Source organism: Podarcis bocagei, assembly GCF_964188305.1.
Source record: "Podarcis bocagei genome assembly, chromosome: 10".
NCBI classification, from domain to species: Eukaryota; Metazoa; Chordata; class Lepidosauria; order Squamata; family Lacertidae; genus Podarcis; species Podarcis bocagei.
In genome coordinates this window covers 74,486,438-74,630,616 of record NC_138135.1, presented here as the reverse complement: position 1 = coordinate 74,630,616, position 144,179 = coordinate 74,486,438, and the positions used below count along the sequence as shown (strand labels likewise).

The following is a 144,179-nucleotide window of genomic DNA, read 5'->3' as shown; positions in this document are numbered from 1 at the left end:
ATAGTGAGAAGGTGGGGAGGGGTATTACTAAGCTATCTGCCAATCTCCCATTCCCACCACCCTTCTGAGTAATACCCCTCCCCACCTTCTCACTATATAGAAGGATCTGGCAACTTCTGTTTCAGTGTATCTGAAGAAGTGTGCATGCACACGAAAGCTCATACCAAGAACTAACTTAGTTGGTCTTTAAGGTGCTACTGGAAGGAATTTTTTTATTTTCCCTAAACAGGGCTGTCTTGAGATGTCTTCTAAACTATAATAATTATTTATTTATTTAAAACCTTTATATCCTGCCTTTCAAAAGTGCTCCAAAAGTGGCTTACTTTAAATCTATACCTATAGAGTAGTTAACTATTGGGTTCAGGCTTTGAATTAATATGTCATTTCTCCTTTTTTTATTGCTCTTTTTACTTAGATGAAGAACCTTGCGTTTGTAATAATTCATTGCCATTCTACAGGCAGTTTTGACGCTCTAGGGCAAAGCTTCCAAGTACTGTATTCTCAGCTATATTGCACCCAAAGTGTTGCTGGTTGCATTATTTGTTAATTAAAAAAATCACACATTAAAAATAATGTTTAATTTTTTTAATTATTGTTTTTTTCTGTGTTTTTAACAATTATTGTTTTAATCTGAAAGCCACATTGAGTCCTATCAGGGTGTAAATATAAGAACTATTATGTCTTCCAGTCTGTTTGAAGAGAAGTGTCTTTCTTTCTTTTTAAACAATCTCTTTTCCTTCATTAGATCGGAAAATTCTTTGGTGAGATTGACCCTGGCCTCATGCGAAATCTCATCAACATGTCCTTATATGCCTTTAACAAGTCTTATGACTATCAGTCTGTGTGTGACCCAGAAGAAGAAGCAAAGCAAGGAGCCGGACTCCGCTCTGTCTATGTGGTCAGTATCCTCTTGCCAGGATGGAGATGGTGCTGTGGTCTAACCACTGAGCCTCTTGGGCTTGCTGATCAGAAGGTCAGCGGTTTGAATCCCCACAATGACAGGGTGAGCTCCCGTTGCTCTGTCCCAGCTCCTGCCAATCTAGCAGTTTGAAAGCACACCAGTACAAGTAGATAAATAGGTACTGCTGTGGCAGGAAGATAAACAGTGTTTCTGTGCGCTCTGGTTTCCGTCACGGTGTTCCATTGCACCAGAAGCAGTTTAGTCATGCTAAACTGACCCAGAAAGCTGTCTGTGGACAAATGCCGGCTCCCTCGGCCTGAAAGCGAGATGAGTGCCACAATCCCAGAGTCACCTTTGACTGGACTTAACTGACCAGGGGTCCTTTACTTTCACCTCTTGCCTTTGCCCAGTCAGTATTATCCCTCCATGTGTTTAGACCAGGCCAGTCTATGTGGTGTCCTCGCAATAGTATTGGACTGCACCTCCCACCAACCCCTGCCATCATGGCCAGGGGTCAGGGGTCACTGAAGTTGTAGTCCAACAAACAGCCGGAGGGAAGTGACTGTTCCCCATTCAGAGATTATTCTAACCTTATATCAATTGCCTTTTATTTTCTAGCCTACGATAGCAGACATATTACATCTCGGGTGGTGGGCTTCTGCAGCCGCTTGGTAAGTTGAACTTTCCAGGTAGGGTTTATTATACATTTGAACATGTGAGGGCCTTGACCGAGCGATGTATACAGAATGAATTTGCCCAGCTGAGATTTCACCCCACATTCTTCTTGTTCAAATTTAGCTGAGCATTAAATAATGTCACTGCAAAATAGGGCTACAAAATCTTTCCCCAGAGGTTCCTGAAGATATTTACGAGGTGTGCAACTCAACATAAATTAAGAACCCTTGTTTTTGCAATGAAAGTGAACTTCTGCATTGGAGGGTAATCCAGAGAGGAAACCCAAACATGACTGAATATTTAAAAAACGGGTTATCAGTGATGATATCAGACACAGAGGTGTCTGGACTCAGTTTGGACTTTGGGGTGTTATTGTTCTTTTCACCTGCAAGTGGTTTCTTGAAATGTTCTTCGTAATGAAATCTAGGAAGGGAGCTGGTAGGAAAGAGGGGGAAAGACGAAGGGGATCAGTTACCATTTAATAAGGAGAAAAGGGAAAAGGCAGATTTCAACAAATCCATGCAGTGAAACAGGGAAAGCTATGCTTCAAAGAGGAGCAGGCGATCCTTCCTCTTCTTCTTCTATTATTATTATTATTATTATTATTATTATTATTATTATTATTATTATTATTATTCCAGGAAAGTTCTTTGGGTTTGCTCTGCCATCTCCTGCTCCAGTTCACACAGTGAATTCTCTGCCCCACTCCTAGAGCTAAAGCCTGCCTGATTTAGGCACTATCCCTCCTCACAGCTCCTTACTCTCTTGTTCCATTGTTTCCCCCCTGTGTATCTAGGTCTATCTTGCAGCAGCTCTTTCTGGGCCTCACATTCCCACGTTTTCTTAGTGCCGGTAAGTGAAGAATCAGGTGTCAGAGACATTCCTTTGCTTTTATAATCAAGCTTCTCACAGAGCTGAACATGTTCTCTTTCTCACAGTGGAAATGGAGGAGGAAGACTTCAGTGCAATCCCATCAAAACAGAGCTGCATTACAGTACAAACTCAGTATTTCTTTGCCAATGATGAAAAATCATTCTATGGCATTTTAGATTGCATAAACTGTTCTAGGTAGGTATTTCCTTAGAATTACGAAATTATGTCAAGTGCCTCTGACGCTTTCTTAATACAGTGGTGCCTCGCAAGACAAAAAGAATCCGTTCTGTGATTCTCTTCGTCTAGCGGTTTTTTCGTCTTGCGAAGCAAGCCCATTGATGGATTAGCGCTATTAGCGGCTTTTAGCGGCTTATCTGCTGATCGGATCAGCTGATAAGCGGCTTAGCGGCTTAGAAAAAGGGGGGGAGGGGAAAAACCCGCAGGAACTCGCAAGACATTGTCGTCTTGCGAAGCAAGCCCAATTGGAAATTCGTTTTGCGAAGCACCTCCAAAACGGAAAACTATTTCGTCTAGCGAGTTTTCCGTCTTGCGAGGCATTTGTCTTGCGGGGCACCACTGTAGTGTTCTGATATTAAAGAAGCAACTGAGTTATTCATGTGAAACTATCAGTTATGAAGTAGATCTAGATACAGATGATATAAATATAGATGTGTATGAATGCATTTACTTAAAATTTTTTAACCTACCATTCATGCTTATGGATAACAGGACAGTGTACAAAAGGCATAGCCAGCAGATCTTACCAAAATAAAATACCAAAAATTCCCACATGCACACGGGTAATCAAATAAAGCACATCTTTAACAGGTTTTAAACAGGTTTTAACCTTGCACTGAAAAGATTGTAATATTGGTGCCAGTAATATTCACTGTGGGGTGAATATTCCACAGCTGTGGTGTCACCACAGAAAAGCCTCTCTCCCTTATTTCCACATAATGTGTCACTCTTAGTAAAGACACTCAAAGATGAGTTCACCTTGCTGCATTTATATATACTTCAATAGCAATGGGCATCATGTTTTACTGTCCATATTGCTTGGAAATAGAAAGTTTGATTTTGTTGAGCAGAAGACAGGTTCTGAATATATAATATATATTATATATCTTTTCTCTGCCCAACTGAGGTGGGGAGATCTTTGCACAAAATCAGGTTATTTGTAGCTTATGGTGCAAAAGTTGCATTAAGCCTTTGGAGTTTACCTGGTTGTCAAAAGTACTTATAGAAAATTGCCTGCAGGTTCCCCCAGCATTAAACATTTGTTCTGTGCTTCATTTCTGTTTGCAGACTTTTTCACGCAGAGAAGATTTCCAATACAAATTTAGTATTCATAATGAGTGACACCAAACATATGTGCCGTCACTGTGATACAAGGCCACTGATGCAAGCAGAGAAGCCTGGTATCCTTTGAAGTTTAAGTTTATGTTGAATTTGTGTTTGCTCACAAAATAACACCACCACACAGTTCTGTAGAACCCCCAGTATCTGATTTTTAGCTGCTCCTAAAACTTGGACGAGTTAGTGTACACACACACACACACACACACACACACACACACACACACACACCTGGACTGGAAACTGTTTCTGTGAATAGTGGATCAACACAGGCATGTATCTCTTCCATTTCTCACTAATGTGAGATACCCACTCCACGCTAGCACCCTGCTTGGATGATCTTAATATATAACACAAACACAATGTTGTTGGAATCAAAAACCCTTAAGAGAATGATTGGCACACTTAAAGGAGGGAATTCAACATACCACTAAGGATATTGCTGCTGCAGCACAAGCATTTTTCCTTCCTTGATTTTCCCTCCCCCCCCCCCCCGTGCATTGTTCTGGGACACACACAAACATCCAGGCCAATTTGTTGGGCACACAGAAGGAAAGCCCCATTGCGCTAGCAGAAGTTCTGTTAGCAGGCCTGATTAGTTTATTGTTGCCTAAAATTTCCATGTTTTATTATACAGTACCTGATATGCTGCTTTGCCATACATTAATGGCCATGGACTTCCCTGCCATGAAAACAGTAAAGATGTTCTAAATCTCACATATTGTGCTCACTCCTCCAAACACCCACACTTTGCCTTGATATTTCAGCCCCAATCCTCTCCATCTTCAAGTTAGGACCACACAAATTCCCTTTCAAGTTACCCTTTTCTCCCACCTACTTTAGACTTAATATGCTGCCTGTGGTATGAAAAGTTACAGGATCTCATCAGGAAGATATAGGACACGCAACAACTGGAAATGAAGCAGTATGTCTGCCACAGCTACTACAGGCACAAACAGTACTGAAATCAGAATCACATATAACTGCTCTGATATAATCACGAATGCACAATAAAAAGGGCACCTGGAGGGATAAATCCAGCCTTCTAATATTTATTTGATGTCTAGCCAATCCAGGGGCTTCATAATTTCTGCCAAACTCAGGGGTTGATGTAGTACCCCATTTTCCCCTGCTGCGCTTGAATGACCTCTGGTGTCTATACACAGAGGCAAATAGCCAACAGGTGAACCCTGAAACAGGGTCTCTTCCAGCTCGAATTGACGAACCCAAATTCTCCAGGTTCAGCCTCCTTCAAATAGGCTGAACTGAATTGGTTGCCATTAATGAAGGAGAAGCATCATTTCCTGCTGGGGATTGTGGGACTTTAACACAACATTTGTAGCTAAGGAGAGGCCTGGAATGGTCTCTGGTGTGTTGTTAAGAGCCACACACTCTCTGGTATGCCCTCCACAAAACCTTTTTCACTAGGGAAGGGGGAGGACTGGCAGGGAAGGCAGAATGGTAGCTAAATAGGGCTTTCCAAGGGTTCACACTGAACACCCAAAATCCTTCAGTTTCTCAAGCATTCAACTGGCACACTTGAAAAACACAGTCAGTTTATTGAGGGGTCTCACACATCTCTAGTCTCTACACACACAGTCCATAGAACCTCACTAGACAAGGCTCCCAGTTCAAACCCTGCAATTCCTCACTCTCTTTGTGTTTTCTAGTTTGTCGTCGTCGTCTTCTTCTTCTTCTTCTTCTTCTTCTTCTTCTTCTTCTTCTTCTTCTAGCAAATGTGAACATTCCATTATCCATGTTCCTTAACTGACATTCAGATGAGGGGCCAAACCCCTGTGAAATGGTTCAGCAACCCAGATACAGAAAAGGGCCCGATGTCTGCTTTGATGATGATATTGATGTAAGTTTGCTTTTCTAAGAAATGGAGGAAATGCCTTCCCTGCACTAGGGAAAAAAAAGTTTTTTTTAAAATGATTAGTTTGCACCTTGAAATGCCCATTGATGTTAACCTATCTTCCATTAAATTGACTGTTGACTCTGAACCATAGTCACTCTATTTCAAATGTTCCCATGATTAACATAGAATTAACAGCTGCTTTTTTTCTGCGTTGCCTTTGCTGCAATTGCTGTGCTTTCACACATGATTCTTTTAAAGAGGGAGGTAGGGCAATATTTGCTACTATTCTGTGCATCATGGTAACTGCTTGGCAATCTTGTCGTCAGAACCTTTGAAAAAAATGCATAGAAAACTCTGTGGCTTTTCTTTTGGTCCTGAAGATGCAGTGTAGTTGCCTAGTCCCAGTCTTCCCTGTGAATAGTAGATCTAGTGGATCAAAAGTAAGGGGTGGGGAACCTGTGGCCCTCCAGATGTTTCAGTCCCAGCCAGGTCAGAGATGATGGAAGTCCAACAACTTGGGGGGAACTGGGTTCACAGCCCCTGATCTAGATTAATTGGATTAATTCTAAGGGCTGCCATATTGTGGTTCCATGGACAGTGAGGTGGTTGAGGAGCGAGCAGGTAGTGAGTAAAGACTATGAGACATGTGTTGGATTGAAATTAGACCACAACTTTATTTGGCATTGGCATTGGGCGTGTAGCCAGTGATCAACCAACCCACTTGCCGGTTGATTGACAGCTGTGGTTGACCATCGTTAGCGGTCCTCCATGGTGTGAACTGCTTTTGGCGTGCCCAGTGGCCCATCAGCCCTTGACTTGGGCTTCTGGATAGGAAGCACCACCCTCCAAGATTCCTTAAGGGAACCCCCCTTTCCTCCCATTCCTGCTAATGATCCAACCCAATGCCTCTTCTGCCACTAGACTTGGTGATCCTGGTAGAAATTATTCCTGTACCAAAATTTGAGAGTCCCAGATCTAGACTATACTATACATATTTTTTTAAGAACATGAACACAAATGGGTATTTTTTGTTGTAAAGTGTTTGCCACGTTGAGAACATTGAAGCACCCAATTTTAACAGTAACATTCATGTGCTGGAGATAGTTGGCAGAAATATTGGGAGAAACAGCTATTAGCCCATCTCCATGCTCTTGATCCTGGATCTGTTGTGTGTGAAAGTACAAGGAGTCTTGCTCACTAGCTTGTTGTGCTATTATCTGTGTTAACTGTGTCTTCTGTAGTTGTATTAGTGTAATATTTTACTTAAGTTTACTTTGCAATCCTCACTGTGAAATTCTTTGCTCTTGGGTGAATGCTTTCACATTAACTCTGCTAACTGCCAGCAAACTGCATGAAATCTCATCTTGTATGTGTTTCTTTCTGTGTTTTCTTTCCTTTCCTCTACTTGCTATTTTGCCCGTTATTAATAGGATCAGCCTATATGCACAACGAGTCGTGCCTCTGCCATGATGTCCGCTCCTATCTCCATTTTTCTGCAAGTTTTCATGTGGTGTGGATGGTCAGTTACTTTCTCTAATTTTGTGTTTCATTTTGTTTTTCAAAGTTTAGCATTTTTGTTAGTGTATCACAGAAACATGTATTAATTGGGTGCCTTGGGGTGGTGGTGGGGAAAATAACTTGGAGCAAATGGCTTTATTTATTTATTTGGCTTGTTCAGGAGCTATTTTCCCCTGAGAATAGATTGGGAGCACATCCTCCTTTCCTGAATGGGAGAGTCTGTGGTTATTTGAAAAGGGTTTAATCTTCTGGGTAGTAATTCAGTTAATTTAGACATTCCCTTCTCTCTGTGGCAAGTAGAGAGACTGCACTCCCAAGGATAATCAGGGAAGACAGATACAGTTCTAAAGAGGCGCATTGGGTCATGGGCCACAAGATAAACAGCCATAGCAATTTGGTGTGTTAACTTTGGAAGTGAATCCTATTGTTTCAGAACATGCTTAGAATCACAATCTGAAGACAGAAATGTATTGCATATTGTTCTTTCCTGGTCCAGCACTGTAGCAGATTGCTAACTTTAAGACTTCGCAGTCCACCCTTGCTGCTCGTAAGGAGTGGTCTGTGATAGAGCACACCTGATTCAGTCCCTAGCAAGTTTCCAGTTAGGATAGGTGGAATTTGCCCAGAGGGACCACCACAACTGCTCCTGGCAATCCTTTGTTACTTATTTTGTATCCATGATAAGAAATCTGAAAAAGTTTGAATCTCTAAATTGGAGTCATGCCGACATTCTTAGTTGTTGGGAGGGTTATGAGACCAATACAATAGACTAATCATGTTTTGTTCTTGCTCCTATTAAGAGGTACGACTTCACAATACCGGCACTAGCCTTTTTTTCTGAGCCTAACAAAGGAAACAAGCAAACAAAAATAGTATATTAAAGATAATATTTAAATATAGTTAGCTAAAATTAAAAAGCTGTTGCTGCCTAAGAGTACATGCATTTTTAACATTTTCTTTCAATAAGGGGCTTGTGGCATTTTCACAATCATACAGCTGGACTACACATTACAAAGTGAATACAATATTTTCAACATTGAACTTGCTTTGTAATATTAAGCTGCTCTTCCCTTGTGAACCATACTTTCCTGTGATTTTCCCTCAGTTGGGATCTGAGGCTAGAAGAAGCGAAGCGAAAGAGAAATTTGTCTGGGGGGGCACACCTCTGAGGGGTTAATCAGTAAGGCAGTTGGAGTTAAGCACCCCTTCCCTTCTGCTGGTTCCGTCTGTCTTCAGAGTCAATGGAGTGCACTTCTGGGGGTAAAGTGAAACTGCTGTGTTAGCATCACTCATATTACTTCCCCAGGGCAGTGTCCATAGAAGTTCTAGGCTACCTAGATGATGAGACCCACTCTCGGCCCCACTGATGTGGTCCAAAGGAAAGCACCAGCTTGGCTGCAGGAGTTGCCCATAGGAGGTGTACATGGTGCTATCCAACTGTCTTGGGGTTTACTCCTGAGTCTTTTCTTCTCCAGATGATTTCATGCCAGGCAGCAAAGGTTTAGGACCAGATTTTTTCTTCTCCTAGATAGGCTACCTTGGTTGATGAGCCCCATATGGGGAACCTCTTTCCCCCCCCCCCAAATGCCCCTTTACATTTATGCCATCTGACAAACGGTTGAGAAACATGTGTTTTCCCATATACCATGTCATTCCACCCTGAAAACCCTCAGTCCTTATTTGTGCATAGTGCTGAGGACAGGAGGACAGTTCTTGGAAATTGTATGTTTTATAGACAAGGTTAAACCTTATTTTAACAGGCTGGATCTAGACACATCAAAGAAGTGTTTCAGTTTAAAGCACTGTAAATTTAAACAGGGAAAACAGATATAGAAAAACGGGACTCCACACCGCCATCTTTACCAGTCTAGCTGAGTCCATATTTTCAGGCAATTTTACCTGCTGCAAAACACATCCTTCAAATAGGGCAAACTCTACAATTCTATGGCCTCAGGAGGCGTGGGGAGCTGCCACCCCCACCCCCTGCCCTAGAAATAAGTGAGTGGCCTCATTCATTCACTTCTCAAGTAGATGTTCATTTAATCTAGTGAAGTAACAGGTGCGCCTCTCCTTCCACCCAAGCCTAGTGCATCATGTGAACTATGTGCTTCACATGGAGTCTTCTGTGTGCAAAAGCTGGCACACTTTGCTCCTCAAAAAGTGAAGGGAATCATTGGTTGAATCAGGACTGTTTGCATGCATGCCTTTGTATGGCGAATCTCTCCCACATGTGTGGTTCTAGTATCTGGTGAAAGCAGTGCATCCTGCCCCGTGGGATTTTGATCATCACCTGGTAAGCGCATGACCTGGCTAACTTCCAGCCATTGTCACCATGGGCTGAGGTGGTCCTGGTCATGCGAACTCAGGCTGAACTGCTCAGCATATGCTGGCCTTTTTATGTGCCACCACAACTGCTCCTAAAGCTACTCTAATAAGAGCTCATCTCTGCCAAGTTCTGCTTGTGATACTGGCATGCTTATAATACAGAATATTGTATGTATGCCCTATAATGGATATTTGATTACAAGCACTGTATGCCTGCTGAACTGGGGTGAAGATGGATGAAACATAAACATGGCTCACATAAAACTTCTTAGCTGCTGTGCAAACTGATTCCAGCAAATGAAGTGTTTTCTAGTCATCTGTCTGAATCTTCCTATGTAGTTCAGTGAGGCATTTTGCATTTTTAGAACACTGTTTGAATGTTCAGTTCTTAATTCTTCACCTTTATTGGTTTAAAAAGGAAACTGCTCCAGGAAATGAGTGGAGCAGGTTTTCTCTTAGGAAAGTCGAGGTTGCTGGGCAATCACTGGTTCTGCTCTAGGATTGCAGGACTCCAGTTTTCAGAGGTCAAGCTTGGCGAAGGAAGGTACATTTGGACTCAAAGTAGTGAGGGTATTTCCAGAGCAGCCCTACTGCTCTTACATCAATCCTTACCCTTAACTTATCTTCCTAGAGTCCCACTAGAGGGAGACATCATCCTGGCCATCTCTTAACATTGAATAGAGAAAAATCATAAAAGTGGGAATGGGTTTCTGTTTGTGTTGTGTATGTAGGTACACACACACACACCTTAAGAACAGTTGCTAGACTTGATATCTGATGTCTATCTCTAGAGATGCACTGTTTCTTCAAGATATTGGGGATGGGAGACAAATTAGTTTCTGGCATTTGTTTACCTTCTGTTGTGCACAGCTTGTTTGATAACTTTTTGAAAATTAACTTCGTATTCTATAAACGCTCTTTATTCTATGGGCACGAAACAAAAAGACCACCTGTGCCCCAGTGGCTTCAAGTTACAAAGAAAGGAGATTCCAACCAAACATCAGGGAAAACTTTCCGACAGCGAGTGCCTATTTGACAGTGGAATCTCTCGGGAGGTTGTGGAGGTTTTTAAGCAGAGTTTGGATGGCCAGCCGTCATGGACACTTTAGCTGAGATTCCTGCATTGCAGGCGGTTAGACTGGATGACATTTGGGGTCACTTTCAACTCCACAATTCTACGATTCTATGAAAACTATCCCACCCCACTCTTTATCCAGAAGCCTCCTGCCCCAATCTTCTATCAAGGATCAAGAGACCCTTCTGAATGGGGTTGAGATGAGGAGGAAGGGGGGAATGGCCTCAAATGTCACCTTCTGTGGGCAGGTTTTCAGTGACCCTCATTTTCTCCTCTACGCCGTCATTTCACAATCCACTCCATTCAGCAAGGTCTCCAGCACCTGAGAAGAGACTGTGGGGGCTTCAGGGGAGCTGTTTGGGGAAATTTTCACCCTGTGCAACTCCTTTCACAGGCATTTCTTTTGTTCTGGGAAGGTGCTCTGGCGAACGTCAAAGGGATATGTGGGGCGAAGATGCTTTGCACTGCCCCTCCCTGGTGATCCTCAAAGGGATGTGGCAGGGCCCTGAATTCTTGAGGAGCCTGACCCCTTCCTTGAAAATATGGGGGGTTCCCCCCTGCCCCCCCATGGTGCCCCTGAGCAACAATGTGGCACAATCACTACAGGGGTGTTGTTTTACTAGGTGAGTGCAATTTGAAAATGGGTCCTGCTATATTTATCCTACATGTTTCATATGGGAGTACAGGCCCGGCCTTTTCATGAGGTCAGTGAAGTCATCCCAGTGAAGCCTAGAATATCTAATTCCTTGCAAGACCTCACTGAAACCTACAAAATGCACCACCAGCCATTTTTATTCCTTCAGACATCACCTTGAATTGCTGCTCTCCCTCGATTGCACCCAAGCTGTCTCCCGTTAATGCCTGCAACTTCTGCAACATAGTTGTGCTGAGGGATGTACGTCACCTGCAACTCTCCCTCCCAGTTTGGGTTGTGCGTAACTAGTACCATGCATAACCATACCATCGTGCCGCTGCAAATAATGCATGAAACGGGCGTTAGAGGAAGAGAAACCACCCTCTCCTTGGTGGAAAGTGCCCAGCCTGCCTCAAGCATGGCTTGTACTTAAAGCAACACAATCCGTTTTGAACAGGAGAGCACAACTATCCCTTCCTCATAATCATTTGTCAGTGTATCATTGACTGAGAAGCATTCAGGAGGGGAAATGAATCAGGAGATATACTAAACCACAGTGATCATTCACAAGAAATGTGTATTTCCCAGTTCTGCTTTGGCAGGATCCCAACCTGCGGATGGCACAGCACAGTGATAGGTTTCTTGGAGTGGAAGGCGGAACTGGCAGTCTCCTGACTAGGGGAGACCTGATGCAGCTGGTGACAATTTTGAAACTTGCAGCATAGGGAAAATGGCAATCTGCAAAACAAACTTTTAATTTAAAACTTCTCCATTAATTCTGATTTAAAAAAAAAGTGTTGGCAGAGATGTACTTCCCAAGGGCTTTAACGGGCGTTTGGCATGTCTTAGTGCAACATCACCCTCTCAGAACAATGAACCAAAGTTTAAATGGACAGAAAAGCCACGTTTTGTGAAAACTAAACAGTTCCCAATAACAATTTGTGTAAACAAGTGTTATCTCTGAATGCTTCAAAACTTTTTGTAATGAATATTGCAAAAGACCAACAGCTAAACACAGCTGCTAAATCTCCAGCCTCCTTCTCAATGCCCAGAGCTGCTCCTAGCAGAGCAGGCTCCAGAATGCCATAAGCTCAAAGCTGCGTCAAAGCTGCCTGACGCCTGTGAGGAGAAGGAGCAGCACAAACACACAAGTAGAAGACCCAGAGAAAGCACATTGTTGCTTTTAAGTTTACTCTTCCTACTTAATTAATTCTTTTTCATTTCCTAATGGGAGGGGGGCAGTGCTGACAAAAGCCTGACTAATTTCTTTTCTGAAATTAGCCCTGGGTTCGGGAGCAACAAAAGGCTATAATGGGTATTAAATGATCCTGCAAAGCTACAATAACATATTGAGTCAGAGGCTTACATGTGATCTCTTTTGGATGTGCGTTTTAATACTAATTTTTTTAATGAGGTCAAAGATTCTCTGGACATCCCAGAAGTGCTACTTAGTTCCTTGCCAACGTCATGAGTTATTTGCATTTTCTGAAGGCAAATCTATAAGGGTTTTTTGGCTTCCTCTTGCTTGAGTCACTCACTATTAAGTTGCACAGAACCTTTCTGCAGAATTTATATGTGCACTAAGTACGAATGCAGAATAGCCTCCTAGCAGAAATACTGGGCAAATTTCATCTCTAGACACATGTACATTTCAAGCAAATAAAAACCCATTGCAGAGAAATTTGCATTAGGAAAGACACAAGCTGAAAGAGCTAAGCCACATTTTTAGATTATCAGCAAATAGTATGCCTGCTTCCATGAAGTAATCATGTGAGCAACACAGATGTAGCAAGAAACTATGTGGCCCATCCTCTGCCAATGTGAAAGAAGATAAGTGCCACAAGATAGACCACAAGGTGGTCCCAGTGCATTCCTCCAGCTTAAGAGATCCAGTTCTCCCCGAGGGTAACCCAGTCTAGTGATGTTTCTCTCCAAAGCCCCATCCCATGCCCGGTTTAGAGATATTAGGAATATTAGATAGAGAGACAGCAAACCCAGTTTAGTGTGCTTTCTGTGTCTCTGGAGGCATACTGAATATTTCAGGACTGTAAATGTTTTTCATTTGGTAGGACACTACACTACGCTCACTCACTCACACACCTGGAAAGATTTATCCTTTAATTTTAAATTGCAAACACTGACCAAGTTCCAACACTTCAAAGAGCTGAGATGCTCACACTCTTCTGACATACTGTTTGCCTTCAGATAAATATTTTTGAAGAGATTCCTATGAATTCATACATCTGAGAGCTGTTCTGTTGGATTCAGACATCCCCATATATTTTCTTCTTTTTTAAAAAATCCATGTGAATAACCAGTTCTGAAACAGCATTTTCCGTGCAGATGATTCCACAGTAGTCATTCCAAAAATACTTCAGTGCAGAGTAGAAGTTACAGTAGAAATTGGTTCTTCAGACATATTTCACTCCTTATCTTGTTGGAAGTTTCCTTGTCCATGTCTCTTAATTCTTTATTTCATTCTAATCTTGGCTGGGCCATTTCTACCCTTTGTATAAATCTTCAGATGCTTTGAAAATCAAACATTCATACGCATAATCTAAACTACATATCATTTTCAGTGAAAGGGAGCTTTCAAAATTCTTTTAATAAATTCACTTGTTATCTAGAAAAACAAATAAATTGGCTAAAGATCTTAAGAATTTTGAATGATAACATTTATGGTAGATATTATTTTTAAAAATATACAAATAAAAAATGGAACGAGAAAAATAGCATTACTCACATAGGCATGTTTTCAAAGGTGTTTGCATCAGGCAGGATCCTGCTGCCACATCCCATACTCTTTTAAAAAGTTCTACAGTCCTAAGGAGAGCAGCTTTTGCAGGGAAGACATGGGGGAACTGCAGTGGGTGGGCATGATCATCAAAAAGGAAAGTGTGCATGAAAGAAAGTGTGTTCTGCTCAGGCAGAAATATATTTGGAGGCATGCCATAATAGGTAATGCTGAGTTAAAGCAGCAGCAGCAGCAGCAGCAACAACAACAACAAAAGATTTCATTTATTCAAAATAATATTAAATCAGCTCTAAAGTGCCTTGCCGTATGTTCTTTTCATGCACAACTCCATCCCGAAAAATTATTAAAGGAGACCAAGTTTCAGAAAAACAACTGGGTGAGCATAGCTTCCCATCCCACAACCATCTGGAACATGTTAACGTATTCATTAAAGCAGTCTGCAACACTTTTCTCAACCACTCAAGCCATTTTTCCAAAATTTTGCCAGTAAAGATTCTGGCTGTCAACTAACAGAGTAGGTTTTAGTTCACTGAACAAGCTTACTAATGGATTATACTGGATTTTATAAAAATGTATATTCTTAATCACTCCTAAAATATTTTGCCAATACATTTTCAGCCTCCTATGTCTCCACCATGTGTGAAGATAGGTGGCATCCACTCAACGATATCTTACACAATTCCCAGACAGCATACATTTTTGTTAATTTGGGAGGTTTAAGTTTTCTAGAATTCTTCTCTCAAAAATATGTGTAAAGAATAGCTATGATGAAACTTGCATATATAATTCCAGTGTTCTTCTAACTTGAGCATCTCCAGAACTCTTTCTCATTACTTGATTATATATTGCTTCATTTTATTAACAGTAGAATCCATACATTTAGATAACAGGCTCCTATAAAATTTCATATTCATCACCAAATGTTCACACTCAGTTAAGAGCTTGGTAGTATAATCTTAGTAAATAAATTTCTGTGTTTAAGGTACTAAAGGAGGAGGAGGTTTTTTTTATCAGTTGAGGAAAGACCAATTGGTCTTTGTTTAGTTTCATGAAAGAAGCTCTGCTACAGCATGACATAGCACAGACACAAAGAGTGGGAGAGGGAGCCAAACTAAACAACCCTAAAAGTTCAGTATATCATCTGATCTTATTCCAGATAGGGTTGTGTGCCAAATAGAATGCAAAATTTTCCTGATGGCTTTATTAACTGGTACCTGCATTATTGCGGGACGCGGGTGGCGCTGTGGTCTAAATCACTGAGCCTCTGGGCTTGCCAATCAGAAGGTCAGCGGTTCGAATCCCCACGAGGGGGGAGCTCCTGTTGTTTAGTCCCAACTCCTGCCAACCTAGCAGTTCAAAAGCACGTCAAAGTGCAAGTAGATAAATCAGTACCGCTCAGCGGGAAGCTAAACGGCGTTTCCGTGCGCTGCTCTGGTTTCACCAGAAGCGGCTTAGTCCTGCTGGCCACATGACCTGGAAAAACTGTCTGCGGACAAATGTCAGCTCCCTCGGCCAGTAAAGCGAGATGAACGCCGCAACCCCAGAGTCGTCTGCGACTGGACTTAATTACATTACCTGCATTATTGAAATAAAGTAAATACCCAAGTATTTGGATTTGGAAAGTGTGTGGGGGGGGGGGACAAACATATGGATGGTGTCCCAGTGGCTTAAATGGCAGCTCCAACCTTCAGGTGTTCAAGGCAGAACTCAAAGACTTGAGACTCAGGTCCAGTGTCAAATACTTCATCTCCATCACTCAGCTGCTCTGAAACCCTGGCCCAACCAAGGTTGGAATTCCAAGCTTGGAATGGCCAAAAGCAGAAGTATTGGCATTCTGGAAAGTGCCTTGGATTCAAAGGATCCTAAGCTGTCCTGGTCTCCTGAGGGGAAATGTAGACATGCTTCTGAAGATAAAATATCCAGGGCTCCTGAAATATGGTCTAGTTTTAGTAAAAGGGTTGCCAACCTTTCTGGGCCAGTGGGTACATTTGGAATTCTGAGAAAGTGCTGTGGGTGCCAGTCAAAAGGCGACTGTTGTGGGGGTGGGGCATGGCATAACACAAAATGGCTGTTAACTTCTAAAAGAAGAGAAAGTGAAAGGACCACAAAATGGAGCAGGCACCCCCCTCCATCAATGGGGAGAACAGACTTACATCAACCGCCACCAAAAGCAGAGAGAGAGAGAGAGAGAGAGAGAGAGAGAGAGAGAGAGAGAGAGAGATACAAGCTAGGAAAAGTAAACAATCTTTTAAATCAACCAACCTGTCCAATGATAATTAGCAGGTCTATCATGACCTCTGCATTGATTATAAGCTATTACAATTGTGGACAATTCTGCCCAATTATCTTGTAATTTTGACTGTGTTCTGTAAAAAAAAAGGGAGGGGGAGAAAAAGATACAATATGTTGGTTTTTATTAACCTAAGCATTTCCCATTCTGTAAAGAACCAACCACAATTCTTTCTGCAACCAAACGATTGCTGCTAATAATTTAACTAACCTATAAAACAGCACTCCCAAGTTCAATTTATGCCTTTTGGGTAGAATTAGACAAATATATTTGAGTTCCATTGGATGACTGGGAAAAGAAGCTGTTGTTCTTGGTACCATTACTGGTTGGTTGGTTTGAGTTGGACCAATGCAGGCTAGGGAAGCCCAATGGCAGGTTCAGATGAAACAATCAAAACCTTTGAGGCTTGTGCAAGTTGCCAACTAAATTGAATAAAACCAGAAAGATCTGAAAAGTGAGTTGTGCACCCAGTTATTGAGTCCGTTTCATTATCACGTGACCAGGGCCACCATAAATCCCAATATGATGTGAGGTTAGGGGCTGCCCTTAACATTAAAGCACTTACTTGGGAGACATTACGTCCCAGGTTTAATCCTTGACATTGCCTGTTGAAAAGGATGGGAGGAGCATCTACCTGAATGTCAAAGAGTCACTACCAGCAAGAGTAGACAACACTGGAACAAATGGCCCAGTGGTCTGATGGTGTAAGGCAGAGTCATATGATGTAATTGCTTCCAAACCGGCTATGACTGAATTAAATATGTGTTTACAAACTGACAAATGGCAACAGTAACAACTAAGCTGCACTTGTTATTTTTAAGAACACAAGTTCTTTATTAATCGAATGTACATGCATACTGTACATGTGGTAAGCTACAAGAATGACCCTGTGAAAGTGTTTTGCTGTGGTAAGGTGTGTAATGTGATTGTGTTCTATTAACATTTCCATGCAGATTAAAATATGTATGTGTTGACTTCTGTCAGTTGCAAGTTGGGGGTGGGTGGGTGTGTGACAAAAATCACTCTTCCAAGTAAGTCAAAGACCCTTTTCATATAACTGCAAGTTGAATGGTGACAAAACTGAGTTTAGGCAGTCACCACCAATACCAGGGGCTGGGCCCATGTGTCAGAGCATTTCGGCACACATGTTAATGATCTGACTTTACCCTTCCTAGGGTAAAGAGCTGCTCATTTTGGATACAAATACTTTAGTGAACCTGTTAAAAGTTTGGTCCCCATGTGGGTCACCTCTGTGAGGATGAAACACACGAGTCATCACATGGTGAGAGAGCTATTGGAAGGGGCTTGTAATTTCAGCTAATACTGACAAATCTCTTTATTTCTTTTTCTTTTTTGCCTACAGGAGGATGCGTCAGACTGTGGTGGGGTCTCTGGATTGAGCCCATCACTATGGTCTATGGTAGGAATTCAGCTTATCCTGCTCTGGCTGTTATCTGGCAGCAGACACTGCCAGTTATGACCCTGTTAAAACCAAAACCTGCGTAATAAGTCAAGATCCTGCCAAAATGTTAGCCCACCATTTCATTTGGAAAAGGAGGGTCCGTCTGCTCAGACCGCAGATCAGTGGCAATGCCCATTACTTGATATATTCTTTGGGAAAGACTCTGAAGGCACCCATCGTGACTGCATGTTGGCGTGTCAGATCTGTAAACGTGTGTGAATGCTGCATCATCTAGGCCATTGGAACTGAATTCTCTATGTGCTTTATTGAAGAATTGCGGTTTCTGTGCTTTTGAAGACTTTTCTGTAAAAAGGGCTCCCCTTTAAAAGGTGATGACATGGTTTCGGTTAATTTGACCTGTTTTCAATTGGTTGCACTCTTTTTTCTTTAACATGAATGCTTTGTAAGGGGGAGAAGGAAACCCGGCCATTTCCTTAGCACTCTTATTTAGTGTACTGATGTTTTAATGACTGCTTTCAATATCACTTGTGTCCAGAATGCAAAATAGACTTTGATCCAGAGTTGTTTCAGACTGGCTAGACCTCTACAGAGATTCAACATGACTTAAAATGCCTTATGACGAATGATTTCCCCCAGCCAAAATTAGTCTAAAAGGGTGGCCAGGTTGAGTAGGTTCATGAAATGAATACAATTTTTTAAAAGGCAAAAATGAAACAACATAATGTCTAAGTAGAAGGGTTATTGAGAATGTGGTTTTCATCCCAAATTTGGTGTCCATTTCCTCATTGCACAGTTGTTGATGTCCACATCAAGGTTCCTGTTCTCAGAACAATGACTTACTGCTAGCCAAGTCCTCCAAAATGTTCAGACACAAAGTTTGTGAATAAAAATGTCTTCGTGAATATTGAACGTTGGTTTCCAAGGGTATTTTGCATGATGTTGAAGCTGCTACTTTTGCTGTTTCTTTCAGTTTGGTTTGTTTCCTTTATTCTTTTGACGGTAGAGTATAGGTTTTGGGATTTTTTGTTTTTGTTTTTTTGAAAAGGTAACTGGGTGATTCTTTTGTTGTGTGAGAAACCAAATATTGCAATGTGATGCAATTTGATCTTAAGTTATATATTGTTAAACAGATATCTGAATATACTGTGCAATGTAAAAGTGGAAAGGGGCTATGGTACGTTTATCTGTCTGCACAAATAAGGAAAAGATGGTTTTTATGCAGGTGAAAACACCTAAAATTCTATCTACAGGTGTTTTAAATAATGACCGCTCCCCGCATAAAACGGGGGGCGACCTTTGCGTGGACGTGCGCAGCCCCTGGATCTGGAGCGGCCCCAACAGCATAGGCTTGGCTTTGCCTTCCCTCAGGTGGGATACCTGGAGGTCTCCGCCTACCTCAGTCAGTTGTCCAATCCCACCTGGGGGAAGCGTTGCCAAGGAGACCAGGCCAGGTAGGGGAGGGATTACCTGCCCACACAATAGAGGGAGGATCTTACCTGGGAATCCTCACTTGGCTCCAGAGCTTCTCCCACCCTACCCACCCTCAGTTAACATCTTATTTTGCAGGTTAACTTTTCTTCACAGGTTTTGCAGGCTAACTTTTCTTACAGGTATGTGGGCGCTGCTACGTTAAGGTCGCCGTTAAAGGGCCGGAAAGGAATTTCCCTGCATTGGCAGGTTTCGCCTTTCCCGTAGCAAAACGTCACAACTTTGGCAGTATCAGGCCTTGGGCGGAATCCTTTAGTCCATCTTCCTCTTTGCAGCGGCGATACCAGGGTTCCCCGTTAAAGGGGTTTCTGAAGGGAGGCTTTGACCGTACGCCGAAAGGTTGTCATTGCTCTCTCCTGCGGCGGCGGCCATCTCTGCTTGAACATATGTTCTCCAGAGCCGGCCCATCCCCCCCCCCACACACTGGATAACCCTGAAGCTACCTAGGTCCCCGGCTGGGGACTGGGGAGGGAGAACGCCCAATGCCTGAGCCAAGGTCTACCCACATTTGAAATTTAATAAAGTTGTGGCCAATTTAATCCCATAGCATGTTGTCTTGAGTCATTATTCTACATGACGGGGGGGGGGGGCGCTCGGGACCTGGGGACTCCGCCTGTCCACGCAAATGAAATCAAATTACAGGCATTTAGTTTTGAAGAGCATGTATGCTCAGATTTGTATCTGGTAGATTCTTGTTTGTTTCCATTGCAGTTAGTATCTACCTATTAGTACCTATAAAGCATTCACCTTTTTATTATTTTACAGTTAAAATGTGCTGAATTCAACTAAAACTGTGCTGAATTTTACTAAAACAGTAGCAAAACCTGAACAAATGGGGAGCCTTGAATCTGTATGTATGTTCAATGATACTTGATTGTCAATAATAAAAAATACTGTTTTTATACAAACCTGGTGATGAATCGGATAGGTGACGGAAAATAACAGTAAAGAATATTGTAGATATAGGATAAAATATGTTCTCACCCTCATATATTTCAGAACTAACCAGTATTTCAAGACAGCTAAACCAATGAATGTTTAACTTTACTGATATTGTAGAAATCTGCTAACAGCTGCAGTGTGCTATTTACTTTGTATAAGAAACCCCACTTTTTTATTTTAAAAAAATGTAATATAATAGTGCTGTTAAATGGCTCTCATCTAATGTTGAGTCCAAACTTCTATGAAAATTATTGGGAATGCATTCATATGCAATGACAGTTTTTTTAAAAGAACAACAACACCCAATCCATATTTATATATGGATTTAAAGTTTCTGGTTTTAGTCTTGTCCAACATCGAATTATTTTCTTCTTAAGTACCCTTGCTTCTAGCTTTACTATGAAAATCAGAGGTTATAGAAGAGCAACATCATGAGCACAGTTCTTTAACAGCTTGTTTGTAAAGTCATGTGGTTGTAAATAAAAGAACAGTTTCAATGGATTTGTAGGAAGCAGTTGTGTAATCCCAAGGAAACATGAAAATGGTGGAAAGAAAATAACTCAGGAGAGTCTCATTCTGCTGCACTTTTGTTGCCTTTACCCAATTATCATCAGAGCCAGAATGATTAGCTTATCTCAACTAATATTCTCTTTATGAAGAAGACACTCACGAGGCAGGAAAGTTTGTTTGGCAAGTATTCATTTGCATCTTAGTTTCAAACAAACACACACACACACACACACACACACACACACACACACACCAACAGGTGGCAGTTAAGTATTGTGTTTTCATTATTATTTTTCTGAAATGTATTAGGAGTAAAATTGCAACGTTGTTGGAGTGAATTTGACTTCATCTTGCTAGGAGCTGATTGTGCCTTGGATGGTTAGACTGGTGGGGAGAGCTGCATCTTATGAATTCCTCGGCTGGATCAGGCCATTTGTCCACCTGCTTCAGCATTCTGCCTAACAATGGCTGGGCACAGGTGTTTAAGAGAACTTGACCAGAGCATGAGGGATACAGCAATCCCTCTTCTTAATTCCCAAGATTTTAGTAGTGAAAATCATCTCAGCCCAGCATCGGAAAGTCCCCTAAAAGAGCTCAAAAGGAACCCCCTATTTAGGTACAATCTCTTAGGGTGCTGAGACAATTGGCTGGGATAACATCAGCATGAAGAAGCTCATGAATTTAAAAATGGTGCAGAACGAGCCACCAGCTGGCCAGCAGACAGCTGTCAAAAAAGGCAAAAGAGAGAGTGGCCTTAAAAAGAGAGAGAGAGAGGATTTAGTGCATTTCATAACATCCCATAAGCACTATGTTGACACAAACAGGGGTTCGCATATGAACATTAGATGCAGCCCTAGTGAATATAGAGGGCCATTTATCAAGTGATAAGTTATAGCATGACAGTAAGCACTGGTAAGACAATTGGTAAATGTAATTGTGTTACGTATAGAGAAAAAGGTTGTGTTTACACTGGCAGTTTATTCTGGAATTCAGTGTTCACTCACTTTTTATGGTAGATCCAGATGTTCACTATCAGCCCCTTGCATTCTGGTATTTCTGTATTATTCTCCCACCTTTTTTCAGTCCTGCTTTAGGGCAAACATTTTTATTACTTCAAGCATACATGCAACGTCAGCAGCTAGTGTGGACCAACAAAACACTACGGAGGTATTTCAGGGCTACTGTGACTTTCATTAGAAGCCACAACATCCTGCTGGTACTGCCTCTAACTGTTTCCTGTTCAGTAAAACGGGGACATTCATTGTTCCTTAATCAATCACCTCTTGTTCCCTGCAAGGGGGACAGATTAATCAGTGGCTTTCTCTCATTATTCTTATCTTTTAAAATTACACAATAAAGAAGAAAACGAATGAAAGAAACTACTTGTAAACTTGCTGAACTAATTGAAGAGAAATCCATCAGTAATGCCATGGCTGCACTGAACAGGAATCAAGTAGAGGCAGAAGCTTCTAACTAATGCTGCAGGGAACTTCTTCTGAGAGGGATCTTAGTCATGGAAATGGGTCTTGGAGGATAATCTAGTGATGGCATTTCTAGCGGAAAAGGAAGGTTTCAGTGGCTGTGGAAGCAGCCAACAATTTTTAACTGATCAGAAACCTGTTGCAAATTCTCTTTACTGTTTGTTAAGATGATCCCGGCAACTGGCTTGCTTGCACAGTGCTTAAATGTAATTTGCTTCATACTCGGTGGAGAATAGGAGAATCCTGACAAACATATCTGAGAAATTAGAATAGAAGAGCTGATAGTTACACAAACAGGAGCAAGCACCTTCTTACTGTCAAACACATTCACATGTGTACACAGTCCAGGAAAGAGCTAGTTCTTAATTTGTATTAAAACGATGTTTAAAAGAATGTCCACTATGTCTTAGAGCAGGGGTCAGCAAACTTTTTCAGCAGGGGGCCGGTCTACTGTCCCTCAGACCTTGGGGGTGCCTGGACTATATTTTGGAAAAAATAATAATGAACGAATTCCTGTGCCCCAGAAATAACCCAGAGATGCATTTTAAATAAAAGGACACATTCTACTCATGAAAAAACAAGCTGATTCCTGGACCGTCCACGGGCCGGATTGAGAAGGCGATTGGGCCGGATCCGGCCCCCGCGCCTTAGTTTGCCTACCCATGTCTTAGACTTAGAGGCCCATCAATGACCTTCTGTTAGTGAAGCCCCTCTAGCCTATCAAAGCCTTTCTCCCTAGTAGCCTTGTGTGGCTCTCATGTGACAACGCAGCCAAGGGCCAGTCAGCCCAGCTGGAAAGGGGGCAGCAGCTCAGCTGTCTGGGTGAGGCCAGTTTCCTTTGTCACTTATTGTAACGCTCCTGGCAAACTAACACGTAGTTTGACATCAGTGGGGAAAAAGCAAAGCTTTCACTTTGGCCCTACGTATTATTCATAACGTTCAGTTACTGGTCTGGTGGTTTGCAGAAAACTTTTTTCTTTTTTGCTGATAGTATGCAAATAGTATCCAGTTGTTTAATGTTTAAACAATGCAGTGTGTGTGTGTGTGTGTGTGTGTGTGTCACACACATACATATTAAGGGGGGAACTTACCATGACATTGTGAATGTCTCTCACAGTATGAATAGTGGAAGGACAGGTCTTAGAAATAATTTATGTGCTAAAAGGGAGTAACCTGCAAATCGTCCTTGCAGCCTCTCCTCCAAGACTTGGCTATTGCACGCTGGTCTTGCTCTGGGGCTTCTCATAGGCATCTGTTTGGCCACTGTGAGACTAGGATGCTGGACTAGATAGGCCTGATCCAGCCAGCTCTTCTTATGTTCTTAACAATCCCTTTTCATAGTAATTGGCTTGGGAAGCACAGGTTATAAAAATATATATTGTAAAAGCGGAAAATGAAAAAGTTTATATATGTTTGAAAATGTTTAGCTGTACCAAGGGATATGGAGAAGCTCTTTGAACTGTTTTCATTTCTGCAGTAACCATGAAGCCCCGCTGCATTAACCAACAACAAATGAGTCAAGGCATTCTAGTTTTGCCCTTTTTTTAAAAAGGAAAAGCGAGAACAGCTCGCAGATTGAATGGTTTAGCTGCTACCCCCCTGTACCCCCATTAGAACAACCAGCATTACTGCCAAAACACTGAGTGTGGTCCATATTTGTACCAGGTTTTCAACATGACATATACTTCACGGGTTTGACTGAGGAATATATATTTTTTAGGTCTTGTACCTTTAAAGACTTTAGTATGATCTCTTTATGTGTTTCTAATGCGTGAGGCTTTATTGCTTAAACTTGACAAGGAAAACAGTGTTGCTGCCATTTGTAAGTTTTCGTATACTATTCCTTTTACTGACTTTAAGCACTGGCCTTACTGCATTCAAATAGGCAGTATCCCGTTTTTAAGTGACCTTTGCAACCCAAGTGTTACTTGCTGTTTTAAACTTTGCAGTATCTTTGAAAGGACATGGAGATCTCTCATTCCATTCTGCATTGAAGCTTAGAAAAAGTAGGCTCAGCTTGAATGTTTCCAGAAGTCTGCTTTTACATGTTACTTATACTTTAAAGGGGTGTGGAGATGCACTGCTGGCCTCACCCCAACATTGTGAGCATGATTAGCCGCACGCCTGACATCCCTGTGTCTGCAGTAGGGAAACCTATACATGGAGGTCTCTGCACTCGAACTCTGATTGTACAGAGGTCTACTTGCATCAGATTCCCCACTGCAGTTGTCCACACTCAACCTGTGGGTCAGGCTAGTCAATGTGCACTAGGTCTGAGGCAGTGCCTGCATCTGGGTCCTGGACCCCTTAGATGGGCTGAGCCCACCTTTCACATAAATCACATGTGAATGCATCTGTTTTGGTGTTATTGCTGCTTCTCTGTGCTCAACTCCCATGTTGTGTCAGTACTTCCCACACTGGTGGGATTGCAAAACTGGTGTTTGGCAGTACCATCGTAATCCAGGCAATTCATCTGATCTGGAACTTCAGACATTATTAGTGGTGCAATGTGGAAGGTGACCACAGAGTGGTGACAAACAGGTAGAAAAGGAAATGTTTTAACTGAGCCATCTTGCAATGTCCAACCAAACTAGCACATCCAAAGAGTGATAACACCATTGCTCAGAGTCCTCTGTTGTATTTGAAATATCTCCACACACACACATGAGGCAACTGAATCACATGCTTAATATAAAGTTTACTGTGATCTCCAGACCTGTGACACTGGCCAAGGTTCTGGGTTGCTAGTTTGTTTTGTTTTCTTTCATACCACAATGTTAATATTGTTAATATCAGCTGTAGACTATTGTAAAAAAAAAAAAAAAAGCGTTCAAAAAGTGTCCAGAGTTTCAGAAGTTGGCTGCTGCCTGCTATCAGCAATTTGGTTATCTATCACTCTATGTGTTCTATAACACAGAAGTCACATCTTGGAAAAGTATTTATTTTGCTAAAAATAAAGTGCTGCCATCTCACTAAAATGCTAACTGGATTTGCAATTCAGATCTAACAAAGCTATCCAATTGTCTTAAGCTTTATGGGATATCATGCTTAGGGAGCTATTTTTATTGAAATGTTAAATATACAGTCTAGCAAAAAAAAAAAAAGATGGAGGGAAATGCTCTGAAGTGGACAGATAGAACTTTTCTCCCTTTTATTGTGTTCTCTTGACACTTTTGTGAATTTGAGAAGCCTGGAATAAGGAACAAATGCAAAACATTTTGTAAAAATTTGTACAATACTGTTATAAAAAATTTATAATCCTGAAAATTGTTGTGTTTAATTATTGTGGAATAAACAGTATATTCAGAATAAAAGTTTATCATTTGAAATCAAGTACTGTTCTTGTGTTACTTTTTAAAAAATGGGTCCAGTCAGCAGAGATAACGAATGGCCATTATCATTTTTATGAATAATTTCTACTCAGAATTCCTACACATTAAAATTGAAGTATCATATACACAAAGAGCACACAAAAAACTGACAAAAGCTGAGCAGGTTGAAAGTGTTCCCAAACATTTTTAGCCGTGGTGTCGGTGTGGGTGCCCTTCCTCTGGATCCATCTCCTTATGCCCCCAGCACCTATCAGGAAGAGGCCCTCAGGTAAGGATTCCCCCGCCGGGGCCCCAGTGGAGCCTCTGCTGTCCTGCAACACTTCCGCACCAAAAGGGATGAGTGGGCTTGCTGTCTTATAATGGCAATGGTGTCTACCTGATAAGTGCCAGAACTGAGTTCCAGCTGAAAAATGAAAGTTGTGAATGGTCATATCTACAGTGCAATCAGAAGTACCTTACAGAGAAGATTGGACTGAGTCTATATTGCAGGAGACTTAATCAGATTCCAAATTGTGGGAATCCTGGAATTATGTGGCCATTTTGTGGCGGGGCGGGGAGAGAATATACTGAAATTGAGCTTATTCCATTGAGAATCAAGAAGAGGCTCCAGGATGCAGTCAGGCTTGGCTGCCCATGTGCTGATAATATGCTGCTACTGAGTCCTATACTCTTCACTTTCTTTTCTGCCTGATCAGACGTCTTAAAAAAATGTTTTCGTTAATTTTTGGAAAGGAAAAAACAAACAAGATCAGACATTAAAGCGTGAGAGAGGCACAAAACTGAAGCTGACCTCATGTATTGAAGCACGTTTAGAGATTTATTTTTAATGTAAGATAGAGCTGTCAAAACATGTGCTGGGAACTGCTGCTGACCTTACCTCCTGGCAGCTGAGTCTCTGCAAGCACACCAGAAGAGCCCGTCCAGCACTCTTCCTAGTGCATTTGCCAACCTCCCTCCCGCCTTGCCCCTCCTCTTCCTGGGAAGCAACAGCAGCGTTGGAGCTGTCAGGAGGTCAGGGGAGCCCACCGCTGCCACTACGCTGCCTGCTTCTGAGGGCTGTTCTCTGGCCCCTGTTCTCTGGCTCCAGCTCTGTGTCTTCTGCTTTCCCCAAGTTGAGTGAGGTGGGAAGCCTGTTCTCCCCTTTAGGTTTTCCCCTGCATAATCTAGATCCCTACATGAGCTTCTGAAGAGGGAAGCCTTCTCTATGCAGAGTTCCCTCCCCCACCTGTCCCTGCAATCATGTGAGGCTTAAAACCTGACTGGAGCTGCAGAGAAAGAATGAACAAGAACTATGATCTTATTAGGCCCAATTATTGCACGCCAGATGAGCACAGCGCCCCAACTTTTGCCTCTAAGCTTAATGCCACCTACCATAGGAGCCAACTCCTAGAGGCCGAGGGATCTTCGCCCTCCCCCTAAAATATTTGAAGGGGCAGGGAGGCCCCTAGTTGATGCACATTGCCATTAAAATGTGTGTGCACCACATCATGTGATCAATTATGCAGACCTGGGTCCCTCCAATATTTTATTCAAGTTGGCACCCCTGCTGCCCACTAAGGGCCCAATCAACATTTTGTTTGGTTGTCTGCCTGGAACTTCAAAAGGAGGAAGAGAGGTGGTGGCCAGGCACCTGAGAGGCTGCCATACCTGGCTGGTGTGCTGCTCTTGGTCAAGTGGGTCACAGTGGCCTTGCCAGGGTTCAGCAGCTCCTGTGTGCTTTTATGCTTCGTTTTAGGACTCCTTAGCAAAATCTGTCTGTCTCCAGAAGAATCCCCTTTTAAAGATTTCATTGTATTGCCTATAGATAAAAAGTTGCCCATTGTGTCACTTTTTTAATCTTTATTTTCAGAAATGGTTTCAAATGTCTCCGGCTCTCCCCTCGGTGGAATTATCTTGGGAGTAGGAAAGGTGGAACAACGGAGTAGCCCAAGATAGGGATCTTTATTGTTTCCAGAAGACGCTGACTCATGCAAATTGATATCTTATTCCTATAACTTTTGTTAAAACCTTAAAAAAAAAACCATTTTAGTGCATTACCAAACTGTAAAACTATGCTTCCCTGGAGTAACTGGCTTTTATGATGGCTTTCAAAATTCCTGCACCTTCAGCTGAAAATAAAAACCCACCTGATGTCTATAGCTCCACTATAGGGTTGAAATGATTTCATTTTACAACAGATTCTCTGCAGCAAACACACACTCTATCTCCAGTGTGAGTTGCTAGCACGGAGTTCTTGATGTCTTGCAAGCCTCTACTGCTGTCTGCAAGGATACTTCCTGGCTTCCCACAGCACATCCCCTTCCCAATCAAGGCCCAGGCACGTTCCATTCAATTTTCATTGACAGTATTATTCATTGTTTGCCAAAGCAAAGTCCTAGAAGTGAAATACATGATCAAAGCCACAACCAACGATTCTGGAAATCAGTGACTTTAGAGCATCTGGTTATAACTTTGGGAAGTAATGTAATCTGTAGCAATGTAGGCAGATGTCTACTGAAAACACAGGGTGGGCTAACTTCTTTTTAAGCTTCAAAAGGTTATTTCCGAGACAACTAAACTTCATGAACCAAACTCTTACAGATTCCCAAGGTTACATATATTCAGCCTAGGCCTGTATGGAATTGAGGCAAAACATATGCTGAAGAAAAGGAAAGAAAAGAAATCTTAGTCATCTGAATGTTTCTCAAGTGACTTTAGTAGTGTTTTGTCTTGTGGTCTAAGATACAAGATTAATGCTTTTGAGGTCATTCATCTTGGGCTATCATATTGTTGGTACCAACCAAAAGAAAATGTATTAATTTAAAACATAGAAGATCCTGAAATGTCCATTCATGTTCCTAATCAACTTTTTATTTTGTTCTGTGGATACCGCAATGTTCTTTTGTGGCTATGGCCGATAGCTGACACAGATAAAGTTTCATTCATTCATTCATTTCTAAAAAGCATCTGTAATGTATAAAGTAAGACACACTGTTCTTATCAGGTGTTCTGATGCTTGGCCTTGTTATAGCCTGGGCATACCTAAAATGAGCTTTATCTATGTTTTGACAAAAGGGAGTATAGATTGAATAGCCTTCGGTTGCAGTGTATACTAAACTTACACTAGGTGTTATGCTGCTTGTTTAGTTGCCCCTGAAAAACCTCTTCTGCATCTATGTAGCTCACTACATGGTTTGGCCTTATTGCATGGGAAATCTTCATGCTAAGCATGTCATCATCAGCCCAGCAGTGACCAGCACACTGAGTCAGAGGCTGAAGGGTCACTGGCTATGGAGCCAGACTGGGTTCTTGTCTCTGAGCATGGTGCTGGGGCACATTGAACCTTAGGCTCTGAAAAGCATGCCACAGCATCTAGGACCCATAAAATCAGAGCCAGGACCCTCACAAGCACTGTCCCTTAAGTCTGGGCATTCAAGTGCCCAATCCAGCTCAGTACCTTTCCAATCCAGCAGTTCAGGGGGCACACTAGGCCAGAAGAACCGAGTGCATCCCACAGGACCTCACCAGCTCAGCGGTGTAGGCAGCATACCAGGCAGGAAGTCACAGAATGTCTTTAAGCCAGAAGGTTGACTATTAAGGTGCTCAATGTGAATCCTATAAAAGTTATGCTGAAAACAGAGGCTCACAGGACCTCAGTTCATCTCCAACATTTGTTGGGGAAAGTTGCTACCTAGAAGGTCTCCTTGGTGCTGTAACAACAACTGGCTTGTGTTGCTGCCAGTTGGGCTTCTCCATGGGGCCAGAACAGGACATACAGTAGCAGCCCTGTGGAAGCTGGAGCACCAGCTGCTTGAGGTGAGCAGTGAATGGTGGCAGAATCAATTGGGCATTGAATGGTAGCATAATGTGCTGAATGTGTGTACCAAATTTAATTCTAAGATATCTGTGCTCAATGGAGTTATCACATTACAAATGTACATAAAAAGGTAAAGGTACCTGTCAGAGCTGCTTGAAGATCCTAGCTCACAGAGGATCACGCTAGCCAGCGATCATTAAGTAAAAGTCTTTATTGAATTACAGTTTCCATTCTCACACTGCTGCGCGCAAACTCTACGTCTAGTAGCTAGATCGGCGAAGCTCCGTCTGAGTCTCCGCCCCGTGAGCACCAACTTAATATCCTAGCCTTGCTCCACCTTTTCCGCCTGACTGTCCTCCTCTGGGTCCCTCTACCCCCCGGGGCTTCTTCCTTCCGGGATTCTTCTGACGCTGACCCGGACCCTCCTGCCTCCTTGCGCCGGGCTTTAGGACCTGGTTCCCTTTCGGGGCTGCTTACTGCGCCGCCTTCCTCTGCATTTGAACTTGGCGCGCGCGCCCAACCTTCCACCTTCCTCTTAACCGTCTCTTCGCTTCCCGATGGAGGTGTGGCCACTCCTGACTCATGCCCTCCCTCCTGTGGTGAGCTGCCAGCGCTTCCCCCCTGGCTCCCTTCCTCTTCCCTGCTTCCTGGCGGTGACGCTGGTCCCGATTTCCAGCTGCTCCCCCCTGAGTCCCTTCTGGCTCTATCTTCCTGGGGTGCCCCCCTTGACTCCCCCCTTGCCCTGGCCACTGGTGCTCCTTTCTGTGAATCCTCTGATTCACTGGAAAGACTAGGAGATCTCGGGTCGTCGTCATCACTCATCTTTTCTTCTGCCTCCTCCCCTTCGCTCTCTGTTTCCTCCCTTGCCCGTGCCTCTGCTCCTAAACCCCTGACAGTACCCCTGCCCGTACGGGCCAGTCTTGACAGACTCTAGGGTTGTGCGCTCATCTCACTCTATAGGCTGGGAGCCAGCGCTGTCCGCAGACACTTCCGGGTCACGTGGCCAGCGTGACAGAGCCGCATCTGGCGAGCCAGCGCAGCACACGGAACGCCATTTACCTTCCCGCTGGTAAGCGGTCCCTATTTATCTACTTGCACCCGGGGGTGCTTTCGAACTGCTAGGTTGTCAGGCGCTGGGACTGAACGACGGGAGCGCACCCCGCCACGGGGATTCGAACCACCGACCATGCGATCGGCAATTCCTAGGCGCTGAGGTTTTACCCACAGCGCCACCCGCGTCCCACCAATGTACATATAGAATGACAAATGGAGGCGTTGAAACCTCACTGTGCTTTTTGAAGATGAAAATCCAAATAGATATTAATATATTATAATTTATTTTATTACTTCAGGTGCATGGTTGTAAGACTTAAGGCTAGTTCATAAGGTCCAGATCCGAGGGCCTTCTGGCGGTTCCCTCACTGCGAGAAGCAAAGCTACAGGGAACCAGGCAGAGGGCCTTCTTGGTAGTGGTGCCCGCCCTGTGGAACGCCCTCCCATCAGATGTCAAAGAGATAAACAACTACAGGGGTACCTCGGGTTAAGAACTTAATTCATTCTGGAGGTCCGTTCTTAACCTGAAACTGTTCTTAACCTGAAGCACCACTTTAGCTAATGGGGCCTCCCGCTGCCGCCATCGCACAATTTCTGTTCTCACCCTAAAGCAAAGTTCTTAACCCGAGGTACTATTTCTGAATTAGCGGAGTCTGTAACCTGAAGTGTCTGTAACCTGAAGCGTCTGTAACCTGAGGTACTACTGTACCTGACATTTAGAAGACATCTGAAGGCAGCCCTGTTTAGGGAAGTTTTTAATGTGTGACATTTTAATGTATTTTTAATCTTTGTTGGAAGCCACCCAGAGTGGCTGGGGAAACCCAGTCAAATGGGTGGGGAATGAATGTATGTATGTATGAATGAATGAATGAATGAATGAATAGAATAGTGCCTTCATGTACAGCTCCCACAAGTATGATTTCTGGTTTTGTGCACATATACTGTTCCAACCCATGCAGCTTCTAAGGGGCAGGTGAAGATTTAACGGCCAAAAGATGGGCTAGAAATATACAAATGAATAACATCTAGACCATCTGTAATTCACACATTTGCCCAAGCTGCCCCTTTTCGGCAGCACAAATACATGACATGACACAAATGACATGTAACACAAAGGTCCACACCTAACCAAGTATAGCAACATTAAGAAACGTTTGTCTAGTTTGATCTTGCTTCACCTTTGTTCATGCTCACAATGAAATGCTTTCAGGATGCTTCAAAGAACATGCACACAGTAATATGCTTACCACTTCCTTCAAGGTAGAATTTATTTTGCTGCCATATCATTCATTTGGTATGTTTTTCAATGCCAACACTGGACTGGTGGGTGGGAAGAGACAGAGACAGGTAGGTGGTCCTAATTGTATGGAGCAATCTTTTAATCTATAATAAAAAACACATGCAAGTTTCTTTCTCACAAATAAAGAAAAGAAAAAGCTGAGAGTCAAAGGAACCCCTGTTTGCATTATCCAGTATATAGCAAAACCAGAAATTAAACTGCTGTTTGAAAGATTAAGACATTGCAAGTCTGATATGGCACATTCTAGTCTAATGAGTCCTGGAGGAAAGCATGTGAATTAAATAGATATTGAAATACAGGATGAAAGCTGAAACCATTTCACAAAAGAACCCATTTACTTATTTCACTTCCCATTAATATTATAGAAAAGAAAAACAGCTGACCCAGTTCCCAGTCGTGCCTAAGTCAAGTCACCAATTCATAATGACCGAGAATCAGGAGAGTCATACATTTTGAGCTGAAGGGAATTGGAGATGTTGGCTTAGGATCAGCAATGAAAGCTAAAAAATAAAAATAAATGACTAACACATGAAATAAAAAATAGCATACAGTATGCAAACTTCTGGCAGCTGCACTATGCATTCAACAGTGAATATACTCTGCTCAGATAGACATTCAGAGAAAAACAACAGGCTTCTTACCATTATTCTAGTCACATTAAAATGATCTTGAAGAATGTTTACCTGCGGGTAGTAAGTCAATTAACATCTTTTTGGTTTATGTTTCCTGAGATAATCCTGGGGAGGGGGCATTGCAGTGTGAGATCCACTGCAGCAGAGATGTTGACGTAATCCCTTCCCATGACAGCATGGCCACACTTGTGGGGAAGGGCATGCGCGAAGGAGCGGCATCAAGACCCCAAGGAAAGACCAAGAAGAAGTCCTAGACTAGGTTGCTTTATTAAAACAACTTCAAAATCTGTCAGGAGTGATCCAGCAGTAAATCACACAGTGAAAGTTGGAGTTAACTCTTTTTAGCAAAAACACAATCTGCCAGTCTTGGTGAAGTGTCAGGCCTAATGAGCACAGCAACTCATCCCTGGAAAGCAGTTGCTAAGACTGAAGGCCCCTGCCTCCCCACAGATGCTCCCCTCCTCTCCAGGGTTTTTTCCAAGCAATCAGAGTCTGTGTCTGCAGCCACTCTCTTCTCCCCCCTTTCCATGCCTCTTCTGGTTTCTGGGAGACAAGCGGGGGAGGGGAGCTTGTCACAGCCTGACTCACTGCTGCCTCTTGACCTCCCTCATCCCATTCAGATCCTGACTTTGGACTCCTCTCTGCCACAGACTCCCCTAGCTCACTAAGCCATGTTGCCTCCTCAGCTTCTGACACCTCCTCTTCCCAGTCTTCTCCTTCTTCTCGTTCTGACCACTCATCCTCATCCTCCCACCGCTCCTCCCTGGCCTCCCTTGTTGGTTCTCCAGCTGGTTCCTCCCACCATTCCTCTGTGTCCAGCCAGTCACAGACAGTATCACACAGGTGAACAGAGAGAAAGGACTAAAAGCAGAGGTATTTCTATGTATTTAAAAACTCAGGTTAGGGCAAAAGCTCAATATGCAATTTTGCAAACAATTTTCATATGCTAATTTTGTATACAAATATAACTTTATACCAGGTGTGGCCTCCAGATGTCCCTGCTGGCCAATGGTCAGGGTTCATGGAGATTGTTGAAGGCTAGAGAAGCCCCATGCCCTAGTTAGACCTCTGAGCAAACTGAGATGGTGGGTAGTGCTTTGCTGCATGCCTATCTTAAAACAGCAGGAAAGGGCAGGAAATCTAAGATCCAGAGCTCAGGTCTGCTGCCCACCCCCAGGCCACACACTAACAGTGGCCCTGCATACCAGAATATGCCATGGCTACCTGATCAGGTCCAGTTTCTCTTGAAAATGCCTAGAGTCCTGTACCCCCTGGCATGCGTACCTTCTGTTTGGTTGTAAGAAAGTACCTGTTATTTTAGAACCAGGTGTATTAGTGGCATATGCTGGAGCAGTGTGAGTTATGTTGGGTCAAAGTCTAGATAGTAGAGGTGCTTGGGGAGCAGCAGCAGACAAAAGAGGTTTTCCAAAAAACAGAGTTGAGAAAGTAAACAAAAGGACCATTTTATGGGTAACTCCTGAAGGGTGCTTTGAGTAGAGATGCATCCAAAGAGTCTGCTCAATGGATTGCTTCAGCTTTCAGGAGAAAGGTAGGGGAGTTCCAGTGGGAATTGCTTTTCTGACCAAGACAAGGCTTTATAGAGACCACAGGATATTGGAGGGTAGAAAATGGGAACATTAAGGCTAGTAGCTTGTCTTACAGTAGTCTATATATTTTGCTATTTTGAGCTTTATAATGCCTAGGTCATAACGACCTTTCCAACAATCACAATTCAAGCAATTATAATTAAAATTAAAAAATCCATGAGAGGGGGAAAGCCAGGGGCTACTTCTTCATACGAGGACCTGCATTCTGATGAATTTGTTGCTCTCAACCCCTATGTAAGGTCAGATACAGTATCATCTTGATCCTTGTCTTTCGGCACTAGACCTGTGGAAACACTTGCACAAAAGGAATTGCTTTGTTCCTTTAACACAGTCCAGACAGGAAGAGTTGTTTGTATCAATGCACTCCCTGTGAAACCTTAACCTGTTCTCAGAAGGGGTTGTTTCTTAGAAATCTCAGTTATGAAGTCAAAGCCAGGAGATTTCCTGCTTTTTAAAGAACAATCTCTGCAAATTGCCATTGGAGCTATGACACGTGTTTCCAGGGGATAGTACCGAGATAATAAGGAACAGGAACTCTATTGGCTCTATTGCCAAGATCTTGTCTTCTGTATAGCGTAACTGGTAAATTATGCCATTGATCAGACCATAATTTAAAAGTAATATAATTTTTAATTAGATGATATGCTTCTACTTAAACTTAGTAATGCTTCTGTTTCAGCTTTGTGGCCAATATTGCATCTCCATTTATACTTGTCAAGCAGTCATCTTTACTTATCTTTTTATTTCTTCTTTGTGGGTTTGGGTGCAGGAGATATAAAACTAGAATACGTGGTTTCTTCTGGAAGTCACCCAATCCAACTACAGACTTCTAAATATTGTTATTTTACAAGTTAACAATCCACTGGTCTTAGTTTACCATTGGAGAATTTGCCAGGGAATACCACGGAAATGCCAAATGTGTATGCTTTCCATTTTACAGTAATAATTTGCAACATCCCGGGTTATAATGTGGTAATCCCTCATCTCTGGGGTTCCCTAAAATACTGGCATAGAATGATTTATAGTTATTTATGACTGGAAATAGCTGTGCTGCCAAGAAAGAAAGAAAAGTGATTTTAAAAATGACAAGAAAAAGAAGTTTGAGGGCAAAGATTGGGAAATAATAAAACTAACTATGCCACAGTGCAGTTCCCTTCTAATACATCTAATGGTGTCTTCTGTGCTGTTTTACAGCATGCATAGCAGTCACGTTACAGAAGTTAGTCAGACAGGAGAATTAACCACTCAGGTGAGCAGCATAATGCCTCCAGAAGAAGCACATGGAAGCTCCTCTTCTGTGAAGACGTATTGCAAAATCCGCCCTGACCTAATAACTGAAGAACCTGCAGCAATTGTTTGCATGTCCGCATTTTAAGATATTTATTTTTCCATGCACACACACCAGTAAGTCTTTGGTAATGTAATGCTTCATGAGCTTCCTAGCTGCTTCCAGTTAAACCTTACATGAGGTTTACTCCTCTTTGAGTCCCACATGTCCACCAAATCCCTTGCACATCTCTATGCAGGAGGTCTTTAAGCAGAGGCTTGACAACCATATGTCAGGAGTGCTCTGATGGTGTTTCCTGCTTGGCAGGGGGTTGGACTCGATGGCCCTTGTGGTCTCTTCCAACTCTAGGATTCTATGATTCTATGCATGAGATTGCTGCTGAAACCTTCACTCTTTCATACTAGAGGTTCTCTTCATCATAGGACACCCTCTGATCAAATGTTCTATGTTTTTCTAGTCTATGGCCTACCATTAACCCCCAAAATCTTCAACATCCTCCTGCCTTTGCCTGTTTACTCCCAGGAAGGAAGTACTGGGCAATTAGCCTTTCGCTGGATAACCCTTTCCCTGGTGTCTTCCCTTTCGTTATCACCAGTGCTTTTCTTCTAGGAAAAGGGCGTTGAAACTGCGTACCCTTCAGTACCTCCAGGAGGGGAAAGCACTGGTTATCAAACACACTTGGGATTATTTCACACTCCTGAAATTTCCCTCAGTCTTTTTAATTTATCTCTCCTCCAGCTCTGTGCTTGACTCAACAGATTTCTCCTTCCCTGCCAGTGGCGTAGCGTGGGTTGTCAGCACCCAGGGCAAGGCAAGTAATTTGCACCCCCTAACCCGTGGATTTGCGCCCCCTAACCCTAACCCCCAGATGTTGTGCCCGCTGCGGCCGGCCCCCCCTGCACCCCCACGCTACGCCACTGTTCCCTGCTACCCTAATAGCCTGGTCCCCTCGCCCCTCCCCCATACACAGCTTTCATTTTCGTGTTTCTTCACATATACATCTACTACTAAAAGCGCATTCTGGTTTTCTCTCTCTCAGTCGCATTTCTCTGGAATCTTCAGCCTTTCATACCTTCACACATCCGTGCATCACCTTGCACCTTCCTCTCCTCTCTCTTTTCATCCACAATCACACCCTGTCACTTACTCTGCTGCTTTGCACTCATTTTCCATTTCTCCGATGTCTCTCTCGTTTAATGAGCCTTGTGACCCACCACTGCTGCTCCACCCACAGTTCCTCTAACCTCTCATCACAGCATCCAAAGTGTCCCTCTGCTGGCGCCTGGGTTCTGAGTGGTTCCCCTCACCTTCCAGGCAGATCACCAACATGGGAAGGCAGTGAGCTCTCTTCTCCTCACACCTTCCTACCACGAATTCCTTCAACAGCACATCTGGAAGCATTCTTCACAATGCTATTCACATTTGGTGTCACTCAAGGGTTCATCACACAAAGGGCCTCGGTCCAGGGTTCAGCAATGTCTCCTCAAAATTTACACTGTCCTCCTTAGCAGCCAAGCCCTACGGATGCATATGTTCCTACAGTCCTAAACTGCAGATTCTCTTCAGCAAAATCGGTATCTCAGGACTTTTCTTTCTTGGGAACTTGCAGGCTGTACTTTGACATGATGATAGATTATGGCTTTATGTTACAAGACTGAGCCTAGGCAAACTTTGGGGTTCATGTGTTCCCTTTCTCTCTTTGGTGCAGTTGCAAGGAGGAAACAAGAAACTCCTCTACCTTTATTAATATTACTAATAAAAGCAATTTAACACTATGTCCTAACACTAAATTATGGCAAATCTTAACCATGATTTACTGAAACAAATCCAGCTTCAAACCCTGGTTTGTTTCAGTAAGTTTTTGTTTTTAAGGCTAACTAAACTTCGTCCAAAAAATGCAGCTATCCTTCAAAATTTAACCTTGTCCAAATTTTGCAATATAGTCCTTCAGCCAAGTTATTGTGTACAAAATGCATTTGCTAGGGTAAGGGTAAAGGGTGTGTAAAAATGCATATATTAGTGAAAATTATGTGCAAAAATAGTATTGTATTAAGGGGAAATTGCTTTGCGAAATTATGCATATTCATTGGACTTCACACTAAAATGCTGATGAATGTTCACGAGAACTTCATTTTTTTTAAGATGCACATAGTGATGTGGAGAGAGTTGAACTAAAAAACAGAAAAACGAGAAACTTAGAGAAACAAAATTTGACAGTCGTAACTCATAGAATCATAGAATCAAAGAGTTGGAAGAGACCACAAGGGCCATCGAGTCCAACCCCCTGCCAAGCAGGAAACACCATCAGAGCACTCCTGACATATGGTTGTCAAGCCTCTGCTTAAAGACCTCCAAAGTAGGAGACTCCACCACACTCCTTGGCAGCAAATTCCACTGTTGAACAGCTCTTACTGTCAGGAAGTTCTTCCTAATGTTTAGGTGGAATCTTCTTTCTTGTAGTTTGGATCCATTGCTCCGTGTCCGCTTCTCTGGAGCAGCAGAAAACAACCTTTCTCCCTCCTCTATGTGACATCCTTTTATATATTTGAACATGGCTATCATATCACCCCTTAACCTCCTCTTCTCCAGGCTAAACATGCCCAGCTCCCTTAGCCGTTCCTCATAAGGCATCGTTTCCAGGCCTTTGACCATTTTGGTTGCCCAACTAACTAACCTGCATCCCCACTGCAATGTTGATGGACTAGAGTCCCTATCATCCCAACCCATTGGGTTGGGGCTGATGGGAGTTGCTTTAAATTTTCAGCAATTAAGTACTGAAGACCTCACTTCCCACATCAAAACTCAATGGTGACAGTGACACGATGGCCATAGGGACATTTTCCACCCACATATGTTTCTCTTGTAAGTGACAATTGGGTCACTGCTTGTAAAGCACAAGCTCCAGATTTATTGGTAAACATGACTGGACACTGGGGCTTGAGTAGTAAATGTGCAATTCAGATGTTATCATTGTATTTCCCAAGTCAGGAGCCAGTTTATAATAGAAAACAGTTGATATCTGACATCTGCTCTTAGGCCATCTACACTTGTCCTGGAGTGATGTCAGTAATCTAACCATACACACACACACAAGTTTACTGTGAATTCATTCCACTCCTTTATTTAAATGTCCTTAAAAAAACACAGAAACAAGCTAGGAAGGTCACTTTCGGTTGTGCCTACTACCCACACATGGGGAAAGTTGTTTTTTAAAAAAACAAAAACAAAATTCTCTCCCACTTCTCTATCTGTAAGGATCCTCTGAAAATTTTACTAAATGGAGATTTACAGTTGGTTTTATTTTGAAGGTATTTAATGAACTTAATGGATTATGTAAACTGCCTCGAGTGCCATTTGGTTTATTATTTATTTATTTCATTACAATTTATACACTGCCTCATTGTAAAATTAAAAATAAAATAAAAAATCTTATGTACTACGCCACTTGAGGCATATGTGTAGGCTATTATTTATTTCATAAAATTTATACACCACTTGACTGCTAAACAAAAACCCTCAAAGCAGTATAGAAAAAAGACAAAACAGTAAATTTATCTATAAGAAATCAATGAGACTTCCTCTGTTGTTAAATTTGGCAGCGGTCACTGGGGCATAAATTTGCTTCTCTAAATATAATGATCCAAAATAAAATAATTCCTTCCAGTAGCACCTTAAAGACCAACTAAGTTAGTTCTTGGTATGAGCTTTCGTGTGCATGCACACTTCTTCAGATACACTGAAACAGAAGTTGCCAGATCCTATGGTTTTAAGTTTGGTAATGACAGTTCTCTCTCTCAAGCTCTGGGAGGAAGACCTTTCATTGCCTACAGACAGCCACCCAATCTTAAACAACTCCTAACCCACAATAATACTACAACCAGACTTAACACGGACACTGGCACCAGAGCCTGCAATAAACCCAGATGCCAACTTTGCTGCCACATACACCCGGACAACACCATTACTGGCCCCAACAACATCACACATACCATCTCGGGACTATTTAATTGCTCATCGTCTAACATTGTGTATGCCATCAAATGCCAACAGTGTCCTTCAGCTCTCTATATTGGACAAACAGGCCAAACCTTATGCCAAAGAATAAACGGACATAAATCTGACATCAAGAATCACAAAACAGAGAAACCAGTAGGAGAACACTTCAATCTCCCAGGACATTCTATACAAGATCTCAAAGTAGCTGTTTTACTACAAAGGAATTTCAGAAATAGACTGGAAAGAGAAGCTGCTGAATTGCAACTCATTACCAAACTTAAAACCATGGAGAGACCTGGTCTTAACAAAGACACTGGATTCTTATCTCATTATACATGACTAAGCCATTTCTCACCTTCTCACCCCTTGCCTTTTCCTGTAAGACCTATTACAGTCGTTAAGAGTCGTCAACAGGCTCATCTCAGCTACCTGCCAATCTCCCATTCCCACCACCCTTCTGAGTAATACCCCTCCCCACCTTCTCACTATATAGAAGGATCTGGCAACTTCTGTTTCAGTGTATCTGAAGAAGTGTGCATGCACATGAAAGCTCATACCAAGAACTAACTTAGTTGGTCTTTAAGGTGCTACTGGAAGGAATTTTTTTATTTTGACTATGGCAGACCAACACGGCTACCTATCTGCAACTATAATGATCCAGGAGAAGTACTTACCCACTGAGGAGAAAAGGCAATCTGTACATGCAGTGAACCTTGAAACAATTTATGGAGGTAGTTGCTGCACTTAGAACCTCAGTGTTCATGGGACGGGGGTTGCATGCTAGCACATGTGTCCAAAAGACTGGACCAGAGTTTATAATGGCATGTTGGAGCTTTCCTTTGATTAGCTGTAGATTTGGGAGACGCAAAAACCACATGATCGATCTTTGGAAGTTGTACTTCAGGGACTGTGTAAAAGCTTGTTGAAGTCACAGGATATTTTATGTTTTCAGGAAACCACCACAGAAATAAATCCAGAGGAACTGAACTTAAGATCCTTGTCATTAGAATTTTCTCAGAGGGCCTCAGATTATTTTCTGGCTTCGATTTCATAAGGGGCAGGTCATTTGGCATGACTTATCAAAGATCTGCTCTCATGTCACCCCTTCTTCTTGCAGATGGCTGCTGCTTAGCATCTCCTCCAGCCAGGAAAGTCAGGAGTAGAAACTTCCTTTCTGTAGTTGAAGCCAACAGGACTTCTCAGCCAGCTGGCATTGTCTAGGTAGTCTGTCTTTATCTGTTCCATGTTGCAGGAATCCACCACTAATTCCAGCAATCTAAGCAGGCAGAATGTAACAAAGCATGGAAGAAAAATGTTCCTCTGCACAAACACACACATACACAAACACTTTTTTGTGCCAGGCATAGCCATTAGAAATCACCAAAAGGTCCACACAACAGCCAACATCAATAGAACCTTTTTTACTACCTTTGTTAAGCAAAGGTACAGCATAAGCTAAAAGACTGCATCTCATTGTTATAATGTCATAATTTTTGTATTGTTTCAGTGACCTCCATGGAAGGTTCTGCTGTGCTTATTCAATGATTCTGAAAATGCAAGATGTGTAAACAAAAACTAACTGTGGCAAAAAGAAGTCTTGGTAACCATAAGACATGAAAACCAATTGATTTGGGCTCCTTTTTCTTGCCTCCTGGTTTCTAAGCCCTAACAATTTTGACCATGCAACTATGGAAGCTAAGCCTTTTTTCCACCCTCTTTTTTAAAAAGAAAAAAGAAAATGAAGGTTGAGATTCTTTGGATGCTGGTGACCACACAGAATTTCAAGGGTGGAGGAAAAGAATTGCCCAGATTTACACTAAACCGTTAGTTGATTATCATCAGAATAAACCCAAATTCTTGGATTGCCGTGTTCATAAATGCCTAGGGAAAGGTAAAGGGACCCCTGACCATAAGGTCCAGTCGTGGCCAACTCTAGGGTTGCAGCGCTCATCTTGCTTTAATGGCCGAGGGAGCCGGCATACAGCTTCCAGGTCATGTGGCCAGCATGACTAAGCCACTTCTGGCGAAACCAGAGCAGCGAACGGAAACGCTGTTTACCTCCCCGCCGGAGCAGTACCTATTTATCTACTTGCACTTTGACGTGCTTTTGAACTGCTAGGTTGGCAGGAGCAGGGACCAAGCAACGGGAGCTCACCCCGTCGCGGGGATTCAAACCGCCGACCTTCCGATCGGCAAGTCCTAGGCTCTGTGGTTTAACCCACAGTGCCACCCGCGTCGCTCATAAATGCCTAGCGCATGTTAAAAAACAATAATGAAGCAGCATGGCTATTTTATTTAACAGCCATCACTGCCATCTTCTACTAGGCAGCAAGGCAGAGTTAGACAATGTGGTGTCCTCCAAATGTTGTTGGACTACAACTCTTATCATCCCTGACCACTGGCCGTACTGGCTGAGGCTATGCTGTCTTAGGGAGTTGGAATCCCACAACAGCTGGAGCGCCCCACGTTGGTTATCAGTGCTGCAGAGTAAGTCACTCTTGATTCTTCAGCTGAAATAGTCACTTAGCATCTGTGTATCGTGCTCAACGGCCAGCTGAACATTGCCCTACATTTCTTGTTTTTGTTTTATTGCTGATGTTGCATAATATCCCATGTGAGCCTCAGAGAGGAAGGCGGCACACAATGTGTCTAAAGAAGAGGAACCATCAGGAGACAGTTTCTTGGCTACGCCTTTGAGAACTCAGCCTCGCATACTCTGTCCAAACTGAGAAGATGAACAGGAAGTGAAAGTGACCGTTAGGTCACTGTGGCCATCTGCATGGCCAAATGCATAAAATGAGATCAGTGACACGAGACTGGTTTGCCACCACTTGGGTTGCCAAGACAGAAACCTTGCTATTTATTAGATGGTTCTTCTCCTAAGTGGCTGCGGTGGTTAGTGGATTGGATTCTGCATAGAGCTAATAGTTTCCTTGCTAGCTATTCAGTACCTGGAGGGAAATTTTGTGTGGAGCCAATGGCTTCTGTATGGGTGTGCATCAAATTTGTACTAGTCTCTTACAAAAATCAAAACATGGAGTCTTTGGGAACATTAGAGATGCATATGTTTGTTGTGGCTTATACCACAATATGCTATAATAAATCTGTTCACCTCTAAACTACCATAAGACATGTCTATATGTGTGTTATCTGAGTCTCATGCTTTAAGGGAAAGGGGCAACTCTAGTTGGCGTGCCATGTTCAGTTCCTACTCTCTGTGTCGAGGTGGAGCACCTCAGGCCCCAGGAGCCAAATGTGGACCTCCAAGCCTCGCTAGCTATACCATGGGACTTTATACCACATTCTGTCCCTGGCTGCATCTCCTTTCACCAGGACAGGACAGGCCCTTCACCGCCCCTGCTGCACACCCTCCTTGTGTGTTTTAGCTTGGCTGGACTATGTCACTGAACTCTGAAAATGCCTCTTGCCTTCCATTAAAGGAGGATAAAGAGGGATATGTGAGCCTGTATACATACTAGTCTACTGTACAAAGGCATAATTAGCATTAGTTGCTTTGTCCACTTTCGCCTCCCTCCCCCATCATATGACTCCTGAAAGGTTGCCCAGGAGGGACTGCAGCCCTCAGGCTGAAAAGTGTTCCCCACACCTGCCGTTTGTCATAGTGAAGGCATTAAAATGAATGCATGTTGGTATATGTTTTTTGTCTGCAGACTGAATCCAACCAAGTAGGGATGTAAAGCAAGGATGGAGGCAAACAAAAGGATTGTTATGTTTAAAAAAACAAACAAAAAACCAACCACTTTTAACCAGAAGAAATAGTAAAGATGGGTACAACTCAGAGCCTTTCCAAACTCTTGCTGTACTCAAACTTTGTTTTAAACTGCTAATTCCCTCCTCAAATGTTACTCCCAGCTAGCTCTACTCAAACCTCTGCCGTTGTTTAACATGAACACTCCCCCCTCAGTATTTCTCTGCCTAAGCTTTATTTAACCCTTACTGTAGTTTAAAACTATCGTTTTCATCTCAATGTCCTCCATTCCTGCTTTCCTCAACCTCCTACTATTGTTTAAATTTCTCTCTACCTTCCTGCTCCCATGCCATAGTAACTGATGTTGTGCCTTCATTTTTACTTCCCTACCCAACTGTGACTTCATGCAAATCCAGAATTTGCAAAATCCAAAATCCACTACAGATCCTCCAACGAAGGCTTTGTGATGACATTCTTACATTTTTATTATATAGAGAGCAAAATGCAAGGTAGCATCCTCTTAGAAAGGAAGCATTCTATGCCAGTGAATGATCCCTTGGGTCACTAATGGATTATTCACACATCTGAGAATGATGTTAAGATGCTTCTGAAGTGCAATGTGATTCCAGTTGTAGCAATTACCTTCTGCTCATATTTCCTTTGTCAGTCTCTTGGGACTTCCACAACAGCCTATTAGCCAGCTGATGATGGAAGGACCTGTTGTAAATCAATGATAAGTCTGATGCTTCTAGGTGAGGTGGAGAAAACAGAGCTATGGGCCTCAATATTTTTTGCTGAGCAAATGCCAACGGATGAATGGTATGCAATGAATAACAGGGTGAAAGTTAGTTTTTTCTGCTTGTGAATTTCTATCTGATTTAAAAGTAGGTTTTTTCTGCTTGGCATGTAGAAACTTTTCTCTCAGGGTAAACACATTGAAAATCTCATCTTAACAGAAAGCTCAGCTTTTAATAAAACAGGAGGATACACAAAAAGAGTTACACACAGAGACACAAACATGATGCAATCCCCAGAAACCCTTAACAAACGACAGTACCAAGAATTCGGTTTTAACATTACAAACCACTAATGTGAACTGCAAGAGTCTAAATATAAAGAAAGAGAGGAAAAGAATCAAGCACGTGCTGGATATCCTTTGCTTTCCCTTTGATGGGTTTCCTACCGCGATTAGCAGTCTGAATGGTAAAATGTAGTTGTAAGAGCATGTGCATTTTGAATTAGAAGCTAGAGGTTTGCATTTCAGCCGGCTGAAGAAAAGGCTTTTGTTAAACAAATATTCAATGTGTTTGATGAATTGAATCTGTGCATTTTGCTTGGAACTAAGCGGCATTGTGTGAAGTGGAGATTATTTTCCAAGTAGGGATGGAGAAGGAATTCACTTCAGTCTGCATTAAGACCAAATCTATCAAATCCACACTTTCCAAAACAATATGCAAACAGAAACACACCTATTCTTTAAAATTCACACGTATCTGAACTTTGCAATGTAGTTCTCCAGCCAACCAGTGTTTAAAAAATACGTATATTATGGGAAAGCATATGTAAAAATGAAGATACCAGTGAAAGTAACTAATAATAATAATAGTAATAATAATAGCAATAGCAATAATAATAAAGTCTAGTTTTTGCTTTTACCCTAATTTAAGGTATGAAAGTTGCAGTTGTGTCAGTTTCAGTCCATAGAGGTTCTTCAATACTAGGGTGTGCCAACAAATCAAGTGCTCTGTATGGTTCAGTAATTTAAAATTCACCCTGACACTGATTAAGGTTCAAGATGGTGGTCCTTAATAATTTTATACATGTTTAGATAATAGAAGTTTCACAAAGGGAGGGCAGATTAAGCATTGGTAATAGCATAGTTCACAATACACCAAGGCTAGAAAACTTTTCTTTTGGGAGATATCAAATATTTATTATTGGCTTGTATTATTTCCACTCGTGCTTGTGTGCATGTGTTTGTGTGCGTAAAGGAACCATTTCTTGAAATCCAAACCAAATCCACCTTCCCCAACTTAATAAAGACTAAGAAAGAGTATCATGAATTTGATTTATAAAATAAACACAAACCCAACCTGAGACCAGCACAAATATAGTAGATTTCTGTTTCATTCTCAGCTGACATCACTTCAGGGCTATATATTGTTATCACCAGACAGATATTGTTAGGAGGGTTGGATTCCAAAGTTATGGTTCCTTTGCCAGAACACAGTACATGTTGAATTTCATTACTATGGATAGAATGAATCATTGCCTTATTATATTAATGTTTGGGCAGACTTAAATTTCAAAAATATATAGATGAAGGTTAAATATCACTTATTGTCCATTGCTTTTAATAAATACTGGAGTCCTTGTTCCCATGCACGCAGGTAAAGAAAAATAAACTGAACGCAGTTTGGCTGTGGGGTCTGTAAAGCCCCTATTCTGGGAACACTGACACGTAGGTCAATAGCTGTGATTTCTCTGGAATATATGGGTTTGTTTTGGCATTCCTATACACAGACATATTTCATTTTTGTCAAGGTTAGGCTGGGAAACCATACCAGCTTAGGGTCTCTCAGTCTGTTGTGTTGTGCAGAGCTGGTGGCAGAAGTTTTATTAAAATGGGGAACTTCTAGACCACCTTTCAGCCCACAGGATCCCAGGTTGGTATTCAACCAGCACAGCATCACTGAAAACTTCCCAAGGCCCATGACTCAGTTGGTGGTTCACAGGGGACCCACCTCCAGCCCTCTTGCTCCTCTTCCTGGGGCTGTTGGTTGTTTACCTGCCCTCTCCAAATAAGTACCCTAAGCCATAGCAGAAGAAGAAGGAATGACTAGGAACCTCAGCTCATCTTGATTTTTTTTTCTTTTAAAATTTTTATTGGGTTTTCCGCTTTTATAAAGACAATACAAACACAACAATAGCACAAGACACAAACATGTATAGGTTCAGCAGATCCTCTTCTCATAACCTTGTTCCCTGGCTTCCCCCCACCCCCCCCCTCGTGCATCCCAATTCCCAAGATTATATCAGCAAGTTGGCATTTCTCCTCTTAACCATCTTATTCATTTTGTTGCCTCTTTTCTAATAAAAAAATAATTGATTTTCCTAAGTTGGACTTAAGTTCTCTTCCATCGATTTTTCATTTTGTCTTGAATAAAAGTCATATTAACCAAACATGAAAGTCTTAAGAGTTTTTAAGAATCTCCTCTTCCCTCCCTCCCATCCCCGGTTTTTGTCCCTTCCCAATAAAAATCCAAAGTCAAGATTCTCAGCCTGGGTTCCTCACGTCCGAGGCTTTCAAGTCCCTTTCAGTCCCTCTCCGCCGGTCTCGCTGGTTGTCCTTTATGTCAATCGTCGAGTCTGGAAAAAGATCTTTCACCATCAAAACATATTCTCTTCCCACAAGGAGTTTTGAAAGCAACTGCTGGAGTATTTCCACAAAGCCTGTATCCTCAAAGTCAAAGTCCAAAAGGAGGCCCCAATCATATTTCTTTATTTTAAGTTCCTGTACATATTGCCCCAGAACCTCCTCCTTCTTCTTCTGCATCTTTCGCAGACTTGTGGTAGATATGTTCCCAGAGTCTCCTTGCTTGTGTTCCACAGATGTCAGCTTTTGATTGTTGCATCCCAAGATTACTTTCTCTTTTTCTCGTTTAGTCTCTTCCACCTCTGTAGACATTGTTTCCCATTCAGCTGTGGATTCTTTCTCATTCAGGTCCTCAATACAAACAGCAGAGTTGCCTGTTCCCAAGGTCATAATGTTGAGTTGTTTATTCATGGCTGAGCTCTGCTCTTGTAAGGTTCCCACCAATTGAAACATCCTTTCGATTTCCACTAGTAACTTTCCATCCACAGCCATTGTATCCATTGTAGTTTCACAGAATTCCCCCTAGAGGGAATCTGGTTACTTATTAGTCTTTTCTCCAACAGTCCTTTAGCTTGTTATTGTTACTTTGTTTCCAACAATTTTAACTCAATTATAACTCATCTTAATCCAGAGGGATCTTAAATAGTGATTTTTCCGCTTTAAACTGCCCGTTTGACAGCTTTGACAGCTGTCAAACTCCGCAGCTCTTACGCAGGCACAAAGGCAGGACGTTCCCGAGCCCGGGAGGGGGGGTTGTTCAAAACATAAAGAGGGTCTCCAAAACTCCACTCTCCAGCACAAAATTTCCTTTAACTAAATCTTGAAAATTAGTGTCCTTTTTAACTCACCCCACCAAGGGTAGGCTCTCCAGCTTAGCTCTTATGTCGTTGCTTAGATCGTCTGCAGGGGGGGGGTGCGGACTTCCTTTTAGCACACCCCCCGGTCGTCTCCAATTCAGGGAAGAATTTTTAAAGTCCCAATCCGTCTTACTCACGGGTAATTCTTTCAGTCCAAATTTTCAAGGAAGCAAGTCAGCGCTCTTCAGCCATGGCACACGGCTTCGCTCCACTGGGGTAGCGGTTTACTCTCAGCACCACGCCACTCTCCGTATCCTCTCCGTAGCCTTTAAAAAGGCTCTTCGTGAATCGGGGAGGGCGCTTAAGGTGCCCACCGAGTCACCAGGTCCTCAGGCATCCGCGCCTGAGGTTTTTGAGGGTCCCCGCGTCGCCGTCGCGGCAGGACCCGTCCCCAGCGGAGCCGATTCCCTCCGGAGCTCGGAGGGAATCCGCCATTAGCTGTTCGCGCCAACCCGGAAGTCCAGGAACCTCAGCTCATCTTGAACAACCACTCTAGGTTGGTTGGGCTGAGAGGCAAAGGCAATGGTGAGGGCGGGGGATGTGGGGGAGCAAAGCCCTATTGCTGAGGTGGAAGCCAGACAAACCTGAGAAAGTGAATAGTTGGGTTCTGAAATGCAGCACCACACTGTAGTCCAGGTAAAGCAGAAGGTTAGGCTCTGTCTGGCCAATCCAAAAGCTTTTCACTGTGGTCCAATGCTGTGTATCCTTTCACTTCTGCACCTAAAGTGGACTCTGAGGCCTGGGCACTCTCAAACCACGGTGACTAGGTCTAAGTCTCAAGCCATGAAGTGTCTAATTAAAAGGCCTGAGCCGTTGGCAAATTGTTTCTATTCAGGTTTGCTCTTTCACAGAAGCTGTTGTATTTTCAGCCAAATAACCCCATGTTTCATTTTAATTAAATGCATGGGACTAATATTCTTCAATATGGCTATTTATTTATGTCCTGCCCACCATCATAACACCATCTTAGGGTGACTCACCACAACCAAAAGTGAACAATAAGCACTAAATGGCTCCAACTGTCATCACACCACCATTCAAGCCAACGGACTAAATCAAAAGGTGTGAAGGAAAAGAAAAGTTTTGAATTGAAGCTGAAAGATGAGCACTATTGACATTCAAAAGAAAGAAAGAAAGAAAGAAAGAAAGAAAGAAAGAAAGAAAGAAAGAAAGATGTTAAGTGATGTGGAAACAAGACAAATTTGTGTCTCCCGACTCAGAAGTAAGTCCTTTGAAGTTCAATGAAACTTCCTTCCAGGTAAGGATGTATAGGATTGCGGCCTTAATAGTTGGTCTTATAAATTTTTGTAGCAAAATATCATATATATTTATGCTCTCACCCATATGGTTTAAGCTTCCCTGCAAAAATTCCATTAATAATAATCTTCTTTATGTCCCTTGTCATTTAGGTGATGTAAATTTCAGTTGCACTATCTCAAATATTATGGTATCATGATCCCCTCTTTGCCTCTGTTCCCATCCCTCAAAAATTCTTCAATACATGTATGTAGCATCCTATCACATATGTTCCTTGTTGTACCCCTAAATTAATTTTAATGTTGTCATAAGCTACAACGCTTTTATGGTTTGTGCTGAAAATGGTTGTCTCCCTAAGGATGATATTTTATAGATAAAACAGGAAAGAAAACACTAATAAATGTAAAAGGATTGTTTTACATAATTTTACGGACAGCACCCTTTTCTTAGGATCATATTTCATTTAGCAAAAAATAAAAAGGGATCTGCAATTTTTTGCAGCCATTTCAGCAAGTGTGCTATGAATTTTCTCATTTGCAGGGTTGCTGCAAAAGGAATTGCCCCATTATGATCTAGGCATCTGTACCAGTCTTGGATGTGAAAGAATCTTAGAAAAGGAGATAAACCTCTGATTTCTGTATGTTTACTTAGCAACTCCTTCTAAATGACCATAACCAATTCCCTCTGTAGCACTGTTGTGCCTTGCTTGATGGGAAAACATATTTTGTTGGCGTGCTGGAATGTTTGAAGGTGAGCTGTTTCATTTGCAGGCTCTTTTCCCATAACACATTGTCAAATGTTAATGCGTTATTTTCCCATCTTCAGTTCAACTTGTAAGAAAACCTGGGGTTCCATTAAAAAAAGAAAAAACCCAACCCCTTTATCTTAATGAACTGGTGTCTTAACGCATCCCAATCTCAGACACAGAAGTAAATTGGCAGGAGGTGAGGAATTAAGGCAAAGTCCCAGTTTCTAAAGACTTAGGACAGATGGAAATTAGGCTTCACAGCAAGACTAATTGTAAAACCTTAATGGGAACAATTCTCCCTTCTCTTAGAAATGTGTATAGAACTCAAAATGTGGTAGCAACTAAATGCAACTTTTTTACACGTGGGTTGGGATTATCCAGCAGCATTTCACTGGCATTAGATCTCCTTCATTATAAGCCTGAGTGGTTTGTCCAAAATGTTCTCTCACGATGTGGATATTACCTGCTGGAACACAGCATTGCCAACACTCACGGAGCTTCTAGGAGATTTCTGTTTCTACTTCATTGTTCTGACCTGCTGTGCTTGTTTATATCTTTTCTTTTCTTCCGCCAGCTCAAAGTGGTGCACATGGTTCTCTTCCTCCCATTTTATCCTTACAACAATCCTGTGAGGAAGGCTAGGCAGAGAGACTGTAACTGGCCCAAGGTCACCCAGTAAAAGCTACATGGCTGAGTGGGTCGTTGAACTTTGGTCTCCCAGGTCCTGGCCTAACACCCAAAGCCCCCCCCCCCCCACCACACTGGCTCTCAGACAAAAAAGAAATAAAGCAAAGAGCATGGGGCATCTTTCCCTCAGATTCTCGTGGAGGAAAAGTCAAATTTGCATTTCTCTGCAGCAGAAAAGTTAGGGGCAGGTGAATCAGTCAATTTCAGTTTCTCTCAGTTCCTCATTTTCTCTCTCTTAAATATATATTGAATATATATTGGGGTATATATTGAATAAATAATAAGTTTGTGAATATTTTAAAAAGTCCTAATGAAAAGTCAGCATTTTCATGTTAATTTCTCCTAATATTTTTGGATGCAATTTTGTCTAATATACACATTTTGCAGGCTAATTTCCCAGTTTCACTAATATATGGATTTTAATGTACATTTTACCCGGGTGTATGCATTCACAAACATACTACTTGGCAGGAGAGCTGCACTGCAAAATTTTGAGAAGTGAGGACAGCTGCCCCCCCCGGGTACAGTCCAAGAAAAGCTGAGTTGCCTAGAGCATGGTGCTGATAATGCCAAGGCTGCAAGTTGGATCCCCATATGGGGCAGTTGAACATTCCTCCATTTCACAGGGCTAGACTAGAGGATCCTCAGGGTCCCTTCCAACTCCATTTTATGATTCTGTTGATTGCAAAGGCATTGATTTCCATGCTCACTTGCCAATTTTCACTTCTGCTCTAAATTCATTTTACACAGCCTCTTTGAATAACAATGCCACTAAGCTTGATGGAAACTCTATTTTTAAGAAATTGGGGCAGGGAAGTTAGAAGCCTCTTGCTAATTTTTTTAGCTACAGTTGAAGTTTCTAAAACCAGAAGAGGAGGATGCTTAAGTAATAGTACTTACAATGATTTTGCAGTGAAGCCCCCCCTTGAAATAAGGGGGGGGGAGCTTGTGCTTTAAATACTTTTTTTAAAAAAACAACAAAGTGACTCCACACTGGATTAATTATAATCCATGATTTCACCAGACTCAAAACATGCAGTTAAATGTCCTGATTTTTTTAACAAAGCTCATACAATCCAACAGTTTCTGCCTTCATGCTAAAAGGAAATGAGACACAGGCGGCCAGTAAGGGCTTCAGATGAACTAGAACTTTTTAAAATGACAATGAAAGTCCAAATGTTGACATCTAAAAGCTAGCTGCTTATTTTGATGATGTGGGATGGAAAATGTTGTATGGTCCTTTGAGAAAAATACAGTGGTACCTCGGGTTACATACACTTCAGGTTACATACGCTTCAGGTTACAGACTCCGCTAACCCAGAAATAGTGCTTCTGGTTAAGAACTTTGCTTCAGGATGAGAACAGAAATTGTGCTCTGGCGTCGCGGCGGCAGCAGGAGGCCCCATTAGCTAAAGTGGTGCTTCAGAGGTGAAGAATAGTTTCAGGTTAAGAATGGACCTCTAGAACGAATTAAGTACTTAACCTGAGGTACCACTGTAGAATCTCTCCTACAGGCCTTGTTTACGCATGCATATTCATCTCTGAGCAACTGCACACTCCAGTGATGGCCTGAATGTGTGAAAGAGCCACCACAGAACAAGAAACATGCCTGAGATTTCACAGCACTATAGTTCTCTCTCCCCCCCCCCCCCGCAAACTGTCCCTGCCTTCTGCTGTGAGTCATCACCAGTAATCAAGTAGCGGGCATGCATGTGGAATGGGGTCAGTGACGCATGCCCTTCAACACCAGTAGTTGAAAACAGACTACATTATCAGGCCTAAATTGCCACAGCACCTACTGTCTCACCTTATGTCCCAAACAAATTATCTTTTTCATCAATAGCAGGAAAAATGAGGAAGACTACTGTGGCACCTTAAAAATAAATATATTTATTGTGGGGTGGGCGAGGCTATTGCTACTAGTGCAAAATAGAATATACACTTCACTTGTGGTTCTGGGGCTGGAGCAATGGCTGCTTTACTGTTTTGATGCCAGATTTAACAGCTCAGCTAATAAAAACTAACATTCAGCACAGGACTAGTTAAGTCATGTCAGTTGCTTTGGGTGGGACTCAGGTTGCATTCCTGGGAATGAACTTCACCAAATTCCATGGGGCTTATGTCTGAGTGGGCATATATAGGACCATACTGTTAATCCAATTGATTTTTTTCTTCTATTTTATTAATTTATACTCTGCCCATCAATGTAAAAATATTTCCAGGCATCAGTGCTGTGCTTTGCATGATTGTATCCTTAAGCTATGCCTGTTTTTAGGCATCAGTTTGTAGCCCCCCCTCTCGCCCGCTTCCTCCCTTCTCCCACTGTCACATCTTATTTACACAAACATTTCACTCACCTTATCAGTGACTGGCAAATCCTGTTGTGCATGCGCTCTCAAACCAAGGTCTTAAATTTGATGGTGGAGACAGCTGCACTAATTTAATGGAAGGGGCAGCAGAAGGGGATGTGAAGAAATCCATAAAGTGCTTGGCTGACATTTGCGGAAGAGATTGGATGCTTTCTTGTTAACCTTTAGAGGAGCATACTGCATAAATTGTGACAGTGCTCCCATATTAAATGGGGCAGTATTCAGACACTGGACAGCTTCAGTCTGGATTTATCACTCTCTCAAATGAATTCTACTCTAAAATATGGCACCATGGGGCATGGACATTTGTTTGCATTGTCAATCCAAAAGTGTTAACGATATACAATCAAACCGTTTTGAGGATGCTCCCCCTTCTTATGATTACAGAGCGTTTCTCCCTTGTAAACATCCAATTAAAATTAACAGATTTCCCTTAACATTTTTGTTATTCTACAAGGGTAGCTGGTATGATTTTTTTCAGTTTCACCTTCTGCCCAAAGAATGTTGCAGTGGATGTTACCAGTATTGTGGTAATGTTAATTATATGCAAACAGCATTTGCAAAGATCATAATGAGGAGTTTGTACTAATTGTATTTTGGCTTGAAAGCATTCGCTTGGATCAACCAACTATATCTAAAAGTTTTTTAAAATGTTTGATGGGAAATGCTGCATGGGCATATGCACACAAAATGTTCAAAGGTTCCTTGACTATTTACAAGTCTAGTTCTCAAGGTACGATCTGAATGATGTAACACATGAGCTTAGTGCACTTAAAGCAGGCAGACTTCTGCAGCCAGTGAGAGATGAGGGCATTTAGGGCAAATGGGGCCCTAAGACTTCTGCCCAAGTTTCCTGCACACTAATGATCCATGGAAAATATTGTGCATTTAATACAGTACATGTGAATTGCTTGCTTAGCAATACAATGGAGTTGGGCGCAAAGGGATAGTTAGAAAGCTGGAAAGTCATCCTTCTTCAAAAACATGCACAAATAATGTTTTCATAGCAGAAACGTGAAGCTTGGGAAGTCTAGGAGCAGAGAAATGAACAGAAATAGAAAAAAAATGTTGAAATTGTCCAATTCCACATATTTCAAGTCAAAAATCTAAAAAGTGTGAACTGCAGAAATCTGTTCTGCTATTTCAGTTCAAAAATGTGAAAATAATGCATTTGAGAAGTAGCTAAATGTGGCCAGCCTCTTGTGACACCATCTTCCCAAGCTCAGCAAAGTAGAACAGTTTGTAGCTCTAACTCAACATCTATGGAAATGCAGTAAGAGCCTCATTCACATTTCTTGATTTAATTTGTGAGGTATATGAGAGGTTTTTTTTATGAAGACCAATTCCAGTGTAATGTTTTGCAGTCATGTGGAGAAGACATATAGACCTCTCATTGTACAGCCTTTCTATCTGCTCTTGTAGGTTAAATGTTTTCTAGGTGCTTTTATTTTAAATTGTATTATTTTATCACTGATGTGTTTCTTAACCTATGCTCCATTGGAAAGAATGGCAGGACATAAATCCAAGAAATATAATAATATATTTAAATGTCACATAAAAGGTAAAGGTAAAGGGACCCCTGACCATTAGGTCTAGCTGTGGCCGACTGGGGGTGCGGCGCTCATCTCGCTTTATTGGCCGAGTGAGCTGGCGTACAGCTTCTGGGTCATGTGGCCAGCATGACTAAGCCGCTTCTGGCAAACCAGAGCAGCGCACGGAAACACCATTTACCTTCTCGCCGGAGCAGTACCTATTTATCTACTTGCACTTTGACGTGCTTTCAAACTGCTAGGTTGGCAGGAGCAGGGACCGAGCAACGGGAGCTCACCCCATTGCGGGGATTCGAACCGCCGACCTTCTGATCAGCAAGTCCTAGGCTCTGGTTTAACCCACAGCGCCACCCGCGTCCCTAAATGTCACATACTGGGTGCCAAATATTGTACTGCAAGAGGCGTATGCAGCAATTCTAGATGCACATCTCCTCAACAGTCAGTCTCTGACTAGAGTGGGTCTGGCTCCTGAGAAGATTTTGGTCCAAGATTTGTTGTTGTACAAGAGTTAAAGTATGAAGACTAGAAAGAAGAAATTGGTGATCTTGCTGTTCCTGTCTTGTTCTCCTATTTAATCTATATTTATTATAGAGAGCTGTTTTGGTGGTGGTGACTAATAAGTGAACATCAGGCCAGAGTGACCTTTAGAAGCACTGACTCATTTTTGCAGGCAATTTAGTCGGATGTCAACAGATGGGCTTGCATTTTGGAGTTGACTGGTATAAATCCGTTCATAATGACATTGTGGAAACAGTCATGAGCCTTGCACTTCTGGACTGGTTCCACATAAAATAGTTTGAGGGGGGGGGAATGATCTGCATTTTCCTGAGTACACCTGAGAAATGTAAGCCCACCGTGTCTCCCCCAGAATGGCCTCACCTATATGCTATTCAGTAAGCTCACGAATATTTCTGGTTGTCTTCTTCTTTTCTATCTCAGCCTGTCATCCTCTTAAGCATTCCATGCTACCTGCATGTAATTAGCCCCCACCCCCAAGCAGCTGTTTATGAGTACCACTTCAATGGGTGATGTCGATAAAACATTCAACTCTGTAAGTTGTGTGTGTTCCTCCAGACAGATATAAATATATGGAAATAGGATACAGTGGCGCCTCGCAAGACGAAAAGAATCCGTTCTGTGATTCTCTTCGTCTAGCGGTTTTTTCGTCTTGCGGAGCAAGCCCATTGAAGGATTAGCGGATTAGCGCTATTAGTGCTATTAGCGGCTTTTAGCGGCTTATCTGCTGATCGGATCAGCTGATAAGCGGCTTAGTGGCTTAGAAAAAGGGGGGGGGGAGGAAAAAAACCAGCAGGAACTCGCAAGACATTGTCGTCTTGCGAAGCAAGCCCATAGGAAATTCGTTTTGCGAAGCACCTCCAAAACGGAAAACTCTTTCGTCTAGCGAGTTTTCCGTCTTGTGAGGCATTCGTCTTGCAGGGCACCACTGTATTGTGTAATGCACCATATGTAAAAACACTGGAAGCTACCATAGCAAACTATCTCTCCATCAAGTCTAACACCCACCCACACCCACTTTATTTAACAATTTTATAGCCCACTCCCCAGCACACTACCAACCAATGTACAAGATTAAAAGCAGAATAAAGCACAAGTTCTAAAAGCAATAAAAGTATTACAACAAACTAAAAACAGTAAAATCATCCTTCCAAATTATAAAACCAATAAAACAATTTCTGCAAATATACCATGGATATTCCATAAATGGCTGAGTCATACCTTAGGGAAAGCCTTCTTAAACGAAAATGTCTTTATTGGCACCTAGCCATGACATTGGGCACTAGTCTGATTTTGATTGGCAACTGATTCCAGAAAGCTGGAGCTGCAACCAATTTTAAAAACTGAGATATGAAAGCTAGGAGCTAAATGGCACCTTAAACCTAGGTTATGGGTGCCACAATGGAGTGTCTAGGTGTACAAAGCTGAAAATGAATGAACTGCAGCTAAAATCTAATCTTCATTTTTCACATGGTCTAGTCCTCATCTGCAAAAAAAACAAAGCCATACTTCCCCTGCCCACTCCCCTAATATTCTTATGAGGGTCCCTTCTCCAGTCTTCAGAGAGTGGCTGGAAGTGGGGAGGCAGAAAAAGGTCCTCTTTTCCTTCCCTTCCAGTAGTGGCAGTTTTAATCTGAAATCTTAGGCACACCAGGAGCTCAGAAACTGCTCTCATTAATGAAATTCCCTGTTGCAAAATGCACCTGGAACAATGGGAGTTTTGAGCGCTGGCTGAAACACTAGATATGCTGGTGTCAAGTTGTTTAAGGCTTTAAATGCTAAGAGCAAAACCTTGAACTCTGCAGGCCTCTCAGCAGTAAAATATATACTCTGTATTGCAGAGGGTTGGACTAGATTATCCTCGGAGTCCCTTCCAACTCCACAATTCTATGATGCTATGGCTCTTTGGGGTCTCAGGTAGAGGCATTTCATGCCTAATCCTTTTTAACGGGAGATATCAGGAATTGAACCTGGAAACTTCTGCATAAAAAGCACATGCTCATTCATGACAAACTGGTCAGAGACATTCTGCCACCATACATCTGTTTTACGGAAGGAGGTGTTATAGCTTTGGCTCCAGGATCATTTCTTGGCTAGGCCCTTCCTTGCTGTGCCCCACATCTATGGGGAAGGAGTGCTGATATAGCAGTGTCAGTTGTTGTTTCGTCAGTCCTTGGGTTGGGTTTAAGGGGCTGACAGTGTGAATACCCTCTGTGTGGTTCTGTCAGTTCCTCATCGCAGCAGCTCGTGATACTGGAGCATCATGGCTGGAGCTAAGCTTGCTACTACTTCCACCATGACTCTTATTTACAGTAGTAAAACCTTTACAAGGCTGATGAAGTAGTAAAGCAATAATCTTTGTTACTGAGGACTCCAGGAAATGATGAAAGAACCTGAAATAATGTGGTCTGACTAACATTAGCTGGGGCAACCACTTGAAGGGTTATACAATATATGTATATGAGCCAACGTCAAATTTGCTGCAAGCCTGTCACTTGGGACAGAATGCAGCCAGCAACTAGGTCAGCACTCTGCAAACATGGAACTGCACGGGCAGGCATGCTATGCTGCAAGATGCACGGCTCTTTCCACAACAACACAGACATTAATAATAATAATAATAATAATAATAAATTTTATTTATATCCCGCCCTCCCCAGCCGAAGCCGGGCTCAGGGCGGCTAACAACAATCAAATAATCAGTCAAATAATCACACAATCTAAAAATATTTCATTATAAAAATTAATTAAATCAAATTGATGGCAACCAATTAAGCAAAATTCTGTGCAGGTTGCCAGAGGAGGGAGTCAGGCTGCGCCCTGACCAAAGGCCTGGCGGAACAACTCTGTCTTGCAGGCCCTGCGGAAAGATGTCAGGTCCCGCAGGGCCCTAGTCTCTTGTGACAGAGCATTCCACCAGTTTGGAGCCGCAGCTGAGAAGGCCCTGGCTCTAGTTGAGGCCAGCCTAACCTCTCTGAGGCCTGGGACCTTGAGGATGTTATTATTTGCAGACCGTAGGTTTCTCTTTGGGGCATACCAGGAGAGGCGGTCCCGTAGGTACGAGTGTCCTAGGCCGTATAGGGCTTTAAAGGTTAAAACCAGCACCTTAAACCTGATCCTGTACTCCACCGGGAGCCAGTGCAGCTGGTATAATACCAGATGAATGTGTTCTCGCAGCGAAGACCCCATAAGGAGTCTCGCCGCGGCATTCTGCACCCGCTGGAGTTTCTGGGTCAGTCTCAAGGGCAGCCCCACGTAGAGCGAGTTACAATAATCCAGTCTGGAGGTGACCGTCGCATGGATCACAGTGGCTAGGTCAGGACGAGAGAGATAAGGGGCCAACTGCTTAGCTTGGCGGAGATGAAAAAATGCCGCCTTTGTTATAGCTGTAATCTGCGCCTCCATAGAGAGGGAGGTATCGAAGATTACACCCAAACTCTTAATGGCCGGTGCTGGCACTAATTGCACCCCCGCAAGAGATGGGAGTTGCCCCCTCAATCCCATATCGTCCCGCCCCAGCCAGAGGACCTCTGTCTTCGAAGGATTTAACTTCAACCGGCTCCCACGTAACCATCCAGCCACAGCTTCCAGACATCTGGTCAGTGTGTCTGGGGCCGAGTCAGGATGGCCATCCATCAACAGATAGAGCTGGGTGTCATCAGCATACTGATGGCAACCCAGCCCAAAACTCCGGACAAGCTGGGCGATTAGCCTGATGAATTTATAAGAACAATTGCGGCAAGTGTAGGGGATTCCCCAAGGCAGAATTTTTTCATAAATAGTGAACATGACTATAAATGATTGCATTTATTTTTATTGTTTAAGGGGAAAATGCTTTTATTATCAGACAGGTACTTGTATTGGTTACTATTTTATCATTTGTCCCCTCTGTTTGGTTACATGAATGATCCAGAGGCTGAAATCCTATGCACCTCAACATGTTAGAGCACAAAGGTGTGTGTGTTCACTCAGAATTAAGTCCCACTGGACTTATCATTAGCACTTCTGTGAGTTTAAGGACTGCAGTCAGATTCTGTCCAAGGTATTGAAGTAATAATCGTCTCCTGTTGTTTGTTCACAGCTTTCAGGTACGTGGAACAAAGGCAGATTTAGGGGGACGCAGCTGGTTCCACCACACTTGGTGCCAAGACTGGGGGATGTTGCAGGGCATCACAACTATGATGCAATAAACTGAGCAGAATAGAAGGCAAGAGGTGGAGGGGGCGCCAAAGCCTGGCCATGCACAGGGCACTGCTGAAATTTGGAAGACCAAAGTCTGCCCTTGTATGGAGTTCCTTTATGGAAAGCACGCCAGATACTTCCACAGGTAACCACCAACCAGCTGCTGTACTGTTGTTCTAAAAGGTGCAGGAGAGATTTTCACCTATTGCTTCATCAGTTTCTCAATCACCCATTGGAGACTGGCTTGGTAGCTTGCAGTCTCTGGACTCCCCTAAATTTTTGGTGCGTTTGTGTTGCTGTTGTTTGAAAGTTAGGCTGCACAAAGATTCTTCCTTATTTTTTAAATGCCACTGTGTTGTTGCTAAGGGCTGCCATAAACTGCCCAGGCATTTGATAGTGTATACATAATTTTTTTGAAAAGTGTATACAGTACAGCTTTGCATATAAAATACCCACAATAAAAATGAAAGGGGACTAAATGTTTCCTTTATAAAGAGCTCTTCTGAAAGGATGTCTTTTGATGAAAACTGACATATAGAGGTTGTCATTTCTAATCCCCATAATCTGTAAATCCCTATAGAGATTAAAGTATAGCCTGCAATAATAGGAGTGTCTTTCTTTCTCTCTCTTAAAACACACTCATCTTTGTTGGTCTGCCTACTACCTCCTCTTCTGTACAACATAGAGAATGTTTTTTAAAAATCATTTTGTAATATCATTGTGATTGCTATTGATTGATTTCTAAACAAGCATGGCTAATATTTTAACTGAGTAGACTTTGGCATTTAACTAAGCCCTGCTTGGGTGGCAAATCAGAGGAACTGTGAGGAAAGAAAGTGAATTTGTGTAAGGCTCAGAACATTTATTGGTGTGGAGCTGATGATAGTAGCATGTAAAACTCTTAAACTGCCACTATGCTTTGCCCATAGTGAAATATTAAGGCAAAACAGCAGAAGAAATTCAAAGGAAGTGAAATGAATATCCATAAAGGTAAAGGTGAAGGTACCCCTGCCTGTACGGGCCAGTCGTGACCGACTCTGGGGTTGCGCGACCATCTCGCTTAAGAGGCCGGGGGCCAGCACTGTCCGGGTCACGTGGCCAGCGTGACGAAGCTGCTCTGGTGAGCCAGCACCATAGCAGCACACGGAAACGCCGTTTACCTTCCCACTATAAAGCAGTACCTATTTATCTACTTGCACTTAAGGGTGCTTTCGAACTGCTAGGTGGGCAGGAGCTGGGACCGAACGACGGGAGCTCACCCCGCCGCGGGGATTCGAACCGCCGACCATACAATCGGCAAGTGCTAGGCCCTGAGGTTTTACCCACAGCGCCACCCGCGTCCCTTGAATGTCCATAGGACAAGGTAAAAAGGACTTCCAGGAGTTCTAGCCTTCTCTACTTTTCTGTCATGCTGATGCATTTATTTAGCAAGATTTGATATGCTGCTTGATTCAAAAATGTCTCACCTCAAGTGGTATATAAAACATGGTATAAAATATTCATTAAATTAACAATAAAAGCAGACTTTAGAAACAGAACACACACTAAAAATTATCAAAATAATTAGGCCTTTAACTTGTAAAGATAAAAGCTAATTCTGGCTTTTACCCTGTGAAATCAAAGCATGTTGATTTTCTAAGAGATATGGCCCTAGGAAAACTCTGAGGTGTTGTGATCATGTTTTAGCACAGGGGTCCTCAAACTATTTAAACAGGGGGCCAGTTCACTGTCCCTCAGACACTGTTGGGGGCCGGACTACAGTTTGAAAAAAAAACCACCAAATTCCTATGCACACTGCACATATTTTATTTGTAGTGCACAAAAAACAGGAAAACAATACAATATTTAAAATGTTAGATTATGGGTTGTAGCCATTGCTGGTTTGCTAGATCACTCAGAATAGATCTACTGAAAATAATGAACACGAGTCACTTGGGTCTTTTAATTTCAATGGGTCTACGTGGAGTAACACTGAGTTTTGCCCACCTCCCAATTACTTACAGCACTGTCCGAAATGCCTTATTATTATTAAATTGGTCATATACTTGTTGAGCTTGTCTCTTGGCTGGGGCTTGGGGAGGGGGAAAGGTGGGGGCCTAAGAGAGGCAGAGATAAAGGGAGCTTCGCCCACTGTTACGTTGCCCTCCTGTGTTTGCAATGGATCTGTGACCGTCGGGGAGGGAAAGGCGATCAAGCAAGCAGCCACACCAACATATATTAAAAGGAGCACCTTCGGCCAGCCCTATCCTGCTTCTCCCAGCAGCCCAGCGGTGTCACGTGTCTCCCCTCCGAGCCCTCCTTGACTGGGGCGGGTAAGCTCTGGAACGTTGGGGGTGCGGAGTGGGGCAGAGGAGGGGCCCTTTTGGAATACAGAGGAGCCTTTTGGAACGCTGAGGACGGAATTGTTGCTACTTTTCGCCTCTTCCCTTTTTGTGAGCGCTGAGCGTTCGCTTAGAGCCTCCCAGCGGGAAAAGGAAAATAGGGGGGGGGCGCGGCGGGTTCAACAATTGCCAAACAGGCTGGGTTCAGTACCCTGGTGGGCCAGATCTGGTCCGTGGCCCGTAGTTTGAAGACCCCTGCTTTAGCATATCCCTGAAAGCCCTTTAATAACGTATTAGGCCATGCTGCAGACGAATCCCAAATGGGAGGTTGCCACAAAGCACCCCTGCACAAGTGTGGTTGGAGACCTGCAATGCGAAGCTCGGAAAAGTTCAATTTTCAAAGGATAGCAGTGTTTTGGTTTTCATAAGGATATGGAAATAGCAAATTTGGTAGATTAACCTTTAAATATGAACTGAATTGAATTCCCCCCTCGTCCATCACTGAAAATAATAATAATAATAATAATAATAATAATAATAATAATAATAATAATAATAATAATAATAATAATAATTTATTATTTATACCCCGCCCATCTGGCTGGGCTTCCCCAGCCACTCTGGGCGGCTTCCAAAAGAATATTAAAATACTATAATACATCAAACATTACAAGCTTCCCGAAACAGGGCTGCCTTCAGATGTCTTCTAAAAGCCTGGTAGTTGTTGTTCTCTTTGACATCTGGTGGGAGGGCGTTCCACAGGGCGGGCGCCACTACCAAGAAGGCCCTCTGCCTGGTTCCCTGTAACTTGGCTTCTCGCAGTGAGGGAACCGCCAGAAGGCCCTCGGTGCTGGACCTCAGTGTCCGGGTAGAACGATGGGGGTGGAGACGCTCCTTCAGATATACTGGACCAAGGCCGTTTAGGGCTTTAAAGGTCAGCACCAACACTGAATGTGTGTCCTATCATAAGACATTGTAAAATGTGATATGAATAAAGCCTTGTTCGTACTTTGTAGCTTTCTGTTAGGATCTAGAAACAAACAAACACCAAATCCCAAGGGATGGTCCTAGTTTTGTCCTCTTCTAGTCATACTGGGACTGAGCTCATCATTGCTGGAGGCAGGAATCCTGGAGATTTTGTCTTGGTGCCTTACAAGTAGTAAAATGTTTACAAGGCTGAGTATGTACAATTAAAATTGAAGCTGCATGAAAAGACTGACTCCAGGAAATAATTTCTGACCCATTATCCCATACAGAACTGATAGAAAATCAGAAATAGAATCCTATGGAAGATACTAAAGTTGGACCAAATAATTTACTAAGTATGCAGCAAAGTGTTTCCCATTTGAAATTTTTGCATGAAACTGGGGGTTTGTGGGGTGCAGAATGCCCCCCCATCCCAAATATGTCTTAATTTGATTTCTGCCTAGAAACAGAGCAATTTTGCCCATTCTCCACTACTGTACTGAGAGTCTTGGAAAAGAGGAAATATCCCTGCGTTGCCTAGGCAGCCAGGTGGGTCTCCTAATGTTATAGAGCACTGCTAGGAAAGAGGGAAGCATCATCCACAACAATGAGTGATATTTGCAGCCAATCCCCCAACAAGGGTCAATAGAAGTGGGCTCCAGCATCCCAGACTGTTAAAAAAACCCCATGAAGTTTTGGACCAGATTTTGTCCAGCCTTAGAATTTATTCACTGTGATTTTTCAGGCCTGTTTGTTCATAAGACAGATACATTCCAGATGTCGTATTATAAACTCAAGTACCAAAAAGCCACAATAAAGGTCAAAGTGCTTACATAATGCTCGATTTCCCCCGTATTAGTCATATTTTCAGCTTACGTTTTGTGCAGACATCTCATTTAGTACGACAAGGCAGCTAAAGGTTGTTGGTTATGAAATCCAATATAAAAATGCCCTCTTTAATTAGTCAATTTGCTCTACTTAAGAGTCTGATGAGTAACATCATAAGTCATGTCAATAATTGTGGGTTCCATCTCAGAAGGCCTGATGAAGTTGAGCCCTCAAATTAGTTGTGCATAATTCCCAAACTATTAAATTAGGGTTGTCATATTTTGAACAGTAAAAAAGAGGACACATTTGCCAACTTCTACCTTTAACTACGGATTACTATGATGACGGGGGACACGGGTGGCGCTGTGGGTTAAACCACAGAGCCTAGGACTTGCCGATCAGAAGGTCGGCGGTTCGAATCCCCATGATGGGGTGAGCTCCCGTTGCTCGGTCCCTGCTCTTGCCAGCCTAGCAGTTTGAAAGCACATCAAAGTGCAAGTAGATAAATAGGTACCACTCCGGCAGGAAGGTAAATGGTGTTTCTGTGTGCTGCTCTGGTTCGCCAGAAGCGGCTTAGTCATGCTGGCCATATGACCCGGAAGCTGTACGCCGGCTCCCTTGGGCAATAAAGCGAGATGAGCACCACAACCCCAGAGTCGGTCATGACTGGACCTAATGGTCAGGGGTTCCTTTACCTTTACTATGATGACACTCATTTTAAATACCCCCACTATATGTAGGCTATAGAAGCTGTGATATATTGCTGAGTCCAAACACACACATTGTAACAAGGGGGCGGGGGCGGGGGCAGGAGAAGAGAAGAGGAAAGCAAGTCTTCAGCCACCAGTTATTTCCATGTCTCATCCAGAAAGTATAGCCAGAGTTTTCAAAATCAGTTTTCAATCAATCTGCCATTCAAAGCAAATAAATGCAATTTGTCCCAGATACAAACACACTAAAACAACAACCCCAAAACATTTACGCAAAACAACACAACCAAATGCATTTGGTTTGTCATTGAAAGTATTGATTGTCTTACTGCGGGTTTTACTGAATTTTAAATAATCCCAATTTAACCTTGAAGGGACCAGTTGCTTCCAATTAAGAACTTTGGACATTAAGCAAACAAGCACTGTCAGTGACAAATCAAATATTTATTGCATGAGGAAAGAATAATATAAACAGTAGTAATATTTACCACAGGCATCATTTTGAAGCATTGTGTGACTGTTGTTTATCTGCGCAGTTGTGCAAATGGCGTATAGATGGGAAATGCATACAGAAAAGCAAGAAGAGATTGCTATTGCATGATGCTGTCAGGAACCCAAAGGGGACTTGCAGAGAGAGTGCAGCTGGTAACAAAAACATGGCAGACATGTTTAGCAGCAGAAAATTTTGGCTCAGGGTGACCCAACTGCATGTGGCCACTTCGTGCAATCCATCTAGGAAGCAGATGGCAAGATTTCTGGCCTGTCAATACTTTACCAAAGGTAGCCAACTAACACTCCAGTACCAAATGGTTCACTTGCAATGTAGACATCCCAGTGGTTAATTCTTCTAGCTCATTTGTGTAAGGGTGGGAGAATCAAGCACAAGGCTCTTTGCTGCTGAGAAAACCTATGTTATTGATTTTGGATCCAGTGTTATTTGATCCAGAGAATCCTGTTTCCAGCATTTGCTGCAGCTTGAGCAACCTGTTCAATATTAGGACTGCTCGCAGAGAAGCTTGGTTGCTGGTCCCATAACAAAACTGAGGCAGCCCAATTGTGGAATGCCAGCTCACCCTACTCCTGAGAAATCGCAACAGCTTAACCAAGGAGCATGCAAAGCCGCACCTGGGACTCAGCTGCAACTAAAATGTTTCAAGTGTGTTTTAAGTGCAATATACAATGTGACACTAGATGGCGATGGTAAGTCTCATGGAAAATTCAATGTATTTTTTAAAACGCTTTTTTAAAAAGCATTTGCAGAACGTTTTTCATATGTGTGTAGATGCTGCCCTGGAAATTTTCCCTAGTCTTGTCCATGGAAAGTGAATACGAATACTGACAATCATTCTGAACATTCAGCATGCACCTAAATTGGAGCAATGTTTCTCTTAAAGCAAAATGTGGACTTGAACTTGGCGTTTTCTTGTCCAAACATCAAAATTATTTTTATTCCTCTTTTAACAGATGTTTTATCTGGGCAAGAACCTCCAATTTGCCTCACTTTCTGTTTTGGTGGAACTCCGTAGCAATTTCAGGTTATGCAAAAGCAAAAATAAAAATTCACAAGTCCCATCACAACTCATTTTTCTTCATATGGATAAGACTAGGGGAGATTGTGTGAGTTTTGCATAACTCATGGTTGCTAATGAGCTTGGGCTAATGCAGTTTTTCCCAGGCAAATGTGGGGAAATCAGCTAAATCATGTAAAAATTTAGGTGACATTCAGGGAGCATTTGCCTCACAGTGGATTTTGAGATCAATCAGATTATTACTTTATGCTATCCATACCTGCAATGCCATATCAATGCAGAAACAGAGAAAAGTGCACTTCTGAAAAAGATAAACACTAATTGAATTTCACATGATTATTATTTTTTTGCTGCTTATTTGTTAAAAGATCCCTTCCTTTGTGCTTCTGTTAATTGTACAGACAAAAGTGGCTAAAAATTCCCAAATAGGCAATTTAAATTGAGACTTGCATCTATGTATTTTGTTTAAAATATGTACAACTTGTAATAGACTCCTTTTATTTTTAAAAGGAGAGAAAGAAGTAATGAGCAGAAACCTCTGAAACAAAACAGAACAGTAGATGTGTTTTCTGTTAACAATGTTAACGGGAATCTGGAAAGTCAGGATTCTGGTATTCCTCAGTGTTACAGATACCAAAATAAAGCATTAAGACAGTTTAAAGGCTCCTTGCCCATCTAAGATCATGCCTGTGTGGGCTTAAGGTGCAGTTAATGTGTAATTACATGACGAGAAGCTGCCTGCTGCCTTAAAGGAGGCACTAGTGCGGCTTCTCCTAAAGAGGCCATGGCTGAATCCATAGGTTTATAGCAATGATTGCTCAGTTCCAAATTTCCCCTTTGTGGCATAGGTGTCAAAAAAGTGGGTGGTGCAACTGCAGAGATTCTTGCAGGAGACTGATTCTCCAGACCCATTAGAATCTGGACTCAAGTCCGGTTTGGGAGCTCAGTGGACCTTGGTCACCCTGTGGGATAAACTTTATTGGGAGAGGGACAGGGTGAGAGCAGCCCTTTAACTTCCTGATTTCTCTGTGGTTTCTGATGCCATTGACCATGGTCCTGGGGCACTCTTTTATAGGGGTTCTAATCTTCCCTATGGGGTTGGGTCCAGGCAGTAGCATTAGAGAAGTGTCTCCCCACTCCTACTTGTATTCTGGAGTGCTGCAGGGACTATATTATTCCCGATGCTACAGATACCATTCACCATCTATACAAAGCCACTGGGAGCAGGCAATGGGGGTTTGCCGATGACGCTCAACTCTACTTCTACATAACAGGTGGGGTGTTCTGGGTAAGTGCTTGGATGCAGTGGTGGACAGGATGAAGATCAAGAAACTGAATTTGAATCCTGGCAAGATGGAAGCACTGTGGGTGAGTGGCTCTTATGTCCAGGAGGTAAGCCAGTTGCCTGTTCAGGACAGGATTGCACTCCCCCTAAAGGGGCAGGTACACCACCTGGGGTTGCTCCTGGATCCAGCCGTTTCTTGCGCCTCAGGTTACTTCAGCGGGTAGCCTCAATTGTTGTGTCAGCTCTGACTATTCCTGGATTGGGATACTTTGCTCTGGTGATTCAAGCACTGGTAGCCCTGCGTTTGCATTGCTGCAATGTGCTGTATGTGGGGCTACTCTTGAGGCTAGCTGGTGCAGAATTCTGCAGTTTGTTGTTATTGGGTGTTGGCTAAGGACAATATATAGCACCTTTGTTGAAGGAGCTGTACTGGGTACAAATACACTACTGAGCTACTTTCAATATCTTGCTATTACTATTTGAAACCTTAAACATCCTGGCAGTATTCTTAAAAGATCTCCCTATTCCTGGCAGCGTCAGACTTTGCTGGACATGAAATTTGGGGTGCTGGCCCTGGAGTTATGGAACTCTTTACCTAATGAAATCAAGCTGGAACCATCTGCAATGAGTTTTGGGTGCCATCCTGGGAGTAGGTTATTTCAGCAAGCCTCCTTATGAAAATGATTTACTGTTTTTATAACCTCCTTGTCAGTTTCCCCATTATGCACTTCTGCTGTTTTGGTTTTAATTAAGATTTTGTACACCACAGAGATATATTTTTATATGAGTCCAAGCTACATGAATTGTTATTGTTGTTGTTGTTGTTAGTCATTGTAACAATTGCATCTCATTAAAGGAAAATGTGGAAGGCATGGAGGAAATTTCTGTGCTCAGTCTGTAGGCCAGGAATGGCAACCAGATTGGATGGTTGGAATTGACAACTTGGCAACAGTGATTTGTGGACATCTGGATTGAACTGCTTCTGTTTTAAAGACTTGCACTTTCTGTATTTGAATGTTTTCCTAGGTTTCAATTCTCAGCTTGCATATCGGTCAATAAACATTACAAACTCACCATAATTTTCCAATATTCAGGGAAGGAAAATAACTCTTTAAAAGACTGTCGCTAACATTTCCTAGGCTTGATTAACTGCATGCTAAGACTATCAGATGTGAACACTGACCATCTCCAAAATAGTTTTTGGGGTTGCTGTTCAGCAAAAGCATTTCCTTGACATTATTGGCTTAACCACAATGACTTAATGTGCCCTTTAAGAACATAAGAAGAGAATTGGATTGGGCCAATGGCAATGGGTTGGTTTAGTGGATTTCCTCATAAATGCTTGTTTGAACTTCACAAAGAAAATTTGCATATTTTGTGAAATGTACAGAAACCCACCTACCTTACTAATTCCTAGTACCCCTATGGTTTCTATATCCTCTGAAGCTCTGCCTCGAACAATTAGGAAATGGAAAGATGTATGGCATCATGTATGAAGAATGCATAGCCATCCCTGAGAGTTATGATTAGGATCAAAACAGAAACCAGAGTTGGAATGGTAAGTATGCACAAGCTAACATTAACATCACAAACTAAAGTTGAAATAAGTAGAGCTCCTTCAGTAAAAGACAATGCAAACTTAAATTACTTTAAATGCCGGTGGAAAATCAGCCTTTGACACAAGCTGAGGAAGACATAGTAACAAAATGTTCTTCTACTGAAGTCAGTGAGAGATTTGTTGTGGAGCCGAATTGGCTTATAGAAAGTGCTTTCAAAAACATAATCTTAAAACAATACAAAATGCCCCTTCCAAAATACACACTACATTTCCAGACATTGTTTTAAATTGGTCCCTGCTTTTGCAAATCTTTATTCTCCCTTGCTGTTCTGCTGGAAAATGGCAGCTCTTGATTATACGCTGCCTGCTGTTAACTCTTCAAAACTTGTTCCTTATTAGCCACGCCAACAACCCATCTTGTCATGAAACGTTTTACTCTGATAAACTTACTGGAACTTTCGTTGTTTTATTTTTTTTGTGGTTTCCAGAAAACATTTTCTTAAGAACTTGTTCATGTGAAGAACAGCTGTCTACCATATGGATTAGAAGTAAAATTGGCTTCTCCACCTCCATCTGATTTAAATGTGCCGAATGGTGCTGCACAATACTTCAGTCATATTTCTGAAAGTTGAGCAAAAGGGACTTTGCAAGACTCCTGAGGACTGTTAAGCCTTAGAACAGCTTGTTTATATCCTTTATACTCTTTCTGAGGATTTTTTAAGGAAGCTGTAACACTCAATATCACACATGATCTGCACAACTCATTGAAGTCAATGGTGAAGCAGATTTGGAGGCCCCTCTGTGGGGACAGTCAATTGAGCATTCTGTGGTGAATTCTAACTGGTGCTCGAAACCAGCAACTTATGCAGGATGTTCAGGGCAAAAGGCAATTATTTTGAGTCAGAAAACAACACTCTTACTCCTGGTGGAAGACATGAATGGGAAAGCCTTCTAAATTACTCTTAACAAAAGATTTGGCTGTATAATTATAGCAAACTTGGCTGCAAAATTGCTTTGGGGTGCAGATGGTGTAGAGTGGCGGCAGCAGCAACCCCCTGGCTATTCCACCTAAGACTCCCCCCTTCATGAGCACTTTGCTAAAAAAGAAGTTTTTGTTTATTTAATATATTATACAATTCATCATTAAAGGGAAATCTTTTTTTTTTTTTTGTAAAATTTTTTATTGCGTTTCTTTCCATAGGTTAACAGATTTATTTACACAGCAACATGCAAGAAACATTTTTTTTTTACATATGAAGAAGAGTAAAGAGAAAGAAGAAAAAGTTAAGATACTTTCATAACGTCCTTCGACGGCTCATTTTTGGACCTCCTCGCATCCTCTCAGCATTGCATTCATTATTCTAACCAGTTCAGCAATTTGTTATCTTGTTTCCCATCTTATTATACCTTTAAATTTATTATGTTACCAATTTCGAAAATTTGTAATTTAGTTTTAACACTCTTAATAAACATAATATTTTGTTTCTAATTTGTCTCGTTTTTTCCCATCAATACTTACTTTATCATTTACTTAAAATAAATTGCAGAAGCATAACGTTTCTTAATCGTGCGCAATCTTAACATTCAAACAACTTATAATGTTTTTGCAAATAGTCCTTAAATTTTTTCCAGTCCTCCTCCATTGTTTCTTCGCTCAGATCTCGAATTCTGCCAGTCATTTCTGCCAACTCCATGTAGTCCATCAGCTGCGTCTGCCAGTCCTCCAGTGTGGGTAAATCTGGTGTCTTCCAGAACTTTGCGATAAGAATCCTAGCTGCTGTGGTTGCATACATAAACAAGGTTCTGTCCTTCTTTGGCACCTTCCGGTCCACCATGCCCAGAAGAAAGGCCTCTGGTTTCTTAGAAAAGGTATATCTGAATACCTTTTTCAGCTCATTATGTATCATTTCCCAAAAGGCCTTTACTTTCGGGCAGGTCCACCAGAGGTGAAAGAATGTCCCTTCTGCCTCCTTGCATTTCCAACACTTATTATCAGAAAGATGATATATTTTAGCCAACTTGACTGGGGTCATGTACCACCGGTATACCATTTTCATAATGTTCTCTTTCAAGGCACTACATGCCGTGAATTTCATACCGGTGTTCCATAACCTTTCCCAGTCCTCAGACATAATGTTGTGTCCTACATCCTGTGCCCATTTTATCATAGCAGATTTAACTGTCTCATCCTGTGTGTTCCATTTAAGCAGCAAGTCATACATCCTCGAAAGTACCTTAGTCTTTGGTTCTAGTAACTCCGTCTCCAGTTTCGATTTCTCCAACTGGAAACCCACTTTTTTATCCATTTTAAATACCTCTTGAATTTGAGCATAATGTAACCAATCTCGCACCTTGTTTTTTAGTTTGTCCTGGCTTTGGAGCTTCCAATTATCTCCAACTCTTTCAATCAATTCCCAATATTTTGGCCAATAGGCCTCCATATTGGGCCTTTTTTTAGAGATCTTGGCTTCCACTGGTGATAACCACCTCGGGGTCTTGCTTTCTAATAAGTCCTTATACTTCATCCAGACGGCAAAAATTGATTTTCTGACAATATGGTTTTTAAACAGTTTATGAACCTTCGCCTTGTCATACCACAAGTATGCATGCCAACCATAAACATTGTCAAACCCTTCCAGATCTAGGACATCGGTGTTTTCCAACAGAAACCAATCCTTCAGCCAGCAGAAGGCTGCAGCCTCATAGTACAACCTTAAATCCGGCAGGGCAAACCCCCCTCTTTCTTTTGAGTCAGTTAGTATTTTGAATTTAATTCGGGGCTTTTTGCCCTGCCAGACAAACTTAGAAATATCCTTCTGCCATTTTCCAAAACATTCCATTCTGTCCACGACCTGGAGGGTTTGAAATAAAAATAACATTTTTGGCAAAACACACATCTTTATAGCTGCGATTCGGCCTGACAAGGTAAGTTTCAATCTTGACCAAATATCCAAGTCTTTTTTGATCTCCGACCAACATTTTTCATAATTATCTTTAAATAGATTTAAGTTTTTGGTGGACAAAGATACCCCCAGGTATTTCACTTTTTTAACCACACTTAGCTCTGTCTCTTTCTGGTACCCCTCTATCTCTGTAGGCGTCAAATTTTTGGCCAAAACCTTAGTTTTTTGTTTGTTTAGCTTGAATCCCGCCACCCGACCAAACTCCAAAATAAGTTCAAGAACTCTTTTTGTGCTAGATTCTGGCTCCTGTACTGTAATGACTAGGTCATCTGCAAAAGCTTTCAGTTTGTATTGTTTCGCTCCGACCACTATACCCTGCACCAACTGGTCCTCCCTGATCATATTCAGCAATACCTCCAGAACAGAAATAAATAACAGAGGGGATAAAGGGCACCCCTGTCGTGTCCCTTTTTCAATTTGGAGTTCCTCAGATACCACATTGTTCACTATCAGTTTGGCTTTTTGTTCTGAATAGATTGCTTCTAATCCATTTTCAAACCCCCGTCCCACTCCCATCCCTTTCAAGTTTTTCTTCATAAACATCCAAGAAATGTTATCAAATGCTTTCTCCGCATCAATAAAGATTAAAGCAGCCCTTGTGTTTCTAATTCGCAACAACTCCAATATATCAATAATGTTCCTGGTGTTGTCAGACTGTCTACCAGGGAGAAAGCCTGCTTGGTCCTTGTGAATTACTTCATTTAGTACATTTTTAAGTCTATTTGCTAAAATGTCTGCAAATATTTTGTAATCCACATTCAGGAGTGAGATGGGACGGCATTAAAGGGAAATCTTGATCTGGTTTACAGAAACAATAATAAATATACACTAAATAAAACCATTTCAAAATGAAACCAGTATCACAGATAGTAACAGAAATATAGAATAGTAGGAAATGTTCAGGGAAAGCCCTTGCAGATAGGTGAGTTTTTAATTTGCCAGAGCTTCCCGAATAACAGCCAGGTGGGCAGGGTATGAATAAACAAACAAACAAACAAACAAATAAATAAATAATAAAAATTATTATTTATTTTTATTATTATTATTATTCCAGAGGACAGGAGCCACCATGGAAAAGGGCTGCTTTTATGTTGCAAACTGGTGCTGAGTTGTTCGAGGCTTTATATGTTGACAATATAACATTGAAGATAGCTAGGTAGCTAATAGGCAGTCAGTGTAGGTGTAATATATATGTGACCAGGTGCTCCACTCAGTGTATTATTTAGTAAATTTGTATAGTGCCCTTCATCTGAAGATCACAGGGCAGCTCACAACTGATCTGGCCTCTTCCAGGTGAGATGTTACAGAGAAATTAAATATGGATCTACAATTTCATAAGTCAGTGAGGTCTAGATTTTTAATGAAGGGGGTTAAAGACTACCTTTTTCATGGTGACTGACAGGTAATATTCCTACAGAAACATGCTCATTACCAAACTTACTAGGAAGATGGCTTCCTACAATTAGATACAACTACATAAGGAGGGCAGAGGTCTATAGCACAATTTAGAAACTTAAAATGAGCTCTTTTAACCAATGTTCACTTGGGCTCATCTTCAGTGTCCCATCACCTGTGCTCTAGTCAACGTCTCAATCATGCCACCTCCAGCAGCTCCTCAGAAATCAGTTTCAGATCCAAAGCACAGGAAAGAATTTCATCATCCTAAATCAAATCCTAATTTTGACCAGGGCTTCAGCACAAGAGCTTACTAGATTGACTTCCCAAGAGCAATCTGGGAGTCCAGAGACACAAGCAGCATTTGGAGGCAGACTAATTCAACAGCTGGAGTAGCTCAATAGGTAGAGCATGAGACTCTTCATCTCAGGTTCAGGGGTTCAAGCCCCACGTGGGGCAAAAAAAGTCCTACATTGCAGGGGATTGGACTAAATGATCCTTGTGGTTCCTTCCAACTCTATGATTCTGATTTAATCAGTTACCAACCACTCTGGAAGTTATTGAGCCCTGTGTCACCTGTTGTTGTTGTTGTTTAGTCATGTCTGACTCTTGTTGACTCTGTTGTTGTTTAGTCATGTCTGACTGAACTTAAGATCTGAAAAATGAGAAATGTGCAATATTTTCCCATCCCTATTCAGAGTAAGTCTCACAATGTTCAGTTGGGCTTGTTGTTTAGTTGTTTAGTCGTGTCTGACTCTTTGTGACCCCCTGGACCAGAGCACGCCAGGCACTTCTGTCTTCCACTGCCTCCCGCAGTTTGGTCAAACTCATGCTGGTAGCTTTGAGAACACTATCCAACCATCTCGTCCTCTGTCGTCCCCTTCTCCTTGTGTCCTCCATCTTTCCCAACATCAGGGTCTTTTCCAGGGAGTCTTTCTCTTCTCATGAGGTGGCCAAAGTATTGGAGCCTCAGCTTCACGATCTGTCCTTCCAGTGAGCACTCAGGGCTGATTTCCTTCAGAACGGATAGGTTTGATCTTCTTGCAGTTCATGGGACTCTCAAGAGTCTCCTCCAGCACCATAATTCAAAAGCATCAATTATTCGGCGATCACCCTTCACCTATCATCAGACAATTCTTTAGCCATGGCACCCTGAAAGTTTTACCTACTCCCAGAACCCCATTGAAATATTCAAAGTAAAATACCATGTCAAGAGTATGAGCAACAGAATATGTAGGGCCTAAATCACAAAGGAAAAGCATCGTGGTTGCCATGACAGCTGTGGAGTACCTGATAAGGTGGCCTCTGAATGAATGTGAATGCTGTAATCCTCCAGGACTAACAACTGAGAGTTCTTCGACACCAGGCTCAAGACCACCTCTATGAGCTCAGCCAGGCAGTTTGTAACATTCAATCTTAGTACGGTTTGTACATCTGCATTTGCTATTCAGACCAACCATAAAGTGAAACCAGCTTTTAAAAGAAGTTGTAATGGTTACATCGCTTTTTTATTAGTGTATTAATATCACAATAAAGCTCTGCAGTAGATTTTGGCATAATCCAAGTGTTCTCTACAATTCCTTTGTATTTTCAAAAAAGCAAGGCTACAAATGTGAACCAATATCCAGTTTCAGAAATTCAACCTGATGGATAATAATTTCCAGCAGGATGAAATTTATAGTTGGCTGGTCTTTGCTGGGCAGCCCCATTTACACAACCATCCCCCCATGTTTCAGATCACATGTGAATATTCCCCAAGAGCATGGTAATTTCTGGTTATTGAGAATTATTATTTTTTAAATCCTCTATGAATGTATATAATCCATAAATACTTTTGAAGTGTAATTATTTCTTTTAGTTTAATATTGAATATTTTTATCTGTGTTTGTTACTTTATATAATGTAACATTTCTTAGCAGAATTCTCTAAGTGGGGCCTTTGAGACTTCCTAGGAATCCTGCTTCCCTCTTTTGTCATGGTTCTGAACTCTTCAATGCTACCCTTGTATTTGGATTTTTGAAAGTCTTAGATAGCCCATTTTAAAATATCAAAAAGAAGGTGCTCCGTGGAACATGGGGATCTGCTTTAGAAGTTTATTTAGGATGGCGTTTTCTGAAGTAATACATTATGTATGGAGACTTGCAAAAATCTGTGGGTGCATGTTTATTGTGGGTACCTGCAATATCTTCTTTTGGTCTATTTCACCTTTCCCTCTTGCTCACCACACCCCTCTTTACACTCACCAACCAATGCACTATTCCCATATAAAGATTTGTTCATAGGAGCAAGAAAGATGATTCTCTTGGAGATTGAAGGCCAACTTGGACATAACTAAGAGGCTTTACATCCATGGTTACTGGTAAGCTGCAGAGCAGAATATTGGTGGAAGGCTGGTGGAAAACAAACCTGAAGAAAGTGAGTGAGGGCTTCACTTCATCAGCCCCATGGGCACACAGGGGCACTGGTCTTAAGAGGGAAAACAGAAAAAACCTGTTGTGGGTTGCGTTGTGGGTCTGGAGGGAAAGGAAGAAACCTGGAGACTCTTGACATTAGCTGGTGTGAGTGTGTTGCAGAGAGTGGCACACTATCATCTGAATCCCCAGGCCCCCTGTGTGCAAGGAGGGGGAAACAGTCCCTGGAAGAGTTTGGGTAAAACAGCCCAGGAGAAAGTATTAAACATCATTTCCCCATGAATATAGTTCTTTACAACATTTTAAAAAATCCCATTCAATCGTGAAATGTTAAATTAAGGCCCCTCCAGACTACTGAGCAGTCATCATGATTTGTTTGTTATTATACAACGATGAACATTCATCTTGTGTTCATCCTGATTTGCTTGCAGGATGTTTACCTTAGTCATTATCCCATACTGTTCAGTGCAGTTCCCAATCACTTTCCAAACCACAAAGAGTCCAATACTGTGCTTTTTGGTTTTTTTAAAGTGGCTTTGTTGCACGAGGGTGACAGAAGCCTCTAATCCACTTCAGCTGGACAAACCTAAAGTTCTGGTGTGCACTTATGAATCCTTCCTGCAAAATAGTGACAGGGCGAAGGCAAGCTCCCTTTTCATTTCCACCTAGTTCTAAGCACGCTTCTACAGAAATGGTTTAGCAATGTCATCAGTGTTCATTGTCTGAAAGGCAATAGATAATGTTCACAATATTAGTCATTTGTCTGCTTCTGCTAGTCATTATAAGCTTATTTCCAGATCTGGAGCCAGTTTTCTACACCACTTCTTCCTATGGGACTACATATCAGACCTCTTTCAGAAACACATTGCCACTTAATTGCAGGTCATCTACAATTTATTTTAAGCCTGGGGATCAAATGCCAGATGTCTTTGTACCTAAAGGTGGCATAGGTGAATAGGACCTAATTTGAGCCTTTGCTCAGTCCCAGACATGAGAATTTGTGTTTGATGCTTTGGAACAAATGAAAAAATAATGAAGGAAAGTGGTGCTGAGAATGTCCAGCTACCATAAGATGTGGCGACGGTTATGAGCTTAGGTGGCTTTTTAAAGGGGTTAGACAAATTTGTGGAAGAGACAGGTCTATCAGTAGTGGCTATTAGGCCTGGAAGTTAAGTGAAACCTTCAAGACTATTATCAGCATACTTCTGCCTACCAGATGCTAGAGGACAAAGAGAGAGAGAGAGAGAGAAAAAAGAGGGGCTGTTGCCTTCATGTGCCGTTTCCAGTTTCCTCAGAGGCGCCTGGCCGAGCACTGTTAGGAACAGTATGTTAGACTGGATTCAACCGTGGTCTGTTTCGGCTGGACTCTTCGTAGGCTTCTTTCACTGCAGAGGAACCATTGCCAGTGTGCCCTTGGCAGACTGGAATGCCAGCACTTCTCATTTCAGAAATGTGTTTGTATACATTTAAGCACGCATGTCTTACATGGCTTTATTATATTTTATGCCCACCTTTCTTCTATGGAACTCAAAGTGTTTCCCTGCCCTTGCATTTTATCTCTGTAACAACCCTGTCAGGCAGCCATGGCTCAGTGACAGTAAGCATGGGGTTTAAATTGAGAAGCACACCCTTAATCTAAAATATGAAATAAAATTGCACTCTTGCTTTTAACTTGCTTTTTGTCAGGTTTCTTTTGGCTGCCCCTTGCTAAGGCATTTGCCAGCCTCTCTTTATTTCATTTCCAATATATTTGCAGGAGTCAACTTACATTTCCTTAATGTCTGTTTACTTGAATATGTGCGACATGCTGACATGAGCATGGAGAAAAGGTGTCATTACACCAGAATAAATGAAAGGCTGTATTTCTAACCTTAACATGGATAGAACTGATGCCACATTACATACAATGCAAGTGTAATTTTACTAATAGAAACTGTAGAAGTATGTGGGAACTCAGTAGAAGATGAAACAGAGTCCTGTGGCATCTTAAACATCTCTCCTATTTGTTTATTTATTTATTTATTTATACATATATACTTTCCCCCCTCCAACATCTGGTATCAACTGATTCTCTCCATCCTTTCAGCTGCCAGTGACTCTGGCGCATCACTTGATTTTCTCGATTACTGTGACTTCATTTTTCACAGCTGAATGTGTGAACTGAGCCCAATGGCTTCAGTTGGTGTAGAGACATGTCTGTGATGACCATTTTATATATTCAAGTCATCATTATGTCACAGTTATGAAGTATCTAACTTTGTGACTTGGTCAAGAATGAGTGAGCAAACTTCACTGGAAAGCATGACATTTGTGATATAAAAATTCTGCCCATGGCAGTAGATATCTGGCAGTCCATTCAAACAAACAAGCCTATAAAAACAAACCTGAACTAGACTTTTTAATTTTGCCAGATTTTCACCACTGATGAGCATTCACCTGTTTTCAAACCTGGCAGCACAGTACTATGATTATTAACCAGAAATACGTCTCAATGTGTTTAAGAGACTTTCTCCCTAGTAAGTTTCAGATAGCAGCTCAGGTATACAGCAATCACGTACAGAGAAATCAAATTATGCATATGTACATGTGAACTAGCCTTTTACATGCCACGACACCAGGCTGAAAGTCCTACTCAGAGTAGACCCATTTAAGTTAGTCATGTCTATTAACTTCAATGGGCCGATTCTGAGTCAGGCGAGGATTGAATACCACTTATTGAACTAAGCTTCTGCACACAAGACTTTCATCTACAACACTTTGCTCAAGCCAAATGTGACTTCAGGGACCATTCAAACAGAAACTGCATATCTAACCTATGGGATAATTCTTATTTTCCTACCTGCTACAGTGTCATGTTGGGATGCGGGTGGTGCTGTGGTCTAAACCACCGAGCCTAGGGCTTGCCGATTAGAAGGTTGGTGGTTCAAATCCCTGCGACGGGGTGAGCTCCCATTGTTCGGTCCCAGCTCCTGCCAACCTAGCAGTTTGAAAACACGTCAAAGTGCAAGTAGATAAATAGGTACCGCTCTGGTGGGAAGGTAAACGGTGTTTCTGTGCGCTGCTCTGGTTCACTTAGTCATGCTGGCCACATGACCCGGAAGCTGTACACCGGCTCCCTCGGCTAATAAAGTGAGATGAGCGCCGCAACCCCAGAGTCGTCCGTGACTGGACTTAATAGTCAGGGGTCCCTTTACCTTTTACAGTGTCATGTCAGATCCCACTCCATGCTGGTTCATGTTAAAAGTATATTCTTGTGGTGCATCCAAGCTCCCCAGTTTTTTTCTGTATGTATTCTCTAATTTATTATATTTTGACATTTTGAAATCTCTATTCCCTTTCCCAAAAGCAATGGGCTGTGACTGCAATATTATGTACCTATTGAAGGGACAGTCCCATTGAAATCAGTGGAAATAAAGAGGTATTCCACACCATTTTATGGGAGTGTGTTTTGGACTAAACACCTCAGAAAATACCACCTTACTCAGATTATTCATTCAGTGGTGGTCTCAAGAGAATACTTCCAATTTCTGACAGTGGGTAGGTGAAGATAAATATGGTTGTGGAAAAACGAAGTTTGGCAGCACTTTGAATAAGCACTTAGGCAAATAAAGGCAAAATAACGTGATACAACTCTGAACAGAACAGAGCCACCCTGAGGCCTTTTAAAGCATGTGGCAGGATATAAATTGAATAAGCAAACAGAAATTAAGTAGAAGTTGCAGGAGAAAAACAACATTAACAATCTAAAATTCAACAGAACACATGAATGTGGGAAAAAATTGCTTCACTGATAAAATTACTCTGTATTGTCAGGCTCAAGTTGTATATATGTATAAATAAACCATATATCCTAAGGACACCAAAGTCTCTGCAGTGTCTCATCTGTGAAAGGAAACACAAACTGTGTCTGGAACCCCTGGAATCTCACACCACTCTGAGACTGGGTGGCATGCAACAGTATGACCAACTGCGTGTATGTGTGAACTGATCCTCAGGGCTTCTTGCAAATACTCTCTATGTATGTACTTCGAAGCTTGAGCTCTTATAATACACAGATGGTGCAATAGCAATACCATTCACAGAGTTCTTCTTTCTGGCAGGCCTCTGTACCTTTAAGAACTGTGTAAAAAGCAAAAAATGCAATACATGCAAGCTTTCCCTTGCGGTCCCTTCCACCTCTACAATTCTATCATACTATGATTCCCAGAATTGAAATGGCAAGCACTCACTCAACTACGTAGGGAAGAACTGAATTCTACTTATCTGATGAATGGGAGACAACCACATTGTGTTTTTTCACCAATTGCACTCACCCTCTAAAATAATGGCCGGCCATATCTCTGCTCATTTGCTACTAATAAGTGATATCTCTTATGCCAGCGGTAGGCAAGCTGCAATCTAGTGCTTCATGCAATCTGCAGTCTCTGCAAACCTCTGGCAAAAGCCATCTGTGCCTTCAATCTCAGCACTGGCTTTAGAAAGAAGAGAAACCAGTGGCTGCCACTTTGGGCTCCAGCCCTGCCCACCTTCAGCCCTGCCCACTAACATGCAATGGAGAAAAGGTTGCTCACCCCTGCTCCCTACTATCTCTGCATTCATACACACTGCAAACATCAGGTTGTAGCCAATGTTAGTCATACTCAGAGCATACTGGGAAGAAGGTCGATACATCTGAGTGTGGACACTGCTCTGACTGACAATCAAGGGGCTTGTGCCCTGGCAAGTCTGTTGCAGGCTTGGGTGGATGCCTGCTGTTTAAGAAGATATGCAGCTTTGGGGTACAGTCGAGTCAATGTGAGAGGGATTTAAAATCTAATTGTACTGTTTCTGGGCTTCTTGAGATTTGTGCTCATGTTAAAGGGAGCTTGGTTCTGTAGCACACCCCATTCTGAGATGGGGGTGAAGTCTGTTGAAAGGTTAGAGCACCTGTTGTGGCGGTAGAGACAGGGGCGAACGAAGGCGTCGTGACACCTGGGGCGGGGCGTTGCTAGGTAGGGAGCATGTGCGGCGTCGCTATCTACGCCGCATGTGCTGTACATAGCGACGCCACACATGCGCTGCACATAGTGGTTTGCCGGCGCCGGCACTCCAGTGCCACATGGACAGTGCCGGGATCCCTCTGTATAGCCGCAAACGGAGGATCCTCTACATGCGACTGTAGCGGTGACGGAGGGATCCCACCACTGTCCGTACGGCGCTCAAACGTCGCTGGCAGCAAACCACTATGTACAGTGCATGTGCGGTGTTGTTACGTACAGCGCATGCGTGTGACACTGCACATGCAGTGTGCATAGCGGTTTGCTGCCGGCGCTGGGATCCTCTGCCCAAGGCTGCAGCCGCAAATGGAGAATTCTCCACATGTAGCTGCAGCAGTGTGACGGCTGCTTGCGCCGCCGCGAGCCCCCGTGGGGTGCCTTCTTGTCACCCCCCCAGACATGGCACCCCTCCCGCCCCCCCATTGTGACGCCACTGTGTAGAGACCAATGCAGAAGAGACATGTTTTGTTGCAGCTGGGGCAAGTGAAGGCATCTGGTTGTGCTGCTGCAGATGCACCAGGGCGTTTCTTCTCACTCCTCCCCTGGTCACTGCTATGGATGCACAACTTGACTGCCTGTCTCCAGGCACTGAGGTCGCCTGCAAGGAATTCTCACATGGTGGGGTTGATGTTGCCGGCCTTCATGTCCCATTTGCAAACTTCTTTGTAATGCAGAGTTGGTCTGCCAACAGGCCTGGTGCCTGAAGCCAGCTCCTTGGGGGATCCTGCCACCTTCCATTCTGTGGACATGACCAAGCCAGTTCTTTTGCCTAGGCTGCAAAAATGCTTAAGAGCAGTATTTTTAAAAAGTGTTCTAAGGGAGTATGAGTAGGCTAAAGTAACTATCCGGGGAATGGGGGGAAAGAGTCAGGAGTCCTATAACAGTAACAGCTGCTTTGGAACCATAAATGCAACAGGTGATGCTCTCTCCATCACCACCACATTCCCTTGCTAAGCATGTACCTGCAGCATTCCTGCCCACCGTGCAGCAATTAAAAAAGGCACAGGAGCCCAGCTGCTGAAAACATCCTGGCTCAGGCCCTGTTGATGCATTCAGCAGAATCAAGCGGTATTTCTCTCTACCCCACCAGGACCACTTTAAGTTCTGGATGGGAGTTTACATTTCTGAATGCTTCTGCAAGGGACAAAAAGAAAGTAATACAGTGGTACCTCGAGTTAAGAACTTAATTCGTTCTGGAGGTCCGTTCTTAACCTGAAACTGTTCTTAACCTGAAGCACAATTTCTGTTCTCATCCTGAAGCAAAGTTCTTAACCCGAGGTACTATTTCTGGGTTAGCGGAGTCTGTAACCTGAAGCATCTGCACCCCGTGGTACCACTGTAAAAGCAGTGGGAGCAGTCTTGGTCTATTAATGTGTATTATTTTAAGAATTACGGTAGGTAATTACGGTAGGTAATCCACCCTTCCTTCTAAAAGCCCAGCGTGGCATTAGAAAAATTCCAAAATCCAGAATTGGGCAATATAATTATTGGAATAATCAAGCTAAGTGTGACAAGATAGTGAGCACGACTTTGAGTTCTCCAGCCTAGACCCCAAGCTAAGGTGGGGAGGATGGGGGTGAGCTTAACACTCAAGTCAGTTATTTTTGTCCCTGCTCTCCCATTTATCTTACATCCATCCTCATTATGTGTCCTGCAGAACTGGAGTGATACCTCACTATTTCATCAAATGCTGGGTGGGACTAATAAAGGTATTGCTGCACTGCAGATGTGGGTATTTCCCCACCCCATTATAAAAATAAAAACCCTCCCTTGAATATAGAACCATAGAATCTTATGTTGGAGGGGATCCTGAGGGTCATCTAGTCCAACCCCACAGGAATCCTGCCCACAGGATAGAACTCCCACCCTCCTGGTTAACAGCCAGACCCACTGAGCCACAGAGTGTAGAAATATGGGCATACTCACTGGCAGGAAAGCTAGCATAGGAGAGATCAGGGTTCAAATCCTCACTTGGCCATTGTGCTCACTGGGTGACCTCAGGCGGTCACTCACCCTCTCAGCCTAACCCACCTCACAGGGCTGTTGAGAGGAGGTGCCCTTGGCGGAAAAGCGGGCTGTGTCTTTGCAAACTAGTGATGTATGGAAGTGAGAGCTGGACCATAAAGAAGGCTGATCGCTGAAGAATTGATGCTTTTGAATTATGGTGCTGGAGGAGACTCTTGAGAGTCCCATGGACTGCAAGAAGATCAAACCTCTCCATTCGGAAGGAAATCAGCCCTGAGTGCTCCCTGGAAGGACAGATCCTGAAGCTGAGGCTCCAAGACTTTGGCCACCTCATGAGAAGAGAAGATTCCCTGGAAAAGACCCTGATGTTGGGAAAGATGGAGGGCACAAGGAGAAGGGGACGACAGAGGGCGAGATGGTAGGACAGTGTTCTCGAAGCTACAAACATGAGTCTGACCAAACTGTGGGAGGCAGTGGAAGACAGGAGTGCCTGGCGTGCTCTGGTCCAGGGGGCCAAGAAGAGTCGGACACGACTAAACGACTCAACAACATCTTTGCAAACGGATAACTAGATAAAGCGTCTTGCTCGTTTTCTAGGGGCAGGGCGTTCCGCAGGCCAGCCTCTCTGTCTGCACCTCCAGCCACTGGCTCGGCCAAAGTGGGTCTCGGAGGGGCCCGTGACACGTGGCCCCGCCCGGCCGGGCGTGCTTGCTCCCCGCGTCCCGCCAGCCTCGTGCCCCGGGGCTTCCCCCGCTGAGCTGGGCGCGTGTCCTCGGCGCCGCGCCCGCCTCTCCCTCCCTCCCTCCCTCCCTGGCGCGGGCGCGGGCGCGGCTTGCCCGTCGGTGTCTGCGGGGGTCCCTGCGCCCTTCGCGCTTCCCTCGGTCTCTCTCTGGACTGGCTTGGAGGAGAGGCGGGGAGAGAGAGAGAGGAGGGGAGTGTTGGCTAAACACTTTCTTACCGTAAGAGGGAGTTGGGACCCGGAGCTTTCCAGTTAATCACACAACAAAACTTGGCTCATCGCAATAAAAAGCAGCAGCTCGGCTCGCTCCGTCTCCTCTCTTGGCCGGCTGGGCATCTCCTCTTCCCTCCTGGCGACCGAAGCCCCCCCAGCCCCCATGTGGACCAGCCAGCTCTTGCCCCTCGGACTCTTCCTTCACTCCATCAGCAACATCCCTTGGGCAGGTTAGTTTTCTTTTCCCCTCAAGGAGCTGGTCGGTCGTTTTCCACTCGGGACTTCTTGCCTTTTCGTTTTCCTTTTTAAACAAATGTGCTTGTGCTTTTGGAAGTTCCGCACGTTTGTGTTGGAAACACGCGCACACGTGCGTGTGAACGCGCGCGAGTATGCATTTACGGGAGAGGGGGGGATATTGAGAATTTTCTGTGCTTATGATGTATCCAAATGCATGACGAGATCTATTTCGATGTTTTTTTTTCTGGCGAGGGGTGTCCGGAGGGCGAATGAACGTGTGAAAAGCGCCCGGCAACTAATGGGTTAAGTTTGTTTTGCGAAGTCCCCTCCCGGGACAGGGCTAAAGCTACACCCCCTGATCCGTGTCCCAGGACGCTTGTAGTAGGGCATCAAATCATTCAGGTGTCTGGATCGAATATGGTTCCCTTTTATCCATGCCAGAAAGTGGCAAGGAAATAAAAATCTGCCTCAAAGCAAACCCCGTTATCCTCTCTGAGCAAGTGAAGGACCAGTGGGAGACTGGCTGGGTTAGAAATTAAAACAGAAATGTATTTTGCCCCACCTAAGTGTTCCTGTAAATACAGTAGATCTAAAAAGACTTCATGGATCTGTGCAGGAAGAGAACTCTCTGTGGATGTTGCTGCAGAATTTGTCTTGTTCTGTGTAAAGGCACTCTCTGCCCCCCCAACCCCCCCATGTGCACAGTTTTCGGAGCCCAAAGACCTACATATGTGCAATCTTTGTGAACTGGACAGATTAGCAGATCTAAGGGGAAGCGGGAGAGTTATTTCACTGCTTGTTTCTAGGCTCTCTCAGCTGTGATGGGGCAAGAGGAAACATCTGTCCCTTATTGCAGTGTAATTGATTACATGTTAAGCAGTATGAGAACAACAGAGAGCATCCTAACCTCAGGAGACCTAGTTCCAAGTCTTGGAACGAACACCTAAATGAGGGCCATGTCCTTGTGTGTGCCCAGTGCAGTAAACTGTCTATTTCTGGACCCAGTTAATTAACATTTCATCTCCGAGCCAATCAAGTTCCCGGGGCTGTGGAAAGTAGGAAGAGCAAACAATAAGCAATCAACAACTGGAAACTGCTGACTTGGTTTTTTGTTTTCTGAGTGTCTTCCATGGGACTGGAACACCGGAGGGATGGGGCTTGTATTTCTCCATTGTTTGGGGGATACTTTTTATTATAAAGGAAACACATTGGGTTTTTGTCCCTCTTTCTCTTTTTTGAAGTTAGCTAAGGCAAATGTTGTGGAAACAGATATACCTGCTTATCGGTTCGGAACCACGTGTACCTTTTTTGTAGATAACTTTGACAGCATGATGGAGGCACTTTGCTAACTTCCTCTAATTTATTTATACATCTTATTAATGCAGCTTATTTATACAGCTGTGTAGAGTTGATAGTCCAGTAGTTTGTCTGATACGAAGTGCTTTTTCTATTTATTTGTTTTAATGACGGTCCAGGTGAACTTTAGTTTCCGTCTCACTAACATGATCTCCCCTGTACTTTCAGCATCCTTCTTGTCCTACCCCCCCCTCTCTCCTGCAATCACTTTTAACATTTGATCCCAGTTAATGTGATTTAGGATGAAGACAAGTTTTTATTTCATTTCCATCCCCAAAGTGCATCCTTGGATGGACAAATTCCATTTTATTTCAGTCTTATTTATAGAATATAAATATTTCACATGCTGGGGGAAATAATAGATTGACTCCATACAGTATTATAAACACAAATATCCCCCCCCCACCATTAATTTTCTTCTTAATTTTTTGTTATGGAAAGTGTTACTTTAATTTTTGCTACAGGGTTTATATTAACATTCTTAATATCAGCTCTCAAAGAAATAGATAGAAACTCCAGAAGCTAATCTAGTTGATCACTGCAAGTGTCTAGGAATCAAATAGTCTTATTACATCATGGTTATTCTGCTGTTGGATGTCTCAGTTGGTCTTGGATTGGCCAAGTTTTAAATATATAAACATAAATGTTTATACTTGCATCACATTCTTGAGGGCATGGGGGGGCAACTTCAATTATAAATGCATGCTGACTTTTTCAGTTGTGAGTTGCTCTAGATTATCTGAATCTCTTTCAATATATATGTGAATATAAGTTATGAAAAATCACAGATAAAAGTTTGTGACACTTCCCCGAGCTTTTAGAAAATCTGTTGTCTATATATCTTAGTGACAGTAAACTTTAGATTATAATTGCTCCTAAATATATTTTTGTGATCAACTAATTAAAAACATTACCCCCTTTTAAACCTTATATTTTGGATTTATTAAATTATGGTAACACTTTGGTGGTAGAATCTGTTGGACAAATTTCTTCATAGTGGATTAATGCTACACCCATAGCTCAACCCTGTGCATTAGATTAGTTTGAGAGAGAATTATTAAGTCAAGGCCATCTTTGAGTTGTAATAGGAATCTGCTGCATCCCATTCTCTCTGTTAATGTGCTGTATTTGATGTGCACCAGGAGAATGGGAACTGTAGACTTTTAAATTGTGCTGACCTCACAAATTCCTAGCACCCTTAGCAAACTGCCGTTCCCAGGATTCCCCCTGGCTATTAAAGAGGTGTAAGGTAAAGGTAAAGGGACCCCTGATCATTAGGTCCAGTCGTGGCCGACTCTGGGGTTGTGGCGCTCATCTCGCTTTATTGGCGGAGGGAGCCGGCGTACAGCTTCCGGGTCATGTGGCCAGCATGACTAAGCCGCTTCTGGTGAACCAGAGCAGTGAACGGAAATGCCGTTTATCTACTTGCACTTTGACGTGCTTTCGAACTGCTAGGTTGGCAGGAGCAAGGACCAAGCAACAGGAGCTCACCCTGTCACGGGGATTCGAACTACCAACCTTCTAGAGTGCTTTAAATGTATGATGTGGATGCTTTTGCCACAACCTCTCCGGAGTACTCAGACTTCGAGTGTGTAAATAAACCACCTAACAAGGAAGCTGAGTTTCCTGCAAACATGCCTGCTCCTGGTCACATTTCATGGCATTTTCCATGTGACTCATGTTGCCACACATCACAGATGAAGAAAATCTGAACTTTGGTCAATCAAAATATTCAGAAGCATAGTAGAGATTTTGCTGTGTCTTGTTGGCTCAGTGTTTACATAACTACATGTCATTAGCCTGCAGTGATTTATTCTTTCAGCTGTAGATTATTATTATGCCGTATGCTGTCAGCAGTTAAAATGATATTCTGCCAGTCTGAAGACTGTATTCTTTTTGGATAATGGAATCCATTCGGTGCAAAGTGCCAATAGCTGCTTATTGGTCACACACACACACACACACACACACACACACACACACACTGGGGGGGGGGAGTCACAGAGCATTTGATCCCCTTTATCAGAGTCCCCCCCTCCACTTTTTCTATTTAAAGCTATTTTTGTGAGCAGAGCAGCATGAGGCAAGTGGAGCTGAAGGGCTCAAGATTAGGATGTTGCGTAAAAACTGGAAAATCATCCACTGAAATCAAAGAAGGGAAAGCCTCTTAGTGGGGAAAGCTTATCTCACTCTATAACATGGTCTAAAGCTAGAGTGGAAATGTGCATTCTCTGTTATAGAGTGAGGGATCTCTGCTTCTGAGGGCTGGTAGATGGATGTGTGAAGGCTGTTCCTCGTGAAACTTTTTTAAAAAAAGGGTATAGATATCAGAGAACAAAGTGCACACACACATTCTGTGGAATTTGGATGACAGATTTTAAAAGGCAGGAAAATGACAGTTTTGCTGCAGGTGTTTTTTTTTTTAAAAAAAACACCCCAATATGTCTACTGTGAGCAAAACGTGGTTGAACACCACCCATAATGATCAAGTATATAGAAGAACAAGCCTTGCTGGAGCAGAACCAATATGGTTTTTGCAAGGGCAATTCCAATCCAAAGGATGCCATCAAGGAATCCTAAGTAAGCTTAGCACTCATGGGATAGGTAAAGGTAAAGCGACCCCTGACCATTAGGTCCAGTCGTGGCTGACTCTGGGGTTGCGGCACTCATCTCGCTTTATTGGTCGAGGGAGCCAGCGTACAGCTTCTGGGTCATGTGGCCAGCATGACTAAGCCACGTCTTGCGAACCAGAGCAGCGCACGGAAACGCTGTTTACTTTCCCGCCAGAGCGATACCTATTTATCTACTTGCACTTTGACGTGCTTTCGAACTGCTAGGTTGGCAGGAGCAGGGACCGAGCAACGGGAGCTCACCCCGTCACGGGGATTCGAACCGCCGACCTTCTGATTGGCAAGTCCTAGGCTCTGTGGTTTAACCCACAGCACCACCCGCGTCCCTAGCAGTCATGGGATAGCAAATGGCAAGTGCATTTCAGTGTAAACAACTGTAAAGTGATGCATCTCAGGGTAAAAAAGAAAAAGGAAATTACATATACAAAAATGGCTGGTGCAGAGCAAGAAGAAACTTGCTGTCGGAAGCCCTTGGGCGCTGTTATTTGACCAGAATTAGCTATTTTTTGGAACAGCAAGTTTTGCAGTCTATAGTCATGGATACAGAGGACAATGTTGGTGCTGATAACCAGACTCCAATAAGCAGGCAGTCCAGACCTGGGGAAGTGGGGACTGGCTGGGGTGGGGAACAAGCAGAATTCAAGAGGGAAACTGCTTGTGGGGAATTGTGCTCACATTGATTCTGCTTGCAGTTTTTCAAATAGGCATATTGGAACACCTCGGCTTCAAATGCACATGCCATCTTTAGTTAATATGATCTGATAAATATTGTACCCATTATAAGAAATCCACAGTGCTGGAAAGGAATCCAGTGGATATTCAATCACAGGGATAGCCAATTTGGGGCCTCCAGTTATTTGTGGACTACAGCTCCTCAAATCCCTGTCCATTGATTCTGATGGCCAAGGCTGATGGATATTTAGTCCACAACATCTGGAACGCACACACTGAATGGTAATATAGAGTAAGACAGTCGTATAGCTTGGGAGGGTGTGGCCCCAGGTACATTTTTTTGAGTTACAACTAGGTGCCCCCATGACAGGCTCCATCACTGAGGCCAGAGCTGCAGGGAAGGAAACCGCACCTGGATTGGGCCTTTGGGGCCTGGATCTGGAATGCAAGGGAGCTGTGGAGGCAGCTTCCTTGTGCGATGGTCCAATGCTGCCGGCCTAAGCTACCCAATGAGTTCGTGCTAGATGTGATAATTGAAACAAGGACTTCCTACTTCTCAGATCATTCGCATAGAGAAGGTATGGGGAACTGTTGGTCCTTTGGATGTTGCTATACTACAACTCCCATAATATGGATGGGTCATTCTTCTTGGGGCTGATGGGAGTTGTAGGACCAAAGGTTCTCCACACCTGTCATAGTGGCATGTCGTGTCACTGATTGTTGTGTTTGGGTGTTTTGCAAGGAATTGTTTTGCCTACGCTATCACACACTGTGTTAAGCTGGGGAATAGGTATGGCCATTCATTGTTCCAAACACAGGAGGGGATGTGTTGATTCTTCCTCTTTCCTCCCGGCCCTCATTTCTTAATTTGGTATGCATTTCTGTATAACTCAGCTCAGGAAAATGTCATGGTGAGCTAACATTTTTTAATGAAGTCCTTCTGTGGGTTGTTCACCGTGCAGTAATATTTATTCACTTCTGCTTTCAACTATTGTTGCTTTTTCAACCTGTCATCATCATTCATTTTTTCTGTGTGTAGGACCTTGTGCACATATTATCCTCCTGGTCTTCTGAAGCTAGCCTGCCCAAACCAAACTACTTAGCTAGAAATGAGGGAAGTTAGCCTTAACAAAGCAGTGCAGGGACTTCACAGAAGAATGACACTTCTCAAGTATTAAACCTGTTCCTTTGCATTTCTACATAACTGCTGCTGTGGTAATTTGAACTCGTGCAAGTGGAGAGCCATAGAATGTTACATTTAATACTCACTGGGTGTAAGTCTTGCTTCATCCCTCGCCCTGATTCCAGCTGGGATGCCCAGGGAACTGGCACCATCCCACCAATTGTTGTGTGCAAGGTTTCTTGGATGTGATACCCTGCCACACTATTACCCTTCCAGATTCTCCTTCCCAAGCAATATGGATGAATATGAATCACATCATGCGCTTGCGCAGACGCAGTGTTGCGGGTTGCGAACACTGCAGGTTGCGAACATGCCTCCCGCACAGATCATGTTCGCAACCCGAGGTATGACTGTAGTTAGTAGGTTTAGGGGCTATTGACCACAGAGCTGTATTGCTGGTAGGCAGAGACTCAGACCATAGAAATGTAATTGGTAAAGAGAGGGCTCTGTGTGATGTCATTTCCCCTTTTCTCTTGAGCAGGAAGAATAAAAAAAGTATTTCCTGTTTCTTCCCTCCCATTTTCTTCCTTGGACCAGCAAGGGGGCAGACATGCCCTCCACGTGCTCCAGCCAGGCATATGCCTGTTTGTACTGCAAATAGAAGTAAGTACAGTGGTACTTCTGGATATGAATGGGATCCGTTCTGGAGCCCCGTTCGCATCCTGAAGTGAACGCAACCCACGTCAGCGCGTGTGCAGGTCGCAACTCACCACTTCTGTGCATGCGCATGACATCATATTGACCGTCTGCGCATGCGCGAGCAGCGAAACCCAGAAGTAACACATTCCATTACTTCCGGGTTGCCGCGGAGTGCAACCCGAAAGCACTCAACCTGAAGCAACTTTAACCCAAGGTATGACTGTACATCATATTTTAAACTTACTCTCCAGTCTGCTGTCTGATTCTTTGTTAGGCGGGGTAGGAAAAGCAGGAGCCAGCTTAGTTTGTAGCTGGACTTGTTCAAAGCAATGCTTTACAGCAGTGGTCAGCAAACTTTTTCAGCAGGGGGCTGGTCCACTGTCCCTCAGACCTTGTGGGGGGCTGGACTATATTCTTTTGGGGGGGATTATGGAAGAGGACCACAAGCCCCGGTAGCTGCTTACCTGTGTCTTGCGAGTGGCAGAGGCTGGCAGCGGTGGAGGGATGATGAGCGGCGCACAAAAGGGCTCCAAAGAGGGGCTGCTTAAAATGGCAGCCGCTCTAGCGCTGCTGTTGATGGCACCAACAAAGCCCAGCCCCCTTCCTCCTCTAGGCAGGGTGGGGAGAAGCCAGGAGGAGGGAGGAGGTGCCAGGAGAAGCCAGGAGGTGCTTCTGCTGCTGTGTGAGGGAGAGGGAGGGAGAGGGAAAGAACGCGCACACTGGTGATCCACACAGCGATTCCCGGACCATCCACAGGCTGGATCCAGAAGGCAATTGGGCCTGATCCGGCCCGTGGGCCTTAGTTTGCTTACCCATGCTTCACAGCCTAATTCCTATGCTTCAATTTTGCTACTAAGGATGGGACTTCAAACTCTGTTCAACCCCCACACATGGGTGCCTGGAGAGATAAATTCTAATTAAACTATCCTCTCTTACCTATTAAAACCCACTCCTCAGGACTAAGATAAGAAAATTGCAAGAGCTAGTCAAGGGGTTGGATGTGGAATTTGACTTGGGCTGAGGACACTTGAATTCAAGCCCAATGAAGTGCACAGGCTACTTATATTCATTAGCAGAATAAAAACAAAAATGGCACCAGTTATAAAATTATACATGTCACATAAGGGAACTGTTCCCTATGAAAAGGAGTGGAAACTTTGGTGACGTTATTACTGGTGGGAGAGGAAGCTGAACGTCGAAACAAAAGCTTCTTATTCGTTGTTTGGAAGCTTTGTGCTGCTGTTCATCCGATGTGTATCTAGACTGTAGATGCCTATCAGGGGGACAACAGCAGAACAAAACCTTATGCCAGGCTGCCAAACCACCCTGATGTGCAGATAACCTATTCCTGGAAGAAGGAAGAAAGGGGCTATCCCTGTTTTAGGCATGTACCTTCCAACTATAGTTAGGGTTGCCGTATTTCAAAAAGTAAAAACCAGGACACCCCAATAGAAAGACCCCAATATTGTTCAGCTTTTTTTAGACAGCCCCCCCCCATGTGATTTTCCGATTGACTTGCCTATGATTCAGGACAAAGTGTCGCCTTTCAGAAATTCCCCCTGGATGTCAATTTTGCCTTTGAAGTCCCAGTAATGTCCAGGAAAATCCGGGTGTATGGCAGCCCTAACTATAGTATAAAACAGCGTGCGTGGCTCTTCGTTACTGCCTGTTGCATTGGTAGTCCTTCTTGATGTAGGTTGTGAAGGCAACACGTGCCAGAAGCTAGGATGCAGATGAAAGGCAAATCCTTTGTCTTTTCCTAGGTTCTATGTGACAATTGCACAAACAGAAGCCTTGATAATATACTAAAAAAATGGATTGCAAAGAAGATAAAAAGACAATGTAATGTATATCATAACTGGGTAACATTCATTTCCTTGGTAAAAATGGTAAAGTGTTTAAAAATACCAAACTGTCTAAAAATTGCCTTCTCCCTCACCCATTGCTGTTTCCAGCATATTCATTGCTGTTTTCCCTTAAAAATCAATTGAGCTGGAGTTCAATTTTATTAGCCCTGGGGTTGTATTTGACTGTACTTTGTAAATCTATTTTGTAACTTTGCTGTGACCTAGTTGCGTGTGCATGTTTTACTACAAATTACTTGATTTTTAGTATTTATTTGACTTGAATTATCCATATGCTAACTGCTAACAAGCAGTCTTACACAATACCAAGTGAAATTCTTTTCTTAATTCAAAACAAAACAAAACTACATATTGCATTTTTTTAAGCTGATGGTTAAGGGCTAGTCAGTAGCTCTTTCTATAGATAAATATCTATTGACATTCCACCTACTAATGCGAAAGATGTAATCTTTTCTTTGGCATGTCTTCAATTTTACATAAGTCCAGGAAAAAATGGAAGCTGTATACAATTGCCTCCTCTGTTAAAGTTCCTTTCATTTTGGAGAGTTTGGAGATTTCGTGTTTTTTCACTTTAATGCACTATTGTTGTACCCCAGTCTTCTAGCAGTGTGAGATTTCAGGGTTCCAGGCATTTACCCAGGGTTTGTGCTTCCTTTGTAATGAATTATAGCATTACATGGTGTCTTTATGATACATGGTTTATTTACACATATATACAACCTGAGCCTACGATGGAGGGTTTCACAGCATCAACACCTCAAGAAGGCCTTGCTTCCCCAACAGCCACAACCTTGAATCCCAAGAGAAAGCAAACATTTTAGGGAAGGGGACCCACCCTCTTGCCATCTTGCACAGATCCACTTATTTGTTCCTCTTAATAGCCCATCACCTAGGTGATCACCTTACAAGGAAGCCAGCCTGGCTTATTTTTTTAACACTTGCTGAATCCAGGAGTTAGAATGAGTTGGCATAAAGCCTGCTCCCCACCCCCCAAACTTATAACACTATTTATTTCAGAGTTCCCCACCCCCTGCATAATGTGCAGCAGTACTTGGAAAAGAATGCTAATTTCACTGGTTATATACAGGTGGTACTTGCAACAAAATATTGCAGCATATCCCCACCTCATTGCAGAAGTTCTCCTGTTCAGGGTTCTTGCCAGCCAGGCATGGTTTCCCCCAGGATACTATAAACTTTAAAGATCTCAAGCATTCCACTCCCTGACTATATGTTATTTTTTATTTTCCAGTTGACACTCAATATTTCATAGCTACTGGGCTTGCTGTGTAGGCTGTTTGGGGGCTTTGTGCCCCCTCAGGATTTTTCGAAGGGTTTTTTGGTGCTTCTGCAAACCTTGGGATTCCTCTGAGCTTTCTGATGCCACCCTCTTGATTCCCAGTGGCCCATTGTGGCCATGGTCCTGTTGGCACTAGCTATGTTCACTCTTAGAGGGGGTGAAAGCAGCAGGTTCCCAGTGGGTGATTTCTTTGTGATACTGTAGTCACCTGCGGACTGATGGGTGCATAAGGGATTTTGAGAGGTGGGGAGGACAACCCACCTATCATTCATGTGACGTCATAATGATAATAGAATAATAGAATTGCAGAGTCTCAAGAGACCATGAGGGTCATTTTAGTCCAACTCCCTGCAATGCAGGAATCTTTTGCCCAACGTGGGTCTTGAACCCACAACCCTGAGATTAAGAATCTCATTCTCTGCTGCCTGAGCTGTCAGCTATCCCAGGAATAGGATGTCATGTCACCACATGACTGGCCCTCCCCGTCTGTCAAATTTGGCCTGCAAGGTTGATCTTGATAAGGATTTGGTCCATGGAGCTGAAAGGGTACCCTACCCTTGTTCCAGCGTTACGTTTCTCACCATGACTCAGACACACATTTTGTGCTTTCCTACAGAGTGAGGAAATTCAACACGTGAAGGAACTGTGAGTGAATGATGCAATCACAAGTGGAGGGAAAGATGCTAATTAGATGGGAAAGCCCAAAACAATTGGCACCACTTGCAAGATCATTGTCATTTATATAGATCTCCCAGTTTTGGGAGACTGCACTATGTGGAAGCATCTCCTTCATATGTGAAGGGTGCTTCAGAAGTAGACCTACTTTCATTTCTATAGGGACCAAGGGCTCAAGCTACGCAGCTGTTAACGGCCAGCCAAAAGTCTGCAGATGGTATTACAGGTCAAGGTTTAGTGTGTTGCATCCTTGAGCAGCTGCTGGGACCCCATTGCCTTGACAGGGCATCCTGCTGCTCTACTCCAGTGTTTCTGAAACTTGGGTCTCCAGCCGTTGTTGGACTACAACTCCCATCATCTCTGACCACTGGTCCTGTTAGCTAGAGATGTAGTCCAACAACAGCTGGAGACCCAAGTTTCAGAAACACTGCCACTGCTATAATAACTACCATAAGCTTTCCTGTGCCAGGTGGCTTGGCAGCACCACTTAAATTTCATTGGTGTATTGAGGGACCGTTGAGGGAAATTGTGGCTCCAAGCCACCCAGTGCTGAATACAGTGCTGCTGCTGCTGCTGCTCTCCACTGCTACCACCAGGCAGTCCCCATACAGGTAGGTGATGGATTGCCTGGTGGCAACAGGCTTGAAGCTGGGGGACCTAAGGTCAGGCCAGCTAGGTCTGCGGAATCTGCTGCATATCATGAAGGTGGGGATAAAGGAGAGGAGGGGTGCTGAGAAAGTTTCATATAAAACTTAAAAACCTGTGAAGAGCCGGCTGCATCAGGCCAACGGCCCATCGAGTCCACGTCCTGTTCCCACAGAGACCACCAAATGCCAATGGGAAGCTTAGAATCATAGAATCATAGAATCATAGAGTTGGAAGAGACCACGGGGCCATCGAGTCCAACCCCCTGCCAAGCAGGAAACACCATCAGAGCACTCCTGACATATGGTTGTCAAGCCTCTGCTTAAAGACCTCCAAAGTAGGAGACTCCACCACACTCCTTGGCAGCAAATTCCACTGTCAAACAGCTCTTACTGTCAGGAAGTTCTTCCTAATGTTTAGGTGGAATCTTCTTTCTTGTAGTTTGGATCCATTGCTCCGTGTCCGCTTCTCTGGAGCAGCAGAAAACAACCTTTCTCCCTCCTCTATGTGACATCCTTTTATATATTTGAACATGGCTATCATATCACCCCTTAACCTCCTCTTCTCCAGGCTAAACATGCCCAGCTCCCTTAGCCGTTCCTCATAAGGCATCGTTTCCAGGCCTTTGACCATTTTGGTTGCTCTCCTCTGGACACGTTCCAGTTTGTCAGTGTCCTTCTTGAACTGTGGTGCCCAGAACTGGACACAGTACTCCAGGTGAGGTCTGACCAGAGCAGAATACAGTGGCACTATTACTTCCCTTGAAACCAGAACCTGAGCAGAACCACCACTGGCAGCTTTCTCCTTCAGGAGTTTGTATAATCCTCTTTTAAAGCCATCCAAGCTGTCACTGAGATCGAAAAATGTGGTGGAGCCATGAGATGTAGAAGTCTACAGTTGCTTTAAAAAAAAGAGGCCTTCTAGGAAACCTCTGTTGTAATCTTGATTGCTTGTGACACCTCTTTAGCTTATTACTGGTGCAATGTATTTTAGAGGAAGGAAGGAAATATTGCAAAAGGAGAAACAAAAGTATACTTCATGTGCAGTAACGTGACAGATTTCTGGCACTCAACTATTTTTAAGTTGTTTTTAGATTTACATTTTATGTAGCTTCTTTGCTAAAGTGAAATCAGCTTTATTCTCAGAAGATCATAATGCAAACCAGTGGGTAAAAGTAATAAAGGTTTCAGCTTGTGTTCCAAATGGCTGAATACTTATTTGTTGTGCTTATTTGTTACACTTTTAGCCCACCCTCGAGGACCTTTGAGTGGGATTTTATGCTTGCTGTGTTGGTTAGGCGGTGGTGGGGTGGAAAGAGAGAGAATTTGGCCACCCAGTGAGCGTCACATCACAGCTGAGTGGGAATGTGAATTTGGCTTTTCCAAATGCAAGCCCCAACAATTTATCCAGTCTACCACCCTGTCTGTTGAGGTTTCCGGTGTGTTTGGGTGTGTATGTGTCGGTGCTTTAGCAGTCCTTTCCCATTTTGGTGTGTGCAGTTAGAATTCCCCTAAGTGAAAATTAACACTACTTCTAGGGCCACATTAGGACAAAGTAGTCTTGACAACTTTTCATGCATCCCCTTCAGCATTCACGTTGTCTTCAAAACCAGCTGGAAGCAAGCCTGCAACCACAGAGCCTAGGGCTTGCTGATCAGAAGATTGGCGGTTCAAATCCCTGCCACAGAGTGGCTCCTGTTGTTGGTCCCAGCTCCTGCCAACCTAGCAGTTTGAAAGCATGTCAAAGTGCAAGTAGATAAATAGACACCGCTCCGGCGGGAAGGTAAATGGCATTTCCGTGTGCTGCTCTGGTTCACCAGAAGTGGCTTGGTCATGCTGGCCACATGACCCGGAAGCTGTATGCCAGCTCCCTTGACCAGTAAAGCAAGATGAGCGCCGCAACCCCAGAGTCGTCCGCGACTGGACGGTCCCTTTACCCTTTACCTTTATGATGATGATAAACTCCCCGCTGTGTCTTTATTTGATTTATTTCATTGAGAAAACCCAATGCATTTAATTGCAAATGTTCTAGGACTGCAGTGCACAGGGAGGAGGATATAAGCCTTTGCTTCTTGCAGTACAGTTCTGATGAAAATTGTGCCCCCATCTGGCTTCTTTTAGCCCTGGCAGGGAAACTTCCAAGCTTCTTTTCTTGAACTACTAGTACATACCCACCAAGTGTCCCTGTTTCTCCAGGACATCCATGGAATTACAGAAGAAATCGCAGCTTCTGATTTCATAGAATCATGGAATCATAAAAGTAAGATTGCCACCACTTCAGAATTTGCCTGCCTCCCCCTGCCCCCCCCGAATTGCTGAATATCCCCCTCACTTTCAAGAGAGATGAATGGTCCCACAAAAGTGAGGGAAGAAGCATTTGGCTCAGCTTGAATTCAGTTTATGCAATCTGTCAGGTCTTGCACCATCCCTTGGGCCCACCAAACCCCCTAAGCTACACCTGTAGTCAAAGAGTAATTTTTCCATCGCTGCTTTCCCTTCAGGTACCACCACTCCATCGTCACCTTTCTACTGCCACATCTCCCCAATTTATAGCCCAAATCTGCAATTACTGCTGGATCCTGAATTTCTGTTAGCACTGCTAACAGGGACCCCTGACCATTAGGTCCAGTCGTGGCCAACTCTGGGGTTGCGGCGCTCATCTCGCTTTATTGGCCAAGGGAGCCGGCGTACAGCTTCTGGGTCATGTGGCCAGCATGACTAAGCCGCTTCTGGCAAACCAGAGCGCATGGAAACGCCATTTACCTGCCTGCCAGAGCGGTACCTATTTATCTACTTGCACTTTTACGTGCTTTTGAACTGCTAGGTTGACAGGAGCAGGGACTGAGCAATGGGAACTCACCCCATCGCGGGGATTTGAACCGCCAACCTTCTGAACGGCAAGTCCTAGGCTCTGTGGTTTAACCCACAGCGCCACCCACGTCCCAATGCCTGTATATGCCTGTATATAGTGCTTTTTTCTAGGGGGACGCATACTCCTAAACATTTTGTGAATCTAACTTTGGCCTCATTGGGGGGCAGTATTTAAATATGAGTAGGAAAATGGGAGTCTCCCTAAACATTTCTTTAGAAAAAAATGCTTCCTGTATGAACCTGTTGGTTCTTTCTGCAGAAGGCAAAGGGAAAAGAAATGCCCTTCATGACTACAGGAAGACAGCTGATGCCACGTTAATGAGAATAGACAAGGCGCTGAAAGTGAAGACCAAGCTGCTAAATACTACGGAACAGTGCGCCAAAAGATGCAACAGGAATAAAGGACTTCCATTCTCTTGCAAGTAAGCAATGTTTTAATTTGCTTTTAGTATTGCCAAAATACTAGTCTAGTCCAAGCATCATGATATTTAACTGACAAGCTTCCATAGACAAGAGGAAATGTTGCTTTTTAGAAGAGCATTTGAGCAAAATATTTTTGAAGCTGGCTGAGCTGATTTTAGGTGATATTAGGTGCGCTGTTTGTATGACTTTAGGCCTGTTCAAATTATTGTTGTTCCCCCTGCGGTTGTGGAAGAATTGCATAAACTCATTTCCTGCTACTGATCTCTTTTGAAGGCAGTCCTGGGATACCAGGCGAAGGGTGAGGGGTGAATAGCCTCCTAATAAATTTGTTGATATTTCTAGCCTTCTTGTTTTGTTGGTTTTATCTGTTTTTTATGACACTTTGACAACTTTACTGTTTTGAACTTGCTTGGAAAAAGGCTATAAAATATTATAAAATGAGATCATGTTTTCAGAAGTTGGAAGATAATGAGGTGTTAAAAGTAAGTAAATGTGAAGTGTCTTTTTTTGAGATTTGCTGGTGGTCAGCCATTTGGAAAAGAACAAACTGAAGGAATTGCCCAGGGCCAAGAGTTTCTAAGAGAGAAGTGCTTTCAGGCAATTGCCCAGATCAGCTTCACGTGCATGTATTTTGCAAACTTGGGACTCAGCTATACAGCTGCAAATAAAATGTTTTAAATGTGTTGTAAAGTGCAATATACAAATGCGACACTAGATGGCGCAACTGGGCTATGCAAAATTCAATGTATTTTTCAAAACTTTTTTTTAAAAAAGCATTTTCACAGCATTTTTTATATATGTGTAGATTTCACCTTAGACAGTTTTGTGATATATGTAATGGTTTGGCTAGTTTATTTTTACTGTTTAGTATTGGATCCTAATGGATTATTGAGTATTGCTTTATTTGATACGTTGTTTATTTTAAAGTTAATGTGACTTTTATATAGGATCTGATTGTTACTATTAATGCTTGCTGTTATTGTTGTTGTTGTTGTTGTTGTTGTTGTTGTTGTTGTTGTTGTTGTTGTTGTTGTTGTTGTTGTTATGATGACAACGATGATGTTGGGAGCTGCCCAGAGTGTGGTTGGGGCAACCCACCAGATGGGCAGGTATTATTATTATTATTATTATTATTATTATTATTATTATTATTATTATCATTATTATTGCTAGTTGCTTATTCTCCATTTATCTGGCTGCTGATTGCTTTTCTGCTTATAGCAGCAGATATCCTGTATGTCTTTGTGGACCAAAATAATTTTTTTATTATTTTGGAATGTGTCCAGATTTTTCTCCTGGTTTACATTGCCCAATGGCAGATGTGGGGAACCTTTAACCCTGCAGATGTGGTTGAACTATAACTCCCATCATCCCTGGCTATGCTTGCTAGGGCTGATGAGAGTTGTAGTCCAGTAACCTAAGTTGTTGTAACCTACGCTGTGACCAGCTGGTGAAGTTCAGGTAATAATAATAATAATAATAATAATAATAATAATAATAATAATAATAATAATAATATATTGTAGTCTACCAGTTATGAAAGGGAGATTTCTTTCAGGTCATTTAAAATGATAGCATAATCACTGAGCTTTCAGAGCACGTCCTGGGAGATGAGCCGGGTGACTGGGGCAGTGAGGCAGGTGGGCAGATCTGTTTCTTGAAAACTTTGGCTTTTCCACTTTATATTGATGGCACCTCTATGCTAGTGGTGCTGCATATTGCAGTGACTCCTGAGAATTGTTATTCCCAGCTCTGGCCAAGAGAGCCACTTGGAAAGCCCACTGTCCCCTCTCTCAAAACAGATGCAACAAGGAAGAAGATGAGGCAGCAGATTTCTACTAAAACTATGTGAAACTATTTGGCCCAGGATTGGGGGGGGGGGTTAAATTGCATTTTTTGCAGAATAGAGAGCAAATACCTCCCCCCTCAAGATTGATTTGATTTTGGATTTGTGTGTGTATGTGAAACTGTAATACCTTTTTGGGGACATTTTTTTTTTAGTTTAGGGTAGTTTTCTTTCTTTCTTTCTTTCTTTCTTTCTTTCTTTCTTTCTTTCTTTCTTTCTTTCTTTCTTTCTTTCCTACCTACTTGGCTGGGCTCAGGCACATAAAAGAAGAAGAGTTTGGATTTGATATCCCGCTTTATCACTACCCTAAGGAGTCTCAAAGTGGCTCACAATCTCCTTTCCCTTCCTCCCCCACAACAAACACTCTGTGAGGTGAGTGGGGCTGAGAGACTTCAGAGAAGTGTGACTGGCCCAAGGTCACCCAGCAGCTGCAGGTGGAGGAGCGGGGAAGCGAACCCGGTTCCCCAGATTACGAGTCTACCGCTCTTAACACCACACTGGCTCTGTTGCTGGAAACAGAATAGGGAATAATGTTACATAATAACATAGCAAAAGTCCATGAGATATTCTTGGGGTGAGAAAAGTGACTGCCATCATGTGATGTCAGTGAGGACAGCCATCACTCCTGCCCCCCAAGAGCCACTGGAAGCAAGGTTGGAAGCCGTTGGATCATCAACATCATCATCACCAGCAACATTTGTACTTTTCTAGGCTTCTAACAATGAGTAGCAAATAGTATCTGACTTTCATTATTGGTAGCAATGCAAGATTTCCCTGAACCCGCTAGTGATTCGTTCCCATTTTGAAAGAGGGGAATGGGGAGTGGATTCATGGAAGTTCAGAGGAAAAACCTCAGCATTTGTTAGGGCCAGATGTTGCATTCTGTCTGTCAAGGGCCTGAGAGTCTCCTCAGTCAGACTGAGACTTCTTCCTTCCCAAACAGAGTTGGACATCTTACTAGAGTTTTACTATTTATTCATCCCATTTTCTGCACAGGGCTTTTGCATTTGATAAAGCTTCCAAACGCTGCCATTGGTTTTCCTTTACTGCCCTAGAAAATGGAGTGAGGAGCAGGCAAGACAACACATTTGACCTGTATGAAAAGAAAGGTAAGTTGCTTTTTCGTTAGCCATGACATTATAGACAATAAAGCCTGCCTGAGTGAGCGAGTTAGTATAATGTCTCATTGGCTATTGTGAACCCCCTCCCTTTATAGAAGTTCTAATACAGGGAAGGGGAACCATTTTCATTCCAAGGGTCAGATGGGGAACTGAAAAGAACAGTTCCAGGAAAAAAGTCAAGTAAAACTCCTTGTTTAGCTGCAGGATTAAATTAATGAAACTAAACAGAACATTTTCTTATGTCCCAACAAAGGTTTTAAAGAGTGAATAAATATAGATAAGGCCAAGGACTTGTAAGTGGCCAATGATTTGATGTTGTTTACTTTGAACAGCAGGCTCATTCTCTGAACTATTTTGACTCTCATCTCTTTGCCATTTGGCAGTGGGGTGGTGCTATTTGAGAAACAGAAGCTCAGAGCCCCCCTTGGTGCACAGAATTAGTTGCACAGTTCTTTGGATACTGGCCCAAACATTTAACAAATTATTGTATGGAATTTTAGATTTTTAAAAATTGTACTAGTCATGAACAATTGGCACAAAGCAAGATGAGTTGACCTTTATTATGTGTGAGTATAAAAGTACACTTGCTAAATTTCTATGCATTTTTATTCACTAATAAAATGTGAGGTCTTCCATTTATCTGCTTTGTTTTATGATTCATCTCCCTCAGACTATGTCAGAAATTGTATCATTGGTAAAGGAGCAAATTATAAGGGAACCATATCAGTCACAAAAAGTGGCATTCGGTGTCAGGCATGGAATTCCACAATACCTCATGAACACAGGTAAGATTGATGAGATCACAAGAGCCCAGTCTTATATAACTTTCTCCTGCCAATTTCCTTTCCTTTCATTGATAATAGAATCATAAAATTGTGGAATTTGAAGGGACCCCAAGGGTTATCTAGTCCAAGCCCATATAATGCAGGAATCCCAAGGAAGAAGAGTCCACCAGCTTCCAAAGGAGACCATTCCACTGTCAAACAGCTCTTCCCATCAGAAAGTTTTTCCTGATGTTTAGTCGGAATCTCCTTTCTTGTAACTTGAATCCATTGGTTTGAGTTCTCCCATCTGGAGCAGGAGAAAACACGCTTACTCCATCTTTTGTGTGACAGTCCTTGAGACATTGGAAGATGACTGTCATATGAACAACTGGGCAGTTGATCTGCAGATGCACCTGAAGATCTAAGACTGCTGATGATCTCTGTAGGGTGTACATATTGGGAAACACAAGTTTGTTGCATTATCATTTTAGTTTTAAGGTGTACACTAGAATGATTTCCATATATACATCAGAAAAGCTGAAGTGGTTCTTGAAAAGTGCTGTACGTTGAGACAGCAGTGCTGGATGGAGGACAGGGCAGGATGGGGCCCTCAAAGCAGACGAAGTGCTTAATTTTCATTAATGATAAATGAAAACTGTGAGAATCTTGAATTTTCTCTCCAAATGTTGAGGTTAATCCATAATTTATTACACTGGGATGGCTAGATTTGTGCTTTTGGATGTATGATATTCCAACATATTGTAAGAAGAGAAAACGGAAGTTAAATTGTACTAAATCCGGAATAATTCTATTTGGAGATCATTCACTGAAATATAAACAGATAATGTAAAATAGATCAGGATCATAGATTAATGTTCTTGGGCATTTTCCGGGAAGAATATGTATCCTGGGAAATGCATAAAGAATCAAGTATTGCAAAAGCCAGATAAGAGAACTCTTTTGAAATACTACCACATAAAGAGTGGTTTCATGATCATTCCAGCTTTAAAAATATTCATGACTAAAGTTGGGAGCCCAGTTTGCACGTAACACTAAGTCAAATGATGGCTTAGTGTGAATGAGCTCAGAAAAGAGATTGTGGCTGCTTTGAGGATGAGGAAGGATTGGAGTGGCCTTATTAGCCCCAGTTTTCTTCTCCATGAGTGGTTACCTCACCTTGACTGCCACCCCCTTTCCTTGGAAAAGTCTCTTCTTGTCTCTCTTCTAGGTAGTGGTGGTGAAATCCACACCCACCCATGGCAGGAACACAATTTTACCTCTGCATTGTGCTGAACAAGCCACCGCTTGGCTGAGTGTGTTGTCTGAACCTGGGTTCATGGTTTAGCAGATATTTCCCTATTTTGGATTTCATTGTATGGGCAAAATATTTTTTTATATAGGATTCTTAAGGCAGAAAAATTCTGTCCAGTAGATTTTGTTATAAATTTCTGTAATAAAAAGGTTCTGTAGAGTAGATTTCATTGCCATTTTCTGCAAAAAAAATAAAAAATCTGGGAATTGTCTAGTTAGTAGAATAGAGTTGATGAGCATCACGGTGATCAACTTCAAGCCACTTTTTAGAAGTCTTCTTCCCCTAGAATTGCTCTTTTTGCTTATTTGTGGTGTTTAGATAAAGGTGGGACCCAGTGCACACTTACCTGTGACCTCTACATAATTACCTTTGGTATGTGCACAAGTGCAGGCAAACAACGCTCAATATGTAGACACTGTCAGCACATTTAAGTTTGGGAGCACATTTTTCAGGCAGCACTGAGGGGCCTTTAGTTGCCTGCCAAAGTGATGCTTCATGGTGAGCCCTGCCTGCTTGTGACATTCTTTTATGCTTCCAAGTCATGTGCCCATGTAGCACTGGCAAGCAAGAACTGGCCCTTGTGTCCCAGCAGAACTTTGGAAAGCTAGTAGACAGGATTGGATCTCATCCTCCAAAACTGTAACAAGAATTTTTGTGTTGTTCTATATGAAAGGCTGTATGATAACATATTTAGGGCAATCTGGATTGAATGTTGCTGGCTTGCATTTAATGCTTCTCTTTCCCAAGCTTAGGACTTTCTGATGAAAGAGGTGGGGGAGGAAATTTCCATAATACTGCAAAACACAAGGGCATACCATTGTTAAACACACACATGGAATGTAATTCTCTGTCAGAAAAGCTTCCCTGAAGCTGTCCTTAGCAAAGAGGTTATGAAAGATTGATAGCATGGAAGAGGAAATAAGGAAAAATAGGGACTACATGAGAAAGGCACCTCTTCTCTTTACTCCAGAAAAAAGAGATGTTTCTAGCATATGAGCTGCATATGAAAGGTCAAAACCAGGTCTTTGAAGTGAGCCTGGAAATGAATTGGTAACCTGTTCAGCCAAGCCAGAACTGGTGTTCTATGTTCATACTGTCCTATTCTAGCCAACAATTGCCGTTAAATGTCCTCAGGTGTATAATATAAATTAATACCATACCTGGCCTGGATGATAAGCATATGTAGGCTGAAATGACCAGCAGAATCCGTGATCAGGGGAATGAGACGGCGGAAGAAGATTGGAAGAAATTCAAAGTTTATCTTAAGAAGCATTGTAAAATCAATGAGTGCTAAAATGTCGAGGTTTTAGGAAAAAAGGGGATTACAGCTGTAAAAGATTAAGTAAAAGAAAAGAACGAGGGTAAAATTTGATAAAACCAAGTGTTAGGATTTGCTGAAATAATTTTGGAAATTGGGATGTAGAAAGGGGAGGTATGGGGAAGTCGGCGAAGTAAGGTTTAAGAAAAAGGGATACGAAATTTAAAAAAAAAAAGGATGATAAGCATATGTAAAGTAGTAGACTCGGGTGTAAAATTAGGGAGTCTAATTAATAATTGCAGAGGAAGATATTATTTGGCACCGGCAAAACCAACTGGTACAGTTCTAGCTCACAGATGCTCTTTGCTGCTGTTTGCCTGACTACATTTTTGTTCTCTACTGCTTTACTGTATAGTTTTCAAGTATTATTTTTAACTCGTGCAGGAAAGTCAGCCGGCAGTTAACATTTATTAAATAAATAACTAGGAGTCAGATAAACTAATTGTTAAGGTTCGTGACAAAGTTTGCATGCTCTTATACTGTAATGATTGTCATTTTAAAACTAGCTTTTTGCCTTCGAGCTATCGAGGTAAAGATCTACGTGAAAACTACTGCCGCAATCCCCGGGGAGAGGAAGGCGGGCCCTGGTGCTTTACAAGCAGCCCAACGAAGCGTCATGAACCCTGTGACATTCCCCTCTGCTCGGAAGGTAACACCCAGAAGGTCAACCATTAGTTGATTTCAGTTTTGTGCAGAAGCAGAATTAACTTTACAAATATGACACATCACAGATTTCTGTCTTTTGAGTGCAACTCAGATTCTGATAATTATTAGAGAACATTTTCTTGACGCTTAAGATTCAAACTTTGTGACAACCTAGGCTGCCTTTTGGAAACTCTTGAAAGTCCTTGGAGGTTTTGGCAACAGAGAAACCTCCATTCTTACTTCACATTTCACATTAGGCAAAAATTGATGGAAAGCATAATTAATTTGATAGAAGACCATGTGAATCTAACAGGAGGCTGCTATTTGTTGACATATGCTTTTATCTGCAGTATTGGAATGAGGTGTTGAGCTCAAGTCACTATCCTAGAAAAGAGTCACTTTTCTGTACTTTCAGCTGAATGCCTGACGTGCCATGGCGAAAGCTATAGAGGCCCCATGGACCACACGGAAACTGGCAAGGAATGTCAACGCTGGGACCTTCAGAGACCACACAGGCACCCATTTCGTCCAGAGAAGTAAAAATGCTTTTCATTTATTTTAAGGAAGTACAGATTGTGAATGGAACCTGTCTGTCTTTTTGAGACAGGACTGCTGCCCGTGGGCTATTGGAATCATTGCCACGCACACCTTTTTCCGTCATGAATTGGATTTCAACGCTTCATTCATGCATTTAATTAGTAACTAGAATGATGTTTGTCTTGTCCTTCCAATGAGTTGCCAGGGTAGCTTAAAAATAAGGAAACAAAAAATGCAGAGCGCAGAGAAAGGAGAAATAGCAGAATCTAAAGATGGCATGAAAACCTTCAGCAGAGAAGAAACTAACTGAAATCAAAGGGCGTGAGAAAATAAGAATGCCTCAGAATGGCATCAGAATGATAACAATGTATGCGTTAAGTGAGTCTCTCTGAGGACAGCATTCCATAACTGGAGCACCACCACTAAAAAGGCCCAGATGATGGGGACACCTAAGAAGGGTTGTTGCGAAAGGTCTTATAGGATGTGAATCTAGGCAATCCTATAGGTCTGCTGCCCCCAAGCTATGAAGCCTTTAAAGGTCAAAACCAGCACTTTGAATGGAAAGCCAGCACTTTTATTTAGGCCCAGAAAAAAGTTTTATCTGGGTATGTGAATCCTCTATAGCAGACATAGTTTTTCATTGCTTGCTTTTGAAAAGTAGACTGTAGGAATATTGCTACCTGCAACTTGAGTAGATGTTGGAGCTATCACCCAATCCATGAGCGTTCATGTGTCAAGCCCAAACCAATGTCAGTGGTGTTCCATTCATTTGAATGTTAATTGTTTAACATAAACCCTATACAATCTATGGTGTATTGAATCATGTACAATCCTCATTGATTTTAATGAACTTTGGAGTACAACCATACATAGCATTGGAAATTGTTAAACTTCATATTGATTGAGTAGTAGAAGTAACTCACTTTTATGTTTGCTCATAAAAGCTTCTAATTAAAAGCATGAGGTAATCTTAATAGCATAACTAGGGTTTAATGAACGAGAGAGTGAAAGAAGAGAGACCATGTACACACAGGTACAGATATCTCTAAAAAACCCCAACCAACTTTAAATAGCTTGTTATCAAAGTGACTTAAATAACTGAAAATATTTATGAGCTTAATCTTTACTGTCCTCCATAAATCTCTACCAGAATACTTAACCTTTAAGCTTCTCAGATTTTTGATCCTTTGCCTATTAAAGCTATAAATGTTTTGTTTTTGTTTTGCTAATATTTGATAGTGATCTAATATTTATCTTCCATCCCCCCACCCCACAGACAAAAAAACATTGGCTGAAGGCAATGTTCATTGCTGTGAGTTTTGGTTTTGGACAGTTACTTAAGTTGTTGCAGTATTTACTTCATGCCAAAAACGTGAATCTGAGCCAATGCAAGGACACTGCAGACTAAAAAGGTTTTGTTTTTACAGGCTATTATCCAAGCATACAGTGTGATCTGTACTTTAGAGTCCTCCAGAAGGAGCTGATGGAGTAATTTAGGCCATGTAGAATGATCTGGTTGGTATCTACACTGTAGATGTAACCTAGTTTAATAGTTATTCTTTCTCTTGGAACAGTAGATCTGTGAGGGGGACTTAGAATCCTTAATGGAAAAAAGACTAATAATAATAATAATAATAATAATAATAATAATAATAATAATAATAGGTGAATAATATTCTGTTAAAGCCATGGCAGATAAATTGGTATACATCAAACTTTAATTTGCAGTGTAGATATGTCCTATGGTGTAGGATATATATTTGCATTGATATGAATTGCCTAAGTTAACTTAATTCTTTGCCTTTGAACGTTGAGGTCACACCCACACCATACATTTAAAGTGCTATTATTCCACTTTCACAGACGTGGAGAATCCTGGGAGTTGTAGCTCTGTGAAGTCAGCATCCTTAGCAAAGTATAGTTGCCAGGATCTTCTATGGCTGTTAAAGTGGTAAAGTAGTGCTTAAATACAGTATATGGAGAGGAGTTGACTTATCTAGTAAAGGTAAAGGGACCCCTGACCATTGGGTCTAGTCGTGACCGACTCTGAGGTTGCAGCACTCATCTCGCTTTATTGGCCGAGGGAGCCGGCGTACAGCTTCCGGGTCATGTGGCCAGCATGACTAAGCCGCTTCTGGCGAACCAGAGCAGCACATGGAAACACCGTTTACCTTCCCGCTGGAGCAGTACCTATTTATCTACTTGCACTTTGACGTGCTTTCGAACTGCTAGGTGGGCAGGAGCAGGGACCGAGCAATGGGAGCTCACCCCGTCGCAGGGATTCGAACTGCCGACCTTCTGATCGGCAAGTCCTAGGCTCTGTGGTTCAACCCACAGCGCCACCTGCGTCCCTGTTGACTTATCTACAGGCTACTTAATTCTGCTGTCTTTTAACTGGAGTCCAGTAGATAGGATTTCATAAACTGTAGCTCACGTTGGAATTGACTTTTAATCATAACAATTACTTTTAACCAGCTTGCATATACAAACATTGTTCTTGCTTCCATTGCAATGAGCTGTGTGGTCATACAGCTGGAAATAAGGGAACTGGTATTCAGTTCCATGTCCTCCTTCCATAGACATTCTTTGTGACCTTGGAATGATCATTAACTCATTTTGCGCTCCACTTGCATAACAAGTGATATTTTTTCCACTGTAATCTACTTGGAAACCAGTTGCTAACAGTACTGGAACACTTGTTCATTAACTACAGGAACGGTGGCCTGCAACCGGCTCCACATTTTATCTCATGCCTGATTCCTGAATCAGGCAGAAATTGTTTGCTAGGTGTAGGTGATGGTGTAAATAACATGTCTTAATGGAAATGCATGATGTGATGTATTTACATGGTGGGCTTTCGATACTGCTGCTGTGTGTCACTGTGAAAAGTCCTACTTCTTTACCACTGTCATTAGCAGCTACCGTAGATTCCGGCGTATTAGGCGACTGGGCGTATTAGACGACCCCCCAAATTAGCAGCTGCAATAATACGCTGGGCAGCTCCGTGCTGGGAGAAAGCCTCCTGGCGCGGAGCTGAGCCCACCGCCCGCTGCTTCGGAGTCACCACAGCAGCAGCAGGGGCGGGCTCCCCTTCGCACCACCCATACCCGGCGTATAAGGTGACCCCTGATTTTTTAACCTCTTTTCTGGGGTTAAAAAGTCACCTTATACGCCGGAATCTACGGTAACTTGATCTGAGTTGCAGAGGTCCCCCATTTTTAGCTGATTATGAAAATTAGTATATCACATTGGATCACAGCGGTTCTCAACCTGTGGGTCCCCAGATGTTGTTGGACTACAACTCCCATCATCCCTGATGCTCTGGCCTTGCTAGCTAGGGGTGATGGGAGTTGTAGTTCAATAACATCTGGGGACCCACAGGTTGAGAAAGGCTGGATTAGGCTCAGTTCTCTTGATTTTTGTAAGAGTTTGAAATGTTATGCTGTTTTTGTGATGTTTGAATTTTATTTTATATGTGGCTTGTAAACCACTTTGGGACAGATTTTTCTTGAAAAGCAGCATATATATTTATTAAATTAATAAACAGGTGGCCACAAGGAAGTGTGCAACATGATAATACCACATAACACATTTCCCTTGAGACAGGAGAGAGGAAGGGCACTTGGCCTGGGACAGCCTTGAGTGTTTGTTCTTTGTGATAGTCCTAAATTCGGGGTCCTGTCCATGATGTTTTTTTATCAGGTGATAACCTAGCAGTTTGGAAGCACATCAAAGTGCAAGTAGATAAATAGGTACCACCAGAAGCGGCTTAGTCATGCTAGCCACATGACCCAGAAAAACTGTCTGTGGACAAATGTTGGCTCCCTCGGACTGTAAAGCGAGATGAGCACAGCAACCCCAGAGTCGTTGGCGACTGGCCTGTCAGGGGTCCTTTACCTTTAGGTTATGGGGATCTAAGCTTCTCTTTCCTTCAGGTACGGTTGAGGTTGAGGTTGTTTATGGTTTTAAAGGTCAGTTACCCAAACCCTCTGATGGTCTGCCCCAGCAGCTTCATATAGATGTTGAAAAACATGGGGGAGAGGACAGAGCCCTGAGGTACCCCACAATTGAGTGCACAGGGGTCTGAACACTCATCCCCCAACACCACTTTCTGGAGACGGACCAGGAGGAAGGAGCCAAACCACTGCATAACAGTGCCCCCAGCTCCCAACCCACCTAGACGGTCCAGAAGGATGCCATGGTCAAGTGATGAGAAGACTAATAGGGGAGCTTCATCGCTATACTACACACCCAAAAGATTGGATATTACGTTGGCGTATTGATTTTATCAGACTGAGAGCAAAATTCACGGGGAAAGGTTTGGAAAGCAGGCATTTGAGAGCATTGCAGCCCTTGGGAAATGTCTCTGTCAGCCCACCTGGCTTGTGCATTGCAGGTGGGAACTCCAAGTGCATTGATGGAGTCACCAGGATTGAAGGCCTACATGAGTGTATGTAACACCCAGTCAGACCTGAGGACTCTCATTCAGACAGCACACTGCTGCTTGTATTGATACAAATTTCTGTACAGTACTAGCAAAAGGAAGCTGAAACTGGGAGGTGAATCAACAGCAGAGGAGCAGAAAAGAAGCCAGTTACTGCACATTGGGTCTTGATAGTGGTGATAGGAGATCAAGAGTTTTCTAAAGCAATAAACCACAGGCTTCCTACATTTCTCTACTTCATTCTGCAGCTGATAAATTTAAAGAGTAGAATTTAGCATAGTTCTGCCTGCTCCCTGCTGACTAGAAAGGCTGTGCTAACAGCCAGCAGGTCTGGAGAAATCAGGCTTAGAAGTAATTGTGCCATTGCTTTTTAAGAGTATTGGGGAACCCCAAACCACCCGCTTGAGTGTGTGTTGTGGGAAGACACAGTATAGCAGCAGATCAACCACATGTCATTGTTTTGTAGCTCTAGGCCACTACAACTTAATTGTAAACAATTGACATACAGCACAGGATCCTATAGAGTTGCTATAAATAGCAAAATGCCAATTTGATGAAATTAGGGACCCCCTTTTTTAAAAAAAATAAAAACTCCGCAAAGTAATGAGTTGCATAAGATTCTCTTGTCCTTCTGGAATATCTTTTGCATAAGCTCTTATTAAAACAACAAAAACAAAAGCCAACAGGAACTTGAGTATGTGAAACTGGGAGGGAGACTGCAACTGCCTATTTAAAATCTCAGGGTTTCCTCTGACTTTTGGCCCCCAGCCCACCAAAAACATGCCCAGTCCTAACTCTTGCTTTGGCATTGTCAGTACTTTGAATATAACTTCCTAATTTCAGCTCTGGGTATGTCTTAGTTGGATACAACCTAGATTCATTTCTGCAGATATTTGGAGTCATGGTGGTAGAGGTTTCATCAGTACATGGTGTTCTTTTATTGACCAAGACCAATGTTTTTAGTTCTGTCTGCAATTCTTCTCTGAAATGGCAACTCCAGGGAATGTAAACAAAAGCACATGCTGTGTAGTCTAATAAAATAATTCACGTAGATGATAAAGCAATTGCCTTTAAATGTTTCCCCTGGAGGTCCAGAGCTTGGGATATGCAGCTTGGCCTTGATTAACGGCATACGTTTTAAATTTCAGTCACTAAATGGAAGTGTCAATTATACTTGCATTACTAACTTATTACAGTGGCCACCTAAATAGCAGGTTAAGTTGTAAAGTAAGGGGGAAGCATGAAATTAATGACCCATTAAAGCTGAGAAATGCCTGGGAAGAGTCTTTCTATCTATTGTTAATCACAATTGCCTGGAATCCAGAAATAACAAGCACTGATGGAGAGTGTTAAATGTAATTGGAGAGAGAGAGAGAGAGAGAGAGAGAGAGAGAGAGAGAGAGAGAGAGAAGAGAAGAACTTTTACTACCTTTTAGAAAGCTGCTACTCTGTTACAGCTAGAACTTGTCTAGATTTACTTAGAGGCTGAGTCCAAGTATCAAGTAAGTATCAAAATAAATTTTGATGATATGCAAAGTAGCAGAGTAGCTTACAGCTAGGAAGCTAAATAACTCTTCCAGGTGATTGATAGCTTCTTTGTAAAGACTATACAATATCCAGACTTTTAATATTCAAAAGAACTTTACTTTCATAAACATAAAGGTTTTTACATTATTATACATACCATGTATAATAAATGTAATATAAACAATTATTTCTAAAAGAATAAGCAAATGCTATTCATTCAAGAAACTGACAGTTGTCTCAATTCCCCCCTTCACTTCTTTCAGTAATTCCAGGACAAAGGGTATGGAAATAATTAAAAGGAGGAAAAAATATTGACAAGATAAAGGAGGGCAGAGGAAAACTGGATTTTTCCTCCTTGCAGTGCTGGAAATGAGGGCATGGCCTCAGAATAAGCAGACTTCTAAAAATAGAGCTATCATTAGCAGAAAGTTTATTGAAAATAGCTTCCAGTTTGAACCCAGGACTGTTGAACCCATTTCCTTAATGAGTCTGGCATGCCAGGAAGTGTTTATATTGTCCACATTTAATTGGGCCATTTGAAGATAGGGAGTAAAGGTATTGTGTCAAGCCAGACACTAATGGGAGGTTGCCCAATTAGCAGAGTGACCCTGTTGGATGCCCCGCAGCATATCAAAACTGTTCTCCTCCAGATATTACAGCTGCTGACTGCTTTTTGATGGCGACTCCTCCTCCCACATCTGTAGGTATTTGGCACCCCACATGTTAGGATTCCTGTTTGCCCTAACTGCCTCAGAACCCTATCAGGCTGGAGGTCATTTGGGCTGCATCTTGTGTGCCTGTGTAGCGTTGCCAGGCTGACTTGGCTGACGTGCTTGTCGGTGTGCTTTGCAGATATCCTGACAAAGGCCTTGATGATAATTACTGCCGCAATCCAGATAATAAGCCGAGGCCGTGGTGCTACACTCTTGACCCAAACACCCCCTGGGAGTTTTGCACAATTAAAGCGTGTGGTGAGTTTAATGCAAATGTTTATTGTGACTTTCCCCTTTCCTTAATCTAGGCTAATAACCTATCTGAGATTGTCTCTTCACTGCTTGGCAACCCTCTTATATTTTCTGTAGGCTTCAGTCCTGTTGCTTATAACAAGGATTCCCTGCATGGTTTGGTCGTTCCCCTGTTCTCTTGCCTAATATGCTCTCCCCAGCCCTCTTTGTACCTTTCCTGTGTAAAAGACTCCTCATGCAATTTCTGGGGCGTGGGTGCCACATTTCTGGCCTTGCCCTCAGATCACACAGGCTCCATCAATCCCTCTCCACATGCATAAATTTCATTGGAAGCTGCAGGCCTAATAATACAATTAGTCTTGAAAGCAGATTTTAAGGGTAACAGCTCAGAATTTATGAGACAGACTTTGCCTGGGCACAAGCAAAGGTGCATGTACAGATGGGACCTAGAAAATGCCCAAGCACCCTCTGAAGCATTGTACTGAAGGCTGTAGTGGTAGACAATATCTATCTTCCCTCTAAGCACACTCTGAAGCTCCTGTGCTGCCCCACAGTTCTTGAAAACCCAGTTTAAAAACAACTATATTAGATCAATGCTGCTGCAGGTCTCCTGAGGTCAGAGTTCTTATTGGTGTGGGGAAAGATAAGAGATCCGCTTCAGCATACATCTAGCAAATCCTTTATCTTTCCCTTAAGCAATGCAATATGTATGAGACCTTGCTATTTAAGGTAACAAATAATATCTCAGAAGCGACTGTCTAGCAGTTTTTACTTTTATGTTAGCAATTAGCATACTAAACAGTGCTGAAAAATCTCTCCTGAGAATACAAACATCTGGTGCATTTATTGCCATCTGGACTTCATGCTACCTGAATGTTTGACGTCCAAACTAAACTGATCAAAGACCCGATCTTGCTTAGACTTGGCATGTTCCAAACATTTTGAGGCTGCTCCTCTCTTCTGTGAGCCTGAAAATGCTAAAGAGCATTTTACCTTTTCTTGGAGTGGTAATCTACTTGCTCATGAATCTCATATAGGAAAACCAGTTTTCTAGTATTATAAATAAATAGTTTGAACGACAGGTTTAGGTTTATTAAATTTATATATTGCTGCCCACAACAAAAATTTCCAAAGTGATTTAAAATGAGAGTAAAAATACAATAATACAAACAGATAAACACAGTGAGGATAAAAACATCCAATCACTGGTGCTGCCTGAATGCCTGGGGAAACAAAAATGTCTTCTTGGTGCTGGAACGTTAACAAAGTTGACACCAGGTGGGCTTCCCCGGGGAGATGACCTGCATGCTTGGGGCTTCTCAGACTTCCTTTGTCCTGTTTTACCTTGGGTGCAGGTGTGCACTTGTTCGCCAGAGTGCAGAAATAGTGTAGAGAGATATGCACAGTGCTTTCCCCCCCTTAAAAAATGTTCAGGGGTGCTCTCATTTTCTTACTCATATTGAAATACTGCCCCTCAATGAGGCCAAACTTAGATTCACAAAATGTTTAGGGGTATGCATACATCTGCGTACCCACAGAAAAAAGCACTGGAAATGCAAGATAGGAATCATGTACAACCAGTAGAAGATCTTTGCCATTTTAAAATATACTGATTTACCTGTGGAATCCTAAGAATCTTAAGGGGAATTATTCTGTCTTTTCTGTTCCTGCATGAATTTGCAATTCACAAGCTGTAGGTAACAGGGCATTTTTTTACAAGTGGCTCACTTCAGGAAATGACTCTGAACCACTTTGTCAGGAAATGACTCTGAACCAATGTGATCATAAAAAAAGAATGCAATGGAAATGTACAACTGCTGCACAATATTGATGCCCCAGTAGGAGTTTGAATGTCCTTGAATTGCATTACTGCAGTTTCCTTAAGGAGTAGTTTGATATTTTTCTCTGCAGTAATGTTTGGTTTTTCTGAAGTATTCATTCTGTGTTACAGTTCCTTCCTAACATTCCTACAAAAGTACACAATATGTGATGTAACTAATCACTTTGCTGCAAAAACATCACAGATTGTCATACACTTCTGTTAAAGGCAAATTTGCTTTTGCAAATGGTATACTCTCAGTGATGACCATTAGTATTCTAGAGAAGTCAGGAATAAATAATGTTAGATAATCCATTAGCTTAGTGGTACAGCACATAGAATCATAGAATCCTAGAGTTGGAAGAGACCACAAGGGCCATCGAGTCCAACCCCCTGCCAAGCAGGAAACACCATCAGAGCACTCCTGACATATGGTTGTCAAGCCTCTGCTTAAAGACCTCCAAAGGAGGAGACTCCACCACACTCCTTGGCAGCAAGTTCCACTGTCGAACAGCTCTTACTGTCAGGAAGTTCTTCCTAATGTTTAGATGGAATCTTCTTTCTTGTAGTTTGGATCCATTGCTCCGTGTCCGCTTCTCTGGAGCAGCAGAAAACAACCTTTCTCCCTCCTCTATGTGACATCCTTTTATATATTTGAACATGGCTATCATATCACCCCTTAACCTCCTCTTCTCCAGGCTAAACATGCCCAGCTCCCTTAGCCGTTCCTCATAAGGCATCGTTTCCAGGCCTTTGACCATTTTGGTTGCCCTCCTCTGGACACGTTCCAGTTTGTCAGTGTCCTTCTTGAACTGTAGTGCCCAGAACTGGACACAGTACTCCAGGTGAGGTCTGACCAGAGCAGAATACAGTGGCACTCACTTCCCATGTTTTACTTTGCATGAATAAGGTTGCAAATTCAATCCCTTATATCTCTAATTATGTTCCTGATGCGGCCTCAATTCCATAAACATTTCCAATTATCACAAATTTGTAAGTAGTAAAAATAAGCCTTGTGCCTGCCTGCCTGAGTGACTCATTTGAGGAGCTACCATTTTCCAGAATTCTGTTCAAAACAGTCCACGCCAGACTGAGTGCAGCTTGCAGAGACATCTGCAAAAGGTCTTGAGACAGAGAAACTTGTTGGCTTTCCAAACATATTACTCTAGGGAGAATTTGATATCAGATTTACAGAAGCACATCCACTCTTTAAAGTGCACAAATATTAGCTTAATAAAGCCATTAGAATATTAGATGTAGGAATGTATTCATTTTAAAAATCAGATACTTTTGCATTAATCCATAAATGTGCGTGATCTACATAGAACAAATCTAGGATGCCAAAACACTGATTTGTGTGTTTAATTTTCCATGCGCAAATACTCTTTTGACTGAAGTGGAACCAGGGATTTAAGTAGCTAGATGGGTTTATAATAGATTTCGTCTTGTACATGTTTATATGACTGGGGTTACAACAACAAAAGATGCCTCTTGAAGAATTACCTTTGTATTTACCAGCAGACTTTACATTTAAAAACTAATCTATATTCCAGGTTAGACAGTAGACCCTAATTGTGCAAGCAGATGTGAACCCACAAAATCTTATTGACTTTATAAAGTTTGAGCTATGGGTAATTCAGGTCAGGGTGCATAAACACAGAGCCTTTACAAGGATTCCTAGTATTCTGCTCTTAGGGAAGCATGCTGTTGCACAGGCACAGGGAGAGAAAGGCACTGTGAATTGCATTCTGGGAAACTGCAATCTAGCAGGCAGAAACCTGGTGTTTAGTGGTGTTCCTGCTTATGTCCAAATAGAAGTACAGTGGTACCTTGGTTTAAGAACATCTTCGTTTATGAACCACTTGGATTAAGAACGCTGCAAACCTGGAAGTAGGTGTTTTGGTTTGTGAACATTGCCTTGGAATAAGAACATGTTTTGCTTCCTGTTGAGTATGTTCCATTTGTAAATTGAGTCCCCACTGCTATGGGAAAGCACGCCTTGGTTTAAGAACGCTTTGGTTTAAGAACAGACTTCCGGAACAGATTATGATAGTAAACCAAGGTACCACTGTATAAATAAGAAAAACCTTGGAAATGAAATCCATTACTGTGTTGCAGAACAAAATCTTAAAACAGTCACAGAATCACAGCAAATAAAAGTCTTTCTCATGCAAAGCAATCCGACATTTGAACTGATGGCATTCAGTTCTTTGGAATTCAGTGCTAGCCTAATGTGGAAATAGCTATTAGCTAAGATTCATAATGCTTGAGGAATTTAATTTCTGTGAAGTCCTGTGTGGACTAACCTCCATCTAAATTCACACTTCTCCAAGTTGTAGTTATCAAGCCAAGTAATGTATACAAAAATGGTTGTGCATATAAATGCATGTATTAGTGAAAATAGCTTACACAGGTGCGTTATATTGGGGGAGATTGCCTTGCTGATTTTTCATATTGGAAGAAAATTGTACTAAAATGTTAATGAGTTTTCATGGAGACTTTCTTTTTAAAAAATCACAAATTGATGAGGAAAGGTGGAGAACTGAACTTAAGATCTGAAAAATGAGAAATGTGCAATATTTTCCCATCCCTATTCAGAGTAAGTCTCACAATGTTCAGTTGGACTTGTTGTTTAGTTGTTTAGTCATGTACAACTCATCGTGACGCCATGGACCAGAGCACGCCAGGCACTCCCGTCTTCCACTGCCTCCTGCAGTTTAGTCAAACTCATGCTGGTAGCTTCGAGAACACTATCCAACCATCTCGTCCTCTGCCGTCCCCTTCTCCTTGTGCCCTCAATCTTTCCCAACATCAAGGTCTTTTCCAGGGAGTCTTCTCTTCTCATGAGGTGGCCAGAGCATTGGAGCCTCAGCTTCAGGATCTGTCCTTCCAGTGAGCACTCAGGGCTGATTTCCTTAATAATTGATAGGTTTGATCTTCTTGCAGTCCATGGGACTCTCAAGAGTCTCCTCCAGCACCATAATTCAAAAGCATCAATTCTTTGGTCATCAGCCTTCTTTATGGTCCAGCTCTCCCACATAAATATGCATAAAATTGCAGCCCTGTGAGGGGTTGCCTTGTTTCCTAGGACCCAATGTATCTTTTAAGTGGTCTGCAGGAATCAAAGGATGAACTGTAGAACATTCCCCTTACATGAGGTTGACTTGCAGGAAGGAAAGCAACAGCCATGTCTATCTTTCTAGCTCAGAATGTTGTGGACAGCTCTTCAGCAGCAGCTGAGACGAGAGAATGCATCAGAGGTCAAGGAGACGGGTACCGTGGAACTATAAGCACCATATGGAGTGGCATTGAATGTCAGCCTTGGGACTCTCAGACTCCTCATCAACACAACTTCACATCGCAGAACTATAAATGCAAGTGAGTAGGGCCTCGTGGGTGTCACCATTTTAATGGCAGTGATTATGACTTGCAGAATCATTATTAATCTTCAACCGAATAAATACTCATGTGACTTGTAGAGTGTGATATAAAACATACTTTACTGTCATGTCAAACACTATCTAGGAATCGTAGCTATGTTTTTCAAGTGTTGCTTTTGGGACAACTCACCTGAATCTAATTTATATAACTGCTCCATGTTTGGTGGACTCATTTCATGGATCCATGCACAATCCAATGTGGGAATCTTCAGAGCCCTTTTTCTGGCCTGCAAAACTGGCGCATAAGTTGTGGTGTATTCATAGTGCCTGATGGTGTCTAGTACCAGCTTCTCACCGTGTACCTGGCAAACTGGTGGTTTTATGTGTGTGCACATGGACTATGTATACTGGTGTGATGGAGGCACACCAACATTTCCAGTAAGAAAGATGGTAAAAAAGTGAATTGGTCACAGGTTTTGGGACTAGTTGGGAGAGGTGTTAAACTGTCACTCAGGGTTTTTTCTGCAACATGGCTTTATCTTACCTTGAACACTAAAACTTCCTACCTTCTCAACTCTCTGATATTTTTAAGAAGCCACTGCTCCCCCCACAACACTCCCCTCCCCATTTCCTAGTTGTATGAAAGTTCCCTTCTCCCTTCTAGGGAATCTAATACATCTACAGGTGAACTAGTTGAAATGATGCAAGCCCCAGCATCAATTCTTCCCCTCCTAATTAGGATTCCTGCTGCTTATAGAAGCTCTGGTTGTGTGGAACCATGATCCCTTGTAGCTGCTCATTCTTCAGCTCTTAAATTGGCTGGCTGTGTCCTATGAAAGGCTTCAGTCACCTGTCCATGTCAGAAACCTTCGCCACAGTAGCAGCTTGACAACAAGAATCTTGTCTGGGGGTAAGTTATCCTGACTTGATAATATGCTACGGTTTTGTGAGAGTGTGCTTGTTTTTCAGTGCAGGGTGAATGGGTGTCCAGTATGATTGTTGTTACCAGTGCTTTACTTTTACTAAAAATTCAGATTTGTCCATCTGGAAATTCTCTATTTTATATTCATGCTAGTGTAGACTTTAATGTCTGAAAATATGCAGGATAACATATAGTTTCTTCCCCCTTAGCTCCCTTCTTGAAGGACCAGCTTTTGCATCATCAATAAAAGGATTGGGTACTGAATGCACACATGTGCAGACAGAGGTGCACAGTGCTTGGTTTTGCTCCCAAGAGTGCCTTTCTGCTAGAATTGGAAGGCTGACTCAGTGGTGGTTCCAGACTGTAAGGGAATCTGAGGAAAAGGGTTTGGGAGGCCTTTCTAGGATGGAAAGATGATGGCCCACAAATGAGGCCAGGTGAGGCAACCACCTCAGATGGCAGGATCCAGTGGGGCAGCAGATCTTGATGCCAATCTTTCTCCACCCACTGCCTGATGGAGCTCTTCCCTCCCTCCCTCCTCCTTCTCTGGTGGGCAGGGGAGCACCTTAGGTGCCAAAATGTCTTGGGCTGGTCCTGCTTCTAGTACTCTCAATATTAAAAATACATATTTCTTGTTGAAGCAGCTCTTTTTACATAGTGACTCTGAATGTTTGGGGAACTGTGACCAAGAGCACTAAGCAAAAAGTTATTTTGCTTACCCTTGCTGCTGTTTCTTTTCCAGGATGCGTGCAGAATGAAGCAACCCTCCTTTGTGCCACCTGCACACTTCTGAGACATTTGCTGACCTTGTGATGTGAATGGCATGGTCTAAGTGCTGTGCAACACCCACATGGTTTCTCGCTTGGAACACCATGTTCATGCACCATTCAGAAACCTGCTTTTGCAGCTCAGCTTCCATTTTCCAGCTGAGAAAGAACTTATTGGCACTAGCAAGACTAGTGCAATGAAGCACATATAGATGCTGGAGAACCATCCTTATTAGGCTAATGGTGTTCTAATAATCCAGGATTGTTGGTTAATGTTACATGAATGGGAGCTGTTGTAAGGGACATATTTCAATATCTTTCAGAATACACTATTCATCAGAATTTGATAGGTGCCGCCATCTAGCTGTGCACTGGGATAGAAAAACAGTTTGAAGTAATTTTGCAGCTTGTCTAGCTGGAATCGGTTGAAATGGATTTGTCTCTTTTATTCTTTCCTTCCTTTTTTACTAGAAATTTCATCTACTCGGAAGCATTGTTGCAAATAAAAGTCCCATGTCGTTCATCAAGAGTGATGGTTGGGAGTGGGGAATGCTGCCTGCACTCAGTTGCAACTTAGAGTATCAGCTGCGATGCAACTGGTGCTGTTTGACTGGAAGCAAGTCATTGTGGCTCTGCCATTTTCATTCCATGCTGCTTTGGTACTAGGCTGAGATGCCACGGTTGCTACAGCTTGTTTGATTCTCTTGCATGCAATAAGCACCGGCTACGCTCTGCCTCCACAGTCAGAGGCAATAATGCTTCTGAATACTAGTTGCTGGAAACCTCAGAGGAGAGAGAATGCTCTTCTGCTCAGGTCCTGATTGCGGGTTTCCTAGAGGGATCTGCTTGGCCATTGCGGGAACAGGAAGCTAGAGGGGCCATTGTCCTGCTCCAACAGGCTCTTCTAATGTTGACTTCAAGTGCCAATGAATTTTTTGTGGCACAGTGGTGAAAGCGTGCTTACATATGGGATAGTTGTATTCCAAGTTTTGCTAGCGAGATGGATAGGCTCCAGCATGGTGCTTGCTAAAGGATTATTTTTTATTGTGGTGAACCTGATATGTGGTGGTGCTAGCTAAGTACAGCACAGTTGTGCATGCATGATATCAACCCCCTCATGTTGACTGCTGCAATGTGGGCGTTCTGATAGACTGTGATAGCTCATAGAACTCTGACTCCTGTGTGATCTTACCCAGAGAGCTCTTGGGAGGACTCCCACAGTTCCACTGCAACAGCCAGCAATATGGGTACATGCTATTGCTTTGTGTATTTTCTATCAGTGCTTGCTTCCTTGGGGGGGGGGAGAAGGTCTCGGTTGGACATGTGATGACACACTGTTGTTTCCTTGCACTGCAGAGCTGAAGGTGGACGAGCAAGGAAGAATCAAAAGAAATCCTATTATAATTTTTGCAAATGTAACCAAGTTCCTACTGTCTTTTATGTGTCATATTTCACTTTTGTTAAATAAGTTTTTTATGCTACTATATAGCTGACGGTAGGAAAATATGCATTATGTACGGTGTGTGGACTTGATCTTTTTATTTTGTATTACATTAATTATTGTCATATGCACAGAAGAGTCTTTTGGCAATGTCATGAGAATTGATTTTATAATATTTGTAGAGCAACTCCAATAAATGCATTTTTCACTTCTCCTTTCTATATTCCTTTGCTCAAATTAATTTGACAATTGCCTAGGTTCCAGTTCCAGTGGCACTGTAAAGCAATCCAGGTGCCATTCCTCTATACACTTTCCTAGAAGTAAGTCTCATTGTACTCAGTGGGACTTACTTCTGAGTAGACATGCTTAGGATCGTGCTGTAAAAATGGCTATATTGTGCACAACGGTTGCAGAAAGATATGCTTGGTGCTGGGCAGCTAAGGAGTCCTTTAACTGCTGCAGGTTGGAGGTGGGACACGAAGCTTTTCTCACGGTCTTCTTCTTCTTCTTCTTCTTCTTCTTCTTCTTCTTCTTCTTCTTCTTCATTAGCCACAAACCATTCACGTGGAAAACTCTTTCGAAGGTGACAAGCTTTCTCTCCTCATACATAACCCATTGTTTTACCCACTTGCCCGTCAGTAGAACAAAAATGTGGGAGAGAATCCCACACTTGCCTGGCTATGTCATGATGGCAGGCATAAGGCAACAGTTTTGCAGTCACAGCCTCAGTAAACTGTTGCTAGAAATCCGATCTATTCACCGGTGAAAAAGAGGAATATGGGAATGCTTTTTAAAATGGCACATAGGAACCTGAATAGGAAGCTGCCTTATGCTGAGCCAGACAACTCCGGCCAGCTCAGTATTGTCCCTGCTGGCTGGCAATGGCTCTTCCAAGATTCAGGTCGGGTCTCTCCCAGCCCTAGGATTGAAACTGGCACCTTTTGCTTACAACACCCCTGCTGCACCACTGACTTGTGGTCCTTCCCCTAAATGCAACATGATCCCTTGGTAATTATTGTTGCCTTGGTGCTGTTTCCTGGGCAGACCATTGAAGACTTTACAGATCAAAATAAATGTAGATCAACAAGGCTATTAATAGAGCAGCTGCAGCAATTACTGTGGACATTAGAAATATGGTGGGTGGGTCCATTTGGCTCTGTGAGGCTCTGGAATTTAATCCCATTTAACTTGTAGAAGGGTGAAGTACACGCCTTTGGCTGCATATACTTAACGGGCAGCAAGTCCAAATGAAAGCATCGGGACTTCTGAAAAGCCAGGCTTTGGGCTGGTGGTGCTTGGAGGTTAGAGTTGAGAATTAGACATCTATGTTCAGACCACAGGATTAAAGCCTTAAAACTAAAGAATAAGGATGTAAAAGTTTTATAGCAGTCCTCAGGATTTTCACCCTGAAAATTGTTCTGCTACAATCAATCGGTCAGAGCATGTGATTTCAAGTGTTCAGCCAAATATGTGTAACATACTTTAAAGAAAAGCATGCACGGAGGTGAATGTATCTCTTTTTCCAGAATAGTGAGCCAAATTTCATAAATTTCACTTAAAGCTGCACTAATATGGGATATCCTCTACAAATCCTTTCTTGAGAACCTCTTTAACCCAACTAGGAAGGGAATGGGGGAATCTGGTCCTGTAACATGTCCCAGACAAAACACTCAATTGACTCCCTTAGGAGTTTTGATTAAGCACTTTAGAAATATTAGTCAACATTTGTCATTGAGCCTATTTCCTAAGAAAACTCCCTTTATTTTTGTTTTGTTTTTGTTTTTTTAAAGAATACTGGAGTACTGGGAAAGCTCTACAATGCTACCCTGGTTAGTTTTAGTTTCCTTGTTGATGTTACATTTTCCAACGCACATCCCCCCCCCCCCCAAAATACAGAACTGTTGAAGATGTGTGTCTGTGTAAATGAGGAATGGGGATCTTGTGGGCATCCAGATGAGGATGAACTACAACTCCCATCCCCTCTGACCAGTGGCCAAGCTGGCTGGGGCTTGTTGGTGTCCAGGAACATCTGGAGGGCCATAGGTTTCCCACCCGAGGTTTAAGCAATGGAAAAGTCAAACACACAGAGCATACATTCCATTCAGCTTGAACATTGTGGCTCTCATGGCTGATCTCCCAGCCAACACAAATTCTGCATTTTTGAAGATTCCCTATTTCCTTACAATTTCTTAAAAATTGCAGTGAATGAAATATTATGTCAGAGATAGTCATAGTTCTTTCTTCTGTTAGGCTGTCTGATGAAGACATCTCATGTTAATAAGACTGGGCACACATTTATTCTACCGACAGTTATCAATCATTATTCCAGATGGCCGAAAAAAGCCTTATGAAATTGAAGACTCAATTGAACTTGAGTGAAGTTTTCAGGAGAATGGAGAGTAACACTTACATTTCAAGAGGTTGACAGTTTTAATACAAACTGATACTTTGTTTTAAAGAGAGTCCCTAATGGTTAGACACCAATTCAAAAGGTAACACCTGTATAGGATTTCTAATCACATTTCTCATACTCTTGGGTTTCAGTTTCCTAATTAAATCAGTGATAAAACCAAAGGGGCCCTACCCCTATAACCAGATAGATCCATTCACTCTGAGAAGGGAGGGGTTATTGTTGGCATAAGCCTGAAAGCAGAATTTATAATAGGTTTCAGATGACTCTGATCCCAGTTCACATGAAAGAGTTTGTAACAGGCAAAATACATTTGGAGCAACGGTGGCCAAAAGATGGAGCGCATAGATACCCTTGCACTTTATGTGAAATACTATAGCCATTATTCATTGAATATAAATGTACCTGTTGTCTCCTGCTTTCTGTTGCCAAATTTTACTCGAGTGTGTGCACACTTTGTGTTGTTTTTTGTGCAAATCTTTCTGCTTTAGAAACTTAGTGACACACAGATGTCAAACAGCTTTTATTATTGCTAAGTTGCATTAGAAAAAGCAATGCAAAACAGCAGCACTGTGCCTGACATATGTTAACATGTTTATTCTTTTTATAGGGACTTAAGAGAAAACTACTGCCGCAATCCAGATGGAGCCGAGGCACCGTGGTGTTTTACTACCGACGCAAAAACTCGCACTGGCTTTTGCTTTCAAATACCAAAATGTGATGCACCAAGTGAGCAAGGTAACGTCTACTAGGAAGATAAGAATATTCTAAAGTATTGTGGAAGAAACCATACTCCTCAGCGTAATCCTTGTTCTGGATGCTGCTGGGAATATCATGAGAATTTTTTTTGTTAAGTCATTTACTGCATAATAGTCATAGTAGCAGATTTGACATTCTGTGCACAAATTAAATATTTTTTTAAGAGAGGCCACCACAAACTAAGAGTAAAAATTTCTGTCTCTCTACCTGGATATTTGGTTTGCAAAGGTCTCTAATGTAATCTGGTGCTGTGCTGAAAATCACCCCCTATTGAGGAGAAAAAGCAGGTAGAACCCCAGGTGTGGGCAAGGAACAGACCCGAGGGACGCCTTCCCCATCTGTCGGCTCAGCCCTTGGCCTGCATCCCAAGTCACCAAAACTCCTGATAGGCGGCACAGGCTTACGCCCACACCACCAATCAGGAAGGGGCTCTGATGCCAGGATTCCCTCGCTGGGGCCCCAGTGAAGCGTCTGCCGTCCTGCAACGCCGCCACCGAAAAGGGGGGGGGGAGCGGACTTCCATGATTTTCTCAACCATTCTGCATCAATTAATGAGAAAGAAATTACATTTGAGAATAACGAAAGAGGCAGGAAATTTCAGTGAAATGCTCGTGGAGGGTTTGTACTTGGGATGGAGGGTTTGTGTTGTATTTACCTTACTTTTGAGGTTTGTGAGTGTCCTTTTTTTCCATTCTACAAGCAATCTCTCCAGTGAACTGCGTTCTGCAGTTTTCTCAGGTGGCTTCAAGGTCAGTCTGAAAGGCCCAGTCTACTAAATCAGCACCTCACACTTTTCTTTTTAAAATTCCACAGAATCCTGTGATTCTGCTTCACAACTATAATGTAGCAGAATGGTGCAAGACTATTTGAAGTGACAATGTCAAAAGGGTTGCAGATGTGAAACTTATTCACAGCATATGCAAAGTTGTGAAACATTTTCCGAATTAAAATAAACCAAAATGTATGTTTCAAAGATGGGAATATTTTTACTTGAGATCAGCTGTGAGCTTGTCCTTTGCCTTGTATGGGGATGAGTAACTACAGCATTTATCTATCCTTGCCAGAATCCAGGACCTTTTCCTTGACTAGCTTAAAGTTCCATTTTATAACCTCCTGAAAACATCTGGATTTAAACTGCAGAACTAAAGATACATTGGCAGCTTTTACATATGTTAATGCATTGGGCGACCTTGTCAAGTTCACAGTCAACAAATTACCATTTGAACTGAAAAATTCCCAGTACATCTGCAATAGATATTGAAAGCAAGTTACTTATTTACTTTTGAGTTACTTATTTATATCTTTAAACATAATTATTTAAAAGATTCAAAGAGCTCTTGTCTTCATGTACATTAGCTTTCTCTTATGACTGTGTTTACTGGCCCTGCTTTTGTATGTATTACCTTCTAAACAACATGCTGAAAAAACTGGATGATATTTAATTAACAGGATATTTAGAAAAACCAGTAACACTGGTATTTTAGTAGCTTCTTTTAAATGATTGTTCTTTATGTAGATTGCTATCGAGGGAATGGGACGAATTATATGGGAAATATGGCCCAGACCCGCTTTGGCTTAACTTGCTCTATGTGGGATAAAAACATTCAAGACTTACAAAGGTATGTACAAAACTAAAAGGAAAAAAATATTTTCCGTCTCAATCAGTAGAGAAAGTTGCAACATATTGTTCAAGTGGCTTCCATGTTTTTTACTAAACATTTTTTACAGTGCCTTCAACTGAATTCCTTTCTTTCTTTTCAAGATGGTAGGCCTATAGATGGTAGGCCTATAGATGGACTTATACCCCTGTTTGGAGAGTAGAACTGGGATGAAGACATCTCATTTTATATAGACTCCCTCTCACTCTTTTGCTTCCACTATTCAAGGGGTTTTTCTTATCGTTTCAGAAGAAAAGTGACTACTTAATCTAGTGAAGTCCATCACAAGACCAAATTATTTTCAGGGGTTTTTATATGATCTACTGATGTGGTGGCACTGTGAGAAGTCTTCTTCTGGTGCTTTTGCAAGAGTTCACAGACCAGTGTCGATTCATTTTGGGTCCAATATATTTTTTTCAAAAGGCAATTGCAATAAAATTAGATTCCAAGTTCAGTGCACAGCTTGCAATTTCATAATAAATTGTGGTGTTGGGAAAGATAAGACATTTTAAGGAGAATCTTCAACTGTTGTTTTGAAGGTCCAGGGGAAAAAAAGATTAGACTTGATTTTCGTATTATTTTACTTGGATTTCAGGGTTTCCTGCAAGATGTATGTTCTATCATTCCCTCACATGAACAGGAAACAGAGAGCTACGTTTTAGTACTCAACAGTTTCCCACAATGCCCTGCTCTTTCTCATGAAGCCTTCTGCTTATCAAATGAGCTTTTCTGGTTAATTTCCCCCACCATGCCTTAGGGGAAATTTCCTGTACTATTTCTAAACCCCATAAGCCTGAAATGTGAATGCCGTCAGAGCACAAATTGCTTGGCAAAAATGTCCATTAATAATCAGGAAATCGACTTGTGTTCATACAAGCTTATTATATTTTCTTTATAGGCATCTACCAATATATAAAGAGCCAGATATTAGCAAGTTGAAGAAAAATTATTGTCGTAATCCGGATGATGATGTTCACGGTCCTTGGTGCTATACAAGTGATCCTCAGATCCCCTGGGACTACTGCCCTATATCGAGATGTAAGTGCTCAGTATAAATGATAGGCCGATGATGCTACAGAATTGCTGGAAGTGGAAAAAAGTCAGGAGGGAGCATATATAGTTCTGTACTCTAGCTGATAAATGTGATAATTAAAAAAAAGGCTTCAGACACTGATATTGGTGAGAATGGGGTGGGAAAAGTTGACCAACGTGGAGCTAGTACTAATTTATCTAGATAAGCTTCAAAATTGGCAAAATGGAATGAAAGCAAGCCCTTGTTTGGCTAAAATTGTGTGCATAAACTGAAGCCAATAGAACATTTTCCGAGAATATTGTCAAGCGACATTCTACAAATTATGGAAGCCACCACTTTCCCCTTCAGCATGCCTTAGATATAGCATCATTCTGGTGTGTGGGGGGCTTGGGGGGGAATGGTAACTAGATTGAGGTTCTTTCTCCAAATCAACCCTGAAAAGCCATTAAAATTAACTGCCTATAAACATGGTGGAAAAGTAGGGAGGGATATTTTGGCTAACTCCTAGTATAGATCTTCTGTTTGAAAGGCTATTGCATCCCTAAAGAGGTGTGCTGTTTCAGATTATAAATCAAGTAAATGTTTAGGGTTCTTATTCTTCTTGGGAAACATTCTTCTTGGGAAAATATTCATAGTGGGCGACATTATTGAACCTGTGCCACAAGTTAAGCAGAAAAATGTATATTCTTCAACATACTCGCCATGTTTACAGTTTTCATACACACATTGTAGTTGTAAATAAGTTTATTTAACAAGAATAATCATGGTTTGATTATACTGCATTGTCTGTGTAGGTGAAGATGATGCCGTTCCTACAATGGGCAGTTTAGACCGTAAGTAGCGCTTATATAAATCCAATAAATAAATTCTGTTATGGTATATTAGCCATCCTTTCTCACACTTCCTGGGTGTATCTTAGGCCCACTTCATACATTGGTCATACTCATAACACTAAACAGCCCAACTTAATCTGTTCTGGGAGTCCGTTCGATTCCTGAAATGGTTCAAAAACCAAGGCACAGCTTCCAATTGGCTGCAGGAGCTTCCTGCGCTCAATCAGAAGCCTTGTCAGACGTTCAGCTTCCGAAAAACGTTCACAAACTGGAACACTCACTTCCGGGTTTGCAGCATTCGGGAGCCAATTTGTTTGGGACCCAAGCCATTTGAGTACCAGGGTACCACTGCACTCCTCCCGAGCATGTCGAAAGAGAGGCACTGCATGAACTTGTTGCTTTCCTTGAGCTTTCTACAGCTTTCCCGTTTAAGCACTAAACCATGGTTAATATTACTGTCAAAGTCTATTAAAGTTCCTGAATATATGCTGCAAGTGGTCCTCGAGTCCTGTTTGTCCTCCTGCTCTTATTCACAGCAAGAACCACATCATAATTTCCCACTGCTATTTGTGATGGTAAAGGACACTAACAATTTTAGGGCGGCTTATAGACTATTTAGAGAAAAGATGCTTGTCAGTTGTTGTTTTCTTTTAACGGGAAAGTGTAGTTGTATAAGCTGTTCAAAGTCTTAGGTCTAAAGTGGAATATAATGTAACCTAAGAACATTCTTTCAGCTGCTGTTATCCCTTGTGCCTCAACAAAACACCTGAGAGTTGTTAATGGAATCCCAACTCAACCTGACAAAGGATGGATGGTTAGTTTGAAGGACAGGTAAGACTGTATGTGCTGCCCTTCACTGTGTGGGATCCAACCCTCCCTTCCTCCCAAGACCTTATTTGGTCATTCAAAAGAACATAACAATAATTGTGTCCACGTAGTGGAGCGACCTGTTGAAAACGCATAAACTGTCCCTGTGAACTGAAACCCTGAACGAATGTTAATGCAATTACCGTCATGTGGTTCTGAACATTTGGACAGACCTATTGTCTCTGATTCTCCATTTTAGGGGAGAAACACTGAATTTCTAACTGCACATTGAGTAACAAGTTCCCCACATTGCTTCCACAAGACAGCATAAGTCTCACACTTATACCGTATTTTTCGCTCTATAACACGCACCCGACCATAACACGCACGGAGTTTTTAGAGGAGGAAAATCCGTAGGCATGCCACCCGTAGGCATTCCCTCCATAACACGCACAGACATTTCCCCTTACTTTCTAGGAGGAAAAAAGTGAGTGTTATGGTGCAAAAAATATGGTATATTCCATTGGTTCTGAGAGGAGGGTCTCAAACTCAGGCAGGCCGCATCCCAGTTCTTGCTCACTCAGTCCTTTGGCCTTTGTGGTTAACTAAATGATTTCCATTACCCTGACTAACAGCAGACTCCTTAGCAGGTCCACACAGAAGTAAGTCTTACTGAATTCGGTGGGGCTTCCCTCTTAGATAAATGGGGCTAGGATTGCAGTCCATGGTGGTTTTGTGTTAGCAGAATCATTTATGTTGGTGTCAGGTGAGGCATCCTATTTTCACCCAAAGAAAAGGAGAAAAATCGCAATATGCTATATGGTATTTTATTCAGAAACAAGCCCAGTGCATTTCAGCCTTGTATATTTTAGACCTTCATGAGGGTCAGAATGCAAAGTTGAAACAAGCTGCAGAGCTGTCTGGTAACAGAAGCATTTCTTTTTCTTCTTGTTGATTGATTCCCTTTGGATGCTGAGTGTTTATTGCTATTTATCCCATTTTCACTCTCTCCTCTGGGCCATATCTCATACTCTTCCAAATGGCTCACCAACTTTTAGGAGAAGCTTCTTAGAGGCATTGGGTGGGTGGGTGGGTGGGTGGTGCAAATTGGGTAGAAGAGATCAGCAAAAAAGAGGTGCCCTGCCTTGCACAAAGGGGGTTGCCTCTGTGCATTTAAAGCCACTACTGGATAGAAGACTCTTGGGCCTCAAGCTGATCTTTCTTTTTAAAGCAATGCACAGAAACTAAAACAAAGCTATACTTGCTGGGGGAAGAGGAATCTTGTCTTCATGCTATGGTACAATGGCAAAAGAGTACGGTCGCTATCGATACATTGACCTGGGTGTGGAGGGGGAACAATTTTCTGGAAGTCAGCATCACATTGTTAGGCAGCTAGCTTGGAGGAGGGCTGGGGAGAAGGCTGCTCTGCTCCTGGTCTGCTTCCACAGGCATCTGGCTGGGCACTGTGAGGACGCTGGATTAGATGGGCCAGGGGCCGGATCCAGCAGGCTCTTCTTATGTTAGTTATAATAAGAACAATATTGGTTTGAGTTGTATGCAGCTGCTTATGACTACAAGTAACTATTTCAACCTTTTCCTCCAGCAGAGGCAGGCATTTCTGTGGAGGTTCATTAATAAAGGAAGACTGGGTCCTGACAGCAAAACAATGTTTTCCTTCTCGGTAAAGTAACTTTTTATTACTACACAGTTAGTGTAGAAAAACAATTTTATTCTTTAAGAGCTTGTGGTAGGAATCTCTCTGTTGCAACCTAGCCCTCTTTGTATAACTATAGCCTTTATAAAGTTGTATTCTGCAACAATTATCCTTTTCATATAATTAATATTACCACACAATTGATTTACCTAGGTGGTGAGGCGGAGAATACCCAAAACTTCTATTCTGTTTAGTCAAGAATCCAGATGCAACTTGGAGCTTTCCAAGAATTTGACCTTGTAGCCATAAACTACTTTGGCAATTGCTCTTTGAAATGTGTTGTACGTACGTTAAGCTGTAATCGAAACCAGGAAATGTAGATTAGGGTATGTGAAAATAAGAAATAAACAAGCCCCATCCTCCACAAAAAGAATTAGTTTACAGTTTTCTGCTGCTTCTTATTATCCCAAATCTATTCCCTAGCAGATTGCATCAGTCACCGTTTCAGAGGTCTACTGCATTTGAATATGTAGTTAGAATTTATACATTCAGAATACCACGTTAGACTCTTTTTGTCACATTGTTAACAGATTTTAAGTAAAGCAACAGAATTTTATAATGTAAAAAAAATCATGTATTAATGTGATTAGTGTTGCTGGACCAACAAACAGATGGTTCATAGAATCCCAGATTCTAGTCCAGCCCCCTGCAATGCAGAAATCTCAGCTAAAGATTCAGATGAACTCTTTCAAAAATCTCTTGCAGTTTTAAACGTCATTGGTTCTAAATATTTGCCATTTCCTTTGTGTAATAATACAAATTCCATTTCAACCAACAGAAATGAGAAGTGCTTTTATTTGAAATGGGCAATGTTCAGCCTAGGTTGGTCTATCAGAGTGAATTATCCTCTGATAATTATGCTCTTCCCCACAGTGGTGTCGCAAGGGGGGCGGGGGGCGGTGCACCCCGGGTGCCATGTTGGGGGGGTGGCAAGAAGGCACCCCTTGGGGTGCTCGCCCCACTACCCCCGGGCGCGGCGGCGCAAGCAACCATCATGCTGCCGCAGCCGCGTGTGGGGGATCCTCCATTCGCGGCTGCAGCCACAAGCAGAGGATCCTGCCACCGCCCGTACAGCATTTGAGCAGTGCCGGCAGCAAACCAGTACATACAATGCATGCGCGGTGTCGCACGCATGCACGGTATCTAGCGACTCCACACATGCGCCCTATGTAGCGACGCCACGCGTGCGCAGCCAGTAGTTTGCCGCGCCCCAGGTGTCGGTTAGCCTTCATTCGCCCCTGCTTCCCCACCAACCTCAATCTGTCCTTAGCCAGCCCCCCTGCCTACCTTCTTACTTGCAACCTGTTCAGAGAGTGGCATCTCCCCTGTAATTATACAGAAGATCTTGGAAACTTTGGGTCAGGCAGCTGAGACGGCAGCTGACACACTTGCATTTTGATATAAAAACAGATTGGCTAATGGTGTAAAAAACACACACAAAAACCCCTAACAACCCCGAGAGCAAGTAGGAAGGACTAAGGACTAGAAGACTAAATTAAGTAGGGATGCAGGAAGTATTGGACCACAATCGAAGAGGCTCAACAACACACCGTGGTCTTTCAAACTGACAAAGTGTTTTCATATTGTATTCATATTTACCCTGGGCATGCAAGTCAGTGGTCTGATTTGCACAACACTTTAAACAATAGTGATAATAATAGTAGTAATAATAATAATAAGTTATTATTTAGACCCCTCCCTCTGGCTGGGTTTCCCCAGCCACTCTAGTGAAGCTTGGCTATAGTTCAAAGATGCACACGCAGCATTCTGGTGCATGGGATGAAAATCATGGCTGCTGCTACCCTCCTCCGCCATTCCTACTGCTGCCACACTGCTTGGGAGATAAACCATTGTTTGGCTTGTGATATTTATCTTCTAGAACAAAGCAAAAGCTGTAACCAACGTTTGTTTTTGGCTTACTGTCCGTGGCTTGTTTGGAGGAAACAAATGGTGAGCTTGGATTCAGATACAGTGCTGAGCCAAACTGTGACTTGGCTCCTGGCAGTGTAGCAGGGGCACGGGAAGAGTGAAGCAGCCATGATTTTTGCTCTATGCATCACCACGCTGCATGTTCATCTTTGAACCACAATTAAAGGTTTGAAATCTGCCCATGGTAAACTGATCCAGAGAGCGTAAAGCCACTAGTCCACTCCAAGTGTTGATTGATTTGGACAGAGAACCACATACAAAGTGCCATTGAATTTTCCTTCCTTCAGGTATAATCTCAAAGACTATCAAGCATGGCTTGGAATTCATAATGTTGAAAGAGCACACGAAGAGAAGCATAAGCAAGTTCTGAATATCTCCCAGCTGGTATATGGTCCCAAAGGATCAGAACTGGTATTGCTGAAACTTTCCAGGTTAGTTGTAATCATGCTTCTTTCTTTGTAGGTTTGTGTTGACAGTTGTGCACTTCTTAGATGGCACGAGACTTTGCTACTGTATATAATATAATTCCCAAGTAAAGTGACCAGAGAACTTGCTTGCAATGACTATCTGTGGATTTTCCCAATTATTTTTAAAGAGTTTTTCAAATATGATATTTATTCTGAAAGATGTAGCCAGCTACTGTCATCAACAACACTTGATCTTAACTGCGTGCTAACTGGGTCCTACTGAAATGTGCATTCATTTTAACTTCTGTCTCATTGATTCACTGTCGAGGTGATTACACACATCACATCACAACATGTGCTCCTCCACGCACTTGTGAAAATGTCCTCAAAACAATAATCCCAGAAGGCAATTCCACTAGGCAGATCCCAAAAAGAAATCCATGGACAATAAGCAGGTAGAAAAATGTGTCATTTTCCTGAAAAGAATCCCAGTTCATGAGTTCTTAGGAACACTTGGAAGGTCTGCATGTAAAGAAATTTGCTATAGAACTTTCAGTCTGTGGGCTTCAAAAAACAAATTCTAGAATATATCTTAAGTCCTTTTGCTGAACTTTAAACTTTTTGAAAAGTTGCAAGTACATGTCTGTTCACCTGATCTAGCTACTGAAATTGTTGTGAGTATGAACTCTGCTTTAAAAGGGCTGGTAAGAATAAGTATACATCTGTCTTTATATAATCTCTTTCCAGGCCAGCAGTAAGCAGTGATGCTGTGGCAATCATCAGGTTGCCCATTTCTGGATGTACCATTCCGGAAGGCACTACTTGCACTGTTTATGGATGGGGACATACAGGAAGTAAGAGCTTTTCTTCTGAAGTAGAACATGCACTGGGGTGCTGATAGCCACCTGGGTTCCCAGTTTGTGTGGGTTCATGTATTATGGGAGGGTTCTGCTCAGTGATTTTTTTCTGGGGGTACACATACCCCGAAACATTTTGTGAATCTAAGTTTGGCCCCATTGAGGAGCAATATTTCAATATGAGTAGGAAAATGAGAGGACTCCTAAACATATTTTTTTTAATAGAAAAAAAGCACTGGTCCTGCTTTTTTAAAATCAACAGTGATTTGGATAGAATCACTGCTGCTAAAAGTGAAATGATGAGGCCAATTTGAAGGTTCCCACGGGGTGTGCGTGTGTGGAGAATAGAAGGGGTTTTGAGGGAAGCAAAAAGGAGTTTTCCAGAAGACTACCAAAATTTCCCTGGGGATTCCAGTCACCCCTAATATATATATGAATTATGCAAAGCAGCAGCAACAACACAGAGATGACCAAATGGTTGTCTTCTTTATCGTACTTTAAAAGGTTGGCCCATATTTTTCCTCCCAAACTGTTGTCTGGCCTCTGCATAAGAATAGCCTGCTAGATCAGGCCAGGGGCTCATCTAGAGTTCCTCCACCAGACCTGGACTTCCAGCATGACATTCAGTGCTGGAGAGAGGGAGACGTCATCCGTGGCGCATGCGCAGCACGCCTTCCGCTGCACCACCTGCCTCATAAACTCACACCTGACATTTTTTATTAACTAACCCACCAGTAGGGGGAAAGTATGGCAGGTTGTGATTTAGTTGTGTGTGTGGTATGGAAAAATCTGTTTTACTGTGCTCCTGACATTTATCAGGTGTCGTCAGGAAGCAGATCAGTTAACTTAATTTTATTTTCTGCTTAGCTTTTAATTACCGTATATACTTGAGAATAAGCTGACTTTTTCAGCACATTTTTTATGCTGAAAAAGCCCCCCTCGGCTGATACTCGAGTGAGGGTCCTTCTGGGCTGCTCCTTCCTCCTCCTCCGCCTTTGCCACTGTCGGCGGTGGCGGAGGAGAAACGAGCAGCCCAAAAGCAGCCCTTTCAAGCCGCTTGTTCCTCCTCCTCCGCTGCCGCCATAACCAGGTTTGTGGTGTGGTGAACCGCCTTATACTCAAGTCAATAAGTTTCCCCAGGTTTTTTGTGTGCTAAAATTAGGTGCCTCAGCTTATATTCGGGTCGGCTTATACTTGAGTATATACGGTAAGCATATTGTTCTGGTACCTAGTCAAATGGCTTCAGCGGAATTGCTTTTGAGGAGATGGATTTAGAATTACAACTTCATATAGACCTAGTCTGATTTATGCCTCATGGTAACATCTTTCTCAAAATGTACATTAATTATTTTTATTTTTTTAGCAAAGTCAAACTCTGTGTTATGCTTCTTTATTTGAACCAATATATTGGGAACTTGTTTTTTGTTAGAAAAACATGGTCTTTATTGTTGAAGAGAGAGCAAACACCAGCATATTCTCATTTTTGCTTTTGGGTTTCAGATGCTCCCTTTGATGGGAGACTTCGAGAAGCAAATATGATCATCATGGGAAATGAGCGCTGCAGTCAAGATTTTGGAACAAATATAGTCGTGAAAGAGTCAGAAATGTGTGCTAAGGCTGAGAGCATTGGCAGTGGAACCTGTGAGGTACAATTCTGTTGGCTTATTTACTTATATCCTACCCTCCTTCAAGGATTTCCAGGAATCTCTCTCCACCAATTTTATCTTCAAAACCATACTCTGATATTGGTCAGGTTGAGAGATGATAACTAGCTGGATGTTACCTACTGGGCTTCACAGCTGAGAAGGGATTTGAACCTTGATCTCTCTAGTCCTAATCACACCCTCAAACCTCTACACTACATGGGCTCAATGTAAAAAATGTTAGAAATCTGTAGAATAGCATCTTACATCTTCTTCCCTAGAGTTGTAATATTAAAAAACTGAAATTGGAGGCAAGCATTATGAATTGCTGAAGTTCTTCTTACTAGAGTACTTGGGTCCACACCCAATCAGAGCCTGTTTTGATGCTGAATCCTAATAAGAATTGCTTAGCCTATATTTTGATAGAATTAGTTACATAGGTACATAATGTTCTAGCACCACTGAAATTAGTGAAAGCTTTGCCTTTGATTTCAGTGGAGCAAGTTTAAATTGCAATGAGGCATTTTTCTTATAACTTGCTGAATGGATTAGGATGGTCGGTCACCTGACGACACACATCAGGATCTTGTAAGGCGTATACGAGATAGTTTTTACTTTTTGCTCTGTAACAATATAGGTATCCTTCTATTTATTTTGTTCTTTTTTCTTTCCTTTCATTCTAGCGGGATTATGGCGGTCCATTGGTCTGCGAGCAAAACAGAAGTAAATTAGTAATGGGAGTGATCATTCCTGGGCGTGGATGTGCAAATCTCAGGCGACCTGGGATTTTTGTCAGGGTGGCCTATTACACCCGATGGATACATAAAATCTTAATGACGTTCAAATCATAGCTGAACATTCCAGCCAAGAAAGCAAATTCCAGTTGTTGGAACATTTTGGGAAGGAAGGAAATCAAAGTGTAATTGAAAGTTCTTTGATTCTTTAAACAAACAGCAACCATCAAGTACTACTTGATAGTCAAGTTTTGCTGATATTTATGGATATTTCTGTCATGTTGAGTCTGTCGGTGCGTTATATGAACTGTAGTCTAAGCAAGTATGGTGACCTATTTCCTGATAATACTTGAATGGGAAAGCAGAATTTCAAAATGTGAGTGCTGGATGAAGATGGGTTCTGTGGAATTAGAATGCCCAATTTCTTATATGCTGCTGGTTACGTCAGCTGGTTGGTGAGACATGAACATAATTTGAAATTTACAATATTTTTCCATACTTATGTAAGCCTCTTAATACTTCTTTAGGACAATGATAAATGCATGCATCAGCCAGAATTGATTCTTTCTCCTACTAAAAGCAAAATGGAATTATATTTCAATCCCCTTTGTAAACAGTTGCTTGGATTTATAACCCAGTTTAGTTCCACAAGCTACAATATCTGATTTTGGAGGGAATCTCTTGCACAAACTGTTTATGGGATTTCACTGTATATTCTCAGTTTTACACTCTTAAAAAAGAAAAGAAAAACCCTAAATTAATAGGGATGCCTAGAAGATGTTTGATAACAATTTATAAGCCATTATTACTGTTGTATTTTTGAACTAGTTAGGTTTTCTATACATATTTGCAATAATGAGAGTATAGAGGGGTCAATGAATGGGTTCCAACAAGCAAAAAGCAGTGTATTTTCTCTCAGTGGGTGGGCAGGGATCCAAAGATGTGTGCAACTAATTGTTTGTGCCTAGCCATGTTATTTGGGGGGCACACCTTGCTCCCAGTGGTCTTACTCTGTAGCATAATGACTTATTGAGATGAAACTACATGTTTCGCCTCTGCCTCATGTCTTTAAAGGTTAGACACTGCTTCTCCATTGCAGTGTATGGCTCTGTTATTAGCAGCAGGAAAAAACCTGAAGGTTGTGTAACCTTCTGAACAATATCTCTCAAAGGTTCCTCTCCCACAACCATAATAGACAGATGAGCCCAAATTGCCCATTGAAAAATGTCTCTTACCTCAGGGATACTAGCTGTTCAAGTGAAACTGAGGAAGTGATCGACTCCTCATTCCCTTTACTGTTCTTTGTCACCCAGCTAGCATATCAATAACTGATATTGTCAAGCAAATGAGTGACACACCACATCTCAAAAACCCACTTCCTATTGTTCAAGGCATAGCTTGCATAGCTTCCACTACCAGCCCAACCCCACACTTGGCACATAAAAAATAACTAAGAATGCAGTTTGTCCCTTGGCGTGGATTGATAATGAAAAATATTAAGCATTAACAGGATGGTAAGAAAAGTAACCACTTATTATAATGCTATAATCTATAATATAATGATGTTATTAAAAAAATAAGTGCACCAGACTTGCATTTTAACACTCACACAATACAAGTAATACCCATTTTTCTTACATAAATAAATATCATAGGTTCACAGTGAGGTGTAAGACAATGACATCACTTTCTGTTTGTGCACAGAAAGCGATGAGTTAAAGGCTAACATAATCACCTCAACAGTGAATCAATGAGACAGAAGTTAAAATGAATGCACATTTCAGTAGGATCCAATTAGCAGACAGTTAAGATCAAGTGTTGGTGATGACAGTAGCTGACTAAATCTTTCAGAACAAATATCATATTCGAAAAACTCTTTAAAAATAATTGGGAAAATCCACAGCTAGTTATTGCAAGCAAGACTGCTTCATAAAGAGAGCAGACAAGCAGACTATGGGGCAATTCAGTGCTTGGTTTGCTTGCCGTGAATTTTGCCACCATCCCTGGTTAGTTATGCAGGATAAGCAGTAAATTTCCTATACAGAATGGAATTGCAGAATGCATAGAGCTGCATTTACAGCTACATACAGCTTTGAAAGAATCCCCACATTTAAAATGGATCTGCATGTCACTTCAGTGTTCAAAAATCTGTTTGTCATAGTCACACTTAAAAGTAATTCTCCAAACACGTGGAAAATAGGATGTGTGAAGCACTATTCTCCTTAGTATCAGACCAAGACAACAAAATATAATATATGTGGGGCTTTTGTTTGCTTCTGCTGTCTTTTAGGTAAAAATGTTTATAATTACGCAACAGAACTTTTAATAGAAATAATGAATTTTTAAAAACCTACACACGTTCAAATAAAAAATGGGGTATGAATTATGAAAATGGAATTTCTGAATTTGGTGTGCATGCACACAGAGAGACAGACATGAAATATAGTATTAACATGCATTTTTGAGACTTGTACGCCTGAATTGGGATCGGACCCATCCCATAAACCGTTAACCAACCTATATAAATCCAATTGCTTCAATTTAACAGGGTTATGAAGTTGTAAGATATTGTGAAACTCTTTCCCTAGAAACTTTCTGGGTTATATCCAACAAAAAACTATGTAAGTGGAACAACTTCTGGTTGTGCAAGAGAACTTCTCTCCCTCTCCTCCCCACACATGCTCCCCATATGGTCTCAAGGGCTGGGGGAACCCCTAGACCAGATTTCAGAAAGCAGGAGATGCATGCAGAGAGAAGAGAAGGAGGGAAGGTTCTGCTTGTGCCGTGACTTGGCTGACCGATAGATCTGCCAGACACAAGCAGAGAATGGGGGGCTAGAATGAAGATGTCAATCACTTTGCATTTCTATCAAGATTTATGTACGCTATGTATTATACATGCAGGCATTTTGTATTATGTATGCAAACATTTTGTTCAGTGTAATAAAAGTGATTCTAAAATATTATAAACTTCTGCTGTGCAGAAGACAATACAACTATAGATATATAGATATAAGAATATATGTGGGAGTCGGTGGGTTATACATGTAAGGCTTTCGAAAGTATTTGTTTTCAGTGAAGTCTCAGTAGAATGAATTGTACAGAGTCTATAATTTAGAACTTAATACTTCTGTAAGCTCTTGCCTATCAGGCTTTGGATTTTTTTTTTGGTTGGGTGGGGCTCATTCACACAGTACCTTTTCTGTCCTGATCATCTCCTGGTATGCACACATGTGGATAAATGTAGTATATCGACCAGGCAGTTGTCATGTACAGTCTGTAAATTGTTTTGATCCCCTCTAATTCAGGCAACCAAGGCCCAGCAAACACAGTGTGCTTTGGTCTGGAACCTGCATGGTTTCATAGGCTTTGCACATTACAGTTGTGACTGTTAATGACTGACTGGAGTAGTTCAAACACCACCCAGCCTTGTGGCTCCTGGTGCAAGCTGTTATCGTGTAATGCAGTCAGTTGCAAACAGTGTGATTGACTACTGCACTGTGCAGCCTTTGGCTCTCAGGTGTGCCAGTAATTTCTGGATCTAAGGGAGGGAAGTGATGCACAAGAGAGAATGCAAATCATGTGCAAACCTAACTGGATTTTGTATTATTTTTACAAACAGCTGATCACCCCCTCTCAAATCACAGGTCATGTAACAGTAGAATTTTAAAACTGCCCTCCATTTCGAAGAGAGTTTGCTGTGAGGCTCTGGAGGGCTGTTGTTCAATTAAAAAAACAAGCCATAAGAGCCTTTGTGCTTCCTGAGATCATTATCTGCCCCATGTGTCTGGTTTAAGGATGAGAAAGTGGTGCCCCGATACATGGCATTTGACCCATTTCCCTGGTCTAAATCCTCCTCTCTTTCAAGCCGGTCTGGGGGTGGGGGAGCCATAAGTTTGGTCTTGTTTTTCACATGGTTCAGCAAGTACCTGGAGATGGATGTTCAAGAAAGCTTGATTGAAGGGATGGGGGGGGGGAGTGTTTTAATTGGCCCTTGGCCTTTTCCTTTTGCTAGTGTTGGAATCTGAAAAACAAATCTAGGGAAACCGAACAGCTTCTTTGCACAAAGGGCAAAGAGTTTGTGCATCATTTATTCCTGTGGATATTGCTTGTTGGTACCCATGGTACTTCACCATGCAAGTGTTACAATTGCAGAACTATTGCTAAGAAGGACACTGTCAAGGAATTATGTAATTAGTAACCGTTCTTTTTCTACCATACCTCGACAACTGATGGAAAGCTCGTCAAGTGAATAACAAGTTTTCCTCATCAGTCCTGGCAGTGTAGACTACAAAGCAGGTTTCAGTTGTGTCAGTTGTTTCCTTTCTGGTGTGTGTATGTATATATATATATATTATTTTGGATTGTGTATGTGCTATTTTATTATTGTGACGAAACTCTCTCATTGAGCTTTGGAGTGTGCAGTACAACTTAGGGCAGATCTCAACTTTACGAGAAACATGAAGCGTCCAGCAACAAAAATGACAGCCTGTGTCAATTGCCTTCTTTCCCCTTAGTAAACTGAATACAACTTGCCCCATGTTCCCGCCCCCTTGTGGCTTAAATGATGTCAGGGCATGGTTGAGTAGAACAAGATGCTATAAACAAAGAAGAGGGAACTCATCTCAGGGCTGCAGTTGCCAGTGGGCAGCTCTGTGCTCCTTGGAATACGTAATCTTTTAATCTCTGGATATTATCATTCTGTAAAAAAAACATGGTGGGGCTATTGACATGAACAGATATTGGAAAAATAGGGCACATACCTTTTATTTGAGGTCAAAAATCATAACTAAGCATTCATTGCTTGAAATTCATAGATGTGTTTTGTGTGTGGAACTGGGCTTGGAAGATGCAGAAGATGAATAGCTTTTCCCAAAGGGGGAAAAAATAGACATTTTCATTTATTTCTGTGTTTTTGTATTGGTTTTACTATTCACACTGCTTCAGGTGGTATTTAGAAAGCAGAGGTTTTTGCTTGCTTGCTTTTACATTAGTGGGATTGTAGTGTCCTTTCTAACAAAAATATGAAAGATTATGGGTCAGCTCATCCCCTGGGAAATCAATAGATTTCAGTTTATTTGATTTATGATTATATATTTTGCCATATTAAAAATGTTCTCTCTCCCCCCCCCCCCATGTTTGCCAGTATATTATTGATTTGTGAATGTTGGCCTGTTGGTGAAAGGAGCCATGTTATTTCTTTTTAAAGTCATTATTGAGTGTCACTCCATTTTTAAATGGATCACAGTTTAACTTTCCTTCAATATTTTCCTCTATTCATAGATGCTGCCTGTTGATGTTAGAAATCTGTTTAACACTATGGTTCTGACTTTACAATAATTCTGTAACTAAGGGCATCTTCACTAGCCATTAAAGTTGGTATTTTTGTATCTTTATTATTATTAATAAAATATTTTATCAAAAAGCTGTGTATGCCATTTATCTGAACATTATTCAAAAACTTACAGGTTGAGATGAAGGAGCAAGAAAATTGTGCTTGTCATTTTATATTCTTCCAAGCTGGTGCAGCAGCTGTATTGACTGTGCTTGGAAGAATCCGATTTACTGGCCATAGTGAAGTTGCTACTTTCATCTTGGACAGTGGTGTTATTGCAGTTGATATTTCTCATAGAGTTGATTTGTGCGTAGAGAAAGATCCAAGATGGCAGCAGTGGTAGTTCCTGTTCTGCCTGAGATGTTGCACCAGCTCACTTCAGTAAAGTTTGAGGATGGTGGCCTGAATCCCGGGGGCAGGGGGGGGGATATCAACTAAGTTTTGAAATGAACTGTGTCTTATTCCAAATTTTCCATTTGTATTGTTTTCTTTATGAAACCCATACAGGCTGTAAGAGCCCCCAAACCCTGAAAGTCAAGGAGAACACCATATAAATGAATTATAGTGGCACACATTCAAGTTGCAGATTTATTAGGACCCTTTCTGACATTAGTGTTGTGGCTGGGAGCCGTTGCAGTGTTGCTCCTTCTGTGATTAGAAGCTAGGGATGTAAGAATGCACAATTTCTGTTCCAACCTGCATTCCACACTTGCAGCACTGTCTCCATTCCGCTGCAGTTTGGTTTCCCACAAAAGCCATGTTATTCGTCTTGCTGTCTGCTGTGGCAGAATCAAATTATTACATTATTCCACACCATTCATTCCAATGCAAAAAGAATGCAATGCAAATGGGATGGAGGGAATGTCATGAACTATGTCATGACAATGTCAAACCTTGACTTTTTTTGCTTCCAGATCTTGTCTTTTCCAGAGAAGGTCTTGAACAATAACGTGTATAAAAGCCATATGCTTTTATCATATTAAATTGGAAAGCAAATGGGTGGTGAATTATAGTAAAGTGAATATAATAGTATGTAGCCTAGAAATGAGTGTCAGGCCCAATGAGCACAGCAGCTCAAGTGCAGCCAGTTTAAATCCTTCCCCGGCAGACCTGAGTAACGACTTGCTCACTCAGTGGGTCTTCCTCCATGAAATCAGTTGCTGAGACTGAAGGTTCCCGCTCCCCACAGCTGTCTATGTCTCCTTCTCTCCAGGGCTTTCCCCAAGCAATCAGAGACTGTGCCTGTGTAGAGCCAATCTCTCCTCCACCCTTTTCATGCCTCTCCTGGTTCTGGGAGATTGGTGAGGGAGGGGATCTTGTTGGAACAGAACAGGGAGACATCTGTGACTTTTCACCGGCCTGACTCATCTTTGCCTCTTGTCCTCCCTCCTCCCACTTGCCAGTTTCAGCCTTCAGCTTATGATTCTTGACTTCTTTTTGCCGCACACCTTCCCAACTCACTTACCCTTGTTACCCCTTCAATTTCTGATGCCTTCTCTTCCCAGTCTTCGCTCTCTGACCACTCATCTGAGCCTTCTTCCCTTGGTGGTTGCCCAGCTGGTTCCGTCTACCATTCCTCTGCATCCAACCAGTCCATGACATCATATCACCTGGTTTGTACACAATGCTAAGCCAAACCATGCCCGAGAGTGAACATAGGAGCCCACAGGTTCCCAGAGAGGAAGATTACAGCCATTTTGCTCCTCCTCTGGTCCTCTGCTGTGCTGCTGTGAGCTAGGCCATGGTTTGGCTTATTGTGTTATTTGAACCTGAACTTGTGGTTTGCTCACTCCAGACTGCTCTTTGTTCACAGCTCTTGATTTGTCCAGAAGCCCAGGGTTGGCTGACACACTAGGCCAGGGGTCAGCAAACTTTTTCAGCAGGGGGCCAGTCCACTGTCCCTCAGACCTTGTAGGGGGCCGGACTATATTTTTTGGGGGAAATGATGCAAGAGCACCATGAGCCCCAGTAGCTGCTTACCTGTGTCTTGCAAGCAGCTGGTGGCAGTGGCAGGACGATGAGCGGCGTGTGAAAGGGCTCCAGAGAGGGGCTGCTTAAAATGGTGGCCGCTGCTGCTGCTGGCACCAACAAAGCCCAGCCTCCTTCCTCCTATAGGCAGGGCGGGGAGAAGCCAGGAGGAGGGAGGGAGGAGGCGCCGCCGGCGCCGTGTGAGGGAGAGGGAAAGAACGCACATGCTGGTGATCCACGCAGTCTATGGGCCAGATCCAGAAGGCAATTGGGCCTGATTTGGCCCTCAGGCCTTAGTTTGCCAACCCATGCACTAAGCTAAAGCTTGGTGACAGCAGTGTAGCAGCACAGCTTAGGACCAGGTAAGGAGGAAAGCTTCTGCAATAGCTCAGGGAGCCTTCACACAATCCCACAACACCATGGCTGGCCAGTGGAAACTGAGACAGTATGTTGATGTAGTTTTATGTTTTCATAATGTGGCAATCTGTAGCATGATAGCCCCATAACATCTGACTTTTTGAAATGTTCTTTCAGAGAACTAACAGTGTGTCTGCATATATTTAGGAACATTCTATATATACTACGTTCCACTTAATGCTGATAGCATATTTTCATTGTCACTTGGGAATGTTTGCCACTTCAGGTTAAATTTCCAACTTGCTTCAATGATATTATGCTACAGGAACACACCGAGCAAATTTATCTGTCTCCCGTAAACCATTTGCGAATAGTACTATTTCTTTTAGGAGTGCTGCCCCTTTTTATACGGTGGAAACCTTTCTTACTGGCTCATAGCCCAATTTTTCATGTTTATTCCATAAGCACTTATGGTAATATGAGAGCCAGGTGGTAGGCATTATAAGATCCATGTGTGGCCTTTGACCAAAGTCTTGTTCAGCCTCTTTGAGGCCCAGGTGATGACCACTCTCTGAAGAGAAACTGCTTATCATCCAGGTTTCATTGCCTAAGCATATCTGTTCTCTCTACATTGCCAACACTTGCTTAAGTATTCTTTGGCATCTTGTATGGCAGCTGCTCTGTCTCAGCTCTGTGTTAATGGCTTGGTTCCTTCAGTTTAAACCTTTTTAAAAGAAAAGTTAGAAATGTTCCACAGACAGCTTCTACAGAAGTAGGTAACGATGAAGAGATGAAACCTGTATCCTTTTCTCCCTATCTTTAAAGCAATCAGTGCTTTAATTTTAATTTTGTAGGTTAACCTGAGAAACCCATGACATATGTGCAGCACTGTCCTTCAAAATTCATAGGATACGATGTTGTCTTTGTCAAGGATGGGGAAACCAGGACTCCCCAGATGTTGCTGGACTACAATTACCAGCACAGGGCGTAACACATTGCAATGGTCCAAATGGGGTCAGCTACATAGATGAGCAGGGGTTTTTGGCAGTGAGGTAGGCGGGAGATGCAGAAAATTGTGACCTAATAATAACTTAGAAAAGCAATGAATACTTGGAAAAACTGTGGAATCATATAGGAGGGGCAGACTGACAGTAGCAGCAACAGCAAATACTGATCATTTTTGCTGAATTGCTTTGCATGGGACTAATAAGTGAACACCTGCAATTTCTACTCCCGTTTCTGTTTTCATCAGAGTTCCCTGACATCCTTAGTTTCCATTACAGTAATTTCCATTTCTCTCATAGAGTATTGCATTCTAGTATTATTTTGATATTATAAATCTATTTTCCCATTCTTATTACATTAGATAAATCAAATTATCATGATTTTAAAAACAGTTTTTAATGCAAAATCAGTTTTACATAAATAAATAATTATGGATATGGAGATATATAGTACCTGAACTCAGAGCTAAAGTTAGTGCTAAAAAGTTGGATGCTTCCTGATTCATTTACTGATTTTGTTTAAAAAAGAAACAAAACTGGAGCCAAAAATGCAGGATATTGGCTATTTAAATTTTTCTCCAGAAACTGGATTGTTTTTAGCCTTGGAACGAAGTCTAAGGTAAAACTACAGATTTCTTTAATGTTTGTTTAAGAGAAAAGTTAGATTCTCATTCTCCTCCAAGAACAAATTATAAAACAAGTTGTAGGCCAATCTGTTAGACATTAATAAGCAAGTGGGTTTTTCTCTTCAAAAAGTCACAGCTGTGGACTGAAAGCAGAAATAGCAATCATGTGGAATACTATTTTTTCCTTATTCACAGTAAGGTAGCTGTAAAAAGGCAAAGCAAAACATTAGCAAGCCTTTGACATTAACCAAATTGCCACCATACAATCAACAATAGTCCAAGGAGATGCGTCTTGAACTTTGCCTCTCTTATTCTGCATCCATGGTCTGGCCATGGGAGCTGTCCCAGAACACAAGATGTCCAAAAACATCCCCTCAGGTTCCTATTGTTTGAACAGAAGAGTGCCACCCTCCATTTTCTGGCATGGTTGCTCTGGCCAGTGTGGCACCATCCTCATGTTGGCATACCACTGTCAGCAATAGGCAGATATACTGCCACTAAACATAGACGGGTTCCTAGAAGGGTGGT

The 144,179-nt window shown here is 42.3% G+C and overlaps 2 protein-coding genes across 9 annotated transcripts in view; both read left to right on the top strand.

Moving 5' to 3' along the window:
* The window catches only part of CACNA2D1 (calcium voltage-gated channel auxiliary subunit alpha2delta 1), a 366,139-nt gene extending 347,174 nt beyond the window's left edge, over window positions 1–18,965 (top strand). For 2 of the 4 annotated variants that reach the window (XM_081210644.1, XM_081210642.1), the window contains 8 exons: window positions 746–898; window positions 1,520–1,572; window positions 2,373–2,428; window positions 2,515–2,644; window positions 3,755–3,867; window positions 5,584–5,666; window positions 7,094–7,182; window positions 17,624–18,965. In XM_081210644.1, coding sequence (XP_081066770.1) covers window positions 746–898; window positions 1,520–1,572; window positions 2,373–2,428; window positions 2,515–2,644; window positions 3,755–3,867; window positions 5,584–5,666; window positions 7,094–7,182; window positions 17,624–17,660 — 714 coding nt within the window. In that variant the 3' untranslated portion in view covers window positions 17,661–18,965. The remainder of the gene's footprint in view (window positions 1–745; window positions 899–1,519; window positions 1,573–2,372; window positions 2,429–2,514; window positions 2,645–3,754; window positions 3,868–5,583; window positions 5,667–7,093; window positions 7,183–17,623) is intronic. The other 2 variants (XM_081210645.1, XM_081210643.1) reach the window with 1 other exon arrangement.
* A 63,221-nt stretch (window positions 18,966–82,186) lies between these two features.
* HGF (hepatocyte growth factor) lies at window positions 82,187–139,037 on the top strand. 5 transcript variants are annotated; one of them, XM_081210711.1, is made up of 18 exons: window positions 82,187–82,508; window positions 96,607–96,769; window positions 99,613–99,725; window positions 100,408–100,522; window positions 103,638–103,780; window positions 104,192–104,312; window positions 111,137–111,255; window positions 116,239–116,446; window positions 122,599–122,726; window positions 124,264–124,366; window positions 125,304–125,443; window positions 126,233–126,271; window positions 127,006–127,102; window positions 128,685–128,759; window positions 131,009–131,152; window positions 131,876–131,982; window positions 133,486–133,631; window positions 134,312–139,037. In XM_081210711.1, exons 1-18 carry the CDS (start codon window positions 82,442–82,444, stop codon window positions 134,477–134,479), a joined length of 2,196 nt encoding a protein of 731 aa, XP_081066837.1. In that variant the 5' UTR covers window positions 82,187–82,441; the 3' UTR covers window positions 134,480–139,037. The 5 variants fall into 5 exon arrangements, with proteins under 5 accessions (XP_081066837.1, XP_081066836.1, XP_081066840.1 ...); XM_081210710.1 differs by having other exon boundaries at window positions 82,188–82,508; window positions 128,682–128,759; XM_081210714.1 differs by having other exon boundaries at window positions 82,189–82,508; window positions 116,272–116,446.
* Window positions 139,038–144,179: the final 5,142 nt, after the last annotated feature.

What these genes read in the sequence shown, in the direction of transcription:
- HGF (XM_081210710.1), top strand. Translation starts at nt 82,442, where the DNA reads ATGTGGACCAGCCAGCTCTTGCCCCTCGGACTCTTCCTTCACTCCATC. An exon ending in ACAATACCTCATGAACACAG is followed by an intron (nt 100,523 to 103,637) that starts GTAAGATTGATG and finishes TTTTAAAACTAG; the next exon opens with CTTTTTGCCTTCGAGCTATC. An exon ending in CATTCCCCTCTGCTCGGAAG is followed by an intron (nt 103,781 to 104,191) that starts GTAACACCCAGA and finishes CTGTACTTTCAG; the next exon opens with CTGAATGCCTGACGTGCCAT.